Source organism: Coturnix japonica, chromosome 2 (genome assembly GCF_054131305.1).
Source record: "Coturnix japonica strain WE chromosome 2, WE-NBRP24, whole genome shotgun sequence".
Lineage (NCBI taxonomy): Eukaryota > Metazoa > Chordata > Aves > Galliformes > Phasianidae > Coturnix > Coturnix japonica.
In genome coordinates this window covers 51,715,337-51,859,515 of record NC_140664.1, presented here as the reverse complement: position 1 = coordinate 51,859,515, position 144,179 = coordinate 51,715,337, and the positions used below count along the sequence as shown (strand labels likewise).

The 144,179-nt window shown below is 35.4% G+C and overlaps 1 protein-coding gene across 11 annotated transcripts; it reads left to right on the top strand.

Annotated features, from left to right (window-relative positions):
• Nucleotides 1-45,792: 45,792 nt before the first annotated feature.
• Nucleotides 45,793-112,241, top strand: NETO1 (neuropilin and tolloid like 1). Of its 11 annotated transcripts, none has more exons than XR_014942640.1 (11): nucleotides 45,793-45,950; nucleotides 49,458-49,511; nucleotides 51,056-51,193; nucleotides 59,177-59,425; nucleotides 80,781-80,822; nucleotides 80,929-81,056; nucleotides 92,850-93,078; nucleotides 103,493-103,606; nucleotides 105,821-106,379; nucleotides 107,487-107,575; nucleotides 108,850-110,695. XR_014942640.1 is itself a non-coding variant. In XM_085537568.1 (11 exons), the coding sequence occupies exons 1-10, from the start codon at nucleotides 45,923-45,925 to the stop codon at nucleotides 107,559-107,561; spliced, it is 1,632 nt and encodes a 543-aa protein (XP_085393694.1). In that variant the 5' UTR covers nucleotides 45,793-45,922; the 3' UTR covers nucleotides 107,562-107,575; nucleotides 112,140-112,241. The 11 variants fall into 11 exon arrangements, 8 of the variants coding, with proteins under 8 accessions (XP_085393694.1, XP_085393699.1, XP_015710703.2 ...); XR_014942638.1 differs by having other exon boundaries at nucleotides 80,899-81,056; XR_014942639.1 differs by having other exon boundaries at nucleotides 80,899-81,056; nucleotides 108,434-109,379.
• The last annotated feature ends 31,938 nt before the right edge of the window (nucleotides 112,242-144,179 follow it).

The following is a 144,179-nucleotide window of genomic DNA, read 5'->3' as shown; positions in this document are numbered from 1 at the left end:
AGCACATGCTGCCTAGATCGATGGGAGGGTAAAGAGATCACCTCTCATGATCTGTGAGCTGGTGCATTAACTCTTTAACTCCCAGTGCACCACATGATGTTATGATATGGAATACCAATAACAAAAACCATAAAACTGTGATAGTAGCTAAGGCCAAGAAACAGTCAGACAGGTCCTGAGATTCTGTATTATCAGGCTGTTATAAAGCCTATAGGCTCTTAATAATATAAGTAAAATCCATATGTATTGACTTATCTAAACATAAAGTGCATAGAGAAGTGTATGCCTTCTATGGGCATATGTGGACACATGTACATACATGGACATAACCTGTAAGAAGTTATAAAGGAAAGCCCTTTATGTTGCATTTTTATCACATTGTCTTAATTCAAAAATGAGTTGGTAGATAAATTCTGTTTAGCTCTGATTTTTTTATTTTATTTTTTTGAGCAGAGAGTTACATGGAAAGGCCATTTCCTGTGGGGGTGCTAAGTTGTCTTTGCAAGGATTTATGAGTGCATACAGTAGTTCTGAGTAGATGGAGTATTCTAGAATAGCTGAGTTAGGCCAGTAGGTTAAGAGTTAGTGGGCAGGGGGTTTAGGTAGGTGTGTGTATAGGTTGTCTCGCATGCATCAGGTTTTGCGTAGTGGGTGTACGTATCTGCGCAGGATTTAGGATAGTATATAAGGTGTGTGATGCAGCAATAAATTGAGAGACACAAACATGGATGCCATCAATTTCCAAGCCCATCCAAAGACTGTCATCCCCATAGGAAGCTACTTTATAGGCAGAGCTGCAGCAAAAGGGTTCTGCAGTTCTTCATTACAAAATTCAGTATGTTGACACAGTTTTATCACCATATCAGAAGCTAATCTGTTTTTTGTTTCATGTTTGTCAGATCAATGATTAGATTAGAAAGAGTGGGATGCTGTGGCTATGTACATCTTGTGATTAAGTTTGTCTCACAGACCAATCTGTATTCAGTTCATTTCTCATGCAGTGATCACAAGTTTAAAGACATTATGGTGATTGACAGTTGGTGCACACCATATCTCACAGGAAATCACATGTTCAGCATCAGCAGTTAAGGCTCAGACGTTATTACAACCTAACTCTAAATACGTTAAATATTGTAAGTATAGGCAGGCCCTTGGAAGCCAATTATGAGTGTTGTTAATTTATACATATATCTTCCAAATGCACAAGCAGGTCAAGTTTTCAATGTCATTATTAACTCCTTTGGTAAACTTCTCATGTGTCTTCCTTTCCTAACCTTGTTTTCAATGAAGTTCTGGACTAAGTACAATTAATTTGTTCTGTTCAGAAAGTTCTTGTGTGTCATGACTTCTGGCTTTGAAAAGGAGAGTTTACAGTACCTTATGAATCCGTTTAGTAACAAATTCTCCTAGATGCATTTGTACACCTCTTCTTGATTTTTAACACATGCTTTCTGCAGGTGATGTTTGGCCCGAGGTTGATTTTAGAAATAGTTTTTATTTTTGCACAGTTCTGTATAAGGGCAGGACACAGAAAGCTGACTTATTCCAGAGTAAATACATCCTTTCAGAACTAACCAGTACGTTTCTTCTTACCTGCATAGTGACATTTTAAACAAGAATTTCAGACCTCTATAATCATAAATGTGCTGGTTAGCAGGTCAAAAAAGGTGATGCTGTCCCTCTGTGTTGGTGCATTCTCATGTGGAACACTGCATCCAGATGTGGAGTCCTCAGTACAGGTAAGTTTGGGGGGACTGCGTAACGTAACGTTACTATAGAAAATCTTTTATTGGCCTTTTCCATATTACATTCTGTATCATTCTTAAATCCTACTTCTTCCATTCCTGAAAGTGTATTCATGAAGGCAGTCTGGACAAGAGTTGCCATATTACTTATAATACCAGAAGCTGTAAATTTCTCCTCAAATAAGAGTAGTGAAGTTCAAAGATATTTATTGAAATTGAAATAGTTAAAAGCGAATAGTGAATATGAAGTAAAATAAAATCAAAACAGCAGTTTGCACCACTAAACTCTAACATATAGACTCAGATGTTATTAAATACAGGATTTGTAGAATAATATGGGAAGTATTAGAAATATATATATATATATATTTAATGAGTCATACTGAATTTGTGATTTCACATAAACTATCCAGCATTTTAAGTATCCAGTCCTATGTTTATCCTTTAGCTTCTGTTTTCATTTGCGGAGTATTTTCCCTCAAGCTCAAAGGGTAATTTTTCATTATGATGTTTGATATGAGTTATTCTTCCAATAAATTAAATTCACAAATAAAATATTGATGTATTGATGTTTAAGGAATTCTTATGAAAAAGCTTTTGTGTTTTGAACTTTGAATACAAATAACTTTTTCTTAAGACAAAATCTGTTCCTCTTAGGAAATTGAAGGTGGAGTAAATTATTGAGAAAACTATTTTCATTTTCCAGGCTCTTCTGAGGAACTATTTGTTAGCTTTGTCTTCATTCCCTGCTGAATAATTTTAGCTATCAGTCTGGTTGCTGTCACAGAATTCTTCATTACATAATGTCAACATAATTCCCTGAAATCTGACATTTCTTCATGTGTGTTTGTACTTTGCGCATTTGAACTTTTTAATCTAAAATATATCTTAGCATAACTTGTCACAAAATATATATCCCAAGTTTTGTCCGTTGGAAATATATCACAGTAAGTTAAAGTAAAAAATAGATATATATTAAAAAGTTTATCTGTTCAGAGAATCCATACTGTTAAAAGAACAGTTCTGCAACTGGTAGCAGCTTGAACCCTCTTTTGCTATTAACTCTCTCAAATACAATAAGATATAATATATAATGTGTATTAGGAAATCCAGGGGTACACTTACATATGATAAGTAAGAGTGCCTTATAGGAAGACTCTTTTAAACTTTAAAATATTTTAGTCATCTTAAATATCGTGGCTTGAGAAAGATAGATGTGAAGGGGCTTTTTATAGATTATATCTATTAAGAAGAGCTAATTGTAAAGCTCAGTAATTGACTATGCTAATTTCATTGCTTATTTAAATGTAAATTTTTTGCAACAAGGATAGCATGAAATTTAATTTAATGAGCTGATTGGATGTTTTATCAAGCTATTGATTTTAAAAATTGCTTACGCTCTTCTTCCCTCTAGGATCATCCATATGAAATTGTACAAAATTTATATATATTTTCATTTGTCCCTTAAGCTCCAGGGCAAATTCAAAAATTCTTTTTAGTATTTAATTTTAAAGTTCTCTTAGGCATTTAAGGACACTTTTACTCAAGAGTTCCCCTCCACACTTTTACAAGACAAATACTGATGTTCCATTATTTTGGAGTCACATTACTGTCACTGAATATACATATATATGTTTAATATATTTCTGATTGGACTTTATAACAAACTTTCGTAATAATCTAGATGTCTATATTACCTGGGTAGAGGTAGTCTATAAACTCAGTATTAATGTACAAGTAACTTCATTGTAGAAGAATGTGTCATTTCCACTCCAGTGTCAAAATTCAGGAGACCTTGGGAGCATTCACTTTTGTTTTCCTAAATACAGATGCAAAGGAATGACTAAGTTTAACTCTTTTTCATCCCGAAAAAGAATATTGTCTTGATGGAAATGGCAATAGTTGGACAGAGTGGCCCATAGTGTTTTTGCTAACAGATAAAGAGCTAACTTCCATTTAAATGGCAGCTCTAGTTTCCAGTTGTTCTAGCAGACTTGTCATCTCTGAATAGTGTATCTTTGCACAGTACTGAGAAATTCCTATAAAAGTATTTTCAAAAATAAAATGACAATGACTCAGTCTGGTTTGTGTACCAACAGGTGTGTTCAATGTTTGTTCAGATGCATTTTTTTTTTTATATTTCTATAATACCAGTAAAGAGAATTACTTAAGTCTAAATAAAACACATTGCAACTTTGTCCATGAGATGAAGTCAAAAGCAAATTAAATATATTTTGAAAAGACCTAATGTGAAAGCAACATGCAACTGCAGCAATTGTATTGATTTTCTTCTAACCAGAAAATATGAGTAAACATTGTAATTATTTCTTCAATAAAATTCTGGGAATTCTTTATTTAACAAGTGAAAACAAAATGCTAGTTTTGCGTTGTCTGTCCTTTGGCCATCTTCAAAGCATTTACACATTTCCTCTAAAGCTGATGACTCAGTCTGTCTTCAGTGCTTCTGATTCTGTTTCTAAATTCCAACCTGGATTTTATTAAGGAATCACAAGTATGAATTAAAAATAATGATGCGCATCTTAGCTCCTTTTGCTCCTAGTAAACAAATAAACTTTCTTTTTCAGTCTAGCTTAGATAGAATGAAATTTTCATGGTTTTTAACAGGAAAAAAAACAAAATCAAAAACAAAAAACCACACCTGTAAAAATGCATATGGATATACAAATGCATATAGATATACAAATCTACATATGAATCTTTTTCTATTCAAGTTTCAATTTCTACATTGTAATATTTTGCTTTCTGATTTTCCACTGATCTGTGAAATTATTTTGAATTTTATTTTCTTTTTTCCCCCACTGAAAATAAAGATTTATACACTATGCTTGGATACAGTTATTGTCACTACAGACTACCTCTGTAGTTTATCTCTCTCTTGTTTTGGGTGTTTGCCATTGTTGTCCATATCAGGTTTTTAAGAGGAGGAGATAATGCTACTTTAAGAACACATTATTTATGCTAATTTTTATTCATATAAATAAAATATTTGAAGTATTAGTGATTGTGAAAAGAATGTAGCATATCATATAATAATATAACCTTTGTATATTGGCTTTCACTCCTCACTTGCCATAATCTTTTCCTTCTTTATTTTACCATTTTCTTTGTTCCCACACTCCTCGCTGTTGTTAGGGCTCCCCCTCTCCTCTTCTGGTTTTTGTTTGCTTTCCAGTTTCTACTATTTTTTTTTTTTTTTTATTGCCACTTTGCTTATCATCATCATGGTGAGACATACATAACTGATAAGTATATAGTATGAGTAAATGCTTTTTGCTAACATTGTTTACAGAATTAGTTTGACATAATATTCTATGAGTAAATCAAGAAATTTTCTTAAAAATATTAGACAAGAAATGTACTTACTTTAGAATATCCAAACCATACCATGTTTGTCCAATTCCTTTATCTCTACCTCTGTTAATTCTCTTTTTCTCTTACAATTGCTGAAACCTACTATTCATTCAATACCTCTAAGCTCATATAAGCATCCAGTAATTAAAATAACAAAGCTAATAATCACAAGTTGTAAGAATAACTAGCTCCCATGAGTACCTGTGAGTGTTGATGTTTTTTATTTGCTTTAATTTTTTACAACCATATGTAGAATAATAAAATTCTCTTATATTATAAATAAACATTTCCTAGACTGCCTTTATGTTATAGATCTTTGATATACTTCTTAAAAGGTTTTTTTTCACAATATTCCTTTTTTCTTTAGTTTTATATTCAAAATTTGAAATCCAGGTTATATGAACTATATAATAAAAGCTCAGAATTATTTGTTTGGTTCTGGATCCCCAAGATATAGCCGGCAGAGACAGCAGATGTTCAGAATGTAATGGAATTCATAAAAACTTGAGGATGATAAATTTGCCGAGTTACTGAATAAGAGGAATTGCAGTTGCATTCTCGGAATTGTTCTACAGACATTAGCTGTATTTTAAAATATGTAGTAACACCTTACTTCGGGAAAAAAAGAAAAGACCATTTTTCTTAAGGAATGGCTGTTGCTTGTTGGAACAGTGCTGAAATTGCATTGTCTTTGCATTCACAGTCTGTGAGAGACATCTGAGGCACACTTCAAAAAAGTTCCTCTATGTGCCTGGCATATTTTTGAACTGACTGTGTTATCGGTCCTCCCCCACTGACTGATAGATAACATGTATGTGTAATTGACCTAATGTTGTTTTCAGTATATATATATATATACCTTTAAGCACAACTGGTACTAGGGTCTGACTCATTTTCTTCTGTGCTTCTTAAGCTCATTAAGCATTCAAAGTCTTTCATTAACTTCTGAGAACATTGAAAATATCTTACAAAACTTTCTTCTCTTATATTCTATTTTCCATTTGCATTCTTTTTCACATAGATGCTTCTCATAAACTGTCTCCATATATGTGTAAGTTCTGATAGAGAAATCCTGATCCAATCCTGATCCTGATTCCTGTGGAAGAAAATAGCATGAAACTGCTTACAATAGATATTTCCCTGTGTGTGAATCTTGGTCTGCCAATGACTTCTTCAGACCTGAACAAGTAATGTTTTCTTCCATTCTTCTTGCAGCTTCTTTGCAGAAGCTGTTCCTTTTTGGGGACATCTAGTTCCCTTTAAAAAAAAAAAAAAAGAAAAAAAAAGTAAGAAAGTTTATTTTTCATTTATTCTTGGAAAGGAATGACGTATGATGCATTTGCATAGAAATTATTCTTTATTTAATTTTGAAATATTTTGGACACACAGAAGGCATTGGTTAAAGTTGTCATTCATTGAGCTTTAAGAATTCAACAAAATTTTGACTTTTAGAGAACTAGTTAGCTTTTTCATGTCAGTTAACAGAAAAGTTGGAGATATCAACAGAAGAAAATATTTCAGTGGATCTATTTCTGTTGCCTCTAAGAAATATAAAAAGCTATAGATATACTATCATGTTGCCAGTACTTTGGATATGCTCTTCACTCTTGGCTGAGATCTCTCTACACATTTCACAGCTCCTTGACATTTAGGTACTTCACAACCTGAATTATGCTCTTGATACCACTGAGTATCACTATATTTAACAGTTTTGGGGTTTTTTTGGTTTTTTTTTTGAGACAATTTAATACCTTGTATTTTCAGGACATTAATATATGTAGTATAAGTATCTTAATCTAATCATAGTGGAAGTTTGATCACAAGGCACTTTATACAATATATATTCAAAAGTGCAGGAGCTTACAAAGTTGCAGTAATTGACTTGGTCAGTATCTGCAGAATATCCCTTGCATTAGATGGCATAGGAAATTCTAGTTATTTTACATCTGTTGTACACTCAGCCACTGATTTTGTGTCATGTCCTGAAAGAATTTGGTATGTTGAAATGGAACAGACTCTTCATGTGTAGCAATGTTTGTTCATGAGCCTTGCTTACTTCATGGCACTGTAGCTGCACTTTAGCCTAGATAGTCAGAAATTCAGTAGATTGCTGCTAATAGAGGCAGGCCTGTGTAACTGATTTAAGCCACTTTTAACCATCTAACCCTTTAACCAATGTTTTTCTAATGATGAATGCATACATATACACATATATATGCTTAAACAGATGGTATCATTAACTGAGGATGTAAATCTTCATAAAGGTACTAATGAAGCCTGACATTTCCTACAAGGTTAAAACATTGTTACATTAGAATCATAGAATATAGAATAATAGATTCATGGTACAGCTTGGGTTGGAAGGGACCTCAAAGATCATCAAGTTTGAACCCCAGTGTCACAGGCAGAGTTGCCAACTGCTAGATCAAGTACTAGATCAGGCTGCCCAGGGCACTCCTCACCCAACCTGTCCCTGAACACCTCCAGGGATGGGGCATCCACAGCCTCTCTGGGCAAGCTGCTCCAATATCTCACTGCCCTTACAGTGAAAATCTTCCCCCTAATCTAATCTAAACCTTCCCTCCTTGAGCTCAAAACCATTTCCCCTTTTCCTGTCACTCTCTGCCAGTGTAAAAAGTTGATTTTCCTCCTGTTTCTAATCTCCCTTTAAATACTAGGTTTCCCCACAGCCCTCTCTAGTCCAGGCTGAACAAGCCCAACTCCTTTAGCCTGTCTTCATAGAAGAGTTGTTTCAGCCCTCTGATCATCTTCATGGTCCTCAAGATTTTTTCCCAAAGCTTAACATCTTTCTTGTGTTGCAGGCCCAAGATCTGGAAGCAGTATTCCAGATGGGACCTTGTGAGACCAGGGTAGAGAAGAACAGTCACGTCCCTCACCTTGTTGGTCACCCATGCAGCCCAGGATTTAGCAGCCTGCTGGACTGCAAGTACTGCTGGCTTACATTAAGTTTTTTATCTGATAGGACTTGTAAGTCCTTCTCAGCAAGGCTATTGTTGGTTTGTTGTCCACTTCTGTAAAGGAAAATACATTTAAGAAGAATTTGCTGAAGGCAAATATATATATATATATATATATATAAAAAAATAAAAATGCCCAAGATGCATTTGCCATGTAGTTGGCATTGATGTTACATCTTGATTGCCACTGTTAATAAGGCTGCTTTTGTAGTTTAACACTTATATAAGTCCAGATGGTGGTATGTTTATGTTACTAGGCAATGTTAGATAAAAGTACATAAGGTGAGGGGGAAAGATCTCCACTTACTGTTATGCCCCATACATTCTGTTGGATTCTTTGTCAAATGACACAGAGTTGGTTTGAACATGATTATATTTGATTATTTGATGATAACTCATTTGATTTTCTTTTTAGTTAAGAGAGATAAGTTGGGCATTTGCTGAAGTTTGTTTTACTTTCCCGTGTTTTCAGTTTGCACAATTTTCAGGATTTTTAATGTAAGGCTCATCTAAACAATGTATTCCAAAGCTGCTACTGTATTTTATTTTTTTCTTTTGACAATAAAATAGGATATTTTGATATGGAAATGCTGACCATGGATTTTTTTTTAATTTTTTTTTTTTTTTTTTTTTTGTTCAAATGCTATATATTTTTTTGGCAGTCTGTTTGTAATAAAAACAATCAATAAAAAAGACGATCCACTGGAAGATAGCTAAACAATAGTTTGAAATATTACTCATACATATATTGTTATTTAAATTCTTGGTTGCTAACAGTATTTTACAAGGTGCATTCATTTTATCTTGGCAGAAATTTAATTCTAGAATACTGTGCTTTCAGAAACCTCATATCTACATGGAAAATTAAAAATACTGAATCTAAAACCTGAATTACTGGAATGAATCAATCTACTACATAAAAGTCACAGTTCCATGTAGTTTTACAATAGGCTAGTTCCTGTGTTACTCAAACTTCTGGCTTTTTTGTTCAGAGACTACTACCAAGAGCTCACACCATTTACTCAGTGACATAATGAAAAGCATTTCTCTCTTCATTGACTCTCCTGTCTTTATAATGTCTTCTTTATTTCTTCTTTTTAAATGTTTTTTCCATGTTTTATTAATAATATTTATTACTCTTTTTCCCTTTGTGGGGTCCTATTGGTCCTATTGATTTCCTATATTCACTTTAAACTTGGAATAATTTTTGTATGCCCCTTTCAATGATTATTTAACCTATTTTCCAGGATTTTACATATTTTCTAGTAAATTTAATAGCTATCTTGTGAAAAAGTATGACCACAGAATTTACATGTCATTGCACCCTCTTAAGGCTGTAGCTCATTTTATTTCTTCCTGTATCTAATCCCTACATAACTGATTAGACATGGCTCTCCAGCATTATCTGTTCCACATTCTTCAATGTTGGAAATTCCCATTTCCCATTTCTATTCTTTTTCCTCCTTCTAGTATACTTGGATGTGTTGTTTCTTTGCTGACACTTGCCAAAAAACATTTTGGTATTCAAATTCTATTATGTACTGTATTGGAGTAATTCCAAGTATCAAATTTTTCTTTTTCTTTCTTTTTTTTTTTTTTTTTTTTTTTTTTGTCTTGTGTAATGCTGTATATACTCTGTGGAAAGAAAAATGCTGCCATGTTTGCACAGTCCATGGGACCTCTTCTAATCTCTTGTTTGGGGACTCTGTTCCCTTCCTGGAAAAGAAACAGTGAATCAACAAATAGAATAGTATGGGTTTATTTATTTACTTATGAATTACATCTTGATCAGCATGTTTAATTTATTCCTTCTCTGCTGGCCTGTGTCAAGGTTGGCAGGGGTGTAATTTCTTCTGTCTTTACAACTTCATAGGTAGCTGAAACAACATATTTAAGGCACAGCCCATTTTTTGGTCTTCACTTGCAGCATATACCTAAATGCTGAATATTCCCAACCTGCATATTTGCATTTCTCTTAATATATATCTCAGTTTTTAAAATGTGCTCTTCTTCAAAACATAGGTGATTTGCTGACAAACATTCTTGGGGGTGATTTTTGTTGTTGTTGTTGTTGGATTTTTTTTTTCCTCTTTATTTTTCTTGTGGATAAAATTGGCTTAATGCAAAATTATGCTTCAGAATTTAGTTTTAGTACACTGTCACTGCTGTCATTTTCAGCTTCAGAATTTGAGTATTTTCTTTTTGTCATTCTTACTAAAAAGTGTTTTTAACACAGTTGTGGGACTGGCTGTGCATACTGTCAAGTTTCACAGAAAACTTACTGATACATGCTCAGTATTTGTATTGATACTGCAATTTTATTAGCTTTTGCAGTGACAAAAAATAAGCTATTGTGTTGGTGTTTTTTTGTTTTTGTTTTTTTCCCTCACAGCATCTCAAGTATACATATAACTTTTAACACCTATATCTTCTTATATGTTCATCCTTTTTCCAGTATGGTTACCATAGACTAAGAAATAGATGCATAACATCTTGGTGTTTTACATTTTTATGGTTGTTTTATTAATGGTCTGCATCCACTTTCCATGTGCAGGAGCTAGAGTTCTACTTTCAGGAAGTTATTGAGTTCCTTTGGAGGACAGATTGGAGAGACTCAAATGCATAATATAACAGCATAATTTAATATAACAGCATAAGAACAAGGTTTCATCTAAAACAATCTTTATTTTTGTACTGTTAATTTATTGTGATAGAAAGCTCTGAAAATTGTCTTAATTTAAGTAATGAATAATGAATAGTGTAATTACATAGAAATAGCACTTAATTATGATTTTTTCCATGCACAGTATGAACTATTAACAATAGTTACTGAGGCTCATTAGACTGACAAAAGCATTCACATAGTATATCGTGGTCATGCCAGAAACATTTTGTACTATTCTGTACTGCTTGACATTGCTTTATTATGCTTGAATGACTGCAATGAAATATGAACTCTATTGTAACTGAAATTAAAAATTCAAAACCAATTAATATTTGAAATAAATCTTTGTAATCCTAACATTGATCCAGAATGTTATTTCAATATAACTTTCCAATGTATCAAAACAAAAGGAATAATAATTTATTAATGGAAAAGCACATGGAAAATTAAACACTAATCATAGGCAAAAAAACACCCTTTGCCCCAAATTAGGACAATCCATGAAAAATGTATGGGACAGCAGATAGTTAATGAAATCTCAAAATATGAATATTTAAATGAATGACTATCCATTCAGAGTCACAGGTATCAAATTTAGAAAATTAAAAGGCTTTTATGTACAGAGGAAGCAACCATATATAGTGCAAGGATGAGTAAGGAACCTTCTTGAATTGGTAAGTAAGAATTCATTCAGTCATATTAGTGAAAAATGCTGAAGAATTAAAAAGAAAAGAAAAAACAACCAAACCTTCAAATGAACTGCAGAGCTGAAATATAATAAATGGCCAATCTACAGAAAGTCAATGCCAGTGAAGTGCTATGAGTAATACTCTTCACTGTCTGCCTGAGAGAATCTGATTTGATTTCTGGATTTGTTCTTTTTCCATATCAGGCCACCAAGTAAATGCAGGATTCTAGCCAACATCCCCTTTGACTAAATCAGCCTATGTCTTTGGATGCTGTCCAGCCTTTGCTGAAAGCATAATGACTGCTTTATTTTTCCATACAGTTGATGTCCGATCAGGACTTAACCCATACTTGGTAAAATACCTCTGACTATCATGAGTATGAGAAGAGCTACTTATGAGTCTATCTTTCCCTTTGGTTGCTTAAGGGAAAGGAGGCTGCTCTATGTGGTATAATTCCAGGGTGTGAATATTCAATAAAAATGAATGTAGAAAATCATAGCCTGATTTTATTGAGAGCAGGAAATGTCATATATAGCTTCCATAATAAATGCTGTGATACAAACTATAAGGCTGCTATCACAAAAGTATGTTCAGCTGTAACTGTACCCCACAGCTGAGTTGGCATGCCAAGCTTCACAATGTTTTATTTATTGAGGGTACAAAGAAGCTAATACACAACAATGATGTGAATAAGATTACACACTGTCCTCAGCACCTCATCTCACTCCACCTCTTTGAAGGCCTGATGCTGCAAGCCTGGCTGACACAAACAGCCTTTTTAATTATGGCTAGCCCCATCCAGTGAATGTCAAGCACAGAGGAGGAACAATTATTTCTGTGAGTAGAGTGCACAAATGTTTAAATCTCTCATTGAGACACAGTTGCTCAAAGTGAGCTGAAAATACATGGAAACCTTTAAATGTGGTCATTAAAATAAGTAAAAAAAAAAAAAACAGAGATAGAAAAATCAACTTAGAGGCAACTTTGCAAGGTACTGGAACCATACCAAGTATCTTAAGGATGAGCTACCTACTTGAAGTGAAATAAACCAAAGACAACAAATATGTACATATCTTAAGCAGTGCAGCCACATTATTCCAGTCTTGTTTGACATACAGGGAAGAATTAAGAGCCTGAACTTTGATTAGAGTATCAATTAAGTTACCTTTATTTTTGTTATTAAAAAGTAAAAAAGAAAAAAAACAACAACAACAACAAAAAACACCCTAGTTGTATTGGAATGTAATCTTCAGATTGGTCAGTGGCAGACTAATATCTTTCATTTGCAACTTAATTTTTCCACTGCATACTATTGTGCTGGAGGTAAAGCAGAATGTTCAGCAGGAAATAGTATTTATGCTAATATGAAACAATGGATTAGCACTGCTGCCTCCAGCAGCACATGCAGCTGTCTGGAGAACTACTGTTCTCCAGTGTGGTGCTGAGGATATGAAGGTTGAATGAGGATAAGAATTTCCTCTCTTTCAACAAATGTGCAAGTATTGAATCAGAATTATTTTTAGGGTATCAGTATGTTCTTGAGAAATAATAGTTCGAAAGAGTAAGATTGTCGCGCTTGCCAGTTAATTTTAGGAAAAAGCACTTTAAAAAGTCTGGGAGAATCTCTCGTCTGATTATCTTTTCATTTGAAGAGCAACAAACCAAAGTCACTTGTAAAAATGTTTGGCAGCAATATCAGCTGGGATCATTAGAAGCTTTAAAATCCCAATGAATTCTTGCTGCTTGGCAAGCTGCCAGTATGACTTTCCAAACTCGGAAGCTTAATGCAGGTTATGTAATACAAGATACAGACAGAAGACTAGATAATTCCAACTGTTTGAAACAATTTACTTATAGAATATGCAGCGATACTGTACATGACATTTAACATTTGGGACACATTTAGTATGCTGCAGGTGCTTCAGTTTAAAGTACAACCTTCAAATAACGACAGCTATGATGCAATCTGGTATGCAGCAGCTGCTAATGTGTATTAATACTGCACAGGAAAAGCAGTTGTTTTTCTTGGCCTGTCAAGCTGGCTTTGAGTAGAGAAATGTAGCAGAAATACTCAGTTAAATGATTCTGTCAGAAAAGAATGCTTCTATATCACATTCTTTGCTCTGCTGCTGAGTGTTTCCAGTGTGCAACTGAACCTCTATAATTTCTTGTCAGACTTTTTAAGTCCTGTTCAGTTTTAGTTTTTTACCATTCTTTCCTTAAATATTTCTCTTTTATTAGCTTTCTAATAAACTGAATTACTGTGTCATTGCTGTTGAGTGAATGCAGTCACATCACAAGGACTACAGTAGAGAGTAAGGAAACTGTGCTAGCAGCTATTGCAAGGAGCTATGTGTTTTTAGTCAAATCAATCTTGTCCAAATTCAGTTTTCTTTATTTTTATAAACAGTGGATGAAATGCCTTGTTTTAAGATGTAGAAATTATGACAGTATAAATATTTCTCTTACCTCACCTTCACTATTCCATTGTCTTACATTTCCTCTAAAGTGAGAAACTCTCATTTAAGGATCTGACATATGACTGACACAAGAAGCCAGTAAAAATGTTAAAAGGCAGACACAGCAGCTGCTGTCAGGAACAATAAGCAGCCCCTTGCTAGTCCCTGCTTGCCTTGCTAAAAGATTTGAAAGCTAAATTCAGAGCAACAATATTTCACCAGTTTCTGTTATCAATGACTGTGAATTTACAAGGATTACTGAACTGCAGCTCAGTGCCTCGGTTACAGAAAGATTTTGAACAGAGATGAAACAAAACTCAGACCCTTTCCATGTTCCTGCATGGCACATTTCTCTTCAGATGTTAACAGAGATAAAGAGAATCAGCTGCTACCTGTGATCCATGACCCCTTCCTGTAAGCTGTCATTCCTTGTATCGGGGAAAGCATGGGAAAAGGCAAAGAGCAAGACTTTACTCCTTCACCTTGGTGAAAAGCTCACATCACAGTCACTGGCAAACTGGCACTAAACCAGCTGACCTAACTTGTAATACAAAGGCCTGAGCTTTTAGAAGTGTGTGCTTTATACAAATTGTACAAATAATTGTCTGTTTTCATTCTCATCCATCATACCCAGAATGAGTAACTAGTGGATGCCAAATTCAGAGGAATGAGAGCAAAGTGTGGCTGTAGCGCTGTGGATTTGCAATGGATAGCAGTTTTATTTCTTCAACTTGTTAATTTATTTGGAAATCTCTATTTATTTATTTATTTACTTATTTATTTCTACCAGACAATGGAAAAGTCTGGTAAATGGAAAGTATCCCCAAGCTGTGATGGTCTGAAGAAATCCTATGCCAGTTAGCATGGCCATTTCTTTCTGAGTCTGAATTTTTTTTTGAGGTATGTTTTTAACTCTTTTATTTCTTAAATAATGCCTCTACTCAAATCACATGAACTGTGGATACATTTACATTTATTTTATCCAGCTTTGATAAATTTGATGAGCAAGATGGGGTGAAGGATGCTGATTCTGGGAGAGATCAGCCGATGAACTCTGTTATTCCTGAATAAAATTGGTCATGTGCTTAAGCCCATGAAAAGCACAGGAAGTGATGGTAAATAAATAAATAAATAAATAAATAAATAAAATAATCTTGTTTGTGAATTTGTGGCAGTAGATATACCATTTTTTTTTAGAGCAGCCCAAATCTTTCTGCTAACAACTTTTTTCATTTCCTTTATTTACCAGTCAATTAAATCAAGGAAAAAGAATTCGAATCACATCTGTATTGCGTAGATTCCCCCCTGCTACTTAACATATGTGGAGCACAACCTTGTTCAGAGCACCACAGTATATTTGCTAGTATGCATATAGAAAGGGTAGAACTGGCTGAAGTCTCATTTCTTTTGGTCCCCTTCTAATTTACACGTGCTAAGGAGAATACAAATCTCTTGAGGCATAAATTTTTCAGACCCTATTCTCACCAGTATGGTATAAAACTGAAAAGTGTTCTTTTTCATTTTTTTCAGTTACCAAAAGGCTTAGGAAAGTTTAGATTCATTTACAGTGAATCTCTCAGACAGGAGTGAGTCCTAATGAACCATAAAAACTGGAGGCTTGATGTCTTGATGTGAAAAGGTGCCAAGCCATTTATTTGAAAATTTTGTTCAGTAAAAATCCTAAACTCTGTATTAAAAAAGAGTTAAGATGTACTTCCTTAAAGTCTTTAAATTCAGCTGTCTGTCATGAAATGTATTTGCTGCTAAAACCTGAATCACTTCGAGCCTATGCAGACACTCAAGATGATATCTGAAATAGTCTCTATAGAGTCATTATCTGTAGATCTCAGTTTCTGATTTTTACATGGGTTTTAAGGCAAGTATTGAAAGGAGGTGCACTTTTTCCTGGAGCTGGTCATGGGCTGTTGCATTTGGAAGGATTTTACAAAGTATTCTATTATTGGTTGGTCAGTGTTATTATCTGAAGTATATCTTAGGCTTAAGTTGATGTACTTCAGTCTTTCCCATCTAATAAACAGTGCTAATATTCCCAAAATGTTTGCAGATATGAAAAGATCTCAGTAGTAGAAAGAGTGCTGTAGAGAAAGCAGAGCAAATACTGCTAACTTAAAATGAGGCTTTCTTGAATCAAGATTTAACCTTACTGGTTGTAGAAGTGAAACTAATTTCATTCTAATTTTGCTTCTGGCATCACAGTTTTGGAATGCAACCTGAACAAAGAGAATTGGACAAAATACTTCTTTTAGATTTTTCAAGAGTTCCTAAAATCCTTGTATTTTTAATTATTAGTTCATTCAAAGTCTCATCAGTCTGGTTACCAAGAGACTGTGCTTTTTGTTCTCTCATCCTAAGAAACAATTTCTTGTAATTTTCTTCATTTCTTTATATATACATATTTAATATTAGTATTCCAACACATTGATCAGAATCAGTCATCTAGGTTGGATAACACCTTGAAGATTATGTAGTAGTTCCTTACATTCTCTCTTATACACCCAAACAGTCAATTTCTGTGAAGGATTTCTGCAAAATATTTATGTAAGAAATCCATGAAGTGTTTACTGTCAGCTTCTGTAATCGTATCTCTGCTGTCATGCTTCAGTTAGCAGTAGAGATCATTGAAGAAGTTGTACAGAACAAAAAGCGAAAGCCTTTGTTAATGCAGATTTGAAATAAAATTCTGGTCATTGAAATCCCACAAATTGATGTAGAGATTCAAACTGACCAATGGCACTGAACTATGATTCCCTATGTAAATCTTTAATACTGAACTGATGTACCCTGCATATTTCTATTAAATTATTAGAAATTAACCTTAACAAAACCTATACTACAACATAGAATTTATAATTTTGGTTCCTTGGTTATGTTTTGTTTTGTTTTGTTTTTTCTTAGGAGGATCTAAAATCTAAGTAAAGACACAAGCAGCTTTAAATTTTGAGGGTACTGAAGTATAAGTCTATAACTAGACTTCTCTGAATTCCAAGCATTTCACAGAATCACAGAATTGTAGGGGTTGCCATACTTATAGCTCTGGACATTAATATAGCTGCTTGAACTGATTTCTGTTTCACTGAAATTTGTTGATGAGTATAATTATTTAAGTTCTCTCTCTCTTATATTTTCTTCATCCATCTTGTCTTTGTCATTGACCATTCCTCATGGAAATGGAAAGAGCAAAATGTAGAAAAATAAGACAATCTGTTTGTCAGTACCTGATTTTTCTTTTCTTTTCTTTTCTTTTCTTTTCTTTTCTTTTCTTTTCTTTTCTTTTCTTTTCTTTTCTTTTCTTTTCTTTTCTTTTCTTTTCTTTTCTTTTCTTTTCTTTTCTTTTCTTTTCTTTTCTTTTCTTTTCTTTTCTTTTCTTTTCTTTTCTTTTTTTTTTTTTTTTTTTTTTTTTCCCCGCGAAGCTTAGATCTGTAGATAAGGGTTAGTCAAAGAATTCTGTATAACATGGGAGCTGCCATGAAATTTTAAGTTGCATCACATATTTGAAGGTATATTTTAATTTTAAATTTTCAATTTTATGGATGCAAAGTGTGCTTTGTGTTATGATGTTCCTCATCTCCACTGTGTTCTATAGGAGGAAAAGTGTTTTATCACCCCTCCAGAATTCATTAACAGAACAATACCTTAATAAAGTTATAGTCCTCAATGTTGTTGTTTTTTTGTTTGTTTGTTTGTTTTTGTTTTGTTTTGTTTTGTTTTGTTAAAGAAGCAAGAAGAAAAGCTGATGTGACCTGCTGCATCATCACAACTGAAAGCTTCCTAAAGAATTGAGTTTGATCATTAAAGAGAAGTTACCTCTGGGCTAAGATCAGAGAAGTACAAAGTATTTAACTTGTTCTTTGTATGCAAGCAGAGGTCAGTCTGTTGCTGCCTGTTCTTTTGGGAAGCTTGGTGCTGCCAATTTTGTTCTGTATGACAAATACAAGTGAAGATAAATGACCTTCACTTCCAGAGTTTAACTGAAGTGGTTTTTCCAGCAAACTAAACTTCAATTAAAGAAAAACAAAAGTCTGCTGTGTTATAGCAATTGATCTGAATAATCATTACCTGTTTTATTTCTACTGATTCAGACAGATTTCCAGAAGTACAACACACAAAAACAAGAAGTCTTATCTACTTGTGAAATTGTTTGTTAGGCCATTAGACAAGACAAAAATTGCATTAATTGCCACAGATAAACAGATAAGCAGGATTGAGTAAGAAGGAAATTAATGTTTTTGAGATTTTAGGAAGGAAGGAAGGAAGGAAGGAAGGAAGGAAGGAAGGAAGGAAGGAAGGAAGGAAGGAAGGAAGGAAGGAAGGAAGGAAGGAAGGAAGGAAGGAAGGAAGGAAGGAAGGAAGGAAGGAAGGAAGGAAGGAAGGAAAGAGAGAAAGAGAGAATGAAAGAGAAAGAAAGAAAGAAAGAAAGAAAGAAAGAAAGAAAGAAAGAAAGAAAGAAAGAAAGAAAGAAAGAAAGAAAGAAAGAAAGAAAGAAAGAAAGAAAGAAAGAAAGAAAGAAAGAAAGAACTACTACAACGAACCACTAAACTTGTTTGTTGGTTTGTTTCTTTGTTGTTTTCACAAGGAAGGACCTAAATATTCACAGTTTCCAGGAATAAAATTCCCATTCTACTCAAGCCACAAACAAAACTACAATTCTGGTATTCTAGGAAGGGCTCTAAATTTTAAGTTTGGTGGCTGTTCTGGTTCATTATGTGTAAATAATTACTCTGAACAAATGGGCAAAAGTCACATGTCCCTGTCTAATGTATTTGGCTTAATGAGTCAGCAGTACATCTTTTATGAGTCTTGCCTTGTCAGCTTCCCTTACTTTGTCTAGAAGTACATGAGGGAACAATTTATTTTCCTGTTAGCTACACTGTTGACCTTTGCTAAGTGAACTCAGAAGGTATTTCCTAATTTTGAACACTGTAATAATATTTTCAATCTTGATTTACCCCCTAGCTGGATCAGTTTTACATTCACATTATTGGACAGTATTTTCAATGAACAACTTTTATTTATAATTAATCTCAAACAGACTGTAAAAGATGCATTGTTATCTCTTCACAGAAGATGTGTTAGGATATTCCAAAGTTATTATGGGTTAGTGCTTTGATTACATTAATTAAATTACATTAAACTAATATGTAGAGATGCTTATTCAGAACCACAGGGTTTTAATTCAGATTAATGTGTTTTGAAGTGAATTGCACCAAATCAATTATGCCATTTGAATTCAGAATGAACATGTTCATGTGGGTTGTACATAAGTTGAAGTAATCTACTTTAAAATCATATATTTAGTTAACTTCTTTGAACATGTCCACACAGCATGGTAAATGTCATGGTCTCTAAGTCAATTTCAGCATTTATACAAGCACAAGCACACTTTTATCCAGGCCAATATTTGAGAATAACTAGAGAAACTATAGATTTGTTTTTGAATGAAAACCCTTTCTCCCTCTAACATCTTGATTAAATCAGATCAAAGAGTCATTGAGCATATTTCACAAATTAAGTATTACAGTAATTATCTCTTAGGTGCTTAATCTTAAAATAACTAAAGAAGTTTGCCTACTTAGCAAGTGATATTCATTTAAGTTGATAGTCAAGGCAAAAGCCCTTCTTAATAGTCTCTACACTCTTCAAAGAAACTTTAAGTGCAGAATCTTCTCTCAGTAATTCTCTCCTAGTCAGTTTAGAGCCAAGGAAATTCAACCAATATATATAATAATATATTGCCAATTAACATTACTGATTATCCCACTGAAAAATAAAAACAAACAAACATTTAGGGATATCACTTCAGGTTCTCTCCAGGCCCTTCTCCTCCCCTCTTCCTGGCTGCCCACTTCCTTGCTGCAGGCCCGTCAGAGAGCTGATGAAGATCAGCACCTTATGGTTCCTGCTGCTCCAGTGTGGTTCCTCCACCTGGGTTTCCAATTTGTCTCCACTCATCTGGCTGTCCTGCCCTGCTTGGGGCTGTTAGCTTTCCTTCAGTGATGCTCCTGTTCTGCTGTCCTTCCTGCCTTGGTTTACTTCTTATTTGTCTTGCACCTGCTCTGATGGTGTTTTTTGCTCTGTTTTGCAGTGTCCTTCCTGCTCTGATCCCTCCATTGTGTGTCTCCCCATCTATCCCTCCTGCTCTGGGATTGTTTTCTCAGCATTTGATGTCATTACTTAAATGCCTTCACAGAGACACAATAAGCTTATCTAATTGTTTCAGTTCTGCTGCAAAGTGTATCTAGGCTGTCTGAAGGCAGACAGAAGCTTCTGTGTTCAGCATAGTTCAGCCCTTGATTGTACTCATGTGCAGTTCTTTCCTATTCCTTCTTCATAACCAACACCCTGCCAGTTACGCCCTATTCTATAATGGGCTCCTAAATTTCTTGTTTGGTCAGACTCAGACAATAAACTTGTCAAGATTTTTCCTGTGAAAGACCTTTAGAGATCCAAAAGGTGCACAGTATAAATGACAGATATCCTGTTATTTATTTTACACCCTTGTAAGCCTGAAGTGATTTTGCTCCTGTCAATGACCAGTTTAATAACCCACTGACCATTTTTTATAGTCTTCACCAAGACAAAATTTTCTTGGCTGCTGGCAGGTTGGTGTTTCCAAAGGGACACAGCAGTACCTCCTGCAATACAGGCAAATAATGAAGGCCTTGCCATGTTTGTGACATTTGCTTGCAAAAATGGTATCAACTCGTAAAACTTGATCTGTCAAGAGCAACATGTTCATTGATTCCAATGTAGAAATCACTTCATAATATATATATATTGAGTTTTAGTTAGATCTTGACAGTCCCTACATAAATTAAAAGAACAAACATTTCTTGAGAGGTCTGCTATTCTTCACATCAGGCTTTCATCATGTGTTGGTAGGTAACTGATGAACTGATAGAAAATACAATATATATCCCAATCAGTACCTACATTGACTTTAGTGTTGTACAAAGGCATAAATGAGTTGCTAAAATGAAGAAAGTGCATAACTTTTCATGGAGATAGTAAAAACCCATATTGACTAATGCTTTCATGAAATCTGGAGCTAAATCTTCCTGCTGATCCTTGGCACATTTTCATTTTTTCTTGCATTTTCAACAGTAGATTGAGGCTCTGTAAAGCTCCTCAAAGCAGCCCATTTGGTACAGGAGGAAACTTCTTTGCTCAGTATTTTTGTTAGGAAATGTATTTCTATCCTGTTTACTCATCCACAAAGACCACAATATTTTCTCACAAGATAAGAATTTGGAAACAAAAGCTCTTGTAATAAAATCTGATCGTGAATCTAGAGCAAAGCATAGTTGAGGCAAAAGGAGAGAATAGATGTGTTTGAAAAAGTATGCCCAGAGGGCTTCAGCTTGCTTTAAAACTTCAGAAATGGAAATTAGTTATATGTTACTGAATGTAAAATTAGAGCTAGACAACCAGAGTTGAACCACTTGAAACTGTCTGGTGGTGCTTCAATCCATATATATATATATTTTGCATCTCATACTTAAGTTAAATCACTTGAAAGTAATGTTCCCATATTAAAAGGCTGAAGATTACAAAATTAAATTTTGGTCTACCGGTCCCAGAATATCTGAATGAAATGTCAGAGAAACATTCCTTAATTATTGGCTGTCACTACCTGACTAATGTTCTAAAATATGACAGGTCAATAACTTCCTTTGTTTCTTCATTCATAAAATCCATTCAAGGACATCTTAGGTCATTTTTTTATTGAAGTTAAACAATTCTAGAATCTGCAAATACTACTCCTGCTTAATTTAGATATAAACACTTTTTTTTGTATTAACTATAACAGTTCACGTAACTATGATCTTGAAAGTCTTAATTCAAGTGAAAAAAATATGGCTTCTTAGTTTTTTCACTACTATGTGAATGATTAAATATAGGTTAGATTAACTGTATTATATATTCATTATTTTTTCACAGCTTTTAAAAGTGTTTACAAAATCAATTTTAAAAGTTTTCTCAGCTCTTCTCAAAGAGTGACTACTAGTTTATAGAGCTGCAACCAAAAAGGGTTTTGTAAGGAAAGTTTACAACATGTGAAAGAAGCAGTAAGTGTCATTATGCAGATCATCATTCAGCAGCCACTCATGTCTGAACAGATGGTGAAATCAATTCAAATGAATGTGTAAACATGTTTTCAAAGATCACCGCACCCTAAAGGAGAGTGATAGAATTTATTTATCTTTAACATTTCAGATATCTTAAAATAAGACAGAGATAAGACTACTGAGGCAAATATTTTCACTGATGTTCAGCATTTTCAATGTTTAAATACAAAGTTTAGATACTGGTCCTTCACTTTTTTCATAGCTTCAGAGGTTTCAGAATTTCCTAAGTGCCATTTTTGTAATGTCACATTACAACTAAATTTCTGAAATGGGGTATATCCATGTCTAACTAAATTTTATCATTTAATGCTTGATTTGCACTAAGGGTCAAGGGACATTCACAGATTGAGTATGTATATCTCTTTTCTGATGTTAAAGACATGACTAGATATACCCCCTCTATTCCTTCATAGACCCAAATTTTGAGAGGATGCATGCTTTTCTTACAACCTACAGTCCACCTGGAGAGTTTACCTGGAATATGAGAGACACAGACCTTGCCTTTTTCTTATCTATATTTCATATGTCTTCCCTACCCTTTCTTTCCTTTCTGTTTTCTAAAATTTTATTCCCTGATTTTAAAAGCCATTTATGACTGACTGGAATCATAAAGCTGTTTCTTTCTTAGGATGATAGGCTTTAAGTGTTACACTTTGTCATTTTGTAGCACAGCAAGACTCTGGCCCTGTTAAGAACACTCAGTTGTCTGAATCCACCCTATCTTTTTTTTTTTTTCTTTTTTTTTTTTTTTTTTTTAAATCCTTTATGGTAGAAATACAATGAAACTGTATCGTTTTGTATGGCAGTGATTCATCTGAATATCCAAAGCTTATCTGGTCCCTGAAATATCCAAGCACATGCAATCATTGATCCAGAGATTCCTAATCATAATAAAACTGGTTTTGATACTCACTGAGTCTGAAGGACCAACAACTATTTTAAGTTTGCTTGTGTACACTTAACAAACTATTTACATCATGAAAAATACCTGTGATACCTCAATATTTTCACAGAACTATTGTTTTTTAATTATAAAACAAGGATAGCTACCTTGTTACTTTCTCTTTCTAGGCTGCAATGTAAACCTTTTGACTCATATGTCTAGATGTTTGTGTGAGAATTGATTCCATTTTTTGTTTGCATATGAGCTCTTAGATTCTTTAGAGTCTTGTGGCCATGACGTATTTTGCCAGTCAGATTAAGGAGCCCTTTCTTCCTCCCCCTCCCTTACCTAATCCCTATTTACTTCTACAGGGCTCCTGAGAAGAAATCAAGTACCCAACTTGTTGTATATCAAAATGCACATACAATCATGCACAGTCTTTGTGTGAGTTGCTAACAGTCAGAACAGATAATTTAACCACTATGGTAACCTTTTAAAGTGTAACTGACTCATATATCTTTTCCATCTCCTCTGTGATTTCAGTCTTATCTAAAACACGTCTAGTCAACAGGAACAAAGAGTATCCTTAAATCCATCTTGTCATATTCTTTTCATCTCCCAGTGAAACAAGAGTTCCAATGCTAATTTAGTGCATCTTTTTTTTTTTTCTTTTTCTTTTTTATTTATTTATTTTTTTTTTTCCAAATCCATGTGCTCCTTCCCCCCCTAAAACATTGCAGCTGCAAGCACAGCAATTCAGCAGAAGCTGGTCATAGAATTTTTATATGGAAAGACAATAGTAGTCAAAGAAAATTGCTTGAAATTATTATTTTTTTTTTCTTTGCAGTGGTCTTTGCATCTACTTTTGGCTGAAATGTTTCACTCTTAAGTGTTCCTGTGCAACAAGAAGCTAGAAATTCTGATCACAATGACAAACTGTATTTATGAAAACACTAACACACACATGTTTATATAAATGGGCGCCAAATATATATCCTAGATTGAAATAATAATTGCTATTAATCATCAACTATAAAAGAGCATGATCCTCATGACAATTTACCTTTAGAACATCTTATAGAATACTTGACTGGGGGGAAAATAAACAAACAAAAACCAACAAGGAAATTAAGTTTTTTTCCTACTCTTCCACTATAATTAAGATTTTAATCAAGCCATTCAGGTTCATCATTTCATTTGTTAATGTATGTTTCTGCAATAGTCCTCACAGTAGACAGAAAAGTGTCTGGAGATCTGCTGTGTAATTTGACAGAGTAATTGTCTCAGGTTATGGAAAGCTCAAATGACCAAAATTGTAGATTGCAAAGGCTGAAGTATTTTGGAATTCTAGAAAAAAAATATTAAGTAAAATAACTCGAGGGAATAAATCAAGGAGAATCCATTCACCATTTATACCTTAGCAATCATAATAAAGAAACAGATATTTTTAAAGTATACTTTTTCACTCTTCTCTTTGTTGCCTTCTCACAACTTTCTTTTGTATCTGATGGAAAAAAGGCAAATCTCTCATATCTTGTAAGGCTGCTGTATCTGTAGCAAAGCACTACTGAAGCTCATCAAAGAACAAGAAAATCTGAAATGGAGAAAGATATACATCATAAAAAAGAGAACTTCTTTATTGCTTGAAACTGTGCAGAACATATATTGTGTGTTAAAGGATGATACTACAGAAATATCTTTGGCTTATGCACCCAGCTGGTGATCCAATTTATGAAATATTATTGGGGAAAAAAAATAAGCATTTTTTTTCTAATGCAAGCCTAAGATATTTAATTTTTAGTCTGGTCCATAACGTCAAGGCAGAGAAATACCACTGTAAGATTATATTCATTGCTAAAGGCCTAAAAAAAATAAGATTATAAAAAAATTGTCAGTGGCTGTGATTATATATACTAGTATGTCTTTTTGTTAGATCTATATTTGATTGGTTTGATACATCCTTTTCCAGATTATGGTAGATGCTTTATATGGTAGAGAGAACTTTGCGGTAATATATTACCATTTTCCACTGAAGTAATCCTAGTAACCTTTAATCTAAAATAAGTTGTAGAATCTTTAAGAGATTCCACTTGCTTATTGTCAGTGTGTACTCAGCTTCTGTATTAGCCAAGGAAAGAGGAGGACATTTGGATGACAGCACTGCTTTGCATTGGCTCACAAAGAGTAGAAATTAAAGAAGTTTTAGTATGTCTCACCTCACCATGTACAGTGGAATGAAATTATTTTTGCAACTTCTGCACTGCAGCTGGAAATAGGGTACTGAATTTAAACTGACTGAAAATATACTAAAAGTGAAACAAACTGTGTTGAAAACACACCTTTTTGTGTGTGTGTTGTTTATTTTTTCTTCATTTAAGTATTTCCATCATACCTATCTTTTTACTTAAAACAGTATAAATTTTATTGGTAAATTCTGAAACTTCCTTTATTTGTCACTGGAAAATTCCTGGACATTGTCTTAGCTGTAATCCCATTCCTGATTGTCTTTGAACAGAGACAGTAATTTCAATAATTTCTATAAATGCCTTAAGGAAAATACCTGCACAACCTTGTTCCTATCTCAAACTATTGAAGACTATGGTAGTTTCAAACAATTTCCAAAATGTGTTTCTATAATAGCATAGTGTCTTCATATCCCTTGATTTAATGTTGGTTTTCCCTTAAGACTGCAAATATTCAGCTGGCAAGCACAGAATAGGCTACTTAGTTATTCTTCAGCTTAAATATACTTATCATCCAAACTAAGTCTATCAAGTGAAATGTGTAGCTGCTTTGGAAGATCAGACAAAAGATCATTAAATAGTTCATAAAATTTTCACCTTTCATTTTCACAGTGTGTTCCAGAACAGAACTGCATCCACAGGTAATAAATTATGCATGAATTAAGATCAAATTATGGTACATAGGAACAGGGAAGTTGGATGTGTTGATCTTTGGTAGCTTCAGCTCCGGAGATGTTTTGACAATAAAGTTGCTATCCCATCATCTATAAACACAGGATACTTTTCTAATCACAAGGACATATAATCAGAAATGTTTCATACAGCATTTTGAAAGCATTACTAGAAGAAAATCATATAGCTTTGTTTCTTGATTCCCTCCAAATTGATTCAGTGACCTGATTAACCAAAATTTAAATTAATGGAGGTATAACCACCTTGCTTGTAATAAATATGTTCAGAGTTGTTTCTGTCTGGACTCTGAGTTCATGTGATAGGTAACTCTTGCTTTATATCATTTGAAAGAAAATAGTTCTTGCCAGGAAACATATATTATCTATCTGTAACTTTTAGAGGTCTTCTAAAACTGTCTTGATAAAAATACAACTGAGTGGAGACACAAAAAATATACTCAGAAAGAAGTAATTGTGACCTCATCCTGTGTCAGAACATTTTTTGTTGTTTTGCATTGTTTCTTGTGTTGGTGGAAATCTCAGGCTACTTGCTCAAGGTTCTGGCCTGCAGATAGGAGAAATTTTGATTGAGAATTTTCAGTGTTGTCTGAAAACTTTTTTGAATTCTCTCATCCAAGTGAATATCCTAACCTTTAAACATAAAGGGCACACAACATCCTTTAAGCAGTCAAAGGTTTTTATTTTATTTTGAATGAGAAGATGGGCATAAATCTTAAGAAGAACAAAACTATTCTCTTTCACTGTGTTCTATTAACAGATCCTGCAGCTTAAGGCAATGATCTATATCAGCTTTACAGAGGATTACAGCAGTCACTTGGTAGTTCATAAGACACCAGAAATTCAAGTGTTTGCTTATTTTCAACTTGTAATAAAAAAGGGCCCAAGGACCTGCTATTAATATCACTGTATCATTCATGTCACCATCATGAGAGTGCCTTTAGCAACTTTCTAAGTGGTATTTACCCTCAAACTGGTACTTGAACAGCTTGTGTAATATTTGCCTCCCTCAAAAATAAATCACTATCAAAACTTTCATATCCCCAGACATGTGACTATACCATTAGCACTGTCTGTTTTCCTACATGACCTTTTTCAATATATTTAGAACTGTCTTATTATTCTTGACACCAACATCATTTCACACCATGTGAAAGACTTCAAAAAAAGTGTCTGCAGGTGGAATTGCTAAATGAAATCTTGTCTGACTTTTCATTACCTACTGGAAGAACTATATTTTCTTTTTTGCAATGGTTTTCCTGTAGGAATAGTAGAATGTATTGCTCAAGGGCATTTTGTAGACAAGCATTTACTGCAATGAATGTTTTTATATCATGGAATACCCTGATGATTTTGAAACTTTAACATTATGTTAATAAATCTGACAATGTAAGATATTCTTGTGTCTACATCCACATTAGTCGTGAACCTAGATATGTCTTTTTAAAGCTACTAAAGAGTGCAGAGATAAATGGCTACACATTGCTTGCCCCAAGGACAGTGAACTGTAGGTGTCAACGTGGGAAAGACTAATTAGTTACCATCCACTACCTCAAGGTCAAAGAATGAGTTTTTTTCTAGCTTGCATAAAGTGATCACCTACTCTGTCCTGTGGTCAGAGTGTTCCTCTCCATTTTTTCTCTCTCTGCACCTTCTATCTGGGCAGCCATGAGGAAAAACTTCCAGAATTCAAGTCCTATTTTTGCAAAGTGCTTTGTTCATCACCAAGTCTTTGAATAATACATAATTTATTTTCCTCATAGAATCAATTGATCACACTGTCACCTTGGCTGTACTTCAATAACTGAGGAGACTGGCATTGAAGTCTGTTTATCTTCACATGCATTCTCATGTGTTTTGGGTCTTTTTGATGCATGCCAGGTTTGTGCAACTTTGAACACTAAAGCCATATTGTATTTCTGTGTGTTCAGTGTGCATGCATGGTAAACAATTGTCCAACCTCATTCATATTTTTCTCTTTATAATGTCTTTGAAATAGTTTTTTTCTATATTAATACTGAAAATAAGTTAATCATCATTTCTAATGCACTATCATACAAATTCATTCACTGCCATTTAAAATTTCAGCCAAGTAAGATCTTTTCCATTTAAAAGTATTTTCTTTAAAGCATACTGAACGTGTTGCATTTTACACCATCTGTATGTGTCTAGCTAAAGCCATTAAATTAAACACAAACAACAAATTAAAATAATAATTAACATCTCTCTGTATTCTTGTAATTAATGGCAACAAAGAAGCACATATTCTTTTATAAATTGGCTTATTTGTAAAAGTAAGACAACTCTTCTGACCTAACTGTGTGATTCCAGTTTGATAGTCTGCTACCATATTATTATTATATTTTAAGAGGAGTAGAAAGGATGGACACATTTGATTTTCAGGAGAGAAGGATCTTCTCTCTGTGGGAAAATCATGTAACAGCATCATATAGGAGAATAGTGGCAGATGCTCCATATTCTGAAATATGACCAAATATTATTAAAGCTGTTCTAAAATAATTTATATTCCCCATGAAGCAAACACTCCCTTTCATTTATGACATCTTCGAGGTGTATAACAAAATTAACCAATCAGCAGGCAACTTCGTTGTGCTTCTGTTTCTGTTCTGTTTTTCATCCATTTAATCAATCACATGAACAGAACATTTGCTCTCCAAACTGCACTGTTCAGACCTTAAATCAGTTAAATTTCTTTTCCATTATGTCTGTAAGAAATCAGAAGGGAAACTGCAAATACCAGTTACAAGTTTGTGTTAAATCAAAAAAAAATAAAGGAAATTCAGATGATGATTAAGAATGAGAGCTTTTAAACCAGGCCAAGTTGTTTTCTCCAAATGTTTAGGCAGGAATATGACATGTATTGAGGATATATCAAGATTTTCAGATGTCGTTCCTCCAGTGCTTTCAAAGCATCTGAAGTTGTGTTAATAATGTTAAAAAAGACCAAAACTTCTGAATGAATTGAATTTCTTTCCATTTGTATCTCAAGTCATATGATGAAAGTGAATCTCATCTTTTTCTCTTTGAAAGATAACTTCTCTATATAGTATTATGAAAAGGAAAAAAAGTTGAACAAATTATTTCACTCATGACTGGGAAACAGATAGCAGAAGATTTTTCCATAAATGTATCTTTTATTTAAACAAACTGCTAACATTTCTGTAAAGTTCTGCAAAATAACAAAAACAAAAACAAAAACAAAACATGTAAGAGTCTGAGTTCTAGCCAAGTTGTTTATTTTGCTCTTTCTTCATGCCTAATCACTGACAAAACCCATTTTGTCTTTTTGCTTGCTGCAAATTCTAGTTGATATCATTAATGTCCCCACAAAAAATTCAAGACCTCTTCAATGCATCATAGTAAAGTACAGTTTATTATTGCATGTCACCTGGTGATTTCCTTTTTAAATGTTACCTGGTATTACATTTTTGAATTAATCTGCCACTTGCTTTCTATGTTTTGGTGCATCATCCAAGTATTATAAAGCTCTGTAATACATTCAGCTTTGACCGTTCTGCTTTATTTTGTATTCTCGGCAAGCTATATTGCATTGTTTCCCATAAAATTTTCAGATTTAGATATAAAGATGTTCTTAACAACAAAGGCTTGAATCTGTTTCATTGAAAAGTCCCTACAACTGTGAAAGCTGCTCATTTATTTCAATGTTTTGTTTCTTCCCACAGCAGAATCATCCCTATCATCATTGAATGTTTGTGCACATAATACTGAAGAGCCAAGAATGGTCTATTAGCTAAATAGCCTTTCACTTTCTCACATGTTTATTAGTATCTGAGAGAGCTAGCACAAATACATCAGCAATTACTTTCTTCTGCAAAAGCCATGTTAATACTTTGTACCATGGCATATTTACCCTTAGGTGACCCTTAACTCTTATTTCTACCATTTTGCCTGCTTTTAAGCTCATACTGATCAATGCTCATGCAGATAATTACCTGGCTTTCTTTCTTGTACAAGCAGACATTATTACTTTCACCTTTTATTCCTCAACCAGCAGTTTCAGTATTATTATATACTCATCCATAAAAAATAGTTACAAATAGGAAATATCCTCACCCCTGTGATGAAAATACAATGCAGAATTTATCTTTTATTATTTTTCTTATAGAACTTCATCTTTCTTGCATATTATAATTTCTTTACCTCCCTTATATATCTGCTTTAAGTATCTACCCTGACAGATTTCCATTGAACTATGAAGCAATGGATACCATATGACTGCATTCTATTTTCTGCTGTATCGTATTTCTGATTCTGAATAGTAACACAAAATCCAGTGCTAATCCTATTGAAGTTTTCATTTTATGACTCAGAAAGTGAATGTGGTTTGCGGTCAGCTGTAGCAAATAGAGCATTTCTTTATATAAAACAAGAGCACTATGTTTATTTGTTTCAAATCTGTCATGAAAATTCACTCATTAAGCCTGATCGATAGGGTTGGGGCATTTTTTGTATGTTTTTTGTGGGTTTTTTGTTTTGTTTTTAATAATTTATTTTACAGAGGTAAAGGCCCTTGCAAACAGTGCAGTTATGGTGAATTTGTGGTCATTTTTCTAAATTGCACTTCAAGAAAAGTTAGGGACATACATTTTTTGTAACACCCTAAGTCACTGTACAAAATCATGAGTGGATTGTATGTAACTCTTAAAACCATTTTTGAATTTACTTTTGAATGATCTTATAAATGTTATCACCAATAATTTCTCATTTTCTGCATGGTAGCTGATTTCTGAATATTTTGAAGACACTGGTATGATTCATGAAGATTACTGCTTTGTTATTTTCACAAATGCAAATATCTGCTTGTCCTTGAGATTTATTAGAAAACTTAGGGACTGTCTGGGAATTACTTATATTCTAGCAAGCATGGTCTTGTATGAGAATCTGCTTTCACATTATATGTTACAGATAAAGCATAAGGACTTCATCGTTTGTCTCTTTTCTTGCTTCTGAAAGGCTTATGCAGAAACAGGCTGTGATAAAACAAACTGTGATTTGTAGGATCAACCAAAACAAGCAAGTTGAACAGTAGTGATGGACTTGTACTGCATTAAGTAGATGGGAGAGAAATGAGGGAGGAATATTTGGCATTCCAAATGTCTCAGGCAGGTGGTGCCATATTATATCCCATACCACATAGTGTTTAAATGGTGTAAAAAAACTAAAACTGAAATGCTTTCCATAAATTGCTGAGGAATCACTTAAAAAAATCCATATATAGTTTGCTCGAGCAGTAGAAATTTGGCAGAGAGCTCCTTTGCAGCCCATCTGGAGGTATTATAAGTGTTAAACCTGTGGTTTATGTTTTGGTGAACCTGGTTTGATATCCTCTTGTGAATTCTGTTTGAGCCAAAGACTAAACTAATCAAAAAGTTTAAGTACAAAATCCAACAACCTTAATGGGGGAAGTAAGCTTCCAGTGAGTGACACCGTGATATTCAGAGTAGTATAAGCTCATACTCTTGAAATGCTTAGACGTGTTCTGTTGGACAGTGCACTTTGTCAATATATGGTTAATTTGTATACAGAGATTCAGGTTAGATATTATCATTACTATTCGAATAATAAGGTCACTGAAGCATGGAAAGAAATCGCCCATCTAGACTTTCTTATCTCCTACACTAAGTATTTTTAAGGGTTGGCTTCACAAGCATGCATCAGGAATGACAAAGATGTAGTAGTTGTTCCTGCCTTGTGCCAGAGAACTCAGTGACCTCTTGAAGTCCCTTTCAGCTTTATTTTCCTATGATTCTACGAAGATTTGAAAATGAATATAATAAAAGCTCTGAGATGCTCACAGACTTCAATAATGGAGCCATATAATGTTTTGAATAGATGACACAAGTGCTCTGTTCCTGGGACTTCTGCCAGCTAAAGGGTTTTGAACTACGGCTTTCCTGAATACTTATACTGCTGAATCCCCCAATTTATCTCTAGTGAAGCCTTTATTCTTAAATCTGTATAAATAAATTAGGCATCTGAACAGAAGGGAACACATTCTGATTGTTAGGAATTGATTAGTATGCTGCAAGTGCTAATAAATGTAAATACATACCTACATATAGATAACATTTCTCTGATTTAGACCATTTCCCCTCCTTGACCCTTGATCTCTGTGTAGGTCATCTGATCAATTACAAGCACATGCAGATGTAATGATGTAAAAATTTGCCTGTTAAAAGTTTGAAAATTGCCTTAAAAAGTACATGGAAATGTCACTATAATGTACAGTCAAAAGTTAGGTAATGCTATCTGTGAATTCTTTTGTTATCTTATTATGATACCTTGTTTTTATAAGTCATATGGACTTTAATTTATCACAATCTAATACTTTTCTAAAAAGATTTTTTTCCGCAAGAGCTAAGCAATAGCACCATCTAGAAGAAGTATTGTTTCATTTATGTGTTAGTCCCTTTGAATCTATTGTTCCCATCCCCTTTTCCTTCTGGATTGAAGACAACTCTAATAAGCTTCTGAAATTAATTCTTGTTAAGCCTTTTAATTTAGTCAAATTTCGGTGGGCATTTATTAATTTACACAAGGCATTAGAAATTTAAAGTAAATTCATATTCCTCTATGTAAAATGAGGAATCTGTAATAATTTTCAGTTAAATAATTATAATAAAGAATTAATGAAGAGAACTTTTTCCTGGGCATCAGGCTGAGAAATGGCTGATCCGTTGTTAGCATTTTTCTAAAGTATAGAGATAGAATCAGATACGTGGCAGAAGGGATAAAGCTTAGAAAAGTATAAGAAACTGAGATTGGACCTTAAAATTGAAAATGCTGAAAACTCAAGATAAGCCTTGATACACTATATGGGATATATGTTCATATCAATAACATTGGGCCAGTGCTAACATGACACGTGACAATGTAGCTTAGTCAGATAATACCATGATAGCCCTGAGCAACTTTTTTTCCAGGGAAAAAAAAAAAAAAAAATAGACAAAATTTTATCTGTAGGCAAAATCTAGGGCTTTGGATTTAGCACACCCAAAAAAGTTTCACTGATCCTGAAACACTGCATGGGTGAAGAAGTGAATGGTTGAACTCCAGAGAATGAATGATTGAACATCCGTATCTGTGTATTTATGCTGGTAACGTACATTCATGGAGCCAAGTTCAATAATATTAGTGGTATGGATATTTATGAGTTAGATTTGGAGATTCAGTGTCTCTCAGATTTCTCATCTAACCATATTTGACACTTCAACTATAGAAGCCTCATGTCCAAAACAGCTGATGTAAATCAGCAGCCAGTGGATCTAGCACCACTCATGTCTTTGATGTATTTTAGAAGGTGTACTTTTTGTATTTTTTTTCAGGGAGACTTATGGAAGAATTTATTTATCTTTAAATCCTTTTTCATATTAAAAAAGAACTTCTTGAAGTAAAACTTTTAATTTCAGTGTGCTAGTGTTTGGGAAACTGCTGATCACAGCCTGAACCTCTGATTAACCATCTGAGATGAGCAATGAGTCATCTGCAGGAGCACAGGTGAAGATAATTCAGCTGTGCTCCCAGAAGGGGTTGAGCTTGGCTGCACCTCTCCTAGATCTCATTTAAGGGCTGACCACCATTAAGGTAGGATCTTTTTTTAGAGATTGCTCCTGTGTGGAGTTTTGCAGTGAGTCTCAACACTGGTGAGCGCTTATCATTTGTTATTTCTATTCCATAACCTCTGTTTATCCATTGACATTATAATTGTCCAATTGCAACCATTCAGCTTGTTTCAAGAAAACATATTTTAGCTTCTTTCATCCAGCATGGGATTTTCCACAGACAAAAAGGCCTGTGGTCAAGATGTTGATAAATCATTAGAATACAGCATCTGTACCCTGAATTATGGAGGGAAAAATAAATAAAAATCAAAGAGATAAATGTTGTAACTGGGAGGAAAGGGAAGTATCTTTTTTCCCTTTTGCTTCCTCGTGGTTGTTAAAACTTAGCACAAGTTCCATGTTTACCTGATGAAGTTTTTCTAGACTTAGCTTACAATGTCCATTAAACTTCTCTTTTTTTTTTTTTTTTTTAAATAATGGAATGAATAAGCTTGTTACTTATGTCTACCTCAACAAATTCTGAATTGATACATTTTGCTAATCTCTGACCATAAAGAAATAACTCAACTAAAAGTGCTAGGGGAAAACAAGTACCGTGGATAGGAAGGGACAAGCCTAGTCCTTCCAGTTCCTGCAAAAAAAGGTGTGATTCTTGTATGTTCCTGTACAAGCTGTAATTTTTTTTTGTGTAGGAAGTTTAATCCTGACATGAATTTAATTACTGTGATTCTGCTAAGAAGTAAGTATGTCAGGCATATGTAATAAGGCAGATTTATGTTGAGCTAGCACCAAGCAGTGGTCATGCAATCACAGGGTAAAGTGAGAACTCTTTTCTAGAAAATAGGCCATGTTTCCCATGGATGCCTTGTAGCTCAAGCTCCTTCAGGTCATGGTCATTATCTTGATGGAAGTTCTCATCTGGCTGTGAGTGAAACCAAAGCTAGAGCTAGTTTAGGAGCTCACATGCTATGCTTCTTGGCACACTGTAGACAACCCACTGAGGCTCTCATTGCTCTTCACGAGGAGATGAAATCGCCAAAAAGGAGACGGCAAAATTGTAGTACAAACTGAATTGCCTAAAACTCACATTTCTTCAGAGGTGGAGTGCCTCCCTTGTGTATAACATAAAAGATGGGTAACGTGGAGAAGTTGTAAATTTAAATAGAATAGAAACCACAACTCCGTGGTTTCACATGAAAAGTGTTGTGGACCTTAATTTTTTTTTATTTATTTTATTTTTTATTTTTATATTTTTTACCTATACATGGTTATTGCCATAATGTCACAACTAAGATCTATTATTTTATTGAAAATGAATATGGTGAGAAGATCTACTACATAACTGTTGCTTTTCCTATTTAGAATGATTTGGAAGAGAATAAAAAGAAAAATGTAATAGCCAAGAAATATATATACATATCAAAAGTTAGAAGTTTATACTTTTTTTTTTTTTTTTTTTTGAGGGGGCAGTCAGTTTATAAATATCAGGAATGTGACATATGTCTTTAACATGTTTCAACTTACATTTAAAATGCATTAAACATAACTGATTTAGACTGTTTTTTATGTTCTAAGTACGAAGAAGCAAGACATTAGTATTTAGTGCGCTTTTAATTAAAATAGCAGTTTACTCTAAGCCCTGGAATTAATTACTTTTTGAACTGCTTCTCTGCTTTGCTAATAATGTTTGGCAGTTTTAAAACAGAGTAGCTAAACTTCAGGCTATTCATTTTAGAAAGCTGATGCAGAATACATTGGATAAGCAGAACTGTAATTAAAAAAACTGTCATGTGCAAGTTCATACAATTAATTTAACCATTAAGACCTCTGTGAAAAACTGCATATGTGAACTGTGAATGAAAAGCTGCTCAGAAAATGGAAATCAAAGCCAATTGTAGCATTATTGACCTGATGACGTGAAATGCTGCCCTACTGAGGATTTTAAACAAAGATGATTACCCTTCCACAAGCTTTGCCCTTGGAAAGAAACCATGCATTTTGCAAGTAATGTGTACTACAAATACCATGATACTGTTTTTTACTATATTTAACTATGAAGAAATACTATAGAGATGAAATAACAGGACACGCATTTTAAAGTAAAAATTGAGAATTGTTTTCACCTGGTAATGAAGTACTGGTGTTAAGAGTAGTCATGGAAGGATTCTGTATTTATGATTAGATTGTGAAAATGACTACCTTGATACCTACTACCATTATCCTTCATTTAGACTATTTTGATGCCAGTCTCCTAAAAACAAAGCTTCCTCAGACATCTTCAGTCATTAATGAAATATGTTTCCACATAAGGTAGATAAGTTTAGAAGCAGTAAAAAGACCCAAGGATGGACAGGTGTGGCATTAGTGTGTCTGTTACAAGCAGGGACTGGTAGCATGATTCACATGTGGTATATAAAAATATAAAGCAATCTCATCCAGTTGCCAGTCCCACTTGTAAGTGATGCTGTGTCTGTGGCTCTCTGGAGTGCTTTTCATACTTTTCCTAGGTCAACTATGTCTTGGATTTGCTCATATATCTGAGAGTCTCTACATGATTTTGTTTTTACTCAGTGTCATTGTGTTTAAACTTCAGACACCTGTTGAGGGGTGAAACTGGATTGTGTGATCCCAAGTAAATCCATCAAAGGTCACTGGTGAGTACCTGAATTCAGATCCTCAGAAGAATTTAATTTGCACTGCCAGATGTTGTTTTAATATTTAATAGTGAAAATTCCTGTATTCTGACGTATTTGTAATTAAGCAGTTTTACCTCAGAAGATTTGTTTGCAATGGTATACATTAGGAGCATGTTTGCTTGTCACTACATATCTAGTTTTTCCATCCCCTTCCAACCTTCCTTCTTCTCTCCACCTCAAAATTTAGAGTAGAAAAGTATAAGGCCAGCATAAACCATTTGCTAATCTAGAAGTTGGTAATTAAAACTGAACTTCATCTAGACTGATAAATGTGTTTCCAACAGCCTCAGTGAAATTTTGTTGATTTACACCTGCTGACCCAGCTGGGCATCTACTTGTAATTCAGTGTTCCCATATAACTCTTCCTCTTTTACTGTCATCTCAATCTAGTTACCAGTACATCATTTATTTACTTGTAGCTTTGTTGTATATGCTACATATATAACCCTTGTGATGGATATCACAAAGACACTGATTTGGCAGTGAAAAAGTAACATGCAACATTCAAATTCTTTTTCTCTAAGACATTATAATGAAGTGTCTTTTTTGAATGAGGTTTACAGTAATGAGCATTTTCATACAATCTAACAATATTTCTGTCCAAAATGTGTGACCTGCCACTACCTCCCTTATTCTCTCACAAGGATAAAATGTTTGACTAGACAGCAAGATTCATGCTCTTCTTTCCACTGCATGAGATTACTAGCATTCCATTTAAATAATGAAACAGAACCACTCTGCCTCTCTACTGTAAAGAAAAAAAAAAAAAGAATTTGTCTTTAAATGTAAATTGAGTCCTATTAACAATTCCCTGGAAATATCAGCTAAAGATGTTCCAATTGAACATTAATGAAATAAGAATTAGTTTAACTTTCCAATTCTTTTAAGGTTTTATGCTGTCAGGTTGGAGAAACCATGCTGTTCAGTCTTAATAAAGATTTCATTTCCATTGTCAGTGCTTCAAGGAAAATCCAAGTATCTTGATAACAAAATTAAACTTTGTTATAACATGCAGTAGAAAGCAAGTTATGTTTCTTCACACAATCCCTATGTAAATCATTTTTTTAAAATAAAAATATTCAGGTGGGATGCGCATTTTCTATTGGATATATTTCTCCTAAATACAGTTGGAGGAAGAACAGTTCAGGCAAAGCTGTAATGAGATGGCTCAGAATTAACTAAGATGAATCAGCTAATATCTATTAAACCACTGAAACAAGGATATTCACCGTGGTGCATAGTCTACCTGTACATTGTGCCAAGATCCCAATAGCATCAGTCATTAGGCTATAATTCATTACCACAGTGGCCATTTCTGAACATTTTCCATTCACACGTGGCAAAACAATAGGCAAACAAATGCTCTGCTAGAGCATTTGCAAATAATTAGTTAAAGAGGATTGATATAGGAGAAATTTTCAGTTCCCCTGTGAACTGATTGGGGGGGGGGGGGTGTCTATTTCAAAACACCAATAAAAGCAGTGTCCAGAACTTTATTACTTATACTAGTAGAAAGTTCCCGCAGTCCATCAGCAGCTAGTGTTGGCTGCCTGCAGGCATTGGAGTCCTCATGAGGATGAAGTAACTTGAATATTTTGAGAAGATCATCCTACAGTTTACATTTTACTCCTCCACTTGGGAGTCTCATGGTTTTACCTGGTGCTTTCATTTTGCATTAACATTTTCCACAGCTGGTATCTTATCAAGATTCTTCCTCCCAGACTCCCACCAATTATCTTTGCTCTTCTCCCACATAATGTTTTTTTTGTTTGTTTTTTTGTGGGTTTTTTTTTTGTTTTTTTTTGTTTTTTTTAATGTTAAGATTGAGCAAGATTCCAGAAAGAATGCATTTTAATTCATGTAAATATGGAAATGAAGTATTTAAATATGTTCTGCCTTATATGAGTGTTCCTATTTGAATTGGCATAGTTCAAATAAAATGAAGTCAAAAACCTCAAGGTTGACTTACTTGTAGTCTTCATTATACAAGATAAAGCAGTTCTACTAGGAATACCTAATTCCAAAATTCTGTATGTGCATATGACTGTGTTTATGCAGATACGTAACATTTGATTTTTAGCAAGATTTCTAAATCTTAAACAAAGTTTAGGATATGAAATGAAAGATGGTCTACATGTTTTGCAAGTTTGAAAATCTCTCAGAATATATTTTTTGTGTGTATGTAAATATGAATCACAGAAGAGCATATTTTTCCACTCAAAGGATTATTTTATAGATTTAAAAATGGACATGTATCTGTCTAAATCCTTTGTATGACCCTGAATTATTCTTTACTATAGGATCCTGAACCATTTATTACCTCATATCGTCCTTGAATCTAGAAGTCTTCCATAGTATTAATCAGCAGTTATAATAATAAAGTAATTAGAGAAGAGTTGATAAAATATTTGCAATTAATATATAGTAATATATTTGTAATTTATTATTTCATAATAAAAATCAAATAGTTCTTTAATACACTTACCCAACATAACTTTTGCTGAAAACACAAAGGAAAAAGTGTTGCATGTAATTTTTGCAGTTGGTCTTTTTAACATACAAAATCAGTTTTTGGATATGTGGTGGTTATTAGGTTAAAGAGTCAGTGTTAACGCTAACTAATGAGTCAATTAATGTGACATGGTCCCAAAAGATAACAAAGTGTTTTTAGTGCCATATGAGTAAGACTGATCTTTGTAAAAGAGATTTTCACAACCACATAATATGCCTGATGTTTGGCAACCAGATAGAAAAAATACTTGGGGAAAAGTGCAAGTAGCAGTTTTAAATTATGTTTTCATTGTGTTGTAAGTTAAAGATGTATATTTTTTTAAGGAAGAAAATATGTATTTCAAAATTAGTTTTAGCTTATGGCATTTTAGTTTCCAAATTCTTAGTCTGTGATAGATGACTCAGAATATAATCTTGGGAAAGTTTTGACGTAAGATTCCTGCACTCTTAAAATGCCTTATTTGGAAACTGATTACATATGATTTTTCATTTTCACTTTTTTTTTTCTAAAACTTTATTTTGATCACATTGATAGTCACAAAACTCCTGCAGAATGAACTGGAAAGGAGCGCTTTCCAACATTTCTATTTAACAACTTTCTTCCACATTATGTCAATAATAAGCATGGAATTTCAAGAGATCTTTCATATACCAGTTTATCTATACTTAATGATAAAACAATTTACCAACATGTGAATATGTGAATTACCAAAACAAATAAACAAAACATCAAAACCCAAAAGCAAACAAACAAAAAGAATAAGAAATAATAATAATAATAAAAAAAAATAACAACCTAAATAAACAAAGAAAAAGCCCTGACATCTCATATGCTGTACTAAAAATTCTGTTAGGAATGACTCTTACTGAGTCAAAGTCAAAAGACCTTGAAACTCTTGTATCAAAAATATCAGCCTCAACAATTGAATCCTGGCTAGCACTTTTGCAACTATTGTTACTTCAGAGATAACAGTTGGCAGTGGTTTTCTAGGTCAGTGGTCCCTATCTCTAAAATCTGGAGTATGTACTTTTTACTTATACAATTATACATATATACAACTGCACTAATATTTTATGTACATTATGAAATATATATATATATATATATAAAAGAAATAAAAAGGTGAAATAAACACTAAAAAAACACAATTTTAAAATTATTGTTTAATTTATTTTCATTTTCTAGTGATACAAAACATTTTCTTCCTCTTCTCCAATGGATTGTCTCATGCACCCACAGGTGTGCATTCTACTTAGAGACAACCATTCTAGTTAAAGACTGAGTGCAAAAGCAGCCTTGTCAATTCCTGTGTCACACAACAATTAATACAGTTTCTGAGGTCTCCAATGCTAATACTACTACTACCGTTACCACTACCACCACCACTACTACTTCTACTACTATTGCTGCTGAAGTAAGAATCTTGTAGAAAGGTGTCTGTTGCCTCACTAAAATAGTGAGCTATCATGTAATATAAGATGCATAGACCAATTGCTAATTATGAGCAACTCCGCAGATAAAAAGCACCAGATCTTTATTCTGTTCTTCTTTAGATTACACTGCTTTTATATATATTATATATATATAAATTATATATATATTTAAGTGTTAAGCTTAAAGCTTAACAAGCTAACCGTAAGAGGGTAAACAAGAAAAGTTTCCCAAAAAATCTAGTGAAAGAGGTGTTCTAAATGTGCTGTGTTCAGGATGTTTGATTGTAAGCATGGAGCCCCAGAATCCTTCTGCACTTACAGGAGAGAGGTCTGTGAATGCATAGAAAATGGGTAATAAGAGAACAGGTTTCAAGTGACCAGAAGATGCCATTATCCTGACATCAAACATGGACTAGTTTCCATTGTTTCAGTTTCTGTCCTAATTGAAAGAAATATTGGGCAACTCCAGGCTAATGAGTAATTCAGTGCAAAAAGATCTCACTCAAAAGGTGAAATGGGTGTTACTGAGATCTTCTCATCAGTATCTGTTTTGAGAGGTGTTACTTAAGTTTAGCATAATTTTATTCTTGTGTACTGCATTCCCTTCAGGTACTGGCAAAAAAAACCCCAAAAAAAAAACAAAACAAAAAAAACCAAAAAAAACCTGTTCCTAAAGCATCTTTCAGTTTAGTTTCATCCATAAATAGTACAACTCACACACTAATAGACTGCTCCAATTTGCAATCCAAAATGCAGTAAGTGGGTGCAATTGAGAGATTTAGTTCAAAAACACCCTCCTAATCTGAACCGAAGCACAGATGTAGATGTGCTGATTGGCTTGGTGATTCATTTTAGCATTTCCAAATGTCAGGTTGTGCATAGTTGTATTATTACGAGCCCATGATTTGGAAACTAGCAACAACAACAAGAAAAAAAAAAACCAAAACATTTGTGAAGAGATCATAACGAAAAGTACATCTGCAATTATATACATCAGCAAAGAATTCACACTATTTTAAGTGTAGAGAAGTGAAATATCATTCTTATTTCTTCTTTCTCACCCTCAGAAGGGTAGATTTCTATCCATAGAACTGTAAAATAGACTCTCCTCCATTTCAGAACTTAGCTGTTTCTTGCAGTTCAAGGCATTTTCTGTATAAGAGTGTGGGAGTAACTCATGTCTACTTGGAATCCTTTAAGTTTTTTTTCTTTTCTTTTCTTTTCCTTTTTTTTTTTTTTTTTTTTTTTTTTTTTTTTTTTTTGTCTATGGCGAGGGGAATTAATTCACTTAGTTCTTAAAGGACATAGTAATCAATGGCAAAGTAGGGCTGAGATCAGACAACGTGAAATGGCCCAGAAAATTAAAAATACTGGACTAATTGTTTCTTCATAAGAAAGATTTTGACTGAGAAATTTTCAGGGGCAATTCACCTCAAGTACTTCAATGTTGGGAAATTTTTGACTGAGACTGAATAATTTTCCGAAAGATTTCTTCTGGCTCAAGGAGGAAATCATTCACATATAGTGTCTAATTCTTCTACATGTTATAAATAAAAACAAGCTAATTCCATCGTGATCTTTAAAGAAATTCTTCTTCTCCTTTATGATAGAAAGGAGAAAATCCTTTTTATCCCTTTCCTCATGCTTCTTCTTCCCCCAGTGCTTAATTCTGCTATTTTATTGTACAAACACAGAGATTAACTACAGAAGGAGAAAGCAAGACAGAAATCATAATTTTATCTTTTCCTGTGATTGAAACACTATTAAACATAGTTCCAGAGGAAAGGATTTTTATCTGCCTATTAAGTGTCCAATCCTTGACATAGCTCTAAATGAGAGACTGCACACTACTGTTTCTGACCGACCTGTCAGAAATATTTTCATACTTGTTTGTCTTTTCTTTCATTTTGCAGATCTCAGCTAAAAAAAATAAATTCATATTGCCTAAATTTGTTTCCATATGGTTGATCTTCTTTCTGCCGTCTTATCCATTCTCACACTGATCAGCACCTAAGGAATTTAGACTACAGGAAGGAAGTGCTTCGTATCTTGCTGAACAAAATCTTCTGAGTCCAAACAAACACTCATAAAAATCAATAGAAAAACTCAACTGTGAAAGTGAAAGGAGGAAGCTGGCAGAATGTGCTATATAGAGAGATTGGCGCGTAATGGACGGTTAAAACTGAAAAGAACAACATTGCACTGTATGTACTGCATCAAGAAACACAACTGCATTTGGGTGTCCTTCTTATTTTTAGGAATAAGATTTCAACTGACAGCCAATAAAGATCTAAAAAAAGATGTTGCTGCCATTTCTTGTAATAATATAAGATGATGTTAGTAATCTAAGGAAAATACGAAACTTAAATTAAACCTTGAAAAAAAAAAAAAAAAAAAAAACCCCACCACCCAATATCTTAAAAGCAATTAAAGATCAATTGGAGTTTTACAAAAAAAAAAAAAATAAATAAAATAAAAAAAAAAAAAAAAAAATCCAGAGAATTCCAAACAATAAGATGTCATTTGAGAAAATTGCTTATGGTCAGTATTCTTTCCTATTTAAAAATAATAATAATAAGTCTTTAAACACCTCATCCTTTATTAAATGTGAATACCTTACTTATTATTTTTAGTTTACTGCTCAATAGAAATGTAGGGCATGATTACTGTCTCATTAAAGGTGGAAAAAAGAGCCCACACTAATTATATGAATATTTACCCACACAAAACCAGTGCAGTGAAAAATGTTGACGAGCTGCCACTTTTTCAGGAGGAGTATTCACCAAAGCTGATACAAACAGATTCTGTGATAAAATGAAACATAAACCCTCCAGAATGTGCTGGTTGTATGAAGTTCAAAATTTTGTGCTCTATAACAAAGGGCTCTATATAACTGGAAAGTGGTTTCGGTCAGTATCTAATTTGCAAACCCTGTGTACTGGATGAACTGTAATGGTCCCTTCCTACTTGAACAATTCTATGATTCTATGAATGCGTTTGAAGAAGCTTTTTCATACCCAGTTATGTAGATCCTGATATGTCCCCATGATGTATCTTTAATAGAACAGATAATGGTCACCATGGCCATTCCTCAGCTTTTCTGTGGATATCTTACTCTGTTGTGACAATTGCTGATTACATTTTGCTATAATTTAAGCTTACCTGCAATGTACCAATGAAGAGTGCCAATCTGAGATATCTGAAGATGTAAACCCCCAACTCAGAAAAGGAAAAACGTTGAGGCTTGCTGTTATACAGTGTGACACAGCACATTTCCTCAGAAGAGCAAAATCAGCGGTTTTGTGCCTACTTGTTCTATAACCTTCTTTTAAATAACTATAACTTGAAACTTAGCCATATGGATGGCTGCATCACCCTGCCAAAAAAACATCTGAGTGCCTATAAATGCTCCTCTGACTGTTCTCAGCACTGTTCTTTTTCAGTTACCCTACTGTTGCTTGACTAGGGCATGCTGCACATCTGTAGTACAGAAGTTTATCCTATGGATAAATCAGATGACTTTCAATTACAGAACAAATGAAGTTCGGTAACTTGAGGTGGGAGAGAATAGGGAAGGTCAGAGAAAGCGCTGAGATGGCTGGAAAGCAGAGCAGGACAGTTTATTAAGATTAACAGCTGCAGACTTGATGTTGCTAATGGCAAGATGGATTGCACAAAACACAGGTGAATCTTTTCAGAGTCTTATTTTTGCTACACTTCTTATTGTAGAGAGCTTGCTGCAGAATCCTGTGGCTGTGCCCTTCTCATCCCACATAGTTTGTGAATGCTCAAGGCCGGGCTGACAGTGTGATGGCTAATGGCCATGTTAGCAATTGGTTCTGCCAGCCAGGATCCCCTCTACTTCACCACCAGGTGCACACTGCTGCACTGACTGCCTGCATTCTTAAGCGCCAGTCGAAAATATTTCCTTGATTTCAGAGTACAGAACAGACAATCCACAGAGTGAGAATAAAAGTGATGTTTTTTTGTTATAGCATGGCGATTTAATGGGAAAAGCACAACAACAAAACGACCTGAGTGTTTCCCATGCTTCCTCTCCTGGATTCTTGGATTCCCTCCTGAATCCTGTGCCGTCCCAAAGGCGGCAAATAAACCCTCGGCTCGTTAAAAATCTACCCTAACACAGTGGTTCCGCAGCTCGCGCTCTCCCCTCCCCCAGGCATAGGCATTCCAGCTCCGCGGGCGCGCATCGCCCCTCCGCGCCTGACCGCGGGCACGCACCGTGCCGTCTGCTTGAGCTCTGCGCGTAGATGCGGATCCCGGGCCGGATTTTATCTTCTCTCCCTTCTCAGCCCCTTCCCCGGCAGCTCCCCGCCCCCAGACGCACTTTTCCTGTAGAGCACAGTGCATCAGGTGCGGGTGTGGTGCAGCGGTTACCCGCTTCCCCCGCACCCCGGTGGCACAGATCCCCCTTCCTCTCACCCCCTCGTGCTGTGCACCCCCTCCGTTCGCCGCCCACTCCTGCGGGTGTCTGTTCTGCGTCTCAGCGCTCTCATTATGTTTGCCCCACTCTTCTCCCTCCGCAGCCAGAGGGATGGGGGCCCGAGGGTGGGGGGAATATAGCCGAGGAAGCGGATAAGCCTGGGAGAGGGAGGGGGGAAGCAAACGGGAGAGATTTTGCTGTCGTCTAAAGGCTGATTGGAAGAGGCAATCATTGTATCTGCGGTTGGAGGATTAGCGGAGAAACTTTTATAGCTCCCTTTAGTGAGTGCGTGCGTGCAAACGGAGAAGTCTCTTCTCCAAGGGGAGCATCCTTTCGGTTGGCATCAGGTGCAGCTCAGGGAGGGACTTCGATCATTTCCCTCATCTGCAAGCTGAGGGGCGAGGGGAAACGACCCCTCTCCTCTCACTCTTCCTTCCTCAGTTCTGAAATCGTTCCTTCCCCACCACTGCCGCCTCCCCGTCCCTCCCCTCTCCTTCCCTTCCCCTGCTCTGGATGAATGGAAGAGTCTCCGGGGTTTCCTCCTGCACCTCGCTCCGGACCGGAGCAGTGAGGGGACATCGCTAACCCTCATCCGTCTCTGTCTCGCTCCATCCGTTCCCGAGAGGACCTCAGACGGTGCCATGTGTTTTCAGCCTCTCGCCGCTGCGACCACTTGATACCACGCAACGCGCAGGGAGACAGAGGCTTTTGCAAAATGGATTTGTTCGATTTTAAAGGATTTTTTCTCTAATAAGGATCGCATTGCACACAAATATGACTAAATCCCCTATTTGGTAAATCTTTCTTCCCCCCACCCCTCCTCTTTGGGTTCTCTCCCGCCCACCCCCACCCCTTCAGAGGAGCAAGCACGGGGAGCTGATGACGGACCCATTAATCCCTTCTTCAATGCATCAAAAGAAGCCGAAGGGCTGGAAGTCGCTGGGCGCGGAGTCCTGCAGGAGATGTTTCCCTCCGCTCTGGGTTCTGTATGAAGCTGGGGACTAAGGCTTGGCTCACCCCGCCGCCGCCCGCCGGCACCCGGAGGCGCGGGTCGCCGCCGTACCCGCTGCCGCGATGCTCCGCTGCCGGCAGTGCTGCCGGGAGCTCGCCGTGATGGGATCGAGCCGGCCGTGATCGGTGGAAGGCGGCGAGGGAGAGAGCGAGCGGGAGGAAGGGCTGCTCCGCTCCGCTGTGTGTGGGCTCCGCGTTTTGGTGTTGTTTTGTTGTTTGTTATTTTTTTTTTTTTCTTTTTTTTTTTTTTTTTTTCTTTTTCTTTTCCTACTTCCATCCTCTCCCTGCCACTGGAAGTCCTCCCGTATCTAAATGGAATTAGAGACCGAAGCCCCTTGTGTAAGGCACAGACATGACCCATGGGCGCAGCTTCCTTCACAGTGAGTATCTCCTATAGCCCAGCCTTACCTTCCGCTGCCCCCACAACTCCTCCAACAGGACCCCACGGCAAACTCCCCCCACCCCAAAACACCCCTTTCGCCCCTTTCCCAGCACCACACTGCGGTGCGGTGGGGGGAGGTTTGTGTCTCAACGCCGCGCTCCCGCTCGCGCTGTCTGTTGGTTTTCACCTGGGCGCGACGAGTCTAAATGGCTTTCGGCGTGCCGTGGGGAGAGGGGAAGCGGCCCCCCTGCTGCCCCACTCGGGACTCGAACCATCAGTACGAGGCTCCAGGAGCGCTGCCAGCGCCCACCGCCCGCGGGCTCCGCTCTGGCGGTCCCCCCCACCCCCCCAGAGGGGTCCTCCCCGAGCAGCGGGGGGCACTGAAATGCACCGAGACCTAGGGCTACGTTGTGGGAGTCTCTCCTCCCGGCACAGTTTCGGAGGACCCTCACTGCTGGAGGGGCACAGTTCCTTTACCACCTCCCTGTGTGCCCACACCTGTAAAACAGCAGTGCTATGGCCGGGTATGGCTTTTCCAAAAACTCTTCGCTAGGCTAAACCACGTTCATGGCAAATCATAGCCTCCAAAAAGCTTCCTGGCAGAGAGATAAACCTCTTAATGTGAGGCTTGCAATGGGAAAATGCACAAATCCATAAAGATTCAAAGATGCGCAATCAGTGGAAGTAGAAAGTATGATTATAATTACAGTAATGATTATAAGAGGAAAGAGAGGAAGAAGGCAGAGAGAATGCAACAAGAAATTTGGTGGAAACTCTTTGAAATATTTCCCAAACCTGGATATGGATATGGCAACAATGCCAATATTGTTGGTTATCCCGAGGGATAGCTTTGAATGTGTAAAGACAGTGTGGTTGGACTCTTTGGGAAGGGGGGGGGGGTCTTTTCTCTCTCTCTCTCTCTCTCTCTCTTTTTTTTTTTTTCCCCCCTGAAAAAAATGTTCTTTTCGGATGGTTTGAAAAAGGGAAAATTCAAGAAATCGTAGTATAGACTGGACTATGATGAGTGCTTGAGGGAAAGGTATCACATTATCTTTCCCTGTAAATGCCACAATTTTAATTACTTTCTGGCACCATATATATTTTGGCAATGCTGGTGTTAATGCCAATAAGAGAGAAAAAGTCTCTCTTATTATTATTATTATTATGTTTTTGTTTTTGTTTTTTAACATGGGAGATATATTTCCCTGCAAATGATGGATCTGATATGTGCAGAAAAATGTTTGCATCTCTCCATTTCTCTCTCTCTCTCTCTCTCTCTTTTTTTTTTTTTTTTGTTACATCTTCCATTTTATTAACAAATTTATTTTGACTCCTCGTGATGATAAGTGAGTGAAGCTCCTGGCTTTGGAATAACACAGCTCTGCAACTTGGAAGCTCTCTTTCTAGCGGTTAGCTGGAATTGAAAAGACCTGTGTTCTTCTATCATATCTGTAATTATATTTCAGTGACTTGGACTAATTGTCTCTAATTTTCTGGACTTCAATTTTCAACATTTAGAAAAGGAGAGCCAATAGATAAAGGTGATTGAAGGGACCCTGTAAGAAAAAGACATGAATTGTGATTAATAGCCTCAGAAGAAACATTTCTCACATAGGGTTTGTTTAGCTACTGTTCTGCCTATTCTAGCTGTGTATTATATTCTATAAATAATAGTCACCACATTCTAACACCAAACCAACTTCAATAAGGAGAAATTCGGTTTCGACTGGTGAGAATTATGGGCATAGATGGGATGTGTTCACTGCATGAAACACAACTAAGTAAATGAGCAACTTAGTGAATGCGCAAAACCTTCATTGCCTCCAGATTCTGACATAGCCTATGGTCAGAATCCCAGCAAGAATGCATTTCCAGAATCCATCCCTGAGGAGGATAAGGGCATGAATGGTTGGGTAGCATCCAGATCTGAGCAGAAGATGCAATGTTCTCACTGAATACCCATGACACAGAAGAGTTTTTAACTACCAGCCCTGCCAACATCCGTCTCTGTTAGCCGGGGGATTCAAAAAGACACAGGGACTGTGAGCCTGACCAAGAAACAGAGAATGTGCTGCCAAAACTTCCTTTTCCCAGCACCTCAACCTTTCCCTGCTTAATAGGGTAGCCATCATCCACACCTAGAGCCCTCTGTCACACAGGAAGTGCCAAAGGCATAGAAATAGATGTCAAAGCTATTTTCAGAACCACTGGGGGTAATAAGAGGAAAGCAAACCACTCAATTATATGTATTAAAGACCACCAATTCCTCCATATAATCAATGACAAAAGTAGAAGCTAGTGGATCCAAAATACTCAGGATAAACGGACAAGTTCATCTTCACTTTAACTTTATCTTTGCCTGGGCACTAAATCTGGGCTTTATGCCAAACTTACTGGGGTCAAAATCCCTAGTGCTCCAGGAACTCATGCTCTTGCTATCTTACTTTCTCCTGTAAATATCTGGAGAAGACCAGGGACGTGGGAAAAAATCATAGAACTATGGAATGGCTTAAGTTGGAAGGGTCCTCAAAGCCCACCCAGCCCCACTCCCTGCCATGGCAGGGCCGCCCCCAACCAGCTCAGCTGCCTAGGGCCCCATCCAGCCTGGCCTTGGGGATGGGGTACCACAGCTTCTCTGGGCAGCTGTGTCAGCACCTCAGCACTGCCATAATCACTGCATGATTTCTTCATCAGAGAGCTGGCTAGTTAATTTGGTTTTCTGAAGCAAAAATATCTGAAGAACTACTGATCTTAACATTTCTCTCTTAGTTTTTTTCTAGTTGAAACATTATATTCTGTAACATCCAAAACTCAAGAGTTGGCTCCAAGTTGAATTCCATATTTGTTCCCAAGAGCCTCATGTGTCCTACCATGGTTGGAGATTTTTATTTATAAAACAGACTGCAGCTTAACTGCTGCATAAAGCAACATACTCTGATCAAGTCAAACAAACTAGATTAATGAGGCTATTAAACACACACGATAATTTATTTCACTGAGGATTTGCATATGAAAACCTCAACCCTCACTTCCTTCATAGTCCCAGTACTTATTTTTTAATTTTATTATTCCTGGATAAGAAACCAAAGTGTTTCAGTGGTACTGGAACTTAATAGGTCTTTGTCTACTTCGGTTGAATACAGCTTTATTAGTTTTTGTTTTTTTAATACTGGACCAAACTATGATTATATAACTAAATATGGGTAAAATGTTTTGCTTTTATATTAAAAAAGGGAAAATAAGAGGCAAACATTAATGCTTGGAAATTGCATTTAAGCCAAATATTTCTCCACTTTATTTGAATACATTTGCAAAGATAAACACTTTCGTAGACAGGTTACAAGCAAATGAGTTCATATAAAAAGTGAAACTTAAGGATAAAAACCACAAAATATTGAATTTTTTACAGTAATTCTATTTAAATTGTGTTCTTTTCAGATGGTTACATTTGATTGAATTGCAGGCACTATTACACTATTGTATCTAATGCAAATCTCTCTTTCAGTCGTAGCAAGTCTAATCATCCTACATTTGTCTGGGGCAACCAAAAAAGGAACAGGTATGTAAACTTCAGACTTGCTTTTCAGATATCATATTAAAGTCTTAAGTTTGGACCTGAGTTGTTAATATGGATCTAGAAATTGTTTGTAGTCCACTTACTTCCAGTGCCTGTAGTAGGTTCATTTGTTTTCAGTCTGTAAACTGCCAAAAATCCAGTAGTGATTTTTTAACAAGTTTGCGACCTTATCCATGGCTAATGCTAACTTAAGGCTCAGCCTGGCCTTATCTAATGGCTGCAAAGTGCCCTCTCTTTCAGACTGGATGTTCATATTTGGTCCCAAGCAATTTTGTCTCAAAATCTTTTTGATTGCTGACATACAATTCAAAATGTGAAATTAGGTGTCCTGGCTTCTTGTGCAGTATGGGGATAGAAAAATAGTCTTTGAAATCCCTCATACTAAGTGAGGTGATGGCCAAGCAGGGTGGGATGCTCAGCACAGTGTGTGCCTGAATGCATGTCTGAATGCTCACTCCCTGCAAACCTGAATTAATTTCAGGATATCAAGATCCATTTCATCCTTAGCTTGGATACAGACCATGAAGAAAGAGAAATGCATGCAGAATCTAAGGCAGATCCAAGGTGGTTAAAATTATCCTTGGAAGGTGCCCGTCTCCTATTGATCTTAAGAACCTCAAACAACTCAGCTCTGAACATGAGAGGCTTGGCGAGGCAGACTTTGGATACAGGCACCTGGCTGGGAGCAAAGCACAGGAGGCCATTTGTGATTCCTGTGAACTCTAAGAACTGGTGTTTTTCCTAGAACCTGCCATCCCTTCAAGTCTAAATATTTTTCCTCCATTAAATCCATCTCACTTTGGCCTACTAGTTAAAGCACAATGCCCAGGAAGAGATTCTTCATCTCCTTCAGCCTGAAAAGATTAAAATCTTTGCAAGCTATCCTCCAACATGCAGAAAGGGAACACAGGAGTTTCAGGACTTGCAAACGAGGACTGACCTTGCTCTCTGATGACTCACCCTGGAGGAGGAGAGTTCTGGGCTGTGGTTTGTAACCCCGGAGCTATTTATTCATTTTACAACAAACAGAAAAATAAAAATAAAGCAAATCTTTGAATAAGAAACTAGGAATTCCCCCATCCATCTCTGTCAGGTGAATCTGGATTCACAGCACTGTGAATTAAAAACAGTTCTGTCAGAATTCTGGAGTGCTTTTCATTGGTTTGTTTGCTTGTTTGTTTGCTTGATTTTGTGTCTTGTTGAGAAAGAACACACTTGAATTTTTTGTATGCAAGTGAGAAACTCATATCTTCTATTCTTGAGCAGGTAATTTAAAAGGTGATGTAAGTATGACTTCACTCAAATATTCAAGCCTCTTCTCTGCTTTGAAAACATATTTTGAGTGAGAACACCCTCAAAGAACAGTCTAATTTCCCTCCAGGTCAATGATTATACCTAGACTAAACTGCAAAAGCTGAGACCACCATCAGAAGGGACTGTTTTGTTCTGTGGGGGAGTTCAAAGTGTCACAAAGACACCACAATTTGTAAGCTAACCATATGATTTTTAATGTGATAATTTCACAGAAAAGCAGACTACTGCCGAAGGACAGAAACCAGTGCAGTGTGGAACTTGGACAAAATATGCTGAAGGAGGCATCTTCACTTCTCCCAATTATCCCAACAAGTATCCTCCTGACAGAGAGTGTGTCTACATTATAGAAGGTGATCAGCCAGTGAATCTTTGTAGTCTATCAACTGTCAAAAAAGTATTTTACTTTGCCGTATGTGAAGAGTAGATAAAGCTTGTAAGTTCATGATAAATCTTTTCAAGAAGAAAGATTTAGAAAAGTTCTATCTATCTCAGCATTTTTTTTTTATTTTTTTTTAAACAAAAAATTAAAATACTTTGTACAGTATACTAGGAAATACTGGAAAATGCTAGCTTTCCTAATGGACTAATAACATAATTTAGGTGTCAAGTCACTTAGGAATAAACAGTATTATTTATTTTGGAGAATGGATAGAACCTAAAATGCTGAAACATGACAGAAATCAGAATATTTAACATGAATAAAAGGCATAAACACAGGAAAGTAAAATGCTTTTGACTTCTCATATAACATTTTTAAACTTATAACTGAATCAGGGATGACAAGTATAGCTAGGTGAAGTACAGTAAAGAAGGTTATGCAGAAAACATCCATACAGTGAGCATAAAAATATTTTCTACCCCAGTGTTCATGAGAAATGAAAAATAAGCAGATTAACAAAATGAAACAACAAGAAGAAAAAATAACAACACAGAAAATACTATATGTAAGATACAGTTCTCAATGAGTAGATAGATGAAGGTCAGGAGTTGATGTGAAAAAGTCTTATTACATACTTGTAATTTCTTTTCACGAATCTTAGCAAAATGGATGCGAAGGGATTCTTGTAAAAAGGTATCTGCAGAAGGTAACAAAAGATTAGATGCTGTTGAAAGTTGGTAACAGAAAAGATGAATCAGAAACAGGAATGATAAGGCCCTGAAACTAAAATGATTCATGCATGAGTTGTGATTACATGCAAAATACAACACTGATGATTGCTCTATTCATGCTGAGTTGGGCAGAATTATTAACTTCACGTTCTGGAAACAGGAATTATAGAAATATTAAAGATGCTGATTGTTCCAAGAGAGATTTTGAAAGCTGTATAGATCATTCTAACTGAATTAGCTGCTTTAGAACCCTCCAAAAAACGCTTAGAGAAAACAGTTTGTCTTTCCAAACCTAGTGCTGAGTTACTAATAGAAACATAATTCATAAAAATCTTTCAGGGAAATGATGGATGGTAAATGTTGTATGTACTAGTTTGAAAATAAATAAATAAATAAATAAATAAATAAATAAATAAATAAATAAGATTTCTGAATTGCATTTTAGTGATAGGTAAATTGACTGAAATCAGAAGTAAAGAGATGGTTATAAATCAGGGAGTGAACAAGACCTTTAAGATAAATTTATGCTTCTCCAGTCTTCCAGTCTTCTTCCAATATGAGTCTGGAATTTAAGCAGATGTATGGTGTGTCATTTCTTTCATAGTTCAGAAATACTTTTAAAACAGCAATGAAAATGAATAATAATAATGCATATATAGGTTCCATATGCTCTACTTAGTATTATATTGTGATATTTTTGTATCATTTATGTTGATAAATCCAGGTCTTTTTGCACACTGCATTGAAATGATCTCAGCAATCCCCTAGGGAGGGAAGGGAACATCCCTGTTTTATTTTTTAGGAACTGAGGCACAGAGACAAAGAGAAGGGTGTTAGAAAACAAACAAAACCCAACAACAATAACAATAACAACAAAATATCAATTCTGTAAACCCTAATCCAGTCTCTTAAGTCACGAGGAATTCCTTCTGTTAGTAAGAAGGTGCCTGGAATATACTTATTGTAAGGACCTGTCTTTATTATTTTAAGTACTTATGAAAAGATAATTAATAAAATGAAAAGTGATAAAATCTGCTTTTGAAATAAACTGTTTTAGAATAGCTCAAATTGGAAATATCGAAGTATAGGAAGGAAATATTTAATCATCTGTGTTATAGACAATGAAATTCCATGTTGACAATTTTGTAGTAATATGCAGTGCAGGAAATAATCTGAATCCAATAGACATCTTTATATGCTATGGGATAAATCAATTTTAGGCTCTTTACTTCTTGTCCAACTGTGTTGGACAGTCTGGATTCCAAGTGGGTAGTTTAAAACCTATGATGTCTGCTGTATCGTATGCAATTTGATAGGAACCATGCATACTACACAGAATAGAATGCTTTTAAAAAGTCACCAAAGTAAGTAGAGATGTCTGTGGAATCATACTTTCAGAAGTACCAGTTTTGGAAAAGGGCAAAAGGAGACACACTGGTACAAAAAATAATCTTTTGTAGTAAAAATAATCTTTTGTAGTTAAAGTAACGTATCTGTTGCAATTTATTCTTTTTACAATAGATACAGCGCAAAATGACTAAGAAGGCTAGCCAATCAAAAAAATTTCACATATCTTCTATATATTATAATATTTTCTAATCCAAAACATAAATATCCATAAACATCTCTCTTTACATTTTATTCTTATGTTTATTATTGAGATACCAGCATGGTTGGAATAGCTTCTGTCTTCTGTTATATACCAAGTAGCAAACCACAGAGACTGTTGATGTAATCCAGACTAGCATTCCCACACTGAAGTCTCCTCTTTGTAGCTCAATGTGCCAGTACCATGGAGTACTGACTACTGTGTAACCCAACTTTAAATATGTGTATGGCTCAGCAGGTTCCTTCCTGCATGCTTGCTTCCTTTCCTTCACTTTTTTGCTATCAAACACTATCAAGGGTAAATTCTGATGGCTTTCCACAAATGCGATTCTGACTGACTTTAAAGGATTAAAGTGAGCATGGCAGCAGATAGTCTGTTATAATAAATTTGATTCTCATCTCACATTGCAAGTGATATTATATATATATTGGGTCATCTTAAATGTATGCAAGCCTTTTATCATTTCAAAATTACCTTAGTGAAGTAAAAGAGCTGGCAAAAATAGCCACGATCATAGACTTTTAAAGGTGAGGATTTTTGATTATAGAGTCTGTACTAGCAGTCAAAGTTGTAAACAGATCAAACAGCTAGAACTTTCTGTTTCCTTTCTTTTCTTTTTATCCATTTTTCCCCCCCCTTCTATTTTGGTTGTAATGACAACTTTTAGAACAACCAGAATTTTTTGAAGTCCAGTTTGAATGCCTTCTTAAAAGAAGTGCTTTAGGTCATCCAGAAGTTACAGACTCAGTACAAAAAATATTATGCTACAGAACAGTTTCTGGGGAGTCCCATCTACCTTTCAAAATGAATCAAGTTTTTTTTCTTCTTTTTGTTGTTGTTTGTTCTGTCATACTGGGCATATAGAGAACATAGGAAATAGCTGAATGTGCTCATTAAGTTCTCTGTTGGGACTAATTTTACCCGTTTCACATATTCATGACTCTTACCTGGCAAAATTTGCAGCTGCTTGGAACCAACCACAGCAGCAGCATTAGACTTAGCAGAAAAATTGGACGCACATAGTCTAGAGGGAAACCAAATAGGAGTTTTTGTAGGAACAGTCTTTTGTTGGTTTCAAAAATATGTGGGCAGTAGGACCATCATGGTTTACACAGTATATTTTAAGAGCTGTTTTGGAAATAAATAATCTTAATACTTATATGCTTTTTTATCAGATCTTATTTACTAAATAAGTGTTTATGCATAAATACAGTTATGGACCAGAATTGCTTCTGAAGAAAATTATTGCTTCAGTTATGAAGTAAATCTTACACTTTATTTCCTTGTGGAAATTTATAGTTGAATTTTTTGAAAATCTTCCATGTTTTTTTGTTTGTTTGTTTGTTTTTTTGTTTGTTTTCCTAATGAAACAGTTTACTCCTAGATATTTACCTGTATAAAAATTATCTCTGCTCAAAATCCTTTTGTATTTCAGGTTGATTTTTTGTGTTCAAAAATATTCATCAAAACTAAGAAAAAATCATCTTTCAAAGGAGGTTATAAGTGTATTTCCTATCAATAATAGCTGTACAACCAGAAATCATTCAAAACTGTTAGTACTGTAGTATCCCAGATAGATAAAGTTTGATGTCTCATTTCTATGCAGTCTGGTAAATTGAAACATTTTTTCTTAACTTCTGCTGTCACTTACACAGTCTCAGAGACTGATCAGAATCTAAATCTTAATTTTGTGTTTTGTTGCAAATGTTCTTCTTCCGTAGCTGGAACGCAAATGATTTTTTTGTTCATTGAATGTAAAGTCTTAATATAGCTCTTGTAAAAGATAATTAGATGAAAAAGATGGCAGACATGAGCATTAAATAACTTTTCTACCATATTAAATGTCTTTGAAGAAACATAATTGGAAGCTAAATATGGAAGATTTTTATGATTTGAAATGCAGTCTTTTTCTGAGATAGCTTCAATATATTTCATTTGGACACAGCAAAAACTTCCTGACACTGTAGTCACAAAATAAGCTTTGAAGATGTAAGATGTGAATGTGATTTACCTGTGAATGAGGACCATTTTATGAGGGCATCCACTGATTAGGCAGTGGTTTCCAATCTAGTATGGAATTTATTTTATTTTTTTCTTTTTTATACTTTTTTTTTTTTTTTTTGTGTGTGTGTGTGTACTTATGTATACTTTATTATTAGTCAATATTCTAGTCACTGTATTTATGTGAAGTTTACAGAGATTATACTTGCACATGCTGTTGCAGAAAGAAAGCTGTGACAAAATACATATATTCACATATTCACAGAGTACCTGCTTGCTTTAGTTTACTTATAGCAAGGAAACTTTTTACTGAAGTCAGAGTAAAATTATGAGAAAATACTTTTTTTTTTTTTTTTCCTAAATTGTAGATAAAGTTGGGAGTTTGAATTATGTTTTCATCTCTTGTTCTCATTTTCTGGAAGATCTCAATCACTTTCTTTGGTAGATTATTGCAACAAAATGTTTAACTTTTTGGTCTAGGTTGGATGTTAGGGGGAAGTTTTTTACAAGGAGAGTGGTGAGGTCCTGCAACAGGTTGCCCAGGGAGGTTGTGGATGTCCCGTCCCTGGAGGTGTTCAAGGCCAGGCTGGATGGGGCCCTGGGGAACCTGATCTAGTAAAAGCGAAAGTTTGGTAGTCCTTCCAGGCAGGGGGGCTGGAGCTTCATGATCCTTGAGGTCCCTTCCAACCCGGGTAATTCTGTGATTCTGTGAAGCAGAGAAGTACATATAAAAGTCTGTAGAGGAAAGCTAGCATGAATGCTTATCTAGTATCCCTCCCAATCTCTGCTCAGTTTTCTGTAATCACCCCAGTCACTTTAATTATGGAAACAGAAAGCGTTGCATTTCTGAGAAGAGTTAGGAGAAAAGAACCATCCTCCTTTGAGCTAGTGCACGGACCAGTTTGTGACGCAGACTAAAATGAACTGGGAAGATTTCACTGGGTTTAAGACTGGTTGGTGTAATTGTGCATAAACAGATAAGCTCCTTTCACCTTCCCAGTGACCAGTACAGATCCAAACCATTTGTTGTGAGAGACCCTTGACTGATGAGGAAGACCATATTATACCTAAGAAGGCTTTTTGAATTTCTGACTGGCATGGGCCAAAATCATTCTAGGAGGTGGTTTTAGTGATTAAGAAGTGAGAACTATGAGTTGCCAGCTTCTAGACTCACTTCCTGGCTTTCTTTTATTTAGCAGTGAAGAAGCAGTGCTGATGAATGGTCAGTGCTCCATTCCTAAAACAGAGCAGCCTCTAAGCATGGGAGACATGGTGGAAAGATGAGAACTCTTCCTTGGGCACTCTATGAGTTAAATGTGATTTTCTCTGATCCTTCAGCAAGTACTGAAACTGACTAGAAAGAAAGCTTGTCTTGGCTTTGTTGGAAAATTAACAAAAGCAGAGGAGCGTAAGCTACAGCAACATTTTAATAATAAAATTAGTTTGCCATGTGAAATTCAGAGTACTGTATGGAGACTGTGGAAATGGTGTGGTTTTTTTCTCAGGCCAAACTTCCACTGAGCCCATTTACAATGTGCAAGTCTGTAGGCCTCAGTCCCATTTACCTCCAAGGTCTCATGTTGCAGTGAGGATATAACTGACTTAAAGCTATATTTTCAGTGTCAAAAATAATATGAATGGGCTCAGAGGGGAACTTACGCCCATTTTTACCATATGGGAAATGAGTCTTGGATTCAGTGAAGTCTGCTGAGTATTTAAGTTTGGAACGACTGACCCTTAATACGAAACAGTTTGCAACAGCGTAAAACATTAAAATAAAGCTTTTCATATATTGATTGTGTTGTATTTTGGTTAGTGAGTATGTAAGTTTTATAGAGCATTTCCAAGATCATCCATAATGTTGTCATCTTTTATTTCCTGATACTTAACTCTTTATTCCATTGATGAGAAACAAATAGTTCTCAACAAATCTCCTTGAATAAAAATACAAAAGATGTTTGTAGACAGAAAAATGATGATTGCTTTCTTCTTCCAAAGTCTTACTTAGTTATGTTTATATCATAAAATGAAGAGTTGAAAAATGTGAACAAAAGAATCAATGATGATATCTTCCAATAATTCAGTCTGTCATTATTACCTAAAAGACCTCCTTCTGTCTTCAAACTTCACTCAGAATAGCATTAGTTGTCTTTCCAAGGTTTTTGTTGTTGTTGTTATTGTTTTTTCCCCTTTTCTGGTTTTGTTTTTCTTTCTCATTTTCATTTTTTCAGGAGTTCTGAATTTCATGCAATTCTATGTAAAGAAATTTTATGTTTTGATTTTACTATTGAATTTTTGTGGACACAAAGATCACAGGATGACAGTATTGCAGAGAACATGTACAAGTCAACTTCCTACAACTTTTATGTAAACGAGCCAATAGTAAATACATTCATAATCTTGAATTCCTTCAAATGTGTAGCAATTAGTAAGGTTTATTTTCTGCTTTAAATATTTCATTAAATAAGTCATCCCAATATATTAAAAAGTAAAGCTATTAAAAAGCCCTTTAATCTCATATAGTCTGTGTTATTAACTTTTTTCTTCAGAGTCTTACAAAATGAACCCATGCATGAGGCAGTTGTAAATGTTTTTTTGTTTGTTTGTTTGTTTTTCTGTAATCTTATGTAAAGTGAGTAAGATTTATGTCTACATCTTTAGCTTATTTCAATTATTCTCAGTTCTTAAATCTGAAAAGTTCCTGTTTCAAATTTCAAAATACATTCATGGTCTAGCTTCTTGTCACAATGATAATTGTCTTATTATCTCTAAGGAAATAAGTGTTAAGATATTGACTGCCAGAGTGTCAGCGTTTGCCTTGTTAAGCATGTATCCTAGACTTGGAGTTTGATCTTGCATATTTCAATATGAAGTGAATGGCAAAAATTGGGCAAATTTCTCTACTAACATGTAAAATGTAGGACATGATCCCATGAGAGGCATAGGATGTGGCAACAAGAAATCTTTGTCTTTGCAAAAGATGGTATAGCAAAAAGTTTCACTACTACACCAAGACCTGAACACGTTATTAATCCTGTATACCTTTTTAACTATGAATTGGATTAAGCCTAGATGCAGCACATCTCAGGGATCCTACATCTTTAGAACTATTTAACACTATGAATATTTTCCTTTTAACCAAGTACTATAGTTGAACAGCAACTGAATTGTGTTCCATAGGAAATGACAGGGAAATTTTATATTGATATCACTGTGATTGCTACTGGTTTTAGTATCTGACACTAAAGCGTTTTTTTAAAAAAGAATATTCTTTTACTCTTTAGTAAGTTACTTTTGCTTCTTAATTCTTAAATATGAATTAACTTCACTTTTTCTTGTTTTAATGAGAAAATTTATATGAATTGTACTCAGATCTGCATATAACTACTTTATGTGTGGGAAAAGTATTTGTTCGTATAATTATTTGTTGTATAATAATTTTCAAACTTAGAAAGTTTTGTGGTTTTTTTATGGACAATGTTAACATATGCTAAGATGTATAAAAATTGTTTACTTGGTTCTCTTAATTTTATATGAAGTTTCACAGAATCACACAGAAGTTTGAAGGATTTTGCTTTAGAAAATAATATGATAATTTTCTTTTCATCTCCAGCTGCCCCTAGACAATGCATTGAACTACACTTTGATGAAAAATATTCCATAGAGCCTTCTTGGGAATGTAAATTTGACCACATTGAAGTACGAGATGGACCTTTTGGCTTTTCTCCAATCATTGGACGTTTTTGTGGACAGCAAAATCCACCTATGATAAAATCCAGTGGCAGATTTCTGTGGATTAAATTTTTTGCTGATGGTGAGCTGGAATCTATGGGGTTTTCTGCTCGGTACAATTTTACACCTGGTAAGTAGAAAACATCACACCTTTTGATAGAGAAAGCTAAGTATATTAATTTTGCTTATTATGTATAATGTATAATGATATGTTATTTAATATACTTAATGGGGTCTATCTTCAGTATCAAAGAAAATATTAATAGATAGGAAATAACACAAGATATACATATTTCACATAATAAGTTGGGTTTATTCAAGGAAAAAATATTCAGTACAGTTCTGTCCAATACGCAAATGCTCTGTCTCTGTAGTTTTGATAAGAATTGTTTTCAATAGAATTCTATTACAGTAAATCATTCAAAATATGTCATGGGAAATGTTGTGCTTTATGCCTGATTTTTACACTGTGCAGCATATCCTTCAAAATTATTATTGATAAAATATTCTAATAAAATAATCTAATTATCTTAGGAAATTCCATCTTTGCATCTCCACTTCACCAATTATTTCACCAGCTGAGGAGAGGACAAGTTCTCCCTTTTCAATAAAGAAAACTCACATGTTTTGCCAGGGAAGTGTGAAATTCAAATACTAAAATGTACTAATCAAATTGTGATTGTAATTGTACAGCTATTCATTTGTCACTTTTAAAACTTAATTCATCAAAATGAAATAAAATTCATGGTCATACTTCTCAACTGTTTCTTATCAACAAAAGATTGCTGCTCTTAAATTTCATTTTTGGCTGAACCTACAGTATGTTGCACTGAACTGCTGGATTTTACTTAGTTCTGTACCTTTTTTATGTATTGACTGATGAGTCATACCTTAATATAGCCTGCCTTAAAGCACTATAATTACTATGTAATTTTATCAATTATGACACTGTTATTTCAATTAAATTGCTGTATTAGGAAGAAAAACATACTTTTATAGGTATATATGTATCTGCTAAGAATAAAGAGCCTCAGATTCAGTTTGCTTAATTATTCCAGCAACATTACAGAAAATACCAGGGCTGCTTGAGTGTTCCTCTATGTAGCTTTAGTTCTCTAATGCAAAGAAAATAGTTATAAACTCAATCAGAGTAGTTCAGTCCTCTTTTAAGTCAAAGATACTGGCTTCTAGAGGGAAAGATACTTAGATAATTCAAAGAACAACATAACACAGAATTTCTATAGGAAATAACTCAATAAAGAGGTAGATGCAGGTATTGTAAATGCAAGAATATACATGAAATTGCATTATACCCTTACACACAGATCTCTGAAAAGTGAGTTAAATTTGTATATCTCAGTTACCATGGCTCTCTGGACTTTTGCCATTTTCCTTTCCATCTTTCCCAAAAGTTCTTTGCCTCAGATTTCCTTCTTTTTCAAAGGGATTTGTATTATGGTTGAAAATATGTTTGTAGCATGACCTGCGGTTTAGTCTGTCCAAAAAAATTCTCAAGTGATAATTTCATGGACAATGTTTTATTCTCATTTTGTTTCTACCAATGTAAGGTGGATTTCTACACAGAGATCAATGCTGTTGAATTTCTGTAACAGCATAGATAATTCCAGGCTTCAGATGGAAGTCTTTTATAGGAAGCTTTACAAATGATAAAGGGTTTATATGAATATTGGCCAAATTGAGAATAGGATTAATTTTACAATGCAAAACTTAAAAAAACTTGTAAAAAATCCACTGCTGCCTTCTTAATCCTCAGTAACAGGATCCAGTTCACATTCTGGATGAATTGCTTGACGAGATATAAGAACAGATTAGGCCTCATATTTTGAGATGTGCTGTCTAAGTATTTGCAGTTAAAGGTTTCACTGTCATCTCATCAAAGATTGACAGCATTCAAGAGGGTGTAAAAGAGAGGCATTGACTCTAGAAAGTGTCATCTAAATCCATTCCTGACTACTTCTGCAATTAAACTATTTACAAAGATCAGAAGAAAAAAATTAATAATCAGCTGACTTCTTTTTAAAGAACAAGAATAAGATTTAAAGTAATTTGACAGTCATTGGTATCTGGAGCAGCTGAATTCTTGGGTCTGATAGTTTGTTTCCTCTAACTGTATGGGTGCAAAAAGGGCCCACTTGCAGCCCTCTGTAGGAGGTTTCCTTCACTCATGTGGTAAGCATAACAGAGTTGTCTCTTTGGTACCAGCAGTCTTTGATGTTTCTCCCTGAATTATCCCCCAAAACTCCCCAAAAGTTTCTGAGCTGCCATCTTTGCTGTTTTGGACGTTTTGCTTTGTTGATGAAAGAAATATAGTGCTGAGTACGTGGGTGTTTGTGGGGGTGTGTATGATAAGATATAAAAAATACGTAAGTAAATTTGGCTAGATTGTAGTTGTAACCATTTATTATTATTTGACTAGTACATGGAAAAGTAGAGAAAGAGATTACTTACTATGACTACAGGGTGTACAGAAACAGCTAAATAGATTAAGTTGAAAACATATCAATAAGGGTATCTAGACAAATGTTCCAGTAAAGATCTATTAGTCTGCGTAAAAGAAAAAAGCTCTGAGGCATTTTAAAACTAGTTTAGATTAAGTCCTAAAAAAAAAATAATTTGTGTAGAAAAATCCTAAGGAATAGAGTAGTATTTTGCATTTACTAAACCTCTCCTGTTTAATAATTTCCTTGATTTTTTGGACTTGAAATGATTGGAGCCCTAAACTGTGTACATAGATAGAGCTCCTTCCACCAAAGTGAAATGCCAGTGTAATTTCAGCAGTCTCTCAACAGGTTGGGGTTTCAGGCATCTTAGAAAATAAACATAGCAATAAACATTGTCTTGCCATATACTCTATTTAAGTTAGACTGTACTTACATTCCTCAGATTACTTTTCAACATTCTGAAAGATGAACTCTAAGAGGACAAATGACTTTTATGACAAAAAACATTTAAGAAGTCCATATAGAAACAACATAAACATAACAACTAAGTGATTAAAAAAAAAAAAAAAAAAAAAAGTAGGCTTCTGTTTTTTGTGATTTTATAAGCTATAGGATTAAGCAAGATTATGTTGAATTCTTGAATATTTTTAATGTTAAATCTCTGGGTTAAAGGAAAGAGCTGCCTTTTTATTTTGTTATATCTGAGTACCGGATGCAATTTGGATATAAAATAACATTTCAAACATGTTGTATGCATGAGTTTTTAAAAGTAAAATAAAGTTTATTCATTCATTTTGTACTAGTTTGATTTTATATTCATTGTTAAGAAAAATTACTTTCAAACAAAGATTAACTTAAATCATTTCTAAATGAAACTATCTGAACCTAGTAGATCTTTCTAAATACATAAAACCTTTTACATTTACTTTCAAATCTCAAGTAGGAAAAAAATGACATCTGGGTCTATAATATTTTGAAGTTGCTCTTTGGTTCATTCTGAATGTAAAACATATCAGTTAGTGAAGGACACAAAAAGTCCCTTATTCTTGTTTCGTCATTCTCTGGATCAGTGAAACACCTACAGGTTTCAAACACATTACACCTCTGGGTCCTTGTACTTCATCTCTTGTCCTCATTTCTCCCCCAAAAAGTTATGTCTCATGAGCATTTTCTCAAATGATGTTAAATGTTTTTGTCTAGTCTAATCTTGCTGTTTCAAGCATTACTTCAAAACGACTTATTCTTGACAACCATTCTTTAAAATGACTCATTTTTTCAGTGTAGACAGGGATTCAGATAGACAACATATTTATTCCATCTCTGCTACTCAGCTAGAATAATCAGATTTTTGTTTATCCTGGTCTCTGATTTTGCAGGACAGTGGCTTAAGATATAACATCATTACTTTCAGTTCCATCACTTAGTAGAAACCATCTGTGTTTTTATTTAGTCTAGTTAATATAAAGGTCAGACAGCAATGTTTTCTGTTCAGCTGCCTGATAACAGAAAACTAAAAAGGCTTTATACTCTTATACACCCAAAAATGGACTGTAAAACTCTGTCTATTCAGAACAACAGTACTTTTACATTCACATTGCATTGGTACGAGTAGCTCTAGAAAGACATGAGAATATAATGATAACATCATATATCTTGAGGAAAACAAAAAGCAACCCCAAAAAACAACCAAAAAAAGCCTTCTTGACAGGGTAGGTCTGTACGTTAGGAATTATGAAAAATGCTTGATAGATAAACTAAATTCAACTATAACTCTAGAGAAAAGTAATTTTAACACCTAATAACCTTGTCCTGCCTTGTGTGATTTTAGACATTCCAGACACCCATGACAGGTGAAGAGTGCTTGGGAGAGCTTACACACTTTTATTTTATTTTAATTTATTTTATTTTAATTTAATTTAATTTAATTTAATTTTGTTTTGTTTTGTTTCATTTTGTTTGTTTTGTTTTGTTTTATTTTGTTTCAGTTTGATTTTAATTGCCAGTTCCCTTCAGCAATTGGTCTAATTGCTTCTATGTTAAAATTATCCACAACAATTTTTAACCAACTTGTAATCCATTTAAGTTTTCTGGGAAGTAATTAACTGTCTCACACTACATGAGAATATGTGTTTGCTTTTTCCTCTAGGAAATTGTCTAACACTGTGAGAGATGAGTCATTTTAACCCTTCCTTTATGCTTTTGAGCCAGAACAAGATTTCTAATCTTTTTATTTTATTTTTTATGTGTGAGTTTGTTGTATTTATTCTGTATTTATTCTATTCTTAAGCACATTACATTGTTATAAAATGCTTCTTTGAATTATGAATTTTTAATGCGTTCATGCAACTGTGCAGGAGACAGCACTGCAACTGTGCAGGAGACAGCACTGCATTACCTTGTATAATGCATTTATTAGGACTGAAGGTCTTCAGAATGCAAATGGATTGCATGTAGTATCTAGCATGATGCATTTGCTTGTTGGAATGAAAGCCATGATTAGCTACATAAATGTCTTTTCAAGGGAATTTGTTTTGCACTCTGCTGTTCTAAAGACTCCATTAATTTCCATGGACTGTAGGCTAGGCCCAGAGTACTTCAGTACCATACAAATTAGAAGGTAATGGGATAATAAGTTTGTTTTAAATATCTAGAAAAGAAGAATACCTTGAGTGGAACAAATGAGTATATGGAAGCTCTCAAAGGAATCTGAGGTCCCATACTACGTCTTTTTATCTTTTTTTTTTTCTTTTTTTTTTCCCCTAATAATATGTTGCAGAACTTCCTGCTATAGAAATCCCTGCATGCTGAAAATATTTTATTACTAGCAGAAAGAAGCTGTACACTGAAGTTCCTACTTTGATGAACTTTGCTGTAAAAATAAAAGTAATAGAAATAGATGACATAGCTTTAAGTATTCTAATATTGAAAAAGAGAAAAATCCTATTGCAGGTTGGTAACAACTGCATTAACTGGGGGCATAAGAGTTGCATTTGTTTTGACTGTGTATGAACATAGGGGTGAAGGGACTTTCCAAGATGTGTAGCATTGTCTAACACTGGAACTGCAAGCAATATGTTTCCAATTTGATATTTTATTTTCTGCCTCAGACATTCCTATGGAAGTCCATATTTCCTATGGAAGGATCCATATTATTATGATTTCTCACCTAAAATTATTCATGGCTAGTTTATGTCCTTTTTTTCTTACAACAGTGTTATTTGTTGTTTTTTAATATTTTTTTTTTTTTTTTTTTTTTTTTTATTCCCCTCCCACTAGGTGTATGAGCCATTGAGGCTTAGAGATGGTAGTCATATAGAATCACAGAATCATAGAATTACTCATGTTGGAAAAGATCTTAAAGATCATCCAGTCAACCTGCAACCTTACCATACTACCCTAATTCTAACAACCCACCGCTAAATCATGTCCCTGAGCACCACACCAATATACTTTTTAAGATGTCAGTTTTCTTTGTTACCTAAGCTAAATTCTTCTACTTCCCTAATGCCATGTTTCTCCTGACATCACGACCATCCCACCTCCCTTCACAAGTCTCTTCTCTGTCTGTTCCATGACTACTGAACACAGAATTCTAGAGGAGGTTGAGCAGGACATTTTGCAGTAATATATGTGCAAATAATTATTCTTTATCTCCACTGGAAAAACTTCTCCACATATGTGATCTTACCATTAAAGGTGATTATGGTTTTGCACTGCTAAATGTTTTTAACAAAGGAACCATGTTTCCCTGACAGTCTGTCTTTTCAGAATCACCTACAAGGAAACTTTAAAAAAACTTATATGTACATTCAAAAATAATCCAAGCAAACATTTTTTTTTAATTATTTTTTCATATTAACCTGTATTTTTACAACACCATCTTCTCATTCTCAATATAGTTTATATTATTACTTGTTACAGAACTATTAAAATGAAATTTCAGAGTCAGAGGAGGATTTTCTTTGAATATTATCATTGTTACGCATTTCCCCTAGAGATACACTTCTGTCTTTGCATACTTACTACATTGAGTTGGCAAGCCTCAGGTCTGATTTAGAGAGGTCATCCTCTGCTTTAAAATGTAGAAATAACTAGTGAGCCCTAGACATTTATTTTCTATTTTAATTCTTAATCTGACTGTAATATTTGTGGAACACTTGGAAATGATAGAATAGGGGAGACAATATAGAATTTGTACTGAACGGAAGACTGGGTATTCTTCTTCCACAAGTGCTTGGGAGAAACTAGTCCACTATGAGCATTTTCACTACTAGCATATATTTTAAGCATATTACTTCCAAAATTTATATGACATCTTACTTCATAATTCTTCTTCAAATACTTTCACACCTATTTTATCAGGTGAAAAAATGAAATCCTTACCTAAGTACTGTAGCTATTTTTGTTCATTATTGTTCATCTGATTTTTTTTATCTGGCAAATTTTCAGACTCTTTTTACTGGGATGCATTTCTGGATAGTTATGTTGTGACCCCACCCTGGAAACACGTTTGTTTGTAACAGTTTCTCTTGGTGATCTTGGCAATGTGGTTGTTCAATTCCTCTTTAATATCCATTCCTTAAGTGGTTGAATTTTTATCTTTGTGTGTTGTATCTACAAGTTTCTGAGGTGTATAGCCAATAACCCTTGACAGTGACCTCTGTCCTTTTGTGTAATCAGCATGACAACAACTCTACTGTTAGGCAGAGAATCTATTTCCTATTCTAGCCACAGACCTGCAAGTGGTCTGATTCCTTAGTTGTCCATATGGAGTAACCATATTTTTATGCTAGGTGCAAAAGCATTTTTATATCTTTTGTTTTCATTTATTAATTATCATTTGTTGTTAATTTGACATTTACATAGGTAATTGTTGATTTCATCTGTTCTTTATTGACCTATTTCACAAATCTTGCAGCCATAAGTAAGGCTCCTCATTGGCATATTTAGCTTTTCTTACCAAATTTCTGCCTTCTTTGTATAGTTCCTCTACTTAACTCTCCTTAAGAAATTGACTTTGTCATAAAGTTCTCTACACACTATACATGAGAAAAAGTGTTCACATCCAGTAACTAGGAACTCTTATTCTGCATAGCATAGTCTTTGAAAAAGCCAGTCTTGTTTCTGTTTCTAGAATTTAGTATTTTTGCAATATGAAATAGTAAATTAGTAAATGCATAAAATTCAAATATATCATCTAAAAGACTTTGCTATAATCATCAGTTGTTTGGCACTCAGTTCATTTTCTTGAGTAATATTTATATTGCTTCATCAAGAGATCAATCTATAGTCCCTCACAGCTACTGAGGTGACTGCTACTGAATACTGTTTCATATACTATCAAATTTAGTAGTTATGTATTATCACATCACAGAATCATAGAATCACAGAATTATCAAGGTTGGAAAAGACCTAGAAGATCATCTAGTCCAACCATTACCAATACTTCCAGGCTAAGTCATATTCCTCAGCACCACATCCAAGTGTTTCTTGAACACTCCTATGGTTGGTGACTCCACCACCTCCCTGGGCAGTGCATTTCAATGCCTGACTACTCTTTCCGAAAAGTAATACTTCCTATTCTCTAGCCTGAATCTCCCCTGAAACAGCTTAAAACCATTCCCTGTAGTTCTATCACTGATTACACGAGAGAAGAGGCCAACCCCCAGCTCACTACAACCCCCCTTCAGGAAGTTATAGAGAGCTATAAGGTCTCCTCTGAGCCTCCTCTTCTCCAGGCTGAACAATCCCAGCTCCCTCAGCCGCTCCTCGTAAGGCCTGTGCTCCAGACCCCTCACCAGCTTTGTAGCCCTCCTCTGAACACGTTCCAGGGCCTCAATGTCTTTCTTGCAGTGAGGGGCCCAAAACTGAACACAGTACTCAAGGTGCGGCCGCACCAATGCCGAGTACAGGGGACAATTACCTCCCTGTTCCTGCTAGTAACACTGTTTTTGATGCAAGCCAGGATGCCCATGACAGCCGTTGGCCTTCTTGGCCACCCGGGCACACTGTCGGCTCATGTTCAGCCCAGCATCAATCAGTACACCCAGGTCCGTTTCCTCAACACAGTCCTCTAGCCACTCTGCCCCAAGCCTATAGCGCTGCCTGGGGTTGTTGTGGCCAAAGTGCAGGACCCGGCATTTGGTCTTGTTGAACCTCATCCCGTTGGCTTCGGCCCAGTTCTCCAGCCTATCCAGATCCCTCTGCAGGGCCTCTCTACCCTCAGGCAGATCGACACTCCCTGCCAATTTGGTGTAATCCACGAACTTACTGAGGGTGCACTCAATGCCTTCATCCAAGTCATGACCTGACTTTCAACCACATGAAACTGGTGGAAAATAAAGAGCTTGAATATGTTTCTAAACACAGAGATTATTCTCAGCTGTATTTTTCCTTTTCTCTCTCCCAAACTCTTTGTAATTACTAAATTCTGACAAATTAGAATTACTAACTTAAGCTGCTTACAAGCTCTTTTTATCATATTCATCTTTACCTGCACTAAGGTTTTATGAACAAGCCCCATCTCAGTAACTTTAACTTAGGCATATAGTAAAAGTAGACATACTGTTCTAAACATCATCATGAAAGATAGAGAAAGTGAGAAGTTGAACTTTTTAAAGTGAAATCTTAAAGGAATCTAAACTTTTAAATCTGAAATTTTATAGGGAATGTGTATACAGTAATAATAGTAGGTAGATGCAAGAGTCAATTGATTATTGTGAGTCCTGTTCAATATTTGTGTATGCTGGCTAGGTTAAAAATTTTATTTCCTTTGCATAGTGATACTCTTTTATAATCTCCTATATAGCTTATTCTCTAGGTCCAAAGTCTAAGGCAGACAAAAAGATTGGTTGCCAAATATAGGATACTGCAGGTCTCACTGGTAGTTCTCCACTTCTGCTTAAAATGTGTAGTAGATACATATCTGTAAGGGAAACGGTTGATCACAGCCTGAACCTCTGATTAACCATCTGAGGCAAGCAATGAGTCAGTTGCGGGAGCACAGGTGACAGTAATTCAGCTGTGTTGTCGGAAGAGGTGGAGCTTGACTCCACCTTTCCCAGATCCCATGTAAGGGCTGACCACCACTAAGGTAGCATCTCTTTCTGGAGACTGCTCTTTTGTGGAGTTCTTGTAGTGAGCTTTGAAATTGGCAAACTCCTATCTTGAAGGCCTCAGAGTTGGTGAGTGCTTTTTCTTATGTAGCCTCTAGCTATTCATTTTCATTTATATTTGTACTATTCCAACTGTACAAATACCATACTTGTTTTATTTCTACTGTACAATATCAATTTAGTAACTGTCAATTTAATTATTACCATAAACCTGATATACCTTAAGAATGCTGTTTATTTATTCTCTTTTTTCTATTTTTTTTCTTCTGGTGCAGTAAGTTAAGTTTTGTTGGTGTTATAGCATCACAATTAGTGATTTGTCTGTTTTCCTCAAAATCAACTGAAATGACAGTACTTTATTCAAAAGTGTATCATTTATTTTTCAACTGTGGTTATTAGTTAGTTCAAACACATTTTTTATTTCAGTTCCATTCATCAATAGGTTTTACTGCTTGTAAAATGAAGCAATAGACGTTCTGCAATCAGTTGCAATTATTACTGGTTCCTCTCCTTGGATTTTATGTTTTGAATATAAAGCAAGTAGATTTTTGCTACATTTCTGCTACTGCCAATTGGGCTTTCTGAAATGAAAGTATCTGAGAATATTTTTTTGAGGTGAATAATTATTGATAACAAAAGAGGCCTGTGACTTTTGCTTTCAAACTTTAATTATTTTGTGTTTGAGTTATTATGTGTTCCTTTCTCTAAAACTGGAAATTAAGTTCCCAGACAAAATCTCCACTAACTAGAGGAACCAAGCAAAAGCTATAATGACCTTTATTGTCTTGAGCTCTTTATAGAATCTCATCTCGTTACCCAATCTGGTTTTAGAATTCAGTAGAAGTCAGGATTGAGAAGTTATGTCTATTGCATGTCTTCCAAAAATGAAGAAATAAAATTCTTGAGCTGGAGCTAGCTCAACTACGGATTTTCTTTTGGTGCCTATCTTTCACTTTGATGATTTGCAATCACAGCTGCATACAATTTATTTATTCCTTAGTAACTTCATCCATTTATCCAGCATTCTGCAGACATCTAAAATCTCTGTTCACTTTTTTCTCAACTCATCTAGGAACCAGTATGAAGACATTTTGATGCTGAGATATCTATTGAAAGAAACAGAATTTAAGTAAAATTGGGTTTAGGAATATGTAAATTAAAAAAGATTATTTTCTTTATGGGTCTGGCAATTAATTATCTTCCAATTACGTTACATACCTTAGTCTACAACTCAGTAGGTAAATGAGGGTTTGACACAATTGTTTCCTCAAATAGATTTGTAAAGATTTCAACTAAGACGAGAAAATAATATTTTGGTCTGTGCTACATAGTCTAAAATGTCATAATTACAAAAATAAATAAATAAATAAATTTTTTAAAAAAAATTGATATATGAAGTCTACCACATAAATGAAAATACTACATGAGTGGAAGGAAAATAATGGCAGATTTCCAGAAATAAGTTAGCAAATGCTTTTCAACAGCACTCAAAAAATATTACTTCAGAGACCATTACATGTTAGAAATACAGAAAGATTATTTGAATACTTTGATATCAAAAGACTATTTTGTGTTTTGTATTAAGAAAGACTGCTCAAATAATGAAAAATATGATGAGAGCAGAATTGCCAAATATTTTTTTTGAGAATTCATATCCAATTAAATTATTGCCATGGAACATCCATTATTAAAAATCTGTGGTAGCATGACAAAAGCAGGCAACATGAAATGTGCTATTCTAGTCACATATCAGTCCCCTAGTTGACAGTGAGAAGCCAGAAGTTGTTGTGTAACCGGACTTACAAACATCATTTGCCAGATGTTATCTGATAGTTGAAGCTCAAGAGACAATGTTATCAAATCTGCTGGTTGCAGTATGTGGGTTAATAAAAGATTGTATGATACCACTTCTGGTTTGCTTTTGCTTTTTTTTTTTTTTTTTTTTGTCTTTTCCTTTCTTTCCTGTAGTTCATTTCTAAACTTTAAGTTAAAATTAACATTACATGAGAATTGAGCAAATTGTTCACAAAATTATTTTGCTGTTTAATGCTGATTTTATTTTATGGATTGAACACTTGGTCATTAACTGCCACCAACTACAAAGTTCATGATAAAATTATTTGAAATAAATAATATTATTTATTTATTTTGGAAAATACATACTGGTATAGCAGCTTAAAAATCAAGGTTTAGGTAACTTTGAATCTCTGTTTCTATGTGCTTGCTTGCTCTCTATGATGATCATTTTTAGCAGTGATAGATGTTTATATAAAAGTTTTATTCATGTTTGTTTTTCTTTTTTATTACTACAGCTTTAAATGACTTTTAAATCAAGCTAGAAAAAATCCTGCTGTTTGGCAGCCAGAAACCTGGTCTAGTCAAATGAAATTTAATTATTGCCTGCTTGTCGGATAAGCAGCTGACCTATACTTAAAAATCCTGGGTACTATGACTGACCAATTTTCACTCTTTCTAAGACACTTAACCAGAAAATTGCTGTAGCAATACACCTATTGCTAAATTCAGGTCAGATTGTGAACATAATTATCCATATTGATTAATTACTTGAATAATATTAAGTATGTCATCAAATCCAGTGGAAGTCAAATTGTTGTTTTGTAGTGGTAGTTTTTGAATAGAACAGAAAACCTCCAGATCTGTTAAATTACAGAATCAGAGAATTGTAGGGACCTCTGGAGGGCATCTGGTCCAACCCCCTGCTAAAGCAGGTTCCCTACAGTTGCAAAGGTAACCATTCAGGTGGGGACTGAATGTCTCCTGAGGAGACTCCACAGCCTACCTGAGTAGCCTGTCACAAGGATCATGTGAGGTACATGTAACTATGTTGCTATTAGACATCAGTCTAAGTCTTTTCAACCTCTGGATTACAGATCTCCAGCTCTCCACTGATCCATATTTTTCTAATTTCCATGATAAGCCAGTTTCGGAATCATTTAATGAATACTGAGCATGTGTCATGAATGATACATAAAATTACTGTCAATTAGTTAGAATTTTCTTGTTTAAAGAAAAGGTTTAAAAATGTGAAGACCCTAAGATTTAGAATTTATTATCTTCTCGATTTTTTTCGTGTAGGTATGTAACAAAACATGTCTTACTGCTCTTGATTAACTTCTTAACACTTGACACTTTCTACATGGAAATCATTTGTAGGTAGGACTTGTATGAATTATGTTTAGTCATATGTAGGGATGTAGTAAGGATTTCCTCATCAAAATAATAGATGTCCAAGATTAGCTAGCATCTTGTTTCCAACAGATTGTCTGTAGTATATCAGTATTAGCAATTAATTGTGGTTTGGATTTTACTTTGTCACTTTTAATTGCCTGAAGTTGGACCAAAATGATCTACTCAAAGAAAAGGAAGTGTTACTTCCATGAAGTCATAAAAAACAGGAAGCAACAGGCTTGTAAGGCAAAATTCTAGCTGTAAATATTTAGGTAAACCTTGAATTCAAAATCTGCACAGACCTCTCTTCTCCTTCATTCCTTTATGTTTTTTGGTTCTTCCTTAAGTGCTTCAGGAACCAGAATGACCTTTCCAATATTCTTCTTTTCTTGCATCTGCCAACTGATAAAAGGACACACAGAGTCTTGCTGGGGCTTGAACTTACCTTTTTCTAAGTGTTTTTTGTCCCAAAATCTCAGAAGTTCCATCATGAAATAAGGAAGAGTTACGGTTCCCTTATATTTTATGTGTGTCCTTTCTGTATCTTGATTGCATCTTGAATAATGAAATATAAAATTCATAACTATTTGTGAAATTTAAGTAGAAATTCACAGGAGTCAGTTTTTGAGTTCTGGAATATATTGAAACTCTTCCACATAGAGAGAACTTTTACACCCTGCTGTTAAAAGATGAAGTAAAAAAGGAGAGTGAAAGTAAGGCTATCTCCAAAGCAGCTCCACAGTATAGCCTACATCTCAAGCTGATATAAACCCATCTTCATAGGCTGTAGTACATTTGAGAAAACTGCTATGGTCAGCAGCTTAGTGCACTCGAAGGAACATTATTTCTAACCAAGAAAACTCCAAAAAGTAGCAGAAAGAAAAATGAAAACTGGAAGACTGAGAGTTATAGGGCTGGAAAGACAGAACAGATGACTTATTTTTCCCTGCAGATGTTTCATTTACTTACTGTTGAGCTCAGCAGTTCCTTATGTTATAGGACCTTCACAGCTCTTCTTCTTGCTTACTGAAAGTGAATATTTAAGCTGCCACATCTCTTGTGGTAGGCACATGTAATGTCAACTGGAGTTAACAATCTGGTTTAATTTCCTTACTTTTTTCCTTCAGAAACAGTGCATTCAGACTACAGTGAGAGGGGGTGAAGACCTGAAATTTTCTCTCAGGTGCTTAAAAAAAACTACAGATTTCTGCTTTGGATATTAAATACATTTTTAAAACATTCTGCAGCTCTACAATACCGTTCATTCATTAACTTTCAAAAGTCTAGCAGCTGCAGAGTAAATTAATGAAAGGCTCTTGTTCTGTTTATTTTACTTCTTTCCACTCTCGTTTTCAAGATCACATATTCAAGAGTATTGTCTGTTTCATCTTCCTAGTATCTTATACAGACAGCTGATTAAGCAATCAATTGTTTTTGCAAATAAGAGCTAGACTTCTTATAAGGCTGTTCACTTTAGAAAAGTACACCTGGTTCTAGGTGGTAAGAGAAAAATATTTGAAAATGGCAAGACATCTGCTCTTAAAGTGGAAGATGAACTATTCATGCATGAGAATTAGAATGTGTTTAAAAACTGTTTGGATGTGGTGTTTAGGGACGTGATTTAGCAGAGGGTTTTTAGTTAGGATAGTATGGTTAGGTTGTGGTTGGTCTTGATGATCTTTAAGGTCTTTTCCAACCTGAGCAGTTCTGTGATTATATGATTTCTCCTGGAAAATGAAGTTATCTTCAGGACAGTGATACAGCTTACATAACATGGCCGGCTACAGTGAAGGGGTATCAGTTGATGTAAACACCATGCTGATATTTCTATTTGTATTAAAACATTTTTTTTTATTGTGTGGTCAGCTACAGCTTATTCAGTACTACTTGAACTAGCACAATTAATTTCTCTTGAATACAATAGCTGAAAACAATGTAGCTCTTCAAAACAATTGGGAGTTCTCTTGAATGTTCTGGTTATTATGGGGGGGAAAAAAAAACCAAAAAACAAAAAAAATCTATATCCGGAATGTAAATAAGAGAAAGCCTTTCCACTACAATAAAATCACAGCAGCTACTTTAGATTGATGTACTGTTCCAATACATTTCTTCCATCCTGGTAAATCTGCTCTATGGACTAGTATATCATGAACATACTCTCTGAAAAGACAATGTGAGTTTTCACACAATGGTAGCAAGCAAAAAACCATGTGTAAATTGATTCAATCTGAAGAATGCCCAGCAACCATTTGTAGCTAAACCCACTGAGTCATTTTTCCCTGAACTTCTACAGTGAAGAGAAGGTATTATTTCTTTGGACTACGCTACTTGTCATCTCTAACAAACCAAAAAAACAATTCCTGAGCCTTGGTAGTATTGTATTGAAATTACATAACTAGGCCATGCTTAATATTCAGCATCACTGAGGAAAGGTTCTGTAACACTTTTATGTTGAACATCTTTCTGCCTAGTGAGGTTCAGGCACCATTAATCAATCACAAGATACCACTTAGATATTATCTTGGGGACATATATGCAATGCTGCCCTTGATGATTGGCAGCCAAATCAACTGTGCTGTCACAGGAGAGATTGCTTGGCTGCAGTTCTTAGATAGAGTGGGCTCCTAAGCTTGTTCAGTCTTTTTTCACACATTTTTGGGCAACTGGCAGACAAAGGTATATGCAGACCATGAGATATTATAGGATGATCTTTTCCCTATGTTTCTAAATATACTGTGCTGCATAAGGGGAGTCTGATTTCTGATAGGGACATCCAGCATCTAGTATAAATGTTCAATGTAATAAAAATTATCTGCCAAACAATCTCACCCAAATAATCAAGGCTCCCAAACCTGATGTTTCCACTAAGCAGTAAGTAATTGTTGACATTCCTGCTCTCCTTTCTATGTCTATCTTGCAGTACCAAGGACTACTTCTCACTTTTGGGATTTAGGTACAAATATCAAGTCGTCCAAACACTTTTGGACGATTTCTGCTCATACAAAATTTATACTGGAGAAATAACTTACTCTGAAGAGGTGACAGAGTAGGACAGAAGCAGGCTAAGATCCCAAAGTCCACCATTGTTTACATAGTGAGAAATCTAGACACAGTCTCTGTATTCTTGTATCCTGTTCCAGTGGAGTTCATTCAAGCCACTTCTTGTCTACACAGTTTTATTAAGCTTAATAAGTGGCTAAGTTTGGATTTTCTTTTTCTGATGACACTGCCCTTGCATTTCCAAAATGATGTCAAAGACACAAGTATTAATTTTTGGCATACAAATGCCTGTCTGTTGCTAATATATGCAGTATATCTCATCTCACTGATGTCACCACTGCTGTGCAGGCTGTACATTGGTGTAACGTACCAATTACAACATACAGATAATATGATTGTGAGTGAGCTGAGAACAGTAAATGTGACATCAGAATTATATATATAATAATTAGAAATCCAACTTCTGGGAAGCAGTCTTTGTTATTTCAGCAATGTTATATGGAGTCTTGGTAAATTAGCTGGAGCAAGTAGGCTGTATACTTCAATGTTTTTTGTTTTCTTAATATGATTTTACTTTCCCTGTAACTTGCATCATTTACATATAAAATTTCCTAAGAAAAATAGTGGCTGTATACATTAATGGGGTATTGATCACCAAGCACAAGGCAGAGGAGTGCCTTTGTGTAGAACTACATCTTCAAAAACAGGATTTCTCAAACTGGTCACAGCTGAAACAGCGCTAATAGCATAACCACTGTCTTGGCTGTTGATGAGAATTGGGAGTACACTCAGGACAGCACCACACAATCAGGGAGAGCCACAGCCATTATGTTCCAGCAGTAGATTGTGGGGTGGGACCACAACAGGTGACCTGGATTGCTAAGGGGTTATTCCACACCCTGTGACAAGCAGAAGGCTACAAAGCTCTGGGGGATTTGGCTGAAGGGTAGGTTTCTTGGAGGGATGCTGAGTGTTGGGTGAGATATATTAGTACAGGGGCATTGGCTAAGTGAAAGAATGGGTGTGTGGTGCGGGGCTGCTGCTGAGTTAAATTCCAGTAACAGAGTTGTCTTCAAGTGAATCCCTGTTGATCTGGAATGTCAAGGTGAAATGCTGAGTTGTAGTTACTTCTGTTTGTACTTGCTGAAGTTAAGAGTTCTTCTGTGACTGTGCTGAGACATGAACAATTTGAGAAGCATTGTTCTACATGCAGCCTCGAAAAGATATCTGTTGTTGCTCACAGTGTTTTCTTTAAAAGTTGGTATATAAAATACCAAGGCCTAATCCAGCTTATGCTAGTTATAATTATTACAGATCTGTTTTTCAGGGTGTCTAGTAAATTGTTTTACTTGAAGATCCTGTTGTACAGATATAGAAATATTTGAGTTTCAGTAAGATACAGAGCTGTAAATATTCATTGAACAAATTTCCATTTGCTATCAAGGCAGTAATTCCTATATTTCTGTGCATCTAGTTCACTTAGACCGTTTTTGTTCCCTAGAACTTTTCAACCACTCTTGTAGCAGAGTAGCTAAGTCCCCTTGCTCATACATTTCACAGAATATTTATTTCTGGAACTTTTTTCTCCTCCTTTAGACTTTCTTTTGTGATTCTTTATCACATTTTTATGCTTTTTAAATATATTTGTCATTTTCCTGTTTGCTATTTGCATCATCAAATACTAGGAGAAAGCCATTAAAAAATCGTGTTTTGTACAGAGTTCTGCAAGTGCCACTTTTGCAGAGAAGTGTTATAGTTCACATTTTGAGAATGCAGAACTTGTTTAGGCTCCCATAAATAACTGTAAAAGATACTTAATTTTGTAAACTTGAAAATAAGTAGATGATGGTTTGCTGAAAATTGCAATTCTGTTTACGTTTCCAAGAATATTTACATGAAACCTGTTCTCTGATAAATTCTGTGATAGCGAAAGATATGCATACACTAGAATTCCTTAAATATTCATAGTTTGAAACTTGAATGACTGTTTCTAGTTATTCAAGTACAGGAAAATGAAAAGATATATCTGTAGTTGTGTATTCAATAAGTGAAATTGAACATGCGTATTTTATCATTAGCAAATTTAGCTTCCACATGCTGTGATTTTTGCTTATATACACAAAATGTATTTTTCTATGTAAAAAAGCATTAACATATCTGTTTCAAAAATCAGCTGTCTATACTAAATAGTTTAATCAAATAATTTAATTTCTAAGTAATTGGAAAAAAAATTGCATAATAGGCCTCATATATGCACTAGGAATTTGTGGCTGACATGTCCTTCGTCTTGACCTCTAACCATACATTAATGGTTCATATTCTTCAACATGTGTACTTTATTCACATATAAATGATTCTGAGAAATTAGATGGATTCTAGATCTAAGATATTCTAGATAATGCCAGTTCAATTGTACCATGATTCAAAGCAAATTCCACCACAGTGGACAGTGTACTCTTTATGAGACCTCACCAATGCTAAGTAGAGGAAAGGATTGCCTGTTGGTGATTCTTTGTCTAACATATCCCAGGTCCTGTTAGCCGTCTGAGCAGCTGGGGCATATTGCTGGCTCATGTTCCACTTGGTGCCTAGATTGTTTTCTACACATTTGCTTTCTAGTTGGGTAGCTCCCGGCGTGTCCTTCTGCTTGGAGTAGTTTCTTCCAGGTGCATGGCTTTGTATGTGGGCATCACAGGGTTCCTGCTAGTCCATTTTTCCCAATTTAAGATTCCTCAAGATGGCAGCAAGACTTTCTGTTGTGTCTACAACCCCAGTTTTGTGTTCTTTAAAAACTTGCTGAGGCAGCATTCTGCTGTATCATCCAGATCATTAATGAAGATACTAAACAAAACAGAACTGCAGCCAGCATGTTCCTCTGTTGTACATCATCAGTTAATGTTCTCTAATTGGATCCTGGGCCCATCTATTCAGCCACCACTGTCTCATTACCCAGCCCATTTCTTACAGGCTAAGAAAGCCTACAGATATCATCAGTGTCTTTCTGGACATTATCTTATTCTGTTTGTTTGCCAGTAAAAATAAATAACCTGGTGCATATTTTATATCTCACAATATTTTTCAAATGTAGTTCTGTGCTTTACAGGGATTTTATAGTAAAGCTTGTGTTAACAAAACAACAATCTGTTATTTATGAAACTGATAGTAATATATCACCGAAGGAAATTCTTGGATACCCTTTTTGGTTTGCTTGTTTCTTTTTAAAGGAGACGTTTAAAGAAGCATTGAATTTATTTTGGCTGCAAGGTCTCCTATTTGCATACCCTTTGCATATTTTCACATATTCTATGTAAATACCATGTTTCTCATATTTTATTTAATGAGAGAGTTCCCCATAAGAAATAAAACAAGAAGTCCATGTATTGAAGTTCTCTCAAGACTTATTGCACAATTTTCTTTCTAGTTGTAGGTGATCAATCTTGTTTTTCGCAGCACTGTTTTTTCTAACTTGGGAATTTTCCCTGATGGAACTTGATTTTCATTAGTTGCAAAAGAAATGACTACCTGGCTATCAGAAGATCTAGTCAGTCAGTGTTCGGATATAATTAAAAGAGTTCTGACTCAGCCAGACAGATAATAACAATTTAATTGAATTGCACACAGAAGGGGTGCTGAAGTATAATCTATTTAATGGTAGATTATTTTAAAAACAAAATTTTGCTGGATAAATATGCTTCAACATTGTTGAAATTTTAGGATCTCTGATAATGCCTCACTTCCAGACTGTTGTATCAGCCAATAAACTATTAATATATTACTTCAAGTGTCACACATTTTATTTCACTCTTACTCTTAAGCTGCAGAAAGATAATTTTTCACTGTGTGTCCAATTCAAGATTGAACATATCTCTAGAATTTTAAGAGTTTGAACTTTGGTGTGACTTTGTAATAACTGTATTGCTAAAAAATGAGATCTAACTCAGAGTTCTTTTATGCATTAAAATGTATGATCTGGATTATACTTTAGCTTTATTAAGTTTACTGAAGAAAGATGCTTTGGAAATCGATAATAAACACTGAGACAGCAGGTAGAATGAGTTTTACATCTTGAAAACAAAGGGGTTTTTCTGTTTGTTGGTTTTAATAAAGATGTATGAATTCTTTTTATCTTCACTTTACTATCATTTTGAAAAAAATAATTTTATTACCATAATACTAATACTTATGGAGAGCAGATAACTTGCTTCTCTGCTTTTGTCATGACCTAGCAAAACTGGACCTAAAAGCCTTCTAAAGCAAAGCGTATTAGCTACCTGGGGGGCATGACTGAACAGACACATTTCCTCTTGGACTATTAGACTTGCATCCGAAAGTGCTGCATAGTAAGCCAGATCTGTCTGTCCTACGCAACTTGGCAAAAGGTTAATGTGTGCTTACTCTTGGATGTGATCAGACTTTGAAACCTGAAGAGCAAAAAGTTTTCCACATTTTCTTTCTGGCATATAATCTGTGTCCAACACTCTCCAGCTATTTCTACTATGGTTAACTGATGCAGCGAGATGTTTGGATTTTTGCTACCGTGACTCCTTTCTATGAAAATCCCTTCAGATAAGAGAACTTCTATCAAGATCTTTTTCTTCCTCTTTGTTTCTCTGTGTCTTGTAAATGTGTTGGAGTGTTTGCAGACCAGTCCTTGTGAACTCAGAAGAAATGTGATGGTTGCACTAGGCAGGGTTTGGATGTTAATTTGAAACAAGAGTTAAATTATATTTCCTTTAAGTGTTTTGTTTTCAGTAGTGGATATCAGCATCTGAGCATGTTAACTGAAATGTTTAACTGAAATTACTGTTGTTTGTTATCATGTGTATGTGCTAATCTAAAAAACTGCTTAACAATTAATACTAATTGCCTACTCAATTATATCTCCAGTCTCTTAAGTTCATGAGTATTTAATCGAGATTTATGTTATGCCACAGTAAAAGAAAACTGGGAAGAATAGTGGCAGCCTGGTTATAATAAGACAGTTTTAAAAGGTGATTTTACAACTCCAGTTCTGACAGAATATCCTCACTGTTCAGATTTAAATGGCTGCTCTAGATCACAGAGTACTAGATTTTGTTTTTCATATTATTTGCCAAATTTTCTCCTCCTTGTTTGTATAACTTTTGATACCTTGAGATAAAAAGTAGCAGGCATATTAGACTTATTACCTTATTAACATGATGAATTCCATAATAAATTCAAATTATGTTTATTTATGTAATACCAAGTGGGTGCTTCTGAGAAAGAAGAGAAATCCTCACTGTTGATAGGGATGGTAGAGTATTCGTAAACACAGAATAAAGTTAAGTTGGGCGTTATAATCACATTGAAAATATGCAGAATAGGCAAAAGGATTCTGAAAGGATTTGTAAATTTATCTTCTTTCATTAGACTGTATTAAAATATCTTGGGATTAACTGTGTAATGTTCTTGCTTGCCAGGATATACAGATTTTTATTTTATATATATTTTTTTAACTCTCACTCATGACACAGTAAGTGTGATTTTGACTGAAGTAGAAATAGGATAAGAACTTTGCTCAAGATTATCAATACTTTCTGCAGTAATAATTACTATGTTGACATAGTTTTTAAACCTCTTGTATAAGCAAGTCATAATCATAAGAAATCTATGTATATCACTGTGGTTAAATTTTAGCACACTGACATTGCAGTTAAAATGCTGAACAAAACTAATTTTTTCTTTCTCAATTTTTAAGATCCAGATTTTAAGGACCTTGGAGTTTTGAAACCATTACCAGGTTGGTATGTTGGCTTTTCCTAAGTGTTGGAGGCCTTTGTGCTGTGCTGTAGAAAATATTTTTGTTTGCTGTTCAGGATTCATTTTTCTGGTATTTTGTTATTTAGTTTGTGAGTTTGAAATGGGAGGACCTGAAGGAATTGTGGAATCTGTACAAATTGTCAAAGAAGGAAAAGCTTCTGAAACTGAAGCAGTAGACTGTAAATGGTACATCCGAGCACCACCCCGATCCAAGGTCAGTCCTTCATCCACTTGCTAATTTGCCTCTTAATTTAAGAAATTGACTTTTCTAATATGCTGTGCATTGCTTAGTACAGACAGATCTTGTTTAATAACTTTACAGCTTGAACCTGTAAACTTTTTTTTTTTTATTCTGTAGAAAGGTAATTTATCACCTCAATCAAAATAACCTTCTTTCTCTATAAATAATGATGTGGGCAGCATTAATGTGCTTTTTGTGCCATAAGTAATTTTCTTAAATTCATCTTTAATTTTGATCATACTTTTAAGGTATCAGTTTGTTTAGTTAAGTGGGAGGCAATCTTATCTAACATAGGGACTATTAAGGGAACACTGCCGGATCCCTAAGATCATTACTGTTTTTCATCTGGGAACAGTAAAAATGGAGCCAAGGTGAATTAACCTTTTTGTGTATGAGCGCTTTTTCTATTATTTTAGAGCCACTGACAAAAAGAGATATCATTTTCCTTTTCCTGTCCCACTATAAACAGCAAGCCATGTCTTCCTAACAAGCAGGAAAGGAACACAATTAATTAATGATTCCTTTCTTGGATTCTGTTTCTTTCTTATCCATGGCTTATCTGTTAGTATTCATATTAATTTTTGCTGGCTACCATGCTGTTTCTTGTCAAGCATGTCCATACCCCCAACCTACTTTACCCCTTCTGCTAAAGGCAAGTTCTCCACATATTCTTATTAGGTGTCTCCTAACAGCTAATAAGATGACATCATCTCCGTGTCCTTCTGGAAATCCCATATTTAGTTATCTGTTGGATTTATCCAGAAATCAGTTCGATTTTGCAGCCATATAACTGTAACAACAATGTATAACAGAAGTATGCCAAACCATGTCATTAGAGGATAAAAAGTACATTAGTTATTTGTGAATTTTTATATATCTGGGTTTAGTTTTGCTTCATTTCATAAAGTGTAGACCAGTCTGAAAGGGAGAGCAATGAGAAAATTTTATAAAATGTGAGAAAACACTAAAAGCTATTTGATATTACATAGATGCTTTTGTGAAGGAGGTTGTTACAAGACTATCCATAACTCTCTAGTGAGGAGGAAAGGCTGCTCAGATGTAATCTCCTTTGCAGATGACACCAAGTTAGCAGGAAATGTCTTGTTTGGGGATAGGAAGGCCCTACAGAGAGAGATCTGAGCAGGCTGAAGCTGAGCTGAGACCAATGGGATGATGTTCAACATGACCAAGTGCTGGTCCCAGGCAACCCTGCAGGCTTGGGGCAGAGTGGCTGGAAGACTGTGTAGAGGAAATGAACCTGGTGGTATTGGTTGATGCTTGGCTGAACATGAGCCAGCAGTGTGCCCAGGCAGCCAAGGACAGTGCTATCTTGGCTTATATCAGAAACAGTACAGCCAGCAGATGCAGGGAAGTGATCACCACAGGGAAGTACTGTGTTCAGTTATGGGCCCCTCACTACAAGGAAGATATTGAAGCCCTGCAGTGTGTTCAGAGAAGGGCAACAAAACTGGGAGGGGTCTGGAACACAAGTATTAAGGGGAGCTGCTGAGAGAGCTTGGATTGTTCAATCTGGAGAAGAGGAGGCTCAGAGGTGACCTCATCACTCTCTACAACTGCCTGAAGGGAGGCTGTGGTGAGGTGGGGTTAGGCTTCTTCTCCCATGTGACTAGTAATAAGACTAGAAGTTATGGCCTCAAGTTGCTCCAGGGGGAGATTCGGGCTGGATGTTAGGAAATACTACTTCTCTGAAAGAGTAGCCAGGCACTGGAATGGTTCACCCAGGGAGGTGGTGGAGTCACCAATCCTGGAGGTGTTCAAGAAACATATAGACATTGTAGTGAGGGACATGGTTTAGAGGGAAATATTGGTAACAGGGAAGCGGTCGGGCTGATGATCTCAGTGATCTTTTCCAAACTTGGTGATTCTGTGTCTATTGGATAAGTCGCAGTATTGCATGGGCAAACAAAAGATTCAGGTTAGATATGAGGTAAGAAAAATTCAAACAGTAGAAAATAAATTATATGGCTGAAGGAATTTTATTCAGCTGACATTGCTAGCAACCTTAAAGTGCAAGTACAGCAAAACAAGCAAAGAAACAACTGGAGGGGAAAAAAAAAAAAAAAAAATCTGAGAAACATCACTGGTCTTATTTTTTGTCCGAGTAGTGGACTAGCTTATCCCTTGATGAATCATGTTTCTCCCATCTTATCTCTTCAGCCAGATAATTCTGTAGGACAGTATAGAAACATTTAAATTTGGTGTTTCTAAAGGTGAAAGATTTTTCAGCAAGCTAGGAAAAAAATACTTTCAAGAGGGCTTTATTCTGGTTTTCTTGCATGCATACACAGATGTCTGAGTGTGTATGTGTGCACATGCATTTATATTCATGCATCTTGGTCATGGTATTACTGTACTGGGAAAGTCTGGAAATTTTCAGACGTTGAGGGGGGAATTAGAGCATAAACTTTAAAAAGGTATGAAGGAAGATCTATGGTAATGTTGTTTTTGGACCAGGATTCTATTGTCCATATTTTACAGTCAGCTTCCTTTGTGCCTATCTAACCTTGAGTTAATGACATATTCAGTACAATGTCAGTGATATCATTCTAATTTATGACAGGTTGCACCTATGAAAACAGGCTTTCCAGCTAGGAACAGTAAGAACTCAACAATTGTCTTTAAATCTACATGCTTATGTGTTCTGGGCTGCACAGTTTGTTACTGGGAACTATGCCTAAAAGGCCAGAGTTTCTCAGACAGATTTTGAGTTGGATCTTTACATCTTTAGTTTCTCAGTCTTTGCCAGTTTGTGGGCAATTTCATTTGGCTTATGCTCATCCAATCTAGTAAGATGCAAGTCTCTTCCCCGGTTTGCAATTCCAGATTCAAGCCAAGTCTGAGCTCAACATATATGCAATGAGATCAATTGGGGTGTATGAACTTGAGTGGACTCTTAAGTCTGGGCTTCAACCTAACAGTTTGGATGTAACTGTTCTCAGCAAGCTAGAATGATAGAGAACACTCAGTTTCTTTCACACACTTAAAATACTGAGTCATCACTGATTACCTTGTAGTGTGAAAAGTAGAATGCTGAAAAGGAGTGCAGAACCAAAGCTTCCTGGATGTCCAGAAGACAGCAGAAGGCAGTTGAAGTATGTCTTGCTCCAATTTAGGAGTGAGGCAAGGTTCTTTTGATATGTTATGCCTGGCGTGAGATTAAGAAGAAAAAAATTCAAATGTTGATATGACCAGTTTATTAGAAATAATAGCTGAGGGGATGGGGAAGGGAGAGCAGCGAATAACACAATTAGGGTGATGAGGATGGGAAAGTGGGTGATAGAAAAGGTAGGAAAAAGGGCAAGAATTACGTGAAAGCAGGGAATAGTCACCACCTGGATGCAGCAGCGTCCCGTTGCACATTGTTTCGTTGATCTGCGGCAAAATAGGCCTAGGGGAGAGCAGCAGCAGAGTGGCTGGCCACAAGCAGCAGATCGGTGGAAAGGAACAACGGGGTCTCAAGGAGTGGCGAGGTCTCACAAAGTAGTGAGATCTCACGAAGCAGAATCTCAATCAGTAGACCCAGGAGAGTCCGTTGGCGACAGTAGGAGGACAACCAAGGAATCTGATGTCAGAAACCTAAAGTTCTTCAACATGCAGACATCTTCTTCAGCATGCAGGCATTCACATAGTGAGGCATCTGATGTCAGAAAACCTTCTTGTTCTGGTAGTGAGTCATCTGATGTCAGAAAACCTAATTTCGCGGTTTGACTGTGCTCTTTTTATCCTACTTCTTTCCAGCCTTCGAGACATTCCTGGAAGCTTCAGTGTGAGTACCACACTGCCATCTTCCTTGAGATAAGCCCACACAAAAGGACCACTTTAGGGCCATTCATCAGCATCTTATCTCCTTTTCATAGCTCCTGGACATGTCCACCTGTCACCCTTAAACAAAGGGATTTCTAGGGATTTCTGGAACCTCGGCTAAGTCTTGCCTTCTGTGTGTCTGAGACAAAGGAATTTCTGGAACCTTGGTCAGGACTTGCCTGAACTTGTCCATTTCAGCAAAATTTTGAGGTAATAGTGTAAAAAGCATGGCCTCTTACAAAGTACAACTGAAACTTTGTTTTTATTGCAAATTATGTCATTTGTGTAATCACTTGGAGGCTATTTCTGCTGCGTAAGATGGCTGTGAATCTGAAGTTCAGAAATACTGGGGGCTTCTCAGCTACATGTGTGAGTACTAGTGGATGAGGAACTCAGTGTGAGCCAATTGTGTACTTGCCACTCAGAAAGCCAGGGCAGATGTAGTTAGCAGGCTGAAGGAGGTGGGTCTCCCTCAGTGCTCTCATGAGACTGTACCTAGAGTACTGTGTTCAGCTCTGGGGCCCTGATCATAAGATATGAACCTTTTGGAGAGAGTCCAGATGGGGGCCACAGGGATGTTCAGAGGCCTGGAGTACCTCTCCTGTGAAAAAAGACTGACAGAATCAGAGGTTATTGAGCTTGGAGAAGGATCCAGGGAGATCTTAGTGCAGCCTTCCATTACCTAAAGCAGGCCTACAGAAAAAATGGGGAGAGGTGGTTTGTCAAGGGGTGTAGTGACAGAGTAAGAGGTAATAGCTTTAAGCTAAAAGATATGTGGATTAGACACTACAAAGAAATTACTCAAAGTGTGGGGAGGCACTGGAACAAGTTTTTCCAAGAAGTTCAAGATAAGGTTGGAAGGGCTTTGAGGCAACATGGTCTAGTGGAAAGTATCCATGCCTATGGCAGAGGGGTTGTGGAACTATATGGTCTTTTAAGATCCCTTTCAATCTTAACTCTTTGTGTTATGGTTCTGTTGACGATGGTGAGAGGGTGTGACTCAGCTTGATCGAGGGTCGCTGCTTGATGTGATTAGGACAGGGCAGTGAGATTGGGCATGAGCTAAAATATCCTGTGTGGGCTTCAGAGGATCCATGCTCAGTCAGAGCCACCGACCCATCAGCTTAACACACTGCTCTGCCATGTTCATCTAATTGAGCATAGTAAAAACAAATCCAAGCTGAGCCTGCTCTTATACCCAGGGTCCTGGTCGGAATAATCAGAGCAGGACACTATTGCTTGACCATTCAGGCATGCCATCAAAATATTGCCGTGGAAGAAAGGTACCTTCTAGACACTGACACGTTTATAAAGAAGGATTTTAATCACTTCTCACTGTTTTCACAGTTACCTAATAAAAAACAGATGATGCTTTCAGTTCCAAGAGCCTGACTCCAGTTTGAATGCAATCTTGAGAGAGACTTTGTTGTTGCCCATGTTTTTCCTGTACACATAGGAAGAAGTAGGCAGTGAAACAAACTCTGGAGCTACAATCTGACTTGCACTTTTTCTGTTCTCATTCACAAATGGCAATTTATGCTCTGAGATGCGACCTACAAGAGTGATAGTTTAAACTGTCAGCTCTAATAAACCAGCATGATCCTGATTTTTAAAGGATTTTTTACCAGGACACTAAAATTATAGAGTCAAAGAAACATCAAGATTGGAAAAAACCTCTAAGATAATCTACTCCAACCATCTCCCTACCACCAATATTTCCCCCACCAAATTATGTCCCTTAGTACAACATCTAAATGTCTCTCGAGTATCTCCAGTGATAGTGACCTCACCACCTCTCTGGTCAGCCCATTCCAGTGCCTAGTTACTCTTTTAGAGAATAGACTTTTCCTGATAAATTAAGAGTGATTCTTGAAAAGTTACAGAGAAACAGAATTTAGAGACTGAAAAACCTAAGAAACAGATGTATTGTTAATGTCTTCAGATGGGCTCCATCTACGGAAAACTGTGAAGCCTGATAGTATGCAAATAATATGAATGAAAAATCCTTTCCATTTTGCTGGCATATCAAAAGCTTTCTCCCTGGAACAAGAGGGGCAAATTCTGTTTGAACAAGTAGAAAATGTTGTTTACCTATGCTAAAATATGAAAATTACTTTTCTGCAACAGTTTTGTCAGATGACATTGCAAGACAGTGTGTGTGTGTATGTAATATTTTTCTAGCTGATGTGATAATGCACGGGGCAGAGTAGCACTGGCAGAAAGATGCTGTTAAGTTAGCATGAATATATTCTGTTCAGGTATAACTAGCCTCAGCATCCTCAATCCAAACAATTGTTAAAAAATACAATTTAAAAAGCTACTGATGAAGGTAATAATAATAAAAAAATATGTACCAAAGAGAACAGCAGAATCAAAATCTGTCTATGGTTTTCACTGTAAAAAGCATAACAGTATCAAGGAACTTTAGTTCTCCCTTGCTATCATTTTTACATTGAACAAGAGAGAAAATGCAAGTGATGATGGCTAGAATAAATGTCAGTTACTGGAAACTTGTGGAAGTCTGAAGAAATAAACAGAACAAAAAGGATTCCAAAGAGCTTCACTTCTCTGAGACATCAACAAGCAGTATTTTTCAAGTGACAGGAGAGAGGAAAGTATGAAGTATAGAGTTCTGTCTTTCCATAGCATTATACCAGACAAGAAACAACATTAACAATTTTTGGTTTATGATTATTAAGAGAAAGGTTTAGAATCCAAGCAACAAGATGGAAGATTTTTAAAAGAAAAAAATCAGTATTTTAGTAACTTAAGGTATTTCTTTTAGCTGTTACATTTGCCATCTTTTTTGCCTCAAAGGAGAATAATCAATGAGCAAAAATCTGCTTTAGATAAAACTGAGCTTGCTAGGCCAAAATAATTGAGATATTATGTCAAAACTCCATTGCTGATTGCATAGAGCTGAACAAGATGCAGAATAAAGCAAACATTTTAAATAGTCAATAAGCAGTGGGGAAAGACAGGACTTTTTACCCTAACCCTGTGCTTGCAAGAGAATTGACTGAATTTTGAAGTGGAACATAAAAAATTTGGAATTTAGGACCTAATGAAGAGGAAGTTTTTCTCTCACTTCTGAAGTATGTTTGGCAGTTGAATGAAGGCTTTTTCTTCTTTACTCTCTTTCTCTCTCTCTCTCTCTTTTTTTTAATGGCATTATAAGGGGCTGAATGTTTGTGCACATATAATAAGTCTGATATGCTGGGATATGGTTTGAACCTTTTCATGACTTTCTTTTCATGACTGGTCTGATCAGTTGTGTTGTCAACCCTAACCTTCAGTGATTGATTTAAAAGCAGAACTCAGCAAAAATGATTCACTATGAAGAGATTATAATCTGACTATTTTACTGAAGTAAAATATTTTATTCATATTATTATTATTCATATTCATATTATTCATAGTTGACAATCATTCTTTTTTTTTTTTAATATATGTAATGGAAGATTTCTGTTGTTTTCAAATTTAAATAAAAAACAGTAAAACTTGTCCAACATTTCATTTAAAAGTTACAAGACAGTTATTTAAACCATAATGTGGCTGTTAATTATATATACCACAGTACAATGAAGGTTTATCAGTTTTGTTTCTAATGACATTAGCATTTGCAGTGACATCTCAAAGCTCAGTAAAAGCTAATACTTGCGGACTAGCAACCTGCTTTTTTAAATAATGTGGGTTTGATTGTGTGAGGAAAATATCTTATTAAAACATTACAAGAAAAATATGAAAGGACAAGATATGGCAGTTATGCTTCTTTCAGGTACAGTGTTCTCTTTAACATGAAAATCCTCATTATGCTAAAATAACACGACAGTTCCTGCAGAAATATTAATATTCCAAAAGCTCCCATTGGTATCAATGGAAGAAGGCTTAATGAAGACAGAAGATGGTATTTCAGTTTGTGACCTCCTTTTTCTTCATTTATTTGCTTCTTAAGGGACAAATTCTTATCTACTATTGGTAGAAGTAATAACTGAAATCACAGCAAATGAAATAACCAGAAATATTTATACTTTTTCTCTCCATCTGCTTAATTCACTATAGTGTGATCCACATATTGATAAAAATAATCTCACCACTGATTTCAGTGTTCTTTTGTTCTTTCTTTGGGGATCTCAATTTATTAGTCTTTTTTTTTTTTTTCTGTCAGTGTGGACCTTACACCCAGTGACAGCAAAAATGGCAAATGTGTTGAATAAGACTATAAAAATTGGCAGAAGTATGCAGATGCAATTAAATTACTTTCATCTCTTTAAAATAAAATTGGATTCAATATTAGATTGTCAGTTTGTATGAATTTACAATATTAAAAAAATTTATTCCAGTCTTATTCCATAGATCTGATCCAAATAAACTTAAGCAAATAGATTTCAGGTAGCTCTGGATCAAATCCTCATTGCTTAATATAAAGTTCTAGGCATAGTTATCTCCAAAAGAGAATATAAGAATTAAATTCCAGCTCACTTCAGAATATTTTGATTTTTTTTTTTTCTCTAATTTATCAATCTTCATGCCATTGTAGAAGGTGCCATCTTTCTTCTGAAGGATAGGCGTAGATTTTTAAGCCAAATATTTACTTCCAGTGGTGCCAGCACCTATCAAATCTCTCTCTATATGTGTATCATAGCTGAATTTATCTCATATGGGAATTAACTGAAGTGACTGAAAGCAGAAATCAGCCTTTGAAAAAGGTTAGTGTTGGCTTCCTCACAGAAAGAATCAAAGCAGAATGCTAAACTGCTGTTCTCCTGATTCCTTTTCAGCATTTATAACTGTCTGCTCTGAGATATATTTTACCATTTTAGAAGGCACACATGATATCAGAAACTAGAAAATGTCACAGCATCACATAGAATTACAGAATTGTGGGGGTTGAAAGGGACCTCCAGAGATCATTGAGTCCAACCCATCCGCCAAAGCAGTTTCCCTACACCAGGTCGCACAGGTAGGCATTCAAGCAGATTGAATATTTCCAAAGAAGGAGACTCCACAACATCCTGGGCATGTCAAATGATAAGCCTATAGAAAAAAAGACATTGGCCATACTGTTATAGGAGTAGTCTCTTTGAGCAGGTCAAGAATAATGGATGAATGCTGGAAATTGCTGTGAGTGCTATTTTTTAATAATAATATTGAGAATTTATTGTAAGAATGGAAACTTATATTTCATTTCAGTACTGAAATACAGATATATATATATATATGTATATGTGCTTTAATATGTACGTGAACAGATATATATAAATAAGGCATCAGGGTAGGAAGAGAAGACAAACAAACAAATGGTAGTGATCCTTGCCCCATTAAGTCAATTACAGTTTTATTGGTGTTCTGCAGTCAGGCTAAGATATTTTTCTTCTGGAGTTGGTAAGAGGTTTCCTGAAGACTGCAATAGGACAGAAATATAATCTGTGCACACTGCATTATGTATGGTCTTATTATGTCTATATGGTCTGTTATATATGTATATATAGTGATAAGTGAAACATTATAAAGAATATGGACTGTATCAGCAGTTTTACAGGAAGGCTGAATGCCTGGGTTTCACAGTGCCTGTTAGACTCGTGTTTGAACAGTGACTGATCTCTAGGTCACAGGAAGCTGCTTTCCAGACCCGTCCCTGTTATGGCCATTTTCAGATGTGGGTATTCTAGGCCATACTTCCCTTGCAAAATCTTGCTCTGGTGGTACAATGGTGACCCTAGGAGTTTTTAATACAGGAGGGCCTTGTCTGAGTTCTACATGGCTGCATCTGAATCTTTCATGGATCCAAAACTTATGCCTAAACCTCTTTTGCTGGACTTTTGCTGCTCATTCAAGTTTGTTTTCCAGTTGACTTCTGCATGTTTTCAGACCCTTTCTTTTAAAGGTGTAACACTTTTTAGGAAGTAACTGAAAGTGGATTCCAGCCATGGAATTGTAGAATCATTAAGGGTGGAAAAGACCACTAAGATCATCTAGCACAACCACCAACCCATCCCCACCATGTCCACTGACCGCATCCCTCAGTACCACATTCAAACGTATCCTGAACACCTCCAAGGTCAGTGACTTGATCACCTTCCTGGGCAGTCTGTGCCACTGTCTCACTCCTTCTGAGAAGATATTCTTCCTAATATCCAGCTTGAACCTTCATCTGTTTGGTGGCCATGGAAGAGGCTGAAAAGAGCAAGATACACACTGAAATCTGGGATTAACCTGAGGAATTAAAGTTGTCTGGCATCAGCAAGATGTATATGCTCTAAATAGCTGGAGAACAGCAAGAGCAAGGTTTTGGAGGGAAGAAGAAAAGGTTTATATGCCTCAGCACCTGGTGAGGGAAGAAAGTTGGAGGGAATGAAAGAGAGATTGTAAAGTGATACAGCCAGTGCTGAGAAACTTCAGAAATACATTTCCTGCACTCAAGAGATTTAAGAGTTCAGAAGAAGCTTTTAAGTATGACTCTGCCAAGGAAGTTGGTGACCCATTTTAACTGAAATAGAAACTGTATGCCCCTTGTAGAAGACAAAACTGCAAGACAATTCCAGACAATATATTAATAAAATCGGTGGATGACTGAATTCAAGTAATTTTTCATTTCACTACAGGAATGGAACAAGGGCAAATGAAATTAAAAGCAAAACTATTAAAAAGACCAACATTACAATAACAATTTCTTCACATAGAATTTTACCATCTGAAAATTATTACTTTTTGTGTTGCTGTTAAATGTTCAGTTTTATAGAGATCAGTACAGCTTCTTTAATTTGTTCAAAAATAGTAATATAAAAAGATGCTGAAAGAAAGATTCATTTAGCTACAATTTAATTGAAATGTATTCCTCACAGTTCTTCTGGAGGATGGCTGTGTTGGAACAGAATTAGAGCGTGATCTAAGAAATGACTTATTGGAAAAAGTGAAATGAAATTCATATACTGAATTTCACGTGCAAGTAAAAAGTGTCTAGATAATATTTGCTTCAAAGAGACCAGTTGCAAAGAATAACAAGGAAAGGAAATGTGACATAATATTGTATCATTCTCTTGAAGTCTCCCAGGTACCCTTAGTTGTTTGATTACGTATCATATAACTATTGGAAATTTTACTTAGTTTCTGTTACTGGAATATTTTATGTTGCTTTTTTTAGCAATTGCCTTTAAAATGAGATTGTTTCCCTGTTCAAAATCTGTATAGAGGTGAGTATCAGAAAGCAGAATTTTATTCTCACTCCTTCTGTTGGGTAGATTTATAGACACCTTTGCAAAGGTGAGACATATATATTACATTTGTGAGATAACTTGTATGCAATTTATATTTTCTGAGGAAAATTTCAAAGTTTCTTCCAGTTTCCATGGAATTATCTTGATTTCATCTCTGCAAGATTATGAAGACGTGTACTGTAAAGGCTTTGTTTAGTAAAGCTGAGATGGTGGCCAAATTGCTTGAGGAAACACAAAAAGAGTAATGGTTGAGTTCTGCCTGGCTCCTGGATTCTCACTTCCTGAATCAGTGTAGCTGAGACATATCACAAAGATGACACATATTGACTCTGGGGAGAGAGTAGCAATTATTTGCCTTATTATTTTCCATGTCAGGCAATAATAGAGCAATACCATGCCAGTGAAAAGAAGAAATTTCCAGCTTGTCTGTCCTTCAGCTTCAAGGACTATTGTACATACTTCTAGTGGAGGGGCATATATTTGGAAATTAGGACCTTAATTGAAAGAGGAAAAATCTGTCTTCTGCTGAATTCTATTTTGGAGTAAGACAAAAGAATTATAAATAGTTTGTACTTTCTGTATTAATGCCCACCCAAGGAAATTATTTGTGAATCACCAGCTCCAGAAAAATGTTTAATGCTTTTTCAGTCATTCTAAAATGTTTCTACATGTTGCCTTTTTTTTTTTCTTTTTTTCTTTTTATTTTTCCTTTTTTGTTTCTCAGATATATTTGCGATTCTTGGACTATGAGATGCAGAATTCCAATGAATGCAAAAGAAATTTTGTAGCTGTCTATGATGGAAGCAGCTCCGTGGAGGATTTAAAAGCAAAGTTTTGCAGCACTGTTGCAAATGATGTAATGCTGCGGACAGGTCTTGGAGTAATCCGTATGTGGGCAGATGAAGGCAGTCGAAGCAGCCGATTCCAGATGCTCTTCACATCTTTCCAAGAACGTAAGGCCTTAATCAATGTATCTGCCTTTCAGTTTGTTAAATGATACCAGTTCCACAAATTGCTAATGTTTCCTTCATGTAGAGTATATACCAAAGGATGTTCCTGAACAAGCAATGTGAACCAACAGAACAGTTTTAATTCTTTGTATTTTTCATACTGTTCATTGTAACACAATAAGTAGAGCACAGGGTTCAGAGGCAGGAAGTCAAGTACCACTTGTCACTGTAACCGTAACTTTTTCCTGATTCTCAGTCTACTGGGCTACTTTCAACTTTCTCTTGCAGAACTGGAAAACAGTACAACCCTGAACATTTTTATCAAGTCTCATGTTTATGTGAATTTGATCTTTTAGATCTTACAAAGATGGTACTTGAAAAACGCCTCATGATTATTAAATAAAAGATAATGTGTACATTAGTTCATATACCAGATTTTCAACAAACATGTATCAGATAGCGTTAAGCAAATAATGAAGGATTTGGTGGTTTTAATATCTTCTCTATGCAGCTTTCATTCATACAGCTACGAGATTCCTGGGCTCAGGTAACAGGAAAAGCAGCCTGTGAAAAAAACAAAAAGTACTTCTTGCCAGTCTGAAAATCACAAAACTCAATAATCCCATTCACTGAAAACTATTAATTCAGTTAATCACCTGTGAAAGATATTGCTTTGTTTTCTTTAACATAAAAATGGTACATATAGTCCCTTGAGGAAGGAGTGTATGTATTTGTTTTCTTTTTCTTATTCATGTTCATTTTTAGCTTATTTTTTGGCTTGTGCTTCACATTTTTCACAGGAAGATTTCTATGTGACTGTCAGTGATTGAAATGAAGGTGAAACTCTACCAAACATATCCTTCATCTGTATTCTGTGTGTGTGTATACCCCGCAATGAGACTGTTGAAAGCGGCCTCCGTAATTTTTTAATTATGGCACTGATTAAAAATTTCTGGCAGTTTACATGCTTGAAACTGCATATGCCACTGTACTCGGACCCTGCAGCTTTAGGGTAGATTATATATCTATTTTTTACCTAAATCAGGCCAGGGTCTAAAAGACACTGAGAGGCCTCGGTTGAGATGACTCTGCCCTTTTCTCATTTCGGCAACTGGAGATGTCTTGAATATTCAATATCTGATTCTTTTTTTTTTTTTTTTTTTTTTTTTTTTTTTTTTTTTCCCACAAGACATCCTGATCTGTTACCTTAGAAACAACTGCATAGACACTGGAGGTTCAGAACATAAAAGGAAGTAAAGAGTGAAACACTGTGATGACTAACTTGAGATGAGGCTTTGAATAACTGTGGGTTTGCAACATTTCCACATTTTAAAGGAGAATAAGGAAAGATTTTGTTAGTCGTTATTTTTGTTTTTTGTTTATTTTTCTTCCATTCCTAATACTACAAATTATAAACTCCTCTGTTCTTGTGAACAGCTAATGTTTTATAATGAATGATTTTCTGACTGGGAGGTTGAAAATAATAACATGATGTGCCTTCCATAAATTTATTCTGAACAGGTGTTGCAGACTAAAAGCTGAAAATTTATAAAGGGCTAAATTATGCTTTGAGATATGTGTACACAGCCTGATCATAAATATTGAAAGAAACTGCATCTGTGTTTTTAATGCTGGAGGCTGACTTAAAAGATATAAAGGTGACACTGACTGTACTTTTTGTGCCATGTCAGTTGTGCATAGTGCTGCCCCATACTGCAGATTGGTTCTGCTGTGTGAAGTCAGGTTGAGCAGATGCCCATTCTGTGTGTGATGTGATGCAACACACAGTGTGAAAATGGCTCAGTCTTTCATTGTGGGAATAATTAGATCATCTGCATGGAAGAGGAGGAATGTCAGATCTCATTCAGGGAGATAAGTATCATGAAACAGACACCTGTGTCTCTATGCACGGAAAACAAAAGAAGAAAAAAAAAGCATTTTTGTTCACATAGAGCTGGGGGAAAATAATAAAAAGGGGATGAAATTTTTACTGCGGTTAACATGCATGTGAAAGAGTGACAAAGTATTCTATTGACTGTTGCTGTGGGAATGACCAAGTGATGCTATTATATGGTACTCCTTGAGTTCTCCAGTGTGTGGAGTTGCTGACTGTAAGTTAAATTGTTGAGACTGCGAGCTCTCTGTTAGGCAAGGCTCCATGAACTGTATGTGGTTTTGTATTTTGTGGAAACAGAACACTTAGCCTGAGAAATGTTTTCTTTCTGAGTCTGTTTATTGTTAATTCTTGTTACAGTGCTGTTTCTGGGGAGTTGATATTTGTGTAGAAAGAAGAAATCTTAAAGGGATTTCTTAAATGATTATTTTCATACTATTTCATCAGTGTGTTCCAATTATATTTGTAATATATACAAGTCTGCTTTTTTTTGGCTTCTGAAAGTGGTCTTACGGGTTTCCAAGCCTCTAACAGTGGTGCTCTACAGAACAGTAGTGCTGTTAATCTTTCAAGAAAGAACAGGCATGAGATGCAAAAATTTTTAAAGTTTACTACTCCAGAAAATCAGTAGTGATTCTCACATCACTCTAAGCTCTAAGCTCACTGGGTTTTATTTTTATTTAAGTCCTTACCTTTTCAATCTTTTATACTATATTTTGTGCCCTATTAGCACATACATTTACCACTTTTTGTGTTTGTTTTTTGTTTGTTTGTTTGTTTGTTTGTTTTGTTTTTTTAATGGCCTAAAATAGATTTCAAATATCAAACAAAGTTAAGATGCAGAAAAGGGGGGGGGGGGGAGGGGGGGGGAAGAAACAAAAAGAAAGAAAGCTTGTATCATCAAAAGGTTTATGGTGGCATTGAGTGACATGGTTTAGTGAACATAGGAGTGATGGGTCGACATTTGGACTAGATACTCTTAGTGATGTTTTCCGATCTTAATGAACCTATGATTCTGAGTGTTCATTTGTTAAGAAGACTAGAAAAATGAATCTTTGTTTTTTCCTCCACTAGCTGTTCATTTCATTTTCCATTACTGTGATGTAGATCAATGACAGACATGCTATGCCTACAGCTTTGACAAAGACATGCTCCCAAGCAGACACACCTACACTTTAACCTAAAAGCAGATCTGTAAAACCAGGGCATAAGGGATAAAAGAAGAAACCTTTTATATGCAGAACAAATAAGGTGCATATTCTCTCACCTCTGACAGCCATTTGGTAGCATTGCTTGTCTCTACATCCATAACCCTGCATAAGAAACCCCACGTCAGAAAAAAAATATCATTTCTGTTATATTTTTTTTTGCTGCTTTGAGCTTTTAGACTGTTTTAAAGGCTCTGTCACGTGTGATTTTTTTTAAAGAATAAACTGCCATTATCACTTTATTTTTATTAACAAAACCTATGTTTATATAGAGATCTTTATATTTATAGCTGTCTTTTTAAAAGAGTAGTGCACTGATTTATGGAGTAACAGCAGTCAAGTCATTTGCAGACAGAATCCTTGAGTATGATCATCTCAGCATGAGCAGGTCTCTAATGGGGAGAGGGCACTGCAGGTATTTGGTATTAATGGCTGTGTTTATTGTGATAATGCAAAAGGAACAACCAAGAAAGGGAACAGAAATACAGTAAGTGCAATGCATGCAAAGAGAGAGTTTCCACTTGAGAGGACTTAGGGATGTAAATAGATTACAGTCTTGCTGGTTTTCTCCCTGCTTTGACAATGATATATAAAAAACAAATCATTGGGATTGCCTCCTTAATAATGAGCACTCATCTGTGATTATTCTGCCCCTCTATGCTATCTGCATCTGTCTGTAGTCACTAACCCCCACCAGTTAAGCTTCCCAATGGTTTTCTACCCCTGAAAAAAACAGGTGTCCATGGTGCCTGTAGTGTATAACTGCACTGAATGGAGCTCTTAGCACATGCTTCTGAGCTACCAGTCTCTGATGGACACATATTGACGTGTGTCTGGTATTAACTCTCAGAATAGTTTCCATTTATTTCAAGCGGAGCTGTCTGAAAGTGGATGGGAAGAAAATTAAGAATTAAAAGCATTTCATTTTTAAGCTCCTAATAGATGCATTTTAATAAGGTTGGGTGTTTTTTTCTTTGTTTGTTTTTGGGTGTTTTTTGTTTGTTTGTTTTGTTTTTTGTTTTTTTTTCATTCGTGGAAAATGAAAAAGTAATTTTAAAAAACTTCAAAGAATACTTCTAAATTTGTCTTTATTTTATAATTTTAATAAAATAAGTGAACCCGTGTATCAAGTAGGGCTGATGGACTTTTCCCTGGGGTTGCTGAGAGAGAAGTTCCTCTGTTTCCAGGATGAGTTGAGGATCATCTGAAGAATTTCTTTTTTCTTTCCCTTGTGAGGAAAAGAAAGCTCTATTTTTCAGTAACAAGCAATAAGAAATTCTAAATGATCTATGCCTAAAGAATGGATGTGCAAAACATGACGCAATGAGCTATCTTGAGAACATTAAGAGTAGGTGTGAAATGTGTAATGAGTTCAGGGGAAAATATTTTTCACATCTAACCATTATTCAGATTTCAGAATTTTCTCATTTGCCCTCAGGAGACAGCAAGTCCACTAAAAGAATGTTGTGACAGGAATGGAAGGGGAGAAGCTGGTAAATAGTAAGTAGGATGAGGCAGTCATCTAAGATTACAGAGTACTGGATTGAAAACCCTGTCCTGAAACAGACTCAAAGGATAAATCCTTAAGTTTCAATGAAATAATGAAATGAAGTTTCAATGAAATAACACCCAAGATAGCTTGCTCAGAGATACTACACAATGCAGGAATAATGGTGTTAAAACTAGCTCCATACGGTGGTGAGAAATAGAGTAAATACACTGGGGAAACAACTGCATTGGACCAGGCAGGCATTACACCAGATCTGTAAGAAGTCAGCTTTTGATTACATCATGTAAAAATATTCTGACCCTACTACATCTGCATTTTGTACCCAAAGTATCCTGTAACCCTTCTAAAAATCATGCTCAACACACAGATTTTGTTACTTTTTGTTAGTTATATTTTTTATACTTTGTATAAAGTATAAAATATATAAATATAATGTATATTATACTTTTTTATATTTTTTTACTTTTAGTACTATACCTCTATGCGATAACAATTATTAATAGCACAAAGAATATGTTATACTTCTATATAAGTATTATGTGTTTTTTACAATGGGTGAATACTATTTGTGATTACTTATTTTGCTGCCCAAGTGAAAGCAATATTTTTCGAAAAAAAATATATGAAATATGACTGCTTCTATTTTATTTACTTTGTAAACATGGCATATGGACGTACTACTATTGCTTTTTATGTTTCTTTGCCTTAGGGCTATTCAGGATTAAAAGAATTTGTGATTGTTTGGCATTAGTAAATGAAAAAGTATGAATTATTAGCTCCATGTGCATTCCAAGAACCTTTTAACAGTAAGAAGATGTAGACCATTTGATTGGCTCAATTTTTATATCTTTTGAAATTGTACTTCAAATTCTATACTTGGCTTTTCTGAGTACTGGGATGGTAACCTTCTGGAAATGTGATGGTTGTAATAATCTTCCAATCTTCCAACTCATCCCCGCTAGGAATAAAATTATACTTATTACTCAGGTAACAGTAGTAGATTTATTATTCTATGATTTTTTTAAAGTATATGTTTTACATAACTAAAAAACTCTATACCATCTCTACCATCTCTATACCATCTCTATCTTTTTATAACACTTGCTTATGTATCTTCTAGGGTAAGTGCTCCATCTTGTGTTCAATGTAAATACTTCTTGCAAAAGAGAAGACACTACATTAAGTTTATATGTGTATATATATATAATTTCCTATAAAAAGAATGCGTGGTTCAACTCTAAAACACAAAAAGAATTCTGAGTAATTTTTTTAATTGAATTTTTAAATTACAGTGTTTTTATACTTTACAAATTCAGTGTTTTAGGAAAGGCATTTCTAAATTAATAATTAAAGTTATTAAAAATAGATCAGTTTGAGATATATGAATAATTCCAATTTGCTTACTTGTGCTGTCATCATTATGAATTGTTCATTGTGCTGAAGATGTTACTAATTTCTAGGCCAGTATCTTGGCTGCTTTTGATTCAAGGTTGCATTGGGATACAGTAAAAATAAATGCAACTTTGTGATCGGAGCTGGAATTTTTAATCTTATTATCAAGCAATGTCTTTTCAGAGAGAGTGAAAATGATTGAGACTGGAAGAGACTTTGGGGTTTGAACCCTGCTTTAGAGCTGCCAGCTACAGGGTGTGGTTGGGCAGTATCCAGTTCATTTTTCAATATCCCCTACAAAGGAGACTGCAGAAACTCATGTAAAAACAGATCCTGCCCAATGTATGACAAGTCACGAAGCAAAAACTTCTTGTGTTTAGGAGGAATGTCTTATGTTTCATTTAGTGCTCATTATGTCTTGTCCTGCCACTAGGCACCACTGAGAAGGTCCCAGCTCTGTCATCTTTATTCTGCCACATTAATTATTTGTATATACTGTTAATATTTCCCCAGTGCCTTCCCTTTTCCAGACTGATTCAGTTCCAGCTCACCCAGACTTCCCTCATACGTCAGATTACACAAGACTATAATCATCTTTACAGCATTCTGTTGGACTCAGTCCAGATTGTTCATGTCTGTCTTAAGCAAGGGAGACCAGAACTGAACACAGCAGTGTAGATGTGAATCATAGCTTCTGGGCAGGGGGTCACTTCTCTTTACCTGCTGGCAGTGTTCTTTCTAATGCAACCTAGGACATGATTGACTTTCTCTGAAATAAGGGCACAGTGTTGGTTCTTACTGCACAGCAGCACCTTTTCTTCAAACTTGCTTTCCAGTCTGTCATCCTTTCACCAGAACCTGGGATTTGTTCCTCCTACTGTTGTGCCTTTTCAGTGCTGCCCTCCATAGGCAGTTAAAAACCTGCTATGCCAGTGAATATGTGGCTACTTCCAGTTGTCTAAAGATGGCATCTATTTCTTTCTGTTCCAGGTAGACTGTAGCAGACAGACACTTATTGCAGTTTACTCTGTTGGGGTTCTCATTTGTCTGCTCACTAATTCTGGGCTGGAAACCAGCAGCTAGCACAACCCAAGGCAGAGCTGTGTGTATTCCCACTGCTCACTTGTGCAAGGGCATTTAGGGAGTCATGGGGAAGACTTCAGACTGATGGATCAGGACTCCTGTTCAGTACAGAAGCTTTCTATCTGGAGCTCTTGATAGTAGTTACTTCCTTTTGTAAAAACAAAAACAAAACAAAACAAGCAAACAAACAAACAAAAAAAAACCCACACACATACATTCACCCTCTTTCCTCATATCTTCATTGGCTAAACAATGCACTCAGCTCTTCCCTAGCTATTCCAGCAGTGTGGCTTCTCTGAGCCTTTCTTCCAGGTACTGTGCAGCCATGAAACTGTAGCTGAAATTTAGGCAGAAGGAAAATATAAAGCAGTAAGCATTAAAATTAAAATAGATCTTTTGCTATGGAACTGTAACTATTGCCACTAAGGGATATTATGATGTATTATATATATTTTAATACTACTTTTTTTTTTTTTTTTTTTTACTTTTTAAAAGCAGTGCAGATGATGGAAACAAAAAAGCTGTTATGTTTTATATCTTGAAAACATATAAAACTAACCAAGGTCCCTCCCAAACTAAATTTTTTATATACATAAAGATCTGTGTTTTAAAAATGTGTTACTTATATAATAGATCAATAACTCTTTAAGCCTCTGGCAACACTGGGCTTCCCTGAAGTCAATAGAAGTGTTGAATAAGTAGATTTGAAAAGATATGCTATTTAAAAAAACGTAAACCTTTATACATGCCATAATACATATATTTATAGTATGTGATTGGATGGGTCTGTATAGGGGCTACTCTGAAAACCACGCCTATATAGTAGAGGTAGATGATGGTGGTATGGGAGTAGAGGTTGAATCTCTTCACTGATATCCCACTACTTCTTGTTACTGTGTGACAGATAGCAGCAGAGGGGCAGTCAGACAAAATGGTGTTTGATGTGGAAGTGTATATGAAGCAAAGATATGCCACTCAATTCTTCCAAATAGAAACAATTGCATCCATTGATATTCATATACACTTTCTGAGTGGCTATGGAAACCAAACAGTGGATGTGACCACAGTGAGGCAGAGGTGACAGCAACATAATAGACAAGCCAATACAGCCTTGAATAGCTGTTACACCATGAGAAGAGGGGCATCTCAATCAGCTCATCTGTGTCAACTGGTAGATTACTGGCAGGGAACTGTGTGTAGAACTAAATATCAGCTTCATTGTATTGGAAATGATGGTTGCTGCATTGGAATATTGCAGTTTGCAACAGGTGGGTCCCATGAATTCTCATAGAGGAACTAGAAGAACACTGCTAGTTTATCAGGACCTAATGAGCAAATACAAGGCTAAAGTTGACAGTTTCCTGGACCACATCATTACTGTGGTAATGATCACCACTACAAGCCGTCAAAATGTCAGTCCATGTAGTGGTGACAAAGAATTCCTCATAGAATAAAAAAATCCAGGTTAAGCTCTCAGAGGATAAAACAATGTATGCTGGCTTTTGGGACAGGAGAGATTCTTCTGGATTTCGTGAAACCTGGACAAGCCATCAACTCTGACAGCTGCACTGAGATGTTGACTAAGCTGATGGCTCTAATTTCCAGAAACAGGTCAGAGGAGAATACAGCCTTTCTCTTGCAACATGATGATACCATGTCCCCTACCAGTTTGAAACTGTGGAGCACACTGCCAATCTAGGCTGGAATGTCCTACCACACCCACTGTATATCTGAATTTGGCACCTTCTGACTTCCATCTGTTTGGGCTTATGAAAGAGGAAATGTGTGGGCAACATTTTCCCACTAATGATACCATCACAGCAGCTGTGAAACAACAGGTCACCTCTGCTGGTACAGATATTTACAAGCTCATCATTCAGACTCTTGTTCATCAGTGAAAATGCATAGCTGATGGTGATGACTGTCAAAAATAGTGTTGTGTAGCTGAGAATTACTTTCAGTCCAACCTCATAACTAGGAACATATACAAGTTTTTATATGGCTTTTATTATTTCTTTAACAGAATGTAACTGATATGGAGAAGCTGTTACAGTCAGTTATGCATATCTGAACTTATATAGTTACAGAAAAGGGAATTTACTGATATGATATATGGAGTCATTAAGTTCTAAAATACAAAACCTTTGTACTGTCCTTAGTTAGCAAACCACTGAAGCAGTCTTCTGCTCTCAACCAGTCTACACGGTGTAAGCATATTTTATCATAGGAAGCGCTTTTAAAATTGCAGAAGAGAAAAATTGCCATGAAGCATCGAATTCTAAGTACCAAAATTTAATTAGTGCCAACATCATAGCTGCTTTTTGATTAGTAGATTCTTAAGTTGTTTTTTTTAAAAACAAAACAAAACAAAACAAAACAAAAAACTTTTCTATAGAAAGTATAATAATGGTTTGTGGTTGAGCTAAAATAAAATTGCATAGAGTTCATTTTTGTTGATTTCACACTGATAAATTGTGTAGCTTTTTCTATATTGAGCAAGTTCTTCTGGCCTTTTAAATTATTATTATGTAATTAAAAGAAATATGAGAAGTGAGATATCTTTGCTACATTTAATGATTTTGGAGTAGTATCTTTATAATCCCAATACCTGATAAGCAGGACCAATTCCTATTGATGACCTCCAGGCTGCTGCCATTTTAAAAGTTTATGTTCTTCAGTAAAGCTTTAATTCTGAATGATTCTATTAAAATATGGGCCCTAAGGATGCTGATGAATGTTGCTGTTTTTAATCTTTACATGTGATTAATAGGGTACTTCTTTTCACTGCAGACTTTTTTATTAGTTTCCTTTTTATTAGTTGTATTTAATCTGGATATAAGTGTTCAGATATAATTGTTTTGAGCACTAAAGTATTTATCTTTATCCAGTCATGCAAGGTTTCTTCTAAAACTGGAGTTTCAGCAACAAACTGAAGCAAATTACTTGATGTGTACTGGATCTAGCTGTGGTACAGTCAACATTCTCCTTATCAGCTCATAAAGCGCTGTGTTTTGCATCTGTGCCTAAAACTATGTTGATAATGACCCCCCACCAATATGTGCGATGTCAACCTGCTACATCCATCTGAGTTAAACTGTGGTGAAGAAGTCCATCTGTCTTAGACAAAAGTGGAAATTTGTTGCTCAGAGTAATAAATGGTGTGTGACTTGAGTGCTGCTGATGGTGCATGTCATTTATTAAATATGTTCAAGGAACCTGTGTTGTACAGCTTTCTCCCAGTACAGGTGGTTATGATACTGCCTTGATGTATTTGCTGTAAATAACTGAATGATTTACTATTTAATGTCAGCTTTTTATTTTTGTTTTTAGCCCCTTGTGAAGCCAACACTTTCTTTTGCCACAGTAATATGTGTATTAATAATACATTGGTCTGCAATGGACTCCAGAACTGTGTGTATCCTTGGGACGAAAACCACTGCAAAGGTAATGTGTAGGATTGAAACTATCAGTTTATCAGACCACATGGAATACAGCCCACTATCCTTAGTTTCTTGTTAAGTATGTATTGGATTGACTATTGGATTAAGACTCATGAAATGTAATTCAAGGGGAGCATGCATCAGACAACAGATTAAAATGGAGAGGTGAAAATCCTTGTGGATTTTGCTTTCAGTGTTTACATCTGTTTTTCTTGGTGCTTGTTTGTGTTGGTTATATCCTTCTGGCAGGCTTTCTGACCATTTGATTTCTGTACAACATAAAGTTCATTAATAGTAATCTTTTGGTTCCTTTGGTACAGTTACCTTTGCAGTGGACTAGCATATGCATAGCAGGTGTCTGCTACTTGCATGCTGTGCCTATAATAGCCCAGGTGGTCTGAAAGAAAACAGTACAGGTGGATTGAAACTAGCACCATTAAAAAGCATCCAGATCCATTTATCATTGTCTAGTGAAATTGAAGTCCAAGGATAAGTGTGGGAAATCAGGCATCATGTCTCTTCCGTAGACAGAAACTGATGTTCCCAATCAGGTATTGACAAAGTTTCTAAATATGGCTGTATATTTCTATAAAAGCCAGCATCTGAGTAAAGAGCGTAATTAACTTGCATCATAGACCAGGGAGATGGTCTGCTGCTTCTTTTCTTTTTTCCTCTTCTGCTACAGCAGATTTGTTTCTGAAAACATGGATAATGCCAAATTTACGAACCAATCAAGAAAAATTTCAGAATGATGGGGATTAGCCATCAGCTTGTGAGTCTGCTGAAGTCTGTAAAAGCCTGACAAGCAGTGCAACAGGGTAAAAAATAAATCGTATTTCAAAGGAACACAACAAAATTGTGACATGAAAAAAAATATTCTTCAAAGAAATAAAACAAACAACCAAAGAAGAACTTTGCTTCTTCAGCACAGATAAAAATAGAAAACCTTCCCCTCTCTAATTTCCAGAAATATTTTCATCTTTCACATACCAAATGTTTTTTTGTTGGGCCCTGTGCTTGTATCTGTTCCTGTTTGATGGTTCCAGTAAAAATAACTGTTTGCTGTTCTGTTGCTTTCTCTAAATCTGTTCTTTCCCTGTAGACTTTGTCAGTTGGTTAGACAAACCCCAAATGAGTCTACAAGAGAAGGCAATGAGGGGTCCTGAAAAGTTCATTTAGGGTATCAAGATTATAAAGAGCTGGCTTTTATTATTTTAGTGCCAGTGAGTTTCATTTCAAAGGCTTTTTATTATGTTCTTTGGTATGTTTTAAGTTGATAGAAAAATAACACCAGATTGGGTATTGAAACTTAATCACAGTTGTCAAGTTTGTTGTGCCTGTGAGAATCTGATGTGCCTGCTTTCAGCTTGGCTCTGTCACCATCTCAGGTGTTGTCAGCCATTTGAAATTAAATCACAGAAAAACATGCAGAACCCTAGAGTGAATTTTTTTTCTCTGTACTATTTTATTGCACATTTTTCTTCATTCTCAACACTGAATTTTCTGGCCTGCTTCTTGGCAGCCCCTGAGTAAAGCATTGTAGCTCTGATCAGCGTTGAATGTTTACACATCTTCTGTAAAGTTCTGGAAATTAATAGGTCACAAACTAAATAAATAATCTGCACCCTTTCCTTTCTGGAAGTTCAGTTTAAATAACTTTTCTATTTTCTCCTGATAGAGCTTTTCACTGAGTACTATAAGCAGTCCCAGTTAGCTCATAAATAACAGTAGTTCAAAGAAGTTCCCAGTACACAGAATTTATTTCTAGAACCTGAAAAGCCTTGCTGTTTCATTAATCTTAATGTTCCGCTTGCATGTATTTACTGGAATAGACAGTAAATAACAGAACTTTCGCATCTGATTTGGAGGATTTAGCAGGTGAACAGAGTTTAGAGTTGGCACTAAATCCATCTGTTTCTTATTGTGGTTTCTTTTTTATAAAACAAACATACATATTTTTTTTAGGTAGCTAACCTTATAATATACCTTGAATAAACCACTAAACAAGTATGGAGCCAATCAGAGGACCTATGTTATTTATTTGGTTTCCATGGGCACATGATTTCTTCCTTTTTACTCTTTCCCAGTAAGACTGATCACGTGAACTTAGATATAGACTAGACATGGCTTTGCAGTACTCCATGAATACATCATGGCTCTTTTTAATCTTGAAATGAAATTAATTCTGTGTTTTGTTTCTTTTTTCAATTGCATGCAGAGAAAAGAAAAGCTAATCTATTGGACCAACTCACCAATACCAGTGGAACTATAATTGGGGTGACCTCTTGCATTGTCATCATCCTCATCGTTATCTCTGTGATAGTACAGATCAAGCAGCCTCGTAAAAAATTTGTCCAAAGGAAAACAGACTTTGATCAAACAGTGTTCCAGGAGGTGTTTGAGCCTCCTCATTATGAGTTATGCACCCTCAGAGGGACAGGGACTACAGCTGACCTTGCTGATGTTGCAGATGACTTTGAAAATTATCATAAACTACGGAGATCATCTTCAAAATGCATTCATGACCATCACTGTGGATCACAACTGTCTAGCACTAAAGGCAGCCGTAGTAACCTCAGCACAAGAGATGCTTCTGTCTTGACAGAAATACAACCCCAGCCTGTAAAACCCCTCATTCAGCCCGTGAACAGGAGAAATATCCTTGTCATGAAGCATAGCTACTCACAAGATGCTGCAGATGCGTGTGAGATAGATGAAATTGAAGAGGTACCAACCACAAGCCACAGGCTGTCAAGACATGATAAAGCTGTTCAGCGGTCAGTATCAATAAATTTTTGATGAAGACTATTGTGTAAGGACTTGATGCCCAAACATATTCACATTTTTTTTCTTTTTTTCTTTCTTTTTTTTTTTCCTTCTCAGTAAAGACATACTCTTTTCCTACTTTTTTTCTTGCTTAAATTTCTGTTTCTTGACAGTACATGTCATTTTATTATCACTCTCTGTCTCTCATCTCTGCTCCAGTTTCCTGGAGGCCTCTGTATCTCAGTTTCACCTTTTATCCAGTGTCTTTCTTTTACTGTTTTATTTACATGCACACATACATGCACACACAAGCCAACAGAGAACAGGCACACTTTAAAAAAAAAACCAAAGATTTTGCCTGAATTTAGCTTCTGAAAGAGCCACATACATATAGTTTCCTTGAAACTGAGGTGGCCTTGAATTTTGTCTGCTACTGGTCTAACATTTCTGAATCAATAAGAAAAATACATCTGTTCATTATAACATATGACAGAACAAGGAGACATGCTACCTTGCACTAAGGAAGCTTGTAAAATATATTTTATGAAATGAATGACAGTATTTACATAATGTTAATGTATCTGTCCCACTATCACACTGTGGTTTTTTATATAAACATATATAAAATATAATATGAGACAGTGTAGGGAATAGAGAATGCTCATATATTTACATATAAGAATGTAGTTTAGAAAAATCTTTTTAATCAATGAAAATGTTGAGCATGATATTTTTAATAAAAAGGCTAATTTATTGTATATTGCACTCTAAATGACTGTGAATATAAATGATTAAAAGTTTACAAGTAGAGAAAAAATTAAAAACAGATATGAACTATTTCTTTGGAAAAGCAGAGACTTTTTATGAATATTTGTGTTTTCTATTGCATACATTATTTATGCACTTCCTGTGACTGTTTACATCCACTCCATATTTTCTTTGCACATTAAGGCACTTTTTTCTTTTAAAAAGAAGTTATTTATCTTAATCTAATAGTATGCTAATGTAAATTACTTCATGAATATTTAACAGCTTATCAATATGTACTCTCTATTAAGTATCTATATGCATATATTTCTTTTTTTTCTATGCAAACATTATTATTTTGAATGAAATAGCCATAACATTCCAGGTTCTGCCTCATTGGGTCTCTAAGCAAACATGAGTCTGAGTACAACACAACTAGGGTCTAAGAGACAAACCTGAGGTAAGTAAACATACCTGTACAACAAATGAACCATCTGTTGCATTCCATTGTATTTGTTATATTGTTAAAATGTCTGTTAGTTCCCAGTTTATACATGACCTCATAGAAGTCTTTGCATAGAAAGGGACATAGATTTGAATACAGAGAAAACTAAACATCAAATACATGATTAGTTTAGCACCGTGAACTTAAGCAATATCTATTAAATTCTTATTCTTGACTGTAGAATCAGCTAACTGTAATCTTTGATGTAAATATGACTTGGATTCTAAACAAATCATAAAAAGAGATGTTTAACATGGCTCCAGTGTTTTATTGTTTGTTTGTTTTTTTTATTTACGAAAATAAAATTTAGAGTATTGATATGTGAAACTGTGAAATTTATCAGTCTAACCCAAGCCATGAAGATATGAAACAACTGGTTTTCAGTTCTTACTCTTCAATCTTGTTAAGTGTCAGGGGAAAATTTTATAGGAGTGAAGATAAATTTAGAAATTCTGTAGAATTAATTCTATATTTCTATTATATATAGAAATAGAAATTATATATATTATATATTTCATTTTAATTCTAAATTCTGTATCATCTCATTTCTTCTATATTAAAGTTTCTCATTCTTTCTATATTAAAGTTATAGATAGTTGTTAGTCAGTTTACATATGAATATATATATAGACATATATATGCATATACAAGTTTACATGTACGTACATCTATACAGCAATTTCACTGAGAGCTTCCATTAATGCTTTTTTTTTTTTTTTTTTTTTTTTTTTTTTTTGAATCTAGATAGTTTAAGTAAATACTTGTCTGTAGTCTTCCTAGAGAGAACATATTTTAACTTTCTTTTGCTTTCAGAGAAGAAATACGTATAAAGTCGTGAACTGAATGGAAAAATCTGTAGTGAATTACTTCAGCTGTTGGAAAGACAGAGTGGACATGTTCCTAATTACATTGCACTGCCTTTATCCAAACCCAAGACATTTCTTACTTCTTTAGCAAGATATTCCCATTGCACAATAATATGTTTCTTTTCTAATTTGGTTGCTGGCCACCAAGTGCTCTTTAGTTTTTAAATACATTTTAAGTTTTGCTACAAACTTGAAGAAGTTAGCTCCTGGCTGAGACTGTCCCTGCTTTATTTATTATTTTTTTTTCTTAGATTTATTTTGTTTTATGTATTTTATGTCTGTTATTTACATTTATGTTGTGTGATATGTGGAAGAAGAGTTACACTGAACTTCTGTTGTATGTACATTGTTTTCATTATATAGAGTTCTTGAGAATAGTGCGCTCCTGGGTGATTTTGAACATGCTACAATGAAATGTGAAACTATGGACCTTGGAAACACCAGCTAGAGGTTTTGTGGACTCTGACCAGCTATTCTCATATCATGACAAAATTCAGCAAACAGTGTTGAGTAAAATCACTAGAAGGCAATAAGACTTTCATCATTATGCTTATCAGTCCTTTATCTTTTTCTATTTTTCTCTTCTTTTCATTGCAAGTAAAATTCCCAATTTCAGGAACAATTTATTAAAATCAGGTATTTAGCCGCTCATAATCACTTCAATAGAAATGTTTGTTGGTAAGCATCTAGCAATATGACTGAATTTGACATTGAGAAAATAATCTGCATGTATGTTACTGAATATTTGAGTTGGCAAAAATCTCTTTATTAGACACACTGTAAAAAGCATGCATTCACAACTGTTGCTGTTACTGTTCCATTTCTGTGTCATATGCTTGCTACTTGTAACTTTTTATATAAAGATACATAAAAAAATGTATAATAATTTCCTACCTTGAGTTTTATGGCAATGTTTTTCTTTTTACTAAATTTACAAATCTTTTAGCATTCATGAGTTTAAACTCAAAGCTTAGCTCTTAGGAACATGAAACTCCGATACATCAGAATCAGCTGCCTCTCATCCCTTACTTATTTTGTATCAATCTCTTCAGGGTTGAAAATTCATAATACATAAAGGTGAAAAGTTTTGTGACAAAATTTTGTTCAGTTCTGCACTCTTTAACTAATTTATTTTTTCTGGCTGTTATTAGAGAGTTTGCTTCAGTGCAGAATAACACTTGATTTTTACCAGTTATGCAAATATTATGGCTGCACTTCAATTTTAGAGATGCAGAGAAGGCAAAACACTATCTGTAATTCAAGCCATAAACGTTAATAACCAACACTGGAATCAAACCTTTGACGTTAATTGATTAAGGAAATATTGTATGCTGAAAGTTCAAAATTAGGTGTACTTGAAAAAAAAAAAAATCAGATCTGCTGAAGAACTGAATAACCATGCATAAAATCATACTATGATTATCATTTTAAATAGTTACCTTCTAAATTCTGTCTAAAAAAAGAAATCTCTTCCTTTAAACATTTTGCTATGCATAGTTGTTTACTAGCTTTTATTACTATTATTATGTATTTCTGATAAATATTTCTATTGGGTTTTATTGAGTTTCATTTTGTTTTCTTTTCAACTGGGAAGAGTTCCTTGGGTCTTCCCAAAGTATAAAAGGATGAGAAAAAGAAAACCTAAGGTCTGAGGCTGACCAAAAAAAAAAAAAAAAAAAAAAGTTTTTGTTATCATCTGTTTATATATATGCTACATCCTTTATATAACAGCCAACAGAAAAATTGTTTTCTTCAAAACAGATTACTTTCTACAGATATATTTTAGGAATTATATGTGATGAAGATTTCCTGTATTTTCATGTATATTCAACATATTATACAGAATCTAATTTTAGCTTGATTTATTTGTTTGTTATCCTATATTAGTTTGAAAAACACTCCCCCTCCACTGCGAGTCATTGAAAGTCACTGAGCAATTTGTAAATGACATATATCCTAAGCATGTGTTCATGGTACATTTTGAGGGTATTTTAATTCTTTTTTCCTAACATTCCAAACTCTTTTTCATGATAATGATTTTTGTCAGTTCTGTGCTTAAAATGGATGCATATATGCATCCATTGTAAAACCATGGAAGTAGGAAAGACTTGCTGAAAAAAATGTATATACATGCACACACATTTTTGTACATTTATAAATATTTGCTAATGAGATAATGTATAAATAAATATATAAGGAGAAATCTAAATATGTGAATTTAGCTTTGAATGAATTAAATCTGCCACCTAGAAAAATACTGAAGATATAGGTTTCAAAGCTGCTATACATTTAAGTGCCTAAATCCCACTGAAACACAGAGCTGGTCTGCTCTCCACTGGACATGAGCACAGGAAGATCCAACTGACTGGCTGGGAGAACAAGGCTGAGAGAACATATTTATGTAGCAAGCACATCTCTACTTTCCTGAAGAAAAAATGGTTTCATCGGGGAAAATGAATGCAAAATGTTAAAATTTGTGATAATACAGCAGTTTAAGCAAACTGAGAATGGTAACATTAACTTCTTTACTTGATCTTGGAAAATCCTCCCCAAATTTGTTTCCAAAGAGCTAGGAATATATTTTAACAAAAATACCTTTATAAATTACAAACTATATCTTTACTGGGGAAACAGTCAAATTATAAAATTACTTACTAAAGAAATAAATAATTCTGATATCAAAGCCAGCTTAAATATTTAAATAGAAAGACTTATTTTGAGAGATTTTATTCTGCATATAGTCTGTGTAAATAATAGCCTGATCCACTACATTACAAACAATAATGATAGATTTTGTTTTTTATCACATAACAGTAGGATATCTTAATGTGATCTATAAAACTCATCACATTAAAACAAAGGGTGTATATTGTTGTTGGAGGTAAAGTTTATCTTTCCTTTGAGTATTTTTTGCTATCCCGAGGCCAATTCTTTAAAGAACAGAAAGCAGGTCAAGATTTTCGATTTCAAATAAAATTAATGCTCACAACTGGTATTCAAACACAGATTACAGTAAATTTTTACTGGCTCCATACCTTCTCCATTCTATGGAAAGTTTTGTTTTATTGCATTAGCATAGCTAATGTACTTTGTCTGACAACTCAGTTTAAAAGTAAAGTTAATAATAACTGAATTAGATGAGTTGGGCATGATATTATGCATTTTACCTCATGTTTGCCTAATGCTAAAACCAAGACCAGTAGTCACTAGAACATTTTGGTTTGACTGGTGGATACAATTTGTGTGATGTATAGCCATGCTCACAGTTTGCTCATTCCTCACACTTCTTTTTTAAAGATGAGATTTTTTTTTTAACCATGGTGCATTGCCACATTACTTTTATCTTTTTTGTTCTCTCTTTCCTAGCCTGCATTTTTAGGTATTTACTTTTCTTTTTAGATCATGTGTGAAGTGCTCCTACTCATTTTTCTCCAAAGCAGGAAATATGTTTTTTTTAGTCTGCGAATACTTCTCTGCATCAATATTAAAAAATCCGAAAAATTCCTTTTTATAAACCATCCCATTGTAAACACTTTTAATCTTTTCCTAATATTAACAACAGCCGGGGAAAAATAATAATAATAATAAAGGATATATGGATCTGAGAAGTTTGAGTAGCTTACTCTTCTGTTTTTATCCATTTTTTTCTTCAGGAGATACTTCTTGAACCAAGCAAGTATGATTTCCCTTTGGAAAAGGTTTCCTTCTCAAAAGAGATTACTAGCACCCAGTTAAGACAGAAACAAGGAAAAATAACAGAGTAAGGAATACAAATAAAGGATCGTATTTTACAACCACTAACAAATTTGCAGACATAACACAGATAAATTGCATAGCCACCCAGTAAACATACTGTCCATGTTCAGATCCAAAGGGGAACTGTAATACTTAATAATAGTTAATAATTTTCTGGTCTTCTACTTTCTTTATGTGGACTCTCCTACCACAGAGAGGCACTTGAGTCAAGGGAGCATAGATGAAGACCTAAATGGTAAAAAGATGGAAAACTGAACTATTCAGGACTGTTTGAAATATGAAAATTTGTATCTGATCTTGGAGTCTCTTATGTCCTTACTCCTGACTCAGCATTTAATGTGAAGTTTTGGACTTCAGTAAGTATTGAAAATACTGAAATCCTGTTAGCTCATTGGACTTATTATGTTCATTCATCCACCTGGCTTTTCCTCCTTTATCTCTTCCAGAGCCATCTTCACCTTCTCTTGTCCAGAAACAGCAAAATGAAAATGTATATCTTAATTACCTTTACTCTGTACAGAACAACATAATCTGTTAAGATGTATTATGAAGGACTTGGATAAAGTTTTACTAGGAATACTGTATTTTTATCTTAATGATTATGCATCAGTGTTGTCTGGGCTGTATACCTCTGGGCTGGCATGCATGCTTCTGTGAAAGCCATACTTCAGTGTGCTGGGAAAAAGAATCTCATCTATCTCCACCCATTCTCTTCTCCCAAAGACATCTGTACCATTGTTGAACCAAATTTTGCTTAAAGCATTTCTGTATTTTCTCCCATTCTGTATTTGTAAGAGTTTGTCCCTCCGCACATCATAAATCACCATTCTAGCTTCCTTCACATGTATAGTAAAACACATTTGTGCTGCATAGCCTTGCAAACATGTGGCATGGCGGAGCTGTCAGCAGCAAGGCAAGAACATCAGCTACCAGGAGAAGCAAAAACTGCTCCTTCCCCTTCATTTTCTTCTTTCTCAGAAAAAGAAGTCATGTTTACCTGGAATCTCTCAGTGTCATCACAGGAAAAAGGGAATGTACCAACCCCTCTAAACAACGAACCACAACAAGAACAATCCAGCTGCTCATGATAAAAAATGGAATTAACAACACTATTCTGATTTCATTATCAAAGTGACAGACCTGACCAACAGCATGTAGAAATATTGCATCTCTTCATTCTCAGATAATGGAAGACTGCAGTGCAATACTGTTCTATTCCAAGCAGCAGGACACCACAACTGTGAGTACTGACTACACAGTGCTCTGGAAAGGACTTAGTAGCAGCTTGCACATGTATAGGAAGGCATGAACTTTCTGTGTCTATAGGAAAATTATCATGCTGCCATATGCAGACTATTGATTGCTCAGTATCTAATTATTCTGTTTCATGTTTATTTTTCTTCAATACATCCTCCTCAGCTCCAGTGAGAGATAAAAATATTACACTATTTATAAAGAGATGGTTTCACTGGAAAGTGGCTCTTTGAAATTTAGCAGTTATTGGATGTGAAATGGAGCAATGGTGCTTGTTGAACTGATTGTGCAAACTGAGGGTTTGCACAAATTCTCAATAATGATATCTGGTTAAATGAACATCCAGCTGTAACAACTGAATTGGCAAATGAAGATACCTTGCATGTAAGGTTTTGCTAATACAACTGCAGGCTCTAATCCACGCCCTATTCACATCATAACACTCGATCCTGCTTTGCTTTTTTTTTTTTCAATCAACATTTTCAGTCTGTTGGAAGTGAATGGCTTTCACTGCCCTTAGTAATGAAGAGAATGCAATTTACATGGGGGGATAAACAACTTCAGTCCTCAAATTTTTGCTAAGTGATAAAGGACTTTTCAAAGTCAGTGAGGATAGAGGTGAGCTGCACTTTAACAAATCAGTTATTCAAAGAACCATCTATGAGTAATTTACCCTTGTAAACTAGAAAATAAAGTAAAACAATGAAAGAGAGCATAATAAACAAAAGCAAGTGATTTTCCCAATGATTAATGCAGAAATGACAAGTTTAACAGTTACAAGACTAAGAGATGGAACAGTTCATTACCCCAAATAAAATCCTAACCCCCCATCTGTGTAATCAATTTAACCAAAAGGAATTATGGTTTTCTTTGATTCAAAGGTAAGTCCTTATCTTTTGAGTATTCCTTGCCGAAGGAGGAAAGTTTTAATTCTTTTACAACTTTTTCACTCCCAAATTCTGCTGACTGTTTTGGTATAAAAAAATATCTTTGGGATGACTAGGTTTGATAATCTGAGTTTATCTGGCACCTTCTTCATAATGAAATGGTACATTACAGCTTTCTTGGAAGGAGGAATGTATTTAACTGTGGCCTAAGTTTCATGGTAGTGTTCCAAGCCCAGAGACTTGTGTTATCATATAGAGGGTTACTTTAGTAACATAACAGGTCTTGCTAACTTTTAGTGTACAACAGCATAGGCAAATACTGAGCATTTTGAGTTAGTTGTTAGTAAAGAGTACTAATGCACTGTGGCATCTCTGTTGCTAAGATCATCTTTTTCATTGGTGACTGAAAAAGAGAGTAACCGGGAAAACTTTCAGTTCTTGTCAGAAAGGAGAAAAGTTAATGTGACCTTAATATTGTAAGAGTGTATTTGTTAAAATCTGTGATTTTTCTCCCAAAATTTATCTAGAATTCCTAGTTTTACATCTCTTCCACTTTTTTTAATGTGAATATGCTTCTGTCAAATGGATGGCTCAAATGAAAAAAATACTTGTGATATGATATAATACATGGCTTTTTTAAACAGTGCTATCAGATTTCATTAGTGTTTAGCTGAGTCACTTAATATACTGCTGGAAAATGATTAGATCCAAGGTGCATAAAAACAAACATAACAAAGTATTGCAGAAGATCTGCATGATTTTGCTTCTCTCAGATTTTATTATTCAACTACCTTTGATCAAAAGACAGAAATCTCTACAGCACAAGCTTTTCTGGAAATCTCTTTAATAACATAAACTTTATAGAGTATGGTATTTTAAACACATTTGTTTGGAGTATCTGGAGAAAAGAAAGAACATTTAGGAAATTTTTCATGGTTTGAGAACTTGAATGTTTCTTCTGCCTCTCAGAATTAGTCAAACAGACTTTGCACAGGCTCTTTCTGTTCAACTGGTTGCATTATGATGAAAAATATATCTAAACATGAAGTTGTTATTATTATTATTTAACTGCAAGTAATGTGGTCTCAGGCTACTACATGTTGAGGGGAAAGTATCTAGTAAAGTTACTAACAAAGTTCTTAATGTCATGGCTAATTTCTGAATCAGAGTCTTGTCATATAGTCTGAGGTGGTGAGCTCACCACTCCTTGTTGGTAATGACACTAAATGAGGTAATGATACAGATCTGGTGGTCTTTGTCATTGTTGCTGATTTTGGTGGCAATGTAAATCCTACCTCTAGTGATGGTGATAATAACAGAAGTTAGAGAGCATTGGAGATCAATACTCTAGTCTAGTTAAGCCTTATCTATAAAGATATTTATATTGTCTGCATATGTCTGTAAATTTTAACAGTTAAATTTGAAATGCTAATTAAATTTAAAATGAAATATTTTTAATTCTATTTTTTAAATTTTATTTCTATTCTAAGTTAATTTATTTCTAGTATTTTAAAAAATAAATTCAAATTACATTCTAACAACCTGTTTGGATCGTCTTCTGCATTCTTCAGAAAAATTCATATCTCAGCTATTGCTTTCTGAATGCCATGACTCAAAGGACACTGAAATTGAGCATGAAGCTTTAAGGAGAACTTATTTTTCTCCCCCCTGAGATTTACGAATATTTTCAGGCTCTCTAGGCCTCTCAGTAACTGCTATACTGTTTGGGACTGACTTTTCAATGATAAGATCACCTGGGTTAAAAGGGACGCCAAACTCTGCATGTGAAGAATGTTAGAATATTTTCTTATTGTGAAGAATGACACAAGTACTGAAGCTGCATGGCTCCTCCTAATACTAGGGGATTTAAAAACCCCAATTTTTTAATTACCTCGGTTTACATTATAGTTGTATTTCCTCCATATGAATGTAGTTCTAATTATCCTCATTTGTAAAGTAGAGACAGGAAAAGTGGAAAACAAAGAAGGTTTCCAAGAAAAAAGCATCAAAGAATCCAACTATGGTAAGTAAATAAATTATTGTACGCTGTGCTTGCAAATATTGTGTTATATCATCAAATTGAGATGCTTCTGTTTCTGTTGCACAGTTTGCAAATTCTCTAATGCATTTTCTTTTTTTTTTTTTTTTTATTTTTTTAAGATTTTGACTGGCACTGACTGCTTTTTAATTATGTTTTTTTTCATACAGTTCTAATAATTATAAACTCTCTGCATTACCGAGTACTCTTGAAAGCTCTTATTCTGAGAGCTCAGACACTTTCTGCTCTACATTTTCAGTAAATCCTTTGGAAAAAGAAACTATGCAATGGAATTCTTGTTGTGCCAAGCAAAAAAAAATGTGGCATCTAGCCAGTACTATTGACATAATACATTGTTTGAAGGTGAAAACTGCAATGACATAATACAAGGTCACATTAAAGGACGCAATCCACAGAACTTTGAAAAGAACCTTTAAGTGAAAAGGCAGTGTAGAATCACTTCTGAAGAGCAGGGATGTCTAAAGTGACAAAATACATCATGAATGAGAAAGGAAGAATCAAAGCATAATCTAGATTGTTTCTTTCATGATAACAGTAATGAATATAGTTAAATCTGCTGCTGGTGTTGTTTTTAGTGGAGAATTTTGTGCTGAGACAAGCTTGTGATCATGATGTGTAACAATAATGATTATGTAAGCCTCTGCCAAGCTTGTTATTTAATTTTCATAAAGTTCCTAAAGTCAGTGAACATGGCATGAGAATATTACAATATTTTGCCTTTACTGTTTTCATCAGGAAATAAATTCCAGATTAAAAATTTGCAAGAATGACAAGTTTGAAGAAAAGGCATGAATTCCTCCTGTATCATGCATGAAGTGGAGCATAACACAGACTAATTTGTAAAATGCAGTACATGTGCTGACACATGAAGTACATTTTATAATATGACATGATGTCCGTCATTTAGTATGTATACCTTACAGGTATGTGCACACAGGGGGCTTATGTGTCCCCAGATAGCAATAAACAGTGATGAGATTGCTGAAAACTGCAAATGTTCCCAAGTTAGTGCTGTACGTATTTGGACTGATATTGTACACAGAAGTTGGACTGAGAAATACAAAAGAAGGCTTTCATCCATTTCCAGAACATTTCACGCTTGGCATTAGAAAATGTATTTCAATTCCTATGAGGATGAACATCAATTTAAAAGATTTATTGGTTAGTGTCTTGAGGATGCATGTAGTGTTTTATTTTAGGGGGAAAAAAATAAGTGGTTAAAATGCCATGGTTCTCATAAAACAACTGTTCTACCAGACCATGACTAAATCATTTTATTTGTGTTTTGCTAATTTTTTTATGCCTTTTGATCACTCTTGCTGAATGTCAAAAGCTGTTAGTCAAAGATATGTAATATCTTGAAGCTGAATCTCACTTCAGGAAGATCTAATATCGGTACTCACTGGGACTCCAAAGGGAGCTATGGGTACTTGGAACTGCTCGAAGTCAGAGCTACTGCAGTGAAAGCAGTGAAGGAAATGGCTTCATTTAAAAGTTTCTACACATCTGTTGTACCCTTTAATCTCACAGTATACTGGAAACTTAAGAATTTTAAATAAAGCCCCTCTTCTGTAAAAAGTACTTCTTTTATTGTAATCAAAAAGAGGTAAACTGGCATTCTCTAGTTGACATTCTTTTGTTTTCTCAAATTTTTCTCTCACTGCATCAGTTTTTATAAGTCAGTCTCTCCTGAAATTGAAGAATAATTCTTTATTCCTGTTATTTGAATTGACAGCTTTAGGTAGCTATATCTGAAACCCTCCAGTTGAAAGGAAGCTGTGATATTGCATCCTTCCATGTTTCAGTTCTGTTATTGTAATTGAATTTGGAAGCTCCTGCTTCTGAGCCATGGAACATAATCACTACAGAAAATGGACTGTTCCCCAATAAATTGAACAGCCTTATAGAGTCATTCCCTCTGCCAGCTCAGTCACTCTTACTGGTGAAAAAGGTCAAATACTTGTCAACACCAGTGGCAGCTGGAGGAAGGAGACCCTGAGGTAATGTTTTTGGTAAGAGAAAAATGTGTTCTGTCTCTAGTCTATTAGTACTAGTGCTTCAGTATGAAGAGCTAATAAGTTCTCATGCATGCAGAAAAAGGGAGTGAATGTTTCTTTGAGCAGGTCCTCCTGTGAATTTACAAAAAATGCTAACTGGAAAAGCCAATTTCAACAGTCACTGTTAAATCAATAAATTCATACTCAAAAGTTACTCTCTCCTGAAGTAATTATTTCCTTTGATCCAGGTCAAGATAAACTCAATAATATGCCTCTGTGACAGGTCTCTACCAGTCTTTGCTATTTTTGTTTCTGCTACAGTTTGAAGATGGAGGGAATAAAATATCATTTCATCTGAAGTAATTTCTTCACTCACTTAGAACTTCATCTTGGCCCAATTGAACTCACTGGGCTTTTTGCCACTGACTTTAATAAGGTTAGAATAAGTAGAATCATAAAGTTTCTTATTTCTTCCAAATAGCCAATTAAAATATTAAGTATCTCAGGATGAATGCTTCCTTCTATTCTGACTCTCCTTTTAATATTGTTACTCCTTTTTCTTCTGCCTTTCATGAAGTTTTAATTAAGATTTTCTTTGTTTGTATGTAAAAGGAGGTTATTTTATTTTTAAGCTTTTCAGGGTATGATTCAGTGTTGATTGTTTTCTAAAGAGAGAAAAACACAATTGTGAACATTACTTTTCTAGTGGAAGTTTAATCTACCAAATGTGTTTTGCCTGAGGATGAACTGAGAAAATAAGGAATATGAGAGCAAGAGTGCATTCTCTCTCCTCTTTTAATTAAAAAATAAAATACATTTAGTTAATAAAAATTCTGTTTCACTTCAGTTCTCCCTAGAGAAAAAAAAGGCTCTTTCTCTTCCCAGTGCGAAAGCAAGATTAATAGTACTGCTACTCAAGTTTATTTCTGAAGCCTCATTACATTTTTTTATCCATTTATTATTCTTTATAAACCTGTGAGATTACCGCTTATTATTTTCATCAGTGTCAATTGTGAGTTGTGACTTTTGATCCAGTTTGTGGTGTTGTTGTGGGTGACAATACAGGTGGAAAGGATGTGATAGAAAGGACCACAGACTCAGGTAAGAGAGTGAAGGAGGAGATCTGGGCCAAGCAATAATTCTGACAACATTATTGAATGTTCTAGCATGAAAAAAGATAGATAACTACCTGAGTGATGGAACATAAAAAGGAAAGGGAACAATTTTGTACATTTTTCATTTGGATTTGTTCCAGTGACTGTACTTGCAAGGTTCTTGTGTTTGTACCAGCAGTATTGCCTGGATGATATATGAATTAATTTGTATTGCATTCATTTTAGGTACATATATGAAAATCATAACTTTGGTTTACATGAAGATTTTGCACTGCAATTAATGACTTAGACTTCATGTGCAAGGCCAAAAGATCAGTAGTTGTCTCCTGTGTATTTTGTTAGCAGTACCGTTACAAATTAAATTGGCACCTGTACAGGCTGGGAGGAGTTGTCCTTGAGAGCAGCTCGGCAGAAAAAGACCTAGGGGTCCTGATAGATGACAAACTTAACATGAGCCAGCAGTGCGCTCTGGCAGCCCGGAAAGCAAATGGGATCCTGGGCTCCATCAGGAGAGGGGTGGTCAGCAGGGATAGGGAGGTGATCGTCCCTCTCTACTCTGCTCTTGTGAGGCCCCATCTGGAGTACTGTGTCCAGGTGTGGAGCCCTCAGTACAAAAAAGATATGGAGATTTTGGAAAGGGTCCAGAGGAGGGCCACAAAGATGATCAGGGGGCTGGAGCACCTCCCCTATGAGGACAGGCTGAGGGAGTTGGGTTTGTTCAGCCTGGAGAAGAGAAGGTTGCGGGGTGACCTCATTGCAGCCTTTCAGTACCTGAAGGGAACTTACTCCCAGGAGGGGAGTAAACTCTTCGAAAGGGCTGATAATAGCAGGACTAGGGGAAATGGTTTTAAGTTGAAGGAGGGAAGATTTAGGTTGGATGTTAGGGGAAAGTTCTTTACTAGAAGAGTGGTTAGGTCCTGGAACAGGCTGCCCAGTGAGGTTGTGGATGCCCCGTCCTTGGAGGTGTTCAAGGCCAGGTTGGACGGGGCCCTGGGCAACCTGATCTAGTAAAGGTGTATGTTTGGTGGCCCTGCTAGGCAGGGGGGTTGGAACTATATGATCCTTGAGGTCCCTTCCAACCTGGGTAATTCTGTGATTCTGTGATTCTGTGAAATTGATTAAAAAATGAAAATGTTTCAAATTTTGAGCCATTCCTGTCTGTATGCATAAGCAAGGTAAATTAATAAATACTGCTAGTGTTAATCAAATGAAATGCTAGCAATGGATAACACTAGGGTTCCTTTGGAACATTCAATTCATCCAGTGGTTTTACACAAAAACAAATTTTAAGCAGGAAAAACACAAAAGACCTTTATTTCAGATATTTATTTTCTATAAAACTGATCCTAATGTAGACATATTTTTGTATCTAATTTAATGACCGTAGTAACTCTGTTCATTTGCTGTTTGTCAAACCCTGTTATAATATGACATTTCACAATGCACATATGCAAGCTCAAAGAACTTAACGGTGTTATTACTTTTTGTAATGCTAATATCTTTCTGCTCATCTCATTATGAACTGGTTGTGCTTTGTTGTGCAAACTGAGAAAACACTATGACAATCTTTGTATCATGTATTGTCTGTTAATTCTAAAAGAAATGAAACTAAAGCCCTTTTGTGGTTAATGTACAACAGTTCTTTTAACTTGTCTTGTATCGTGAGACTCTATACTTATCTCTCCTTACATCTGTTCTTTGATCAAATCAGAGTCTATACTATATTTCTGAAGCAGATACGGTTGGAAAAATATTTTTTTATTTGGTTTCACTTGTTTTCTCAGGATGCCTAAGGATTTTGACTGATCTGATGAATTTGACTGTAACTAGGAAATCAAAATACCTCAGTTAATGTTTTCTTTTCACCCAAATAAGACCTCAGTTTCATTTTTCAAATTTCAGCAGACTGCAGTCTAAAGTGAAGTTGTTCAGCTGAAATTGCCGGGACTTTAGGTTCTCCAGGGTACTAGAAAGCCACCTTATTATTAATCCTGCATTAATGAAGAGATTGGACTTAGGGCATGATCCAGAGCCCATTGTAGTCAATGGGAGTCTTTTTCCATTGACTTCAGCGGGGTTTGGATCAGGCCTTTACTTCCTGAAAGGATAGACTCCCAGGAAAAAGTCTGCTGTAATCAAGAGGCATTCTAAGATGCTGAAGACCTAACAGTTGTGACTGGCTATGGGTATGGTTCACTGTTCATGGGGAAGTGTATCTTAAATACTAAGCTTTGCTATTCACATTCAGAACACAGAATTTATGTTCATATAATAAACTGGTAAATTATGAGAAACAATGAAGATACATTTCTAAGCATTTCCCAAGGGTGAGGGGAGAATTTAGTTTTAAAACTACCAGAAATCTAGTTTGTGAATCCTTGATATTCTGAAATAAAAAGCAATGATTTCATTTTCTTTCATAAACACTGTAAAGAAAATTAACAGTACTAACATAAAATTGCAGATCATTCACAAAATCTCAGTCCCTCATTTCAGAATGCCTACTCTATAAAAAAGATCTAGGCATGCTACAAAATTGAAAACTGAAGGAAATTTAAGGATTTGCTTAAAAACAATAAATATTAGGGAGTTCTTGTTTTTTGTTTTTGCTGTTGTTTTGTTTATTTGTTTGTTTTTGTTTTTTCCCTTGAATAAGTTTCAAAAATTTTCTTGGAGTGAAGAGAAAAAATTAAATGCTCCCCTACCTCTTGAACAGATATCTATTGAAAGGAAGAGTAAAAGCCGTGTAAATGTGTGAAGTCCGGAATGCCTCAGATAAAAGGCTGAGCTAATGGATTCGGGGCTTTTTGGCTTTTTATTGTTGTTTAGTTATGTGATATCTCATTTGTACATCTTCAGAACTGTCTTAACATCTGAGCTAGTTGCTCAGGATTTTCCCTACAGATGTTGTAGGTACATCTGGCAAAAAGTCTTTTCATTTTTTTAAAGTGGATGTGTTGAACTATGCCCCAAAACCACATTTCTCTCTACTGATTGTGAAAGAAATATGACAAGTGAAAAATACATTTTTACATATGAGCACGTGATTTACTTCTGCCTCTGTCTCCATATGATATTAGGAGCAACAAAATCCTGTACTAAAGGCTAGAAGTTCAAGAGCCATGTGGTTGAGAAAGCCTTTGGACTTGCAAAAGTCATTATAATGGTGAGAGGTCTTGGACACTGCCAGTTACAATTTACATGGCTGTAAAACAAGTGAGTTGCAAAGAGGGAGCTCACAAGATCTCTGCTAGATCTGTCCTAAGTCAAACACTTCTTATTTCTCTCCTTTTTCTCCTTCCACAGGAGTTTCTGGCCAACAGTCTGAACCAATCACTTTCTGGTACTTTTCAGAAAAGTGGAATAAAATTTGTCTCTTTTTTAATAGAAAGTTCAGTCTTTCTCACCTATGCATGTTGAAATGCAGGGAAAGGAATAACATGAATCTGAAATACTTGTTCTATCTGACACCTCTGAAAGGAGTCATCTGTAATGTTTGAATAGTGTACTCTTAATAATAATAATTAATAATTTACACTGAAAAGATTTTTAAAGGGAGGATTCTTGGTACATCTGGGGTGTTTCCATTTTCCACAATACTTCCATAAAGTGGGAGTCCTCTGACTGACTACAGTGAGACTTTAAGTGAAATTAAACTGTTTGAAATACCTCTTTTGGAAATAGAATTATACAGTGGAACTCTGAAATAATTCTTGTCTTTTCCTATTAAAAACAGAATATGTTAATCTTATCATTTAACATGAAGTTCACAGAAATCTTCATAGTCAAATAATGCATCTTAAGTGGCATCTGATATTTTGTCTGCTAATTTGTTTGCTCATTTTTTGCGACATTTCATCTCTCTCTTGGTTGATGTGAAAATATTTGATCCCATTTATAGTTTTAACACTATTTCATATGTCTAAAAGACCCTCTAAATGTTGGAAAAGTGCACCATTAAGATTTGAAAAGTTATATCCTGTGAGGTAGGTATTGCTGGTATTATTAATGATTATAACACAATGAAACTGTAAGTCTGTATACACAAATTGTAAATACAATCTTGAGGTTTACTTTGGACTGCCGTATTTTTGAAGTTTACTTTTAAATTGTAGTTTTCCAATAAAACAATGCACTTTTTAAAATTTTTATTTTAGATATTATCTTCACTCTGGTTTCTTATTTTATTTTGTCTAGTATTACACTTCATGAAAGAACACAAAATATTGTGTTTGTTAATGTTATGCCTGCTGTAATGGATCTCTTTTCCTAATTTGCAAGAGAATATTGATTGTATGCTACTATGCCACAGTACATTCTTAAAAAAAAAAATAAAAAAAAAAATTGTCAAGCTGCTTAAAATTTTTTTATATTTTTCATTAAACTGTGTAAATTATTTCTGACATACATATTAATAAATTTTTAATAAAGCCAGGCTAAAATACGGAGAGTACAGACTATAAGATTTTCATCAGTTTTGGCAAGAAATTATGCAAGAAAACCATTTTTGCATGCATGAATGGGGATTAGGAGGATCGTCTATGTGAATGGCATTATAAAAGAAGGGTTGTATTGAAAATTATATGCGATAATTTACATCTTCAGCATAAAAAAAAGAATCAGCATATTTTTTACTTAGTGCAATAATTAAATAGTGACCAAATTATAGGGATGACAACAAACTTCCTTTTTTGATGTCTTCCTAAAACAAATCATTTTTTCTTGCCTTACTTCCTCTTCTCTTTCCTATATTATTCTTCCCTTTCCCCTGATTGCTTTTATAATTTTTCTCCTTCCCTTTCCCCTTCTTCTTTGAGGTAAAATACAAGCACATAATGCTATAATTCATTCAAATATGCTGTAGAGGATTTGTTTTGTCATGGCCTGAACTGATGACTGAGAATCTGGTGAAGGGGGTGGCTGGCCTAGGAAGCACAGGTACAAGCAATTTACCTGTGCTTCTCAAACGACCCTGGGTCCACCCCTTCCGTGTTCACCTGAAGGCTAGCCTTTGAAGGGAGAATGTCCCTTGGATGGAGCTTGCTTTCTGATAAAGAGCATTCTACTGTAAGAGAACTACATAAACAACAGAGTCAGCTTTTCTCTTTTTTATGACTATCAGTATTCCAAAGGTTACTTTGCCGTTATTGGAAATAACTTCTCAGAAGCAGTTTTGTTGCTTCCTAGGATAGACGTATGCTATTGATGGTGTGGTGCATTGTGTATTGTTCCAGGTTAGATAGAAAGTTCTACAGAAGCTTTACATGTTATCTGGAATGTCATTATATTTTCACAGAGGCAAGTTGTCTTAATAGAGTCAAGTTGTCATGTTCTTACTTTTAATAGTCTTTGGAAGTTCTCTGTGTATGTGTTTATAAGACCATGACTGTTTCAGGTGCATCAGGATAATCTTACTGCTTTTTTCTTGTATTAAATTAATGTTTCTGAGAATAGAGATGCAATGGTTTAAAACTATAAAATTGTTATAGATATCAAGTGAGCAGATGCAATTTGCTTAGACTATGAAGAACTGAATGATTATACAGGTTTATTATCTTATTGATTAAAGTTTACTCTAACTAACTAAGTTTGTTTGTTTGTTTGTTTGTTTGCTTTTCAGGGTTGAATTAGCCAGATATGATTGCTGATAGGAATGGAATGATCAGAAATCATATTCTTGATCAGGAAAGTCTGCTTATAGATTTTCTAGAACCTGAAGCTTTAAAAGAAATATATACTTTGCTGAGGTATATTATTACTGTTTAATAGTTGTCCATAGTTCTACAGGTGACAGCTGGAGGCCCAGTACAACTTTCAGCAGCAGGAATTTTTTATTTCTATATCAGTCTGGAATGGATTTTTGGTTCTGCATATTGTTTATGTACATTTTCTTTTGAGTTCCCTTTGCAGTCAGTAGAAAAACATTGGCCTCTCTGGAGAGTGAATAATTTCATTCAAAAGCAAGAGTGAAGAAGTACATGGAGGATGATTCACCTGAGTTATTTCTATCCATCTAATTGGAAGGAAATGATGGACATGACTAATATAGACCAGACAAATATTCACATGACACTAGTAAATGTGCTCTTTAATATATATAATATATATATAAGATCTTGATGTAACTGAACACTTTAAAAATGTTTAAGATTCAGGACCCACACTCACAGAACTGTATCATGGCTGAGGCTAAAATTCATCATTTGTTTCAACCTCTGTTCCAGTAGGGCCACCCAGAGCAGGGTGCCCAGGCCTATGGCCAGGTGAGTTCTGAGGATCTTGGAGAATGAGACTCCACAGATTCTGGGCAACATGTGTTAGTACTCCATCAATCATGCAGCACAAAACCTCTTCCTGGTGCTCAGAAGAAACCTCCTGTGTTGCAGTTGGTAACGCCTGGTAGATGCTAAACTCAGCTCTCCTCTTATAATCTTCATTTCTGCCTTTTTCCTAGAGTTAGGAGAGCAACTAAGGAATATTAGGATATCTAAAGCTATAAATCATTTGCAAAACTTTACAGGATGTCAAGTTTTCTGCCTTGCCTACTCTTCAGAAATTAGAATTTAAAGGAAAAAAAAGAAACCAAACAAAAAAAAAAAAAAACACAGAAGTGTGTGTCTGCTGAACCATTCTTCTGCATTTCTTTGCAAAGAAAATGACTGTCATTCTTAAATCCTTTAATATCAGGCACTCTGGTGTATTTAAAAAAAAAAAAAAAGAAAGAAAAAAAGAAAAGAAAATTGCATTTACCAAAAGGATTTTGCTATTCTAAAACAAGCTTATGGAGCAGTGTTACAATGTGAATCTATTCATTTCACTTTTATTATGTCAATCTATCTGAACCTGTATTTTTCTATGTTGTCATTTTTCCTATTCAACACTTAATGCTTTCAAAACTCTTGCAATTTCTGCTAGCCAGCAGAAAAATATTGCATTTATTTTATTTTATTTTATTTTATTTTATTTTATTTTATTTTATTTTATTTTATTTTTTAATAATTAACTAAGAAATATGTTTCTAAATGAAGTATAGAAAGCTGTGGCTGGTGTACAAACTCACTAACAAGCTGACCGCAGCCTTATCAATCAAATGCTGTTCAATCAAGTACCATTCACTTTTGGACTTTGCATCAAAAGCAGTTGCCACTGTCTTAGTGTCATGGTTTTGTAATTTTGTAATTTTGCTATCAGTATTCCACATCATAACATCATGTAAAGTATGGATACTTCTATTGAATGTGCAGTCCACAGAAGAAGACTACATATCCCAGAGAACAACAGGGATAATGATAAGTCACGGGACCAGGTCGCTATATAATCTCGTTCCCAGGCTGGAGTGCCCTCCTTCTTCTCTCGAACTTCTCGGAGAGTGGGAAGTGTTCCAGCCGTGTCGCCTAGAGTTCACAGTAGGCCTCTCGGTTTTCGGGGACTCTCTCTCTCTGTTTGTTCGATTTGTTAGCCTCAATTATATTATATTGTGTTATCGTGTATTTCGATATCATATTTAGTAAAATAAGTTTTTCCTCCTTAGATTGCCTATGTTTTATCCCATTTCCCTTTTCCCCCTCCTTTCCGGGCCCCGGCAGGGGGGGCCCACGGGGTGGCTTCCCCTGTCACGGGCATAGGTAAATCTAAGTAACCCGTGACACTTAGATAATTAAATAAATATTTTATAGCATTGTTCACTAAATTCAAGGACTCTTTCAAAGATTAAGGGTGACTTCATTCTATTTAAGGAGTTACTTCCCAGCAGAATGCATGTGCATGCATGGATATTTAAACTAGTATAGTTGCAGAATGTCTCGGTGGTCTTTTCATAGTTAGCACTGTAGAGAGATATGTCTTGACACAACCCTCTGGCCTGGAAAAAAGACCAAGAAAAACCCGTGCCTATCTGAAAACTGTAAATCTATGAGAAGTCCTCTGCTAATCATTTTAAAAACCTTTTTGAACACAATGCTAACACCAAAATTACTATTTCTAATTCACTCACCCCTGAGAAATTATATCTGTGCAAAACACAAGTTTTACATTCATCCCTGGTTATCAGCTAAAGAAACTGCCTTTGCTCAGAAGCATAATGCCTTAACTTTTATTATCTAAAGCAACAACAGCTCCTGAAAAACATCTACATGTTTGATTTTTAAACTAACACAGAATCCAGGTAACACAAATAGAATTCTGGACAGATTGCTTTTTCTTTTAGGTTATTTGATTTGTTTTCCTTTTGGTATAGTGTTGTCATGCTGTAGTAATAAAACACTGCAAGGAGCTAATGGGCTATGGTCACTGTCATTGCTGACAGCAGGATTTATGATGATACACTGGTGCATAAGATACCATCCTGTTGTTAATTGCCTGAAGTTACTGTCTCTGTAAATGTCTATATATGGATATAGGGAAGAAAAAAAAACAAACCAAAAACAAAAACAAACAAGTATTACTGAGTTCCATTTTTTTTATTATTTACATTATGCTTTGCTATGCTTTCCACTGGGAATTTCATTATCCCTCGCTCTATAAGCAGAAACAGTTTTATTAACAGCATATCTGCTGAAGATGTTACAGAGCTCTTTAGTATTCTATTTAGGGAAGAGCAGTTTGCTCAGTACTTTGGGAACTCAGAACTCCATTAAAGTAAGGCAAGATTGGACAGAGCACATCTTAAATAGACATATCTGAAGTTTCAAGAATGATTCTCTTGAGATATCAATCTTTTTATGTGTAATTTCACTACTTACGTTCTGTAGGCCAGGTACAAGTGGCCTACATATGGTAGGTGAAAATAGATTATCTTAAATGCATTTATATCACTTTTCATAGGTCTTCTAATACTCTACTTATAGATGAACAAATTCAAGCTTTATACTTAAATACAGTACTAACTCAGTTGATCTTGTGATTCACACTTCGACTCATGTTTTAAAGCATACAAAAATAGAAGAAAAATATAAAGGAAATCCAAGAGTTATTCTACATTATTTAACTTCTGTGATACAATCTCGCATCTTCTGAAAATTCTGATAACATATTTGATTTACACTAGCTTAAACATGTAGTTTACATTTATTACTGACCAATGTTCAGCGTAGGTACTGAGAAGCAACTGGGTCAGAATGTGATACAGCTCTAGTTAACTACAGTAAAATTGGTCATGGGTAAGAAATGCAGCAGGATACTAAAGCTTGTGAGAGGAAAGTATCTAGTATGTGTACTAGCTGAATTAAAAAAAAAAAATCTAGCAAAATTTCCTCATCCCAAATGTCAGACGTTAGAAGACACTGTTAAAAGGTTTCAGCAACTTGTTCTCTATCAAGAAGCACTTTCTTGGTTCATTTAAAACCTTCAGGTTGAGGGGAAAAAGATATCACAGAAACAAAAAACAGTAAAAGAGCTGTTCACAGAAGAAGGAAAAATAGGTGATTATTAATGGCTGTAGGCTAATTACACTTAATATATCGTAGTCTTGATCTTCCAAAGATGAGAAATATGAATATTACAGAGAGTGCATAATCTTAAGTATAAAAATATGGGATAATAAATACAAATTAATTCCTTCGTAGTTCAACACTGAGCTTGTCCACAGGAGCTGTAATATAGATTGTCAATGCCATGTCTCAGAACAAAACCAAGGAATAAGTTATTACTGCATTCAGTGCAGCATCATGAGTAACTGGAGTGCTATATTCAGTTCTGGGACCCCTAGTATAAAAAAGGGATATGTGGGAACAGATGTGGTGGAGGGCCATAGAGATGATCAGATGGCTGGAGCACCTCTCCTATGAAGGCATGCTGACAGTTGGGGTTGTTCCTCCTGGAGGCTGTGAGGAGACGCTGTAGTGGCTTTCCTACACCTAGAGGCCAGGTTGGATGGGGCCTTGGGAAACCTAAGCTAGTGAAAAGTCAGCCTGTTCATGGTAGGGATGTTGGAAAAAAATTATCTTTAAGGCCTCTTTCAACCCAAACCATTCTTTGGTTCTACAGTTCTATGATCTTATATTAGGCACAGAATGAGAAGAGCTATATGGATTTCTATTCTGAACATCTCCATGAGAACTATAATCAGCTTCTCCCTAGAGTCTCTTCTAAAGATATATACACTCATGAGGATATTTTCATACTTGTCTGGTGTGACAAATCTGTATAAGATGTAATTATTGCCCTTAAATTTGAGGTTTTTGAAGAACTGAATTGGTCATCCTACATGTGATTTACATAGGAAATACTTCTTCCATCATCTTGTGGGTTGGTGAAGTGAGCTTGCATTTGACTGGCTCAAGGTTTGTTAAAATTCTGGTGTTGCCTTATCTTTTAAGAACAGCTGGCTGGTAAAAGTTGCATATTGGATTGTTTGAGCTCATTCGTATTTCAAAGCATGTTTATATCTTTCAGTGAATGGCTTTATAACATCCCTCTTATATTTTACATCAACAGTATTAACTACAACTAGTCTTGTTTGTTTGCTATTAAAAGTAACAGATGGTACACTAAGCTGTTTTTTCTTCAACATAAAACATGCACTCATTTGACATTAAAATATGGTTCAGCTTGGAAATGTGGTTTTCATAAAAACATATCATGTGGGTTCTACATTTATTGTTTCTCAGTTATCGCTGAATGTGATTTCTGTTTTACAAATTAGAAATTGGATTTTCTGGATGCTTGCAAGTTTGTGTGGTTTTGGGGGGCGGGGATGGAAAGCTGTTTTTAATTGCAGCAGAATCAACTGAGAAAAAGACTGGAATGAATATTCAAGTAATAATTTTGTTTATGTTATCTCACACAGGTAAAGATTCTAGCTCAGTCATCAAATCATAGAATGGGTTGGATACGACTTTTAAGATCACCTAGTTCCAGCCTCCCTGCTACAGGCAGGAACACATCCCTATAGACCAGGTTCCTCAGAGCCCCATGCTGCCTGGCCTTCAATGTTTCCTGGGAGTGGACATTCACAAACTCTCTGAGAAACTTGTTCCAGTGTCTCATCACCCTCACAGCAAAGAATTTCTTCCTGATATCTAGTTTAAATCTACCCTCTTCCAGTTTAAAAAAAAAACAATTTCCTTATAAAAAGTTCCTCCCCAGCTTTCCTGTAGGCCCCTTCTAGGTACTGGAAGGCTGCTATAAGGTCTCAAAGCCTTCTCTTCACCAGGATGAACAGTCCCAGTTCTCTCAGTCTGTACTCATAGGGAAGGTACTCTCTCTGATCATCTTCATGGCGTTCCTCTGGACTTGCTCCAACAAATCCATGTTTTTCTTGTGTTGGAGCTCCAGAACTGGACTCTATATTCCAGGTGGAATCTTGTAAAAGCAGAGTAGAGGGACAGAATCACCTCCTTCAACCCATTGCCCACACTACTCTTGATCCAGGACATGGTTGGCCTTTCAGCTGCAAGCAGATGTTGCTAACTCATGTTGAATCTCTCATCAGTTGATATTCCCTAATGCTTCACTCAAGCTGTTCTTTATTCGAGCTCTATTTGTACTTAAGAGTGCTCTGACCCTGATGCAGGACTTTGCATTTGGCCTTACTGTACTTCATGAGGTTGGCATGGGTACTCCCCTCTGGCCTGTCCAGGTGTCTCTGGATGGCATCCCTTCCCTCTACTGTGTCAACTACACCACTCAGCTTGGTATCACCTGCAAGTGCACTTGATCCCAGTGTCAATGTTGCCTACAAAAATCTGTATTAGCCCTGCAAAACAAGAAGGACTAAAATAAATACATGTAGGACAGCATGTAATTCACCCTTCTCTTTGAGAATGGCCTTCTGAAAGCACCATAGATTGTTGGCACATGCAAGTATATAATACTTACGCAGTTCATGTGCCTTTGGCTAATTAGGCATAGAAGGTTTCCATACTACCTGGACGATACGTATTACTATGGAAAACTCTGGTGTCTCTTTTCTCCCCATGACAGTACTATTTTCAAAGGTTCCTCTTTTGATTATATAGCTTTGATTAAGCTCTTGATGCAAGATAACAGACATTGCTGTGAGTTTTTAACGTTCTTCCTGTTTCTCATTTATCTTAACTCTTTTTCTCTGAAATGCATGCTGCTGTAGGGACATCTGGCATGGAGTTATGAGTAGTTTGCATAACAGAAAAGCTCAGAACACTTGGAGATCTATAAAGTGGGGAAAACTAGAATTTTCTACATTCTAGTTAGAAGTCTAGTCCACAGTTAAATGACAGTTCAGAGGTAGTTAGGGTATAGAGATTCAAGAGATAATTAATACCTTATCACTGTAAGAACTTATCTCCCACTTCTGCTCCACTCAAGAAAGACTGAGAGAAGACGTCCATAAAATTGCTGCGGGGGGAAAAACAAAGACAAAACCAAAAAAACATCTTCATAGTTGCTTTTAGCGATGACTTGAATTTCTTTTTGACTACAATAAATTAGCATTTAGAAAGTTCTTTATCTTTGTTGGGAGGCAAATTTTTAGTTAAATTCACCCATCTCATTAGTTGAGCTGTGCATTTTAATAATAACACCTTTGAAATCAGTAATATATAAGCTCCCTCTCCCTAATAAAAGCATAAGCAAGAAGAATAAACAGACTTCTTTGAGCACGATTAGGAAACACTGAAAAAATCATGCTACACTGGTGTTTTATAAAGGATAACAGAGACACCTAATGGCAATGAACTGGAACTTGTTCTAAGACTAATTCTGAATACAACATTCCTTTTGTTGTTTTAAAGTAAAAGGAACTATGCTCCAAAGGAAATCTTCCTTTTGATATTCTGGTCTAGTTGTAACATAGATGGATGCAGAAAATATATATTTATGCAATTGGAAAATAGTCATAGTTATTACCTGACAATTTCTTTGGTTCAAAGTTTTCACCTCAAAATAATTCTAATTTTCAAACACCTTTCTTCTGAGCAAATATCACTACAAAAATGCTCTCCTAGTCATAAAAGAAATATATATTTGATTTATGTTCCCTTTCAAAAAGACCATTTCTCAGAATGTAGTGCTTTGATGAAATTTCAACTTCATTGAATAGAATTTTTAACCCGACCTCAAACAGTTAGTAAGATATAAAGGAGCTTTGTTTGTTTGTTTGTTTGTTTGTTTGTTGTTGTTTTTTCTTCCCCCCATAAAAAGAAAAACCAACAGTTGAAAAGGACATCCTCTATTCCTCCTCTCCCTGTCTCCTTTCTAAAACTGTGGTGGAAATATAACTGAAGTGAGAATTGAAATTCTGGTTTCAACAGGTCTTGTGTAGGCAAAGCAATTAAGCAGATTAGGTAGACAGTACCTGAAACTCAGTATATTTGTGTATTAGCTGCCTCCCTAGGCAAACGCTATTCTGCTGGCATCTGCTTGCAAAAAAACATAGTGATAACATGAGAGACTGGCAGTCTATGCCCTTTATAACAAATCCCATGAATTCATAGATGTTCTTAAAACATGGTGAACTCTCACATTATATGATAGTGTATGGACAGTCTTCAATATATTCAAGATATTAAATCATATGTGAGAAGAAAAATATGTGGTTGTTTGCTGCTATTTCTTTGACTAATCACCGAAGGAACAAGGGTAAGTGAGATTTTTCTCTTTGCTCAAGCACCAGCACTACAAAGGGTTAGAAATTAGCAGAAAAGATAATTACAAATTACTCATGCCACTAGCATGAGTAAAGTGAGACTCCTCTTCTGCTCACCTGTTCACCACTGAGATCATAAGACAGTTACTTAATTAGGCTGGATTATGGTTATGGTAGAGCCTAAGGTGAAAGTATCAACCTTACTCATAAAATATTTAAAGACATGCATAAAATTGCACGCTTACAATTCTCTTCTGATTTTTCTGCATTTAGATTAATTCCTGTAGCACACCACTGATTTTCTAGCTTGTGAAATGAACATTTTTCTGTAACTCATCTAAGGAACGTTATAAAAGATAGTTCATTCCAAAGGGCTTCAGAATATATAGACTTGTCTTTCTATAAACAATCCTCTACTTTAAAAATATTCTGCATTAGCTGGCTTTGTTTCTCAATTCTATCTTTTCCAAACTAAGGGCGAGAAAGGAGAAAATCTAAGGAAAAAAAAAAATAAAGGATCCTATTTCCTTTCTCCTCTCTCTCAGTAATACAAGATCTCCCTCTTACAATGTATATATTTAAGAAAGTGTGGAAGTTTTGAACTCTTCACTAAACAACTCTTCAAAAGTTAGGATATTTCCATACTTTTCACAGTTTTGCTCATATATGCCAATCCCTGTATTATGCTTTTAGATAAACACTCTAACTACCTTTTTATTTCTTTGCTTTCAGTGTCAGCAATTAGAAACTTTGGGAAAATTTTTTGTAAAATGTAGTAAACTATATATATTTTTCCAAGTCTAGATCTTTATCATCCTCTTTATCATGGAATCTGCTAGTGAAAACTGTATTCACAGAGTGGCAATAGGTGACCTTATGTATTTTCTTGCTTCATATATTTCTCTCCTAAAAAAATACTTAACAACTGATGAATCTATCCCAGACTACAATTCTGTGTTTGATCTAACCACAAGCCTTCCCCAATGCTTGCAACACGTCTATACAATGACCTTTTTAAGTTTCTAGTTTGCCAAGACCAGTTTTAAATCTGATTTATATACAACAGGATCAAGCCCTATGCTGTCATCCTGCAAAAATGCTTGTGCCAAGAGGCATTTGAAATAAAAACTTGATCAGGGAACTTTGCCTGGGTAAATCCTAAATTTACCTAATCCTAAAATTATGTTGCTTTCAGTCTCTGTAACCTATAGGCTCACCTGTGCCCAGAGGTGTCTACTGACATCATCTATATTCTTAATCCCTATGTCACCCTTAGCTTTAATCATAGCTGCTGTCAGTTGCAAATCAGTACAAACCTTGCTGGCACTGCAGATGTTTGAGCTAAATTTATACTAGTGCCCCTTCTATAGCCAGCTACAATCTAAATTGTTAGGCACCTAAAACAGTCGTTCATCCTGCATCTACTGTTAAATCCACAAACAAAACAAACAAAAAGAAGCAATGAAACCAAACCAACATCCAGGTTTTCCGTTATTATTTTATTTCTCTTGCAGACCCTATCTTAGGCTGTGGCTCTTCAAACTGTCAGTCCAAACAGCCAAACTGTCATTGACAAACTCAGAGCAAACTTAGCAAGGTGACAACTAGAAGTGTCTATTCAAAACAGGCAGCTATAGATAGCTGTCATTGTTGAGCAGGTTTTCCAACCCTTGCTGCTTGCAGCATTAGTACTGAACCAGCTGTTCTCTCTAGACACAGTCCTTAATGTAGTTTACAGTTCTCTGCTCATTTTACCTTTAATTACGTTGGGAGTCATTAACTATTTCAGAGTAACATAAATCAAACAAATCTCTGATATGTGTAATGGTAATATACAGATGACATTAAAAACGTGTAAATATGCCCTTACAAAATTTGTTCTCTGTCTGTGAAATTGCTCTGGTGTAGTAATCTGCTAAACATAGACCTAATTCTTGGCTTTTGCCTGGAAAGCAGCAGACTCACAATTTACAACATCAAGCAACCTTTTCTCATCTAGAAATAGCTGCATTTTGATGGCTTGGGGTATTCCATAATTCTTCAGGTGTCATGGGATTCTCTAGGTTTAAAGGCAGTTTTCATAACCTCCCCATTTGGGTGGGGTTGGGGGGGCAACGGAGGGGAAGATTATCTTGATTGGGAATATTTTGTTTTCATGTTGAGATAAAAGACGAATTGCTAGGCTTTCAGGGGAAGGTAAAGTAGGTGACCTGTCCTTGTGATACTGAGTGTCTTCCAGAAAATAGTTTTTACATCTACATTCCTTAAAAGTGCAAGAATGCAATACCTCAAATACGGCAAATGACAACATGACATATATGTCCTCTGTTTAAAGATTTGTATTAGCATTTCTTCTAAATCTATCAGCTGCCTAAAAGATTACTTTATTAACGTGTCTACAAAAAAGAATTAAATGTGTTATGAATATAAAGATTTCATGTTTTGTCCTGTGTGCACTGATTATTATTTCTGAGCCATTCAGTTTCATATACTCAAATCTAAATACAGTAGGTAATAGGTAAAAATGATGGACCTGAGGTATATTTCTAAATAATTATAACTACAGATGGTGTCAGCATTAAGCATATTTATTATGATAAAAGTCTCAAATAGAAAGCAAAAATATATGACTAACAGTATACTGAATTTTCTTTATTGGTTAAGCTAAAGTAATCACATATTTTCATTAGAAAACAAGAAAAAGACTTCAAAACAAGTGACAGACATTAGAAAATAATATTGTCTATACTGGAAGTCTTAACTTACTTTTCTGGAGTGCTTCCTCTTAACCTAATTGATTCAACACCCCTTAATGAAGCGGCACATAAACTAATATTTTAAGAAAATTTCTGTACATCGGTGTAAGCATCAGTGCAGAACAAGTGAAAGCTTCCCAATCCAAGAAACACTGTTGCAAGTATGAGGTTAATATTGCAATAGCATATTTACATTGCTAGTGATTAAATTATGTCATGGATTTTTAAACGAATACCAATCTATTTTTTTTAGAATTAGATTGTGGTGGAAGCATAACCATCTTTGAACTCTTGAAATCAATAATTAATTATTACCTTGCTAAACAAAGTCTGCTTTCCATTTCCTCCTCCTCCTGAGGTGAAAGGTGACAAGATTAAACCTATTTCACCCATAAACTGTATACTAATTGCATACTGCTAACCACCAGGGAGGCTGACATAATCTTTGTGAATAAAAATTGGAGAGCTCAGTTGAAAACACTGTGTGAGGATATTCACATCATATCGTCATGAAAATTTTTTTTTTTTTCCCCTCTGTTTAAAATTATTTGTGAAGCATTCATCGAATATATCTGATATGGAAGTAGATCTGTTATTGCATCATACTTTGCTGGAACTTGTGACTCTGTGTAACCCTGCAGATGCTCCTTAGTCAAAACTTTCAATTTTGTTCTTCAAGCAATTCTCACCACTGGAACAGGGCAAGAAAGAAAGTAAAGAATTCCCTGGTTGTTTCTAAAAAATGTGGTTGTTTCTAAAATGTGGTTGTTTCTAAAAAAAGCTAAACATGGTGAGTTTTCAGATATTGTTCTAACAAAATATCTTCCAAAGGGAACAGTGTTAATGAAGAGGAAAGAGAATAATTTTCTATGAATCAGTACATTAATTTTATATGTTATAATATACCATTGAATTGATCAACTTGATCAACTACAAATCCTTAACAACTTTGATGTTGGCTCTGCTTTGAGCAGGAAAATGGTCTATGTAATTGACATCCTGTGATCATCCATGACTTTTTCTGTGGTAAGGGGTTTCAGAAAACAAATTGGAAAGTGTTACTGTTAATGTATTCAAGACCCTTAGTTATCAGAGTAGATTCCAGAATTTAGTGGGAGATATTTGTGTTCATAGAAAATAAGCTTATCTGCATAAAATTCCTACTGCTATATGGTTATGTGATGTTGCATAAGTCCGTTTGTATCAGTTCTGCTTATGCTGAGGTGGAGGCAGAAGTCTTCTTCTCTTTGTAGAAGTCTTCACCGCCTCTTCTTAAAGGTGATCGTACAGTATTGTGATACAAGTACTTGAGGCAGAACTAAATATTGGTCCACTTGTGAAAATGTCCAAAATATGGATCTTTCTACTGAGGAGTAAATGGTTCTCTCTCCATTTGCTTCCTTACTTAAGAGAAATTGTGAAGCATTACATGATGAACAGTTGGCAGGTACTATGGTAATTCTTTCAATTGAACATGTCCTCTGAATTCTATAGTATACAGGCAAGCTATATCTTTTTAGCAAGTTGCTCAATTTATTACCACAGATATTACCAAGCAGCTGAGATAGATGCTGGGAGAGCACAGAATAAACTACATCTCCTACCTTTACAGATAAGAAACGCTGGCTGTGAAATACATGATTCTGTAAAATCAGTCACCTCTAATCCTTAAGTTCCTATGCTGTAATGGTCACAACATTCTCAGTCTTGTCAGTAATAACGCTCCATTGACATAAAGAAAAGAATGAGGGCATATGCGGCCCCAGGTCTGATAATATTTGCCTTTTTGCCCTTCATAGCATGACATGTGATGTGTACTGTTCTGTGTGTTGCCCTTTCTATAAATGAGTGCTTTGAGAAAGCTTATATAATCTTCTGCATGACTGGGTAGGCACCAGTAAACCTGGTTTCCTTGTTCCTACTTGTCAATCAAACCAATGTGGAATTTGAATTAGACTAGACCTGTCATTGAAATTATATTTGCTACTGTCAAGTCGTCGTCCCCTCCCACCCCCCTCCCAATAAATAAATAAATAAATAAAATATAAACCATGTTTAAATTCTACCCTAATGCTTCCCATACAAAAAGGTGGAAAAGATGCATGGGTATGGAAGTTACCCATATAAATTTTGTTGCAGTTATATTCCTGTTCAATTTAATTTTAATTGCCAAATATGGCATGCAAACTTGCAACATATTAAAACCAAATAAAACTTCATGAGTTCCCTATTTTATTTTTTATTTTTATTTTTTAAAGCATCTTTGGCTCTGGAGTGAATGGTGTTTGAAGTCTAAGTAGTTTAATGTAGTATAGTTACCTTCAGATTTGAGAGTTTCTGGCATTTCTCCCAGGATCTGTGAGTGCCATTACTACAGAAACTGGTACCTTACTTCTGGCGTTACATATGACAAGCAGTAAGACCGACAAACCACCAGAGGGCGGCAATTGCTTTCATAAGCAGGATATCAGAAATATTCATGTCAGTAAATGCTGCATTATCTACAGCATGAACAATTTCAGAAGGTTGGTCTGGGTGCTTTGCTGACTACCCGAAGTCTCTGGCTGATGCTTCTTATGCGCATAGGGTTGAAGCCCTGGACACTGAACTGAAGCATGCAGTGAGCAGCCCTACAGTTGAGGGGCATGTGGTGAATGCCTCTGGGCCTGTTTGCGGAGATGGATGTGGTCAGGTATTTGATTTTAATGTCTGCCTGCAAGAGCTATTTTAAAGCATGTGATGTGCCACAGCCAGAAATGCTGCAGGTGCGTGAGTGATTAACAAGGTGTGAGGGTGCAGTGACAAATAAAGGCCAGTATCCTTAACGAGCAGGCAGTGAACTGTAGCTTTTTAACTGTGATATGTGCAATGAGATTGGTTATTTTTGCATGTGTTTAACCAGACCAAGGATGGAATTTAAAGGAGTATGACGGCACAGGAGGTATCCTGGCTACAAGACAATGTGTTCAAGAAGGATCTTGATCTCCCTTTACCCATCACTCTGCGTTTCTGCAACTGTTATCTTCTGCAAATGCTCCCATTACAGACAGTACTTAACCGAGCTGCCAAGCCAGCCATTAGGTAGCAGACACAGAGCAAGGAAGATAGATCTGGAGGTAATTTTATTGAAGGAACAACAATGAATTATGAGCAATTTAAATTGATAGTAATCTCTTAGAGTTCTACAGTTATAGAATATTAAAGCAGTTTGTGTTCCAACAATTAGTATTTTTGTTTTGTTTACATAAGATTTACTCTGAGCTTAACATACAGTGCATAAACAGAGCAAAAGAAAAATACAGTGGTGATCCCATTTTGATTTTTGTTCCTTTTTTTTTTTTTTTTTTTTTTTTTGGAGGGATGAGGTGGGGGGGGTAGTGATGTGGCAAGATGACCCTGAACCCAGTGACTCTCACTCCCTTTCATAGCAGGCAGAAAAGAAGACAAGAAAAGCTCACCAGACTGCATAAAGACAGTTAGATTACTATTCAGTTACTATCACATGCAAAACAAACTTGAACACATTTAACTGGGGGAAGATTAATTTCATGTTTTGCCATTTAAAAGTAGAGCAGGATGGTGAGACACAAAGTTAAGTTACATTTTTCCCCATTCTTTCCAGGATCAACTTTATCCCTTCAAACCCAGCTTTTCTTCCTCCTCTCTACCTCCAGGCAGGGCTGGTGGAAGGGGAATGGTGCTAAAACCTATCCTGTCCTCTGCTGATGCTCCTCACACTATTTCCCTGCTCCAACAAGAGCTCTCAATGGGCTACAGCCCATAGAGCCTCACTGCAGCCTTTCAGTGTTTAAATGGGAATTATAAAAAGGAGGGGAATCAACTTTTTACTCCCGGTATATAGTGACAGGACAAGGGGGAATGGTTTTAAGCTCAAGGAGGGAAGGTATAGATTGGATGTCAGAGGGAAGTTCTTCACAGAGAGAGTGGTGAGGTGCTGGAACAGGCTGCTCAGAGAAGTTGTGGATGCTGCATCCCTGGAGGTGTTCAAGGGCAGACTGGATGGGGCCTAGTCTAGTACCAGATCTAGAGGTTGGTGGCCCTGCCTGTGGCAGGGGAATTGGAGCTTGATGATCCTTGAGATCCCTTCCAATCCAAGTCACTCTATGGTTTATGTCCTGCAGCAGTGAATAAGGCAATCCTATCATAAATGTACTAGTTTTACAGTTTCTCTGTAAGATACTTCTGTGTTTTATCTGTATGTGCATAAATTAATTTGTGTCCAGTCACATGCCATGCCCAGCTGCTGTCTGACCCAAGGTAATGTTATTGACATATTTTCTACTTTCCAGCAATTAAGTTTCTTCCTGGACAACACTCATAAAATCAATTAATTGTCTGGTGATTTAGTTTTAGAATGGTTAAGAGCTGCAGGTAAACAAATGTATCTTGGTAAGTAAGAAATCTCATTTCTGGCTACCAAGACTGTTGAGTAGCTTTCACCATAACCAGAATGCAGCAGGAGAAGATTTTCATCATTGCCTTCTATGAAACTGTGAAACATATCCTATTTTCACTGCGTTAGGTCTCTTTACAAGCTTAAAGTTCAGCTTATGTCTCTGTTAAATCTATGTCAAAAAAAAACAAACAAAAAAACTAGGAAGGATTTTGCATACCTAATGTGTTTGTACCACATTCTCCTCTACCTCCAGCTTCAGGAAAGGTGTCAGGTGTTTCCACACAGCTGCCTTTGCTCCAAGCTGACCACGCAGAGGGAGGAAATACATTAGAAATGAATAGTCTGCATGTGGGGAAATGTTAACTCTTATGTCTCTTTGAAGCATTTTAAGTGTCCATTAGTGAGGAAGTCAAGGAGTCAGTTGTTCTCAGGAGGAATATATCAGCATTTGCTGAAGTGTTTGTGTTGCAGACCTTGACCTTGTAATGTTATTTGTCCCTCAATTTCTTACAAAACCTGATCAGTTCTGGAGCTTGTAATTGGGAATGTCACCAGAAATCATATAACAGCTTAGATCTGCAAGCACAGTAAGACACTTGGTGTCCTGGTTCTTCTTGTTAAGTAGACAGAGGATCCTCTATTGAAAATCTGCAACTTTGTCAATGCATGCAATGACAATATTTCATCAGTTTGAGGCTATTTGTACTGCACATGGAAATGTCTTTTTCTACTTTTCCTAATTGTCATTGGTAAGACCAGAAATGGATCTGAAAGATTGTGTCAGGATTTGCATGAGATTCCTGTGTCTGTCTATAGATTCTTGGAGACAAAAAGGCCATATGAATGATGAGAGAGAAACAAAAGATGGTATTTGATATCAATGAGGAATAAAGATGTTGAAGATGTTTTGGGAGGTGGAAAGTAATTTTGATTAGATCACCCATGATTTCTGACCTGGCAAGAGTGTTTGAAACATTACAGGGAGGAGTTACAAATTGAATTTGACTGATTGTATGTTTGGCTGTGAGTAGAACTACACATGGAAAAGGATGCTACTCCTGAGTGTTAATGAAATTCTGGTGCTCCTGGAAAATGGGGATGCTGGCTAAGGGTAGTATCTGACTTACATATTCTAAGAAAATAATAAGTGTTATATAAGTATAATACTATATAAGTATATTGTTACAAGATAAGTATGGTGTCTTATTTCTGAAGCCTCTTTGCTATAAAATGTATTTCTTAATAAGATGGCTATCAGGAGAGATGCTATTTGGACTTTTCCATCTTTATATATAACAATACTGTGTCAATTCCTTAGAAACTGGGTCAAGTAAAGCCACATAAAGATTGTTGCTTGCTTTATGCTACAAGTCTTGGTCAAATACATTATAGAAAGGAAATTGCAGGTGGCAGGAAAGAGCATGAGGGAAAGTTAGCAGCATTTCAGATAGTGAGACTAAAAGGCTGCTGAAAGGAGCAGGAGGAGGCAAGTTTTGGTGGAGAAGGAGGACTTCTATATGCCCCTTCTTGAAGCTGTGCAGCTCAGAAAGTTATTGAGTGATTCAAATAACGGCAGGAGGCAGGCCTCACTTGCAGGGACATGTGAGGCAATGGATGAGGTAGATAAGAACCCTTTTATCCATGTTATCCTTGTCCAAATCACTTTGAATTTTCTTTGCTGAGGTTCATTATCTTGTTATATAGCCTAATTGGACTATCAGTTTAAGTCTTTCACTCCTTTCAGGGAGCTTGCTACAGAAAAGGACCTGAACATCTGGACCTCTCACAAAGTATCCATCACAGACTCTTAGAACAATCGTGGTTTCTGACCTTTCTCTTTGTTACCCAAACTCTTCATCTTCCTATTTTATATCTTTATCTTTCATTTCTTTCATTCTCTCTTCCTTTTTTTTTTTTTTTTTAATATCTTTAATATGTATTTTTTCTATTTATATTTTTTTAAAAAAGGAGAATTTTTCATATTGGTGTTACAGAACAACTGCCAATTACTTCATCAGCATATTGGTTAATACCAGTGTTTTATTATTTTTATTTATTTATTTATTTATTTATCATAAACCATCAGCACTTGAAACAATATCTGAAATTTATGGCAACTTGCAAAGATCTAATCTAGTGAAATATTACTTATTTCTCTGTCTTATCTATTGAGTTGTCTACAAACTCACAAAAACTGCATTCTATATACAGTTACATTTGATACTACTTAGTAGTTATGATCTTCCTTTATCAAAAAACCATATATTAAAGGGAAAACTTGAAGTGCTACAGTGATCCTGCTGTGCAGACTGGGCATAATTTCTAAGAACTGGAATGAAAGGAAATTTAAACTCCATTTTCATATCCATATGATCTCAGCCATAAGTGACAAGCTGATAGCTGCTATCATATTTTATTCATATCCCTCTCCAGGTGTTTAGGTAGTTCTGCCTTACTTATTTGAGTTTACAGAATTACATTTATCTGGAGGTACTTAATCATGAAGAAAATTGAAAAAGAAAAATGAAGAAGAGATTGTATGTTATCATGTGACAAATCTTTTTTACCATTTATTTCAAAGTAAAACCATCAAAATTAAAAGCACATTTAGAAACTAGTTTGAAAATTAAACAGTTCATTCTCATTTTATCCAACAGCAACTTCAGTTATCCAACAAATTTGATTTTAGGAAAAGATAATCTAATTTGTCAAACTCCAGTGCTGCATTTTAGGCCAAAAGCAAAAAAATGTAGCACAAAATGTAAATATATTTACGTAACGTGCTCATAAATAATTCAGTGTTTAGACAGTAATCTAATTTTATTTAAACTGTAACACTTGTAGGTTAGAAGATTTTGAAGTTTGAATTAAACTAATGCATAACACAGACTTAGCCTGTGGTTGGATATTTTCCTTTATTTTTTTTTTCTGATTTTTCTTATTCTCAATTATTTTCATGGTGAGGGAGGGGAAAAAAAAAAGAAAGAAAGAAAGAAAGAAAGAAAGAAAGAAAGAAAGAAAGAAAGAAAGAAAGAAAGAAAGAAAGAAAGAAAGAAAGAAAGAAAGAAAGAAAGAAAGAAAGAAAGAAAGAAAGAAAGAAAGAAAGAAAGAAAGAAAGAAAGAAAAAGAAAAAAGAAAAAGAAAAAAAAAAGAAAAAAGAAAAAAGAAAAAAGAAAAAAGAAAAAAGAAAAAAGAAAAAAAAAAAGAAAGAAAGAAAGAAAGAAAACACCAGCTTTTGGAGGGAAGAAAAAATAAAAACAAATAGAGAAAGGTATTTCCGACAAAGCACTTGTTCATTAATTTCTTTATGTTTGACAGTCAATAGACAACAAAGTACATCCCCGATTAGAGTAGATGTTCTTTTCTCTTCTCTCATATTTACCATTTTTGGGGGGGGGGGGGGGGGGGGGGGGGGAAGAAAGAAGTAGCCATTTGTGAATTCAGCTAAACTTCTCAAAACACTTCACAAATTTCTTTTTGTTCTTTTTGAGTGAAAGCACCTTGCAATGAGAAAATATCTGCAAAGAGGAAGCCAAATGCTGGGATAAAATCATAGAATCATTAGAGTTTGCAGGGACTTTAAAAGGTCGTCTTGTCCAATTCCTCTGTAGTGAAGAGGGACACCTACAGATATATGAGGTAGCTCAGAGCCCCATCCAAACTGATCTTGAATGTTGTCGGGGTGGAGCATCCACCATCTCTCTGGACAACTTGTTCCAGTGCTTCACCACCCTTATCATAAAAGTCTTTTCCCTTATATGCAATCTCCCCTGTTTTGGCTTGAAGCCATTTCCCTTTGTCCTGTCCCTGCTAAAGAGTTTCTCACCTGGATACAGTACTCCAGGTGAAAACGCACCAGTACAGAGCAGAGGGCAGGATCACCTCCCT

What these genes read in the sequence shown, in the direction of transcription:
- NETO1 (XM_085537568.1), top strand. Translation starts at nt 45,923, where the DNA reads ATGACCCATGGGCGCAGCTTCCTTCACA. An exon ending in TGGGCGCAGCTTCCTTCACA is followed by an intron (nt 45,951 to 49,457) that starts GTGAGTATCTCC and finishes TCTCTCTTTCAG; the next exon opens with TCGTAGCAAGTCTAATCATC. An exon ending in GGACGAAAACCACTGCAAAG is followed by an intron (nt 103,607 to 105,820) that starts GTAATGTGTAGG and finishes AATTGCATGCAG; the next exon opens with AGAAAAGAAAAGCTAATCTA.